Below are 144179 nucleotides of genomic sequence, written 5' to 3'. Positions count from 1 at the left end.
TTTATTTAGAGTTAGCATTATAATGATTGTTTGAACATTATTCCCTATCCATTTAGGCAAAATTGTGATTCGATTTCATTTTCTATGTGAAATAGGAAGACTGAGAAAAAGAAAAAAAAGAATACAGTAAACAGTTGACCATTCAAAGGCAGATTATTGCAGTTTATCTGCAAATATTTCTCAAGTTTTTGGTTGACGTGCTTATCACCGACTTTGCAAAATTAACTCCTTTGTTTACATTGTCTTGCCTTCTCTGCTCTCAGGAGATTATTTCAGGATGATTTCCTTGTGTGGATTTCAACCAGACTTCTGGAGTCCCAAATTACCCTTTTCTTCATTATAATTTCATGAGGAGAGTCTTAAAGATCATATCAGATCCCTTCTCATGTGTGAGTACTGCTTTGAGTCTGATTAAATAAATGAAAAAATCACTTAAAATTTAGCAGATGAGCTCATAGAGGGAAAGAGAGAACAAAAGCAAGTCTGTGGTCCAACAAAACCTCTTGTTTTTCTACAACATAAATAGCTCCCTAAAGTCATAGGCCCTTTTACAAAGCGTATTCATATATACCAGTTTGATCTTCACAAAGAGATTTTGCTAGAATGGGTATCATATATATTATTTTGATCAGGAAACAAATTCATAGATTTTCAGCAACTTTATCAAGTAAGTAGAAGAGTAAGAACCGGAACTACTGGTTTCTTCCTTCCAGCTCCAGGTTGTTTACACTTTCCTAGAAATGTTTTACTGAAAAACGGAATAAGCTAATCAATTAAGAACAGACGAGATTTTCACATATTGAGGTATGTAGGGTAACTATTCAGGTTCAAAACTGATTCGGCATGAACTCAAAAGCCTGACTTATGGCCTGTCAAACATACATTGTACATCTGCTTAACCATTAAAGAATGCCCTTTGTTAAGGTAAGAAAGCAGACTTCCCCTCCTACGCCCTGTTGGTAACACTCCATTAGTAAAGCTCAGATTAGTCCCTTTCTGGAAGTGGGCGTCATGTTAACCTACTAATTTGCAACTAAAGATCTCTTTGAAACTTTGATGAAAATCTATCCTAGGTGTTTATTGGATGTTCCTTGTTCTAAAAAGATATAAGACTGTACTGAAAACCATGCTTCTCTGGAACACTTTCTAAGGCCTTCCTGGGTTGTAATCCTCGCTCTGGCTCAGGCAAAACTCACCTTATTTCTCTTATCCATACAATGATTATTGGTTATTTTTCATCAACAGAACAAAGAATGATCTAAGCAAACAGATATCAATTTCTACAACATTTGACGTTGTAAACTTTCCCTACTTTTTGAAACCGTGTTCCCTTGGCTTCCCAGACCCTGGAATCCACTCATTCTTCTTCTAATCCTTCTTTTGAATTCCTTTTGCTGATTTATCCTTTCGTGCTCTGACACTCAGGGTTCCATAGGATTTATTCTTGCTTCTCTTTGCAGCCTGCTCACTCCTCCCTAAGGATCTCAAATTTCTATTTCCAGAATTCATCTGCCTTCCCAAGTTCCAGTCTATTCTGAGCAGATATATCATTGGTTGACGTAGGTGTGGTTTTGTAAGGATGGGAATTAGAGAAACCTGAAAATGTTTACAAAAACAATTTACTGGAATGCAAAAGAAGTCAGCTAAAAATAAGTAAAAGAAGCTTCAGCAGCATTGAGGAACAAACTTAATTTGTAATCTAAGGCTTTGTGGTGAAACCGATCGTTCCAAGAATTTTCAAAATTCAAGCATAAGAAGCTGAGAAAACTAACATGATTATCAAGGAGAAGGAGAAAGGATCTCAAGGATGGGGGTCCCTGTCACCTAAGTGGTCAGGACCAAAGAACATCATGATACAAGCCTGGGAGGAATGTAGAATTGTCTCTTTACTTCACTGCTGTGACTCTGGCACCTATAATCATGCTAGTATACAGTAGTTGTTTAATCAGCATTTATATGAATGAATAAATAAATAGAAGCTGGAAGGACTATCGCTGACAATGCATGTGATGGATATTCTAGAAGAGTTTTTCATTAAGTTCCATATTCTTTAAAACATAGGCAGTTTTAAAAATGATTAGTTTGAGAATGAACCTGTCCAGTGTGCTATTCTTCCTTCCTTTAACTGAACATAATCATCAAATTCTATGACAACGTCAAAAACCCTGTATTTGGCAAGGGTAAATTTGAAAAGAATGTTGAATGATAAATAATGTGTGCTTTTACTTCTTGACCAAATAAGATTGGTATTGATTGTTTTGTGTGTTTAAAGCAAAATGTTTTATTCCTCTTTCGATGTATTCTTTCCAGCTCGTTTATTGTTGATGGAGAACAGTAAGTACCAACTATAATTTTGTTAGAACATGGATCTCTTGTTATCAGTGACAATTCTGAGAGTATCAGAGTGAAAATGAAGTGTGTTGAGAGGACCAGGTAATCGTTATGCCTAAGGGATATTCCGGTGCAATTTTTAGACAGCTTGCTTTAACGACTAAATGGTTTTATTTTTTTGTGTCGTACTTATTACTAATTAAAATTTTGATATTGGTGTTTTTGAGACACAAAAATATATTTGCTTCAGTGCAGTGTTATGATTGGCCTGCCTTGATCACACGCCTCTTCTCTAGTTAGGAAAAGGTGGGGAGTCTAATAGGCTCACTTGATTTTATCCAAAGGGAAAAGAAAAGTTCCCCAGAGGATAGTGGGGACTGACAGAAAGAGAAAAACACTATTTTTTGGTCTGATTGTTTTATTAAATAACTGCCTTAATTCCATTTTTTACATGCGGCTAAAATTGCAGTTTCAGAGAACTAGGAAGTAAGAATTAAAGGAAGGGAATGGGGATCTTTAGCCAAAGACAAAAAGACTGAGAGGAGTTGGGGTTCATTCACTTTAGTGACATTGCTTAATGAAAATAAAACACAATATTTACACCGCAGGATCACAAATTTGTGTTTCTATAGTACTAACAAAATATAACTGGTATTTTGCAATATTAATTAGATAATAACTGAAACAAAAATTTGTCTACAATATTCAACAGTCTTCATTCAACATTGAAAACATGGTCACACATTTCACTTATCATTGGTTAAAGAAAATCCACACTCTCTCTTCTTTGTAAATTTAACTTTTCTGAAGACATACCCACAGATAATCAACTATGGCCTCCATATTACTAAAAACATTTACTTTCGTTTCAACCAAACACTTTTTTGGGGAAAAAAGATTTTAATTTCCTCTATTTTTGAAGTCTCGTAGGAGGAGGACTTCGAACTCAGTGGCAACCAGGGTGGAGGTTGAAAGGAAAAGTGGGCCAACATTCAGAAACAATTCTGTCCTATTCTATTTCCTTAGGCCAGTAGAACCATAGCAACAAATAATTTTTGAGTTATACAAATCCCTGAGCTAATCCTTTATTAATGTGCTTGTCTAATTAGCTCTATAAATAGTATATGAATGAATGAATGAAAATTAAATTAATAAGTGCATAAACTAAAACAAAATAATAGCCTTTATAGAATAAACAATTATTGCTTCACTGAGGGAAAACATTAATACATATGAATTGCTTTTAGAAAAACTTTTCACAACGCTTACTCTCTTTTGAAATTTACTTAAATGCTTTTTATTTATAACTATATATTTTGACCTATAGAAAGTAATATAACCAGCAATAGACTGCAAAATTGGTCCCAAACTCTTCCCTTCCCATCAAGAGGTAGATTTTCTGCCCTTGCTTCTGGCTGCTATGCAGCCTTCTTGGACCAATCAGACATTAGCAGGCGTGTCATAAGTAGAGGCTTGAAAAATGCTTATAAATTGGTGTTTACTCTTTTTGACTCTTGGAACTCTCCCTGCGTTCTGTAAAAAACCCTTAGATAGCCTGATAGGGAATGAGTGGTTCCACGCAGCAGAGAGACAAGCAGTCCCAGCTGAGTTCCCTGTCCATCTACCCACCAACCTGCCCTCAGCTGGCCTGGCAGCTAATTGCAGGTCCAAGTGTAATACCAGGTGAACCAGAAGAACTGCCCAGCTGAGGCAAATAGTCATTGTTTTAATCCATCAAGTTTGGAGTAGTTTGTTACACAGCACTAGATAACTCATACAGAAATTGGTATTTAGAAGCAGAGTGTTCCCATAACAGAAAATTTGTAGTATTGGAGGGCAAGTAGAAAATTATTAAAGATGCTGTTTGCAAAGGCTGGAAAAATGTTAAGTAAACTTTGTGGAGGCTGGAAAGATGGCAAGAAAATGGATATGGCATACTGGAAAAAAAAAGATCATTCATGTGTGTGGTGAGACAACTGGCTAAGCTGTCAACTGTAATAACTTGGAGATAGAAATGGACTAATGAGCTTGTGTCATTGGCAAGGTGATCTCCAAACAGAATGCTGAAGTGTCCATTGCTTTCTTTTAGCTGTCTCTGTTAAATAATTCCAGGAAGAAAGAGACAAATTAAAGAAAGAATGGTTCAGTTTACAAGAAGAATTCAGAGGGAATATAAATGGACCAGGATGTGAGGATCTGGAAAATGAAACTGTTTGTCTTTAGCCAAGGACAGAACTTAAAATAAATAAAAACCTGGAAGATGAAATCCAAAGCAGTGCCAATAAAACTTGGCATCACGGTCATAATGATTAAAGAGAGTCATGGCATCAGATCAAATCAAGGATATGGCCTTAAAACTGTTTGTTAAGACCTCTAAAGATTTAAGGAGACTGATGTATCCAAAATAGAGAAAAGCCTGTGTGGAAAACAAATGGGGATGTAATTTTTATCAAATGTAATGGCCTATTATCTGATACAAGGGAGTTGTATCAGTAAAAGGGTCCCAGCTTGAAATAAAGAGACTGAGAAAATTACATAAAATCCTCTGGGCCTTTCATTTTCTATGGACGGGAAACAGGCTAAGAAATCTACTTAGCTTTTCTTGTAGAAAAGGAAGAACTTCTCTGAGGGTGGAGCCAAGAGCCTAGAGTGTGGAGTTAAGAGCTACGAAGAACAAGAAAATGGATAAAGGAGTCATTCTCATGATGAGGTGGATGAGAAAATGTGCTGCTCAGATTTTGTGTACCGGGAAGCATAAATGAGTGATGCCCGCTACCTGGTCCCACCACCGTATTGAGCCACTTCCTATAGGCCGCTCTGAGGCAATGACTGACCATAATGAGAGTACGAATGCTGACCCATGCCTGCAGAATAAGAAATGCCTTTAATAACTTTGGCTCGAGAACTCTCCGTCTGCCTCATTGAAAATTTTTAAAAACTCTACTGCAGTCTGAGGCTCCAAGTCCTCAGCTTTCTTCCTTGGCCCTCTCTATCATAGGTGGTCTGAAATCTTGCTCTACCTTCTCTGGCTCTGCCCTTTAATCCTTCATCAATAAATCTCTTGCTCATCTAACACATCTTGGTGTCTGCTTTTGGAGAACCCAAACTGTCATAGGGACATTCTCTGGTCATTTTCTGTAGAACATGACCCCATCATTCTCCAGTTGCCTTAGCCCAGCTTCATTTTTCTCGTTAACCTATCATCTCATTCCTGTTTACTTTCTCTCTTCCCTCAATAGAATGTAAGATCCTTGAAGATGGAGAATTTATTTCTTTAGTTTCTATAATGCAGCCTCTGTACAAGTACCTTTCATATGGTTTCATATAAACATCTGTTGAATGAGTAAATGCATGAAGAAAGAGGTCCGAAGCAGCTGTGGAGGAGGCCGATATTGAAATTCAGGAATAAGGACATTAGGTTCCATGTTGCTAAACAGCCCTGTTGCTAAATGATGGAAAACATTTCAAGCATATCACAAGAATCTTTGGTTAACTGATAATGGTTGAAGTAATAATTTAAAAGTTTGAGCTGTTAAATTACTTTTTAAACTCTTCAGCACTTCTAGGAGCAGCCTGCACACAAAGAACTCTGGTATTTTTGATACCCATTGAACTGCTGTAAATAGTAATCAGTGAACCCCTGAACGCTTACTTTAATACACACCTTATTCCAGGTGACCACAGTGATAAGTCAATGTTTGTCACTATGTGCCGTGGAATTCCAACATCCCTCCTCGAATGCTAATCAATTCTTTACTGACTTCAAACTCATCAGATGAGACGACCAATTTCAAATTCCCATTTTTTTTGAGTGCTAGATGCCTCAAACTACCTCTGAAGTCAGTTGGTATAGTGGTTATTATCCTTACTCTAAGTCAATAGACTCCACTCTCACAGGTTAGGGGGAAAGTATTTATTAAGAAGCATTAATAAACTCCCAGTCGTTGCTCTCAGACTACACCACAGAACCAGAGGGTTAGCAACTAATGCTGCTGAACCCGCTGCCTCAGTCACAATTAGGAATGGGCCATCACAATTATTTATTTTATTCTTTTAGCTTTTAAATTGCTTTGTTACTCAAAAAACCTTCATTATTTTTTTTTATTTAGTTTTCTGACTTTGTGCTGTGCCTTCAACACTTTCACAATGATTTTCCCACTCCTCAGCAAGGCAAGTTCACTTGATCCTATCGCGGACATATTTAGCACACATGGAACCACCCTTAGCCCTGATAACATGGTTTTTCACTTTAGATAACCTCATAAGAACTTTAGGTCTTACAGCATGAGTCCCCTGAAGTCAGCCTGGGCACATGGCATATACAGATTTTGGTGTCTTCCTAAGCATCTTGGTACAAAGATAAACAGTTCTATTACCAGGGGCTCACGACAGCCTAGTTTTGTTAGTGGCTGTATTGTAGGGTAGCTTATGATGGTATGTGAAACCCTGGATGTTCAGAATGCCTCTAGACACATCCCTGGAAAAGCAAAGGGCTACCATTATTGCCAGCCCCATAAATTCACTGCCTCGCCCCTGTGCGCTCCAGCTATTTGGGTGCCCTAGTTCTGGCTGATTTTCTGACATGACTTACTTATGAATCAAAGTTTCATGCAGGCAGATTAAATTGGCAGAAGCTGAGTCACATATCTTCAAGCTAATGGGAAAAGTAATTGGGAATATAGGGTTTCATTTTGGGAAAGTGAGATTCACAATGCAGGGAGGTATTGAAATATACAAAGTGTGCTTGATAGCTTTTAGACAGCTGCTAGTGACAGATTTCCACTGAAATTAATATCTAATTTATAATGATGTAATAGCAATACCTATAAAGAGCTTACTTTGTACAAATTTGTTTTATGCATTCTACATATGTTAATTCATTTTATCATCACAGCACTCCTGGGTGATTTATACTGTTATTTACCCTATTGCATGGATCCAGAAACTGAAGCATTGAGATGTGAAATGACATGCCCAAGGTCACAGTGATTGCACAGGGCAGAGCTGAGATTCAGATACAGGTAGTGGTTCAGGAGTCCACATTCTCACTTTTTACCAGTGTACACATAGGCTTTCACATATGTGGATATAAAGTGCATCAGCAAATCAATGTGGAATAGGCAAAAAAGAAAAAGAAAGAAAAAGGGGTAGACCATATGAATAGTGTCGGGGAAGTGGGAGAATCCCCCCCCTTTCCTTAAGATTCTTATTGCTGGTCAAATAATTAAAAAGGCAGATTAGCAGGAAAAAATCAAACGAAGTTTAATAGCATGTATACATGTGAGAAACTCAAGAGAAACCGAGTAACTCAGCCATCTGGCCGAGGCCACCTGTTTAAATATCTTCAGCTATAGACAAGGAGGACATTGCAGGTAGTGATTTGGGGCTTAAGGGGGAGGAAGGCAACTCACGTGGAAGTGGAAAAGCAAATGTTTGGTAAACAGAACTTTGATAAGAGTGGGGTTAGCAAGGATCCTTCCAGTCTACCTGAACCCAAAATTACTTATGATGATGGGCTGTCCTAGGAACAGGCATTTATTTTAAATTTCTTTTAGGCAGTTAGGGGGAAAAGGTCGAACGTTCTTCCTGAGTCTTCTGAGCCTTTATTGTCTTCAGCTCGAAATAATCTGTATACCTGAGGAGCACATCTTGGGGCAGCCTGCCCCGAACCCCATCAATAGGAAAATCACAGGAAATGAGCAGTGATGGTTAATAAAATGGATATTAACTATACAATTATTTCATATTTCTTTGGGCCCAATACTCACACACATTACCTGGATAAATCATATTTATCTTAAAGAATTGCCTTAGACGTCAGGTTCTCAAAGTTCATTTACTGGTTCTTCAAATACATAGTTCAAATCCCCTTCAAGCTGCCCCATACTACTAACCGTCAGAACAGTTCCAGTCCTGAGTTGTAATTGTTTAGTTTCTGGGTGTCAGCATCATGAAGACACACGCATTGTCTGACACACCCTCAATGATATACTTAGCATTCGTCGCATAGTAGCCACTCAATGAAAATTGTTAAATGTAATCACACGTCTGCTATTAACTCTTCAAGGATTATTGAAAAATTCTAGGCACCTGTTCCTTTAGAAATTTCTAATATATATTAAAAAAAGTAAAATACCTTCTCCACACTAGAACATGCTCTAATCTTCTTACTTAGAGTTTTACTCCTGTAACATATATTAGCATATTTATTAAACCAACAGAGACTGAAGTCTTTTCAAAGGAGGTTAAGAAAATACTACAAATTGTAATGATTCCTGAACAAAGCAGAAGAAAACGAAATCTTACCAGATAGAAATCCATCCACCTAGTGGATTAAAATAACAAGATGAAAAGGAAGAAAATAAAAGAAAAAGAAAAAATATTCAAAGGGCTCTGACTTTCCTATATAAGAACAGCTATCCTTGGAAGATTAAATCTACCTTTGAAACAAGTGATTTAAAATCAGTCTCAATTAAGTGAAGTTTCACTTGCTGTGATTTCCTTTCTCTAAAATTTCTTATATTAACTTCTCTATTTGATTTGACTGTGTGCTTTGCATATGAATATATTCACGTGTTAAACTGTCTGAATTAATTTGTTTGATTTATTGTGCTTAACACTAATAGTCTGTTTTGACAATTGAAAAAAAAAGCGTCTTAAAAAATTGAAGACCAAAGGACATGAAAATTTTTACATCAGGAAGAAATATGTTTTATTGGCTATACGATAGCATTAAAATTGCACAGGTAAAACAATTCTTGCAGAATTTTTCATTGTAATTTATATGAGAAACAAGCAAGGGTGAGAATTTAGGACCAGAGAACAATCATAACAGTGTTGTAGATGATAATGAGGAATATGCTTTTGATTCTAGAACAATATCTGCCTGCTTTTGAGAAGAACTTGCATGTATTTGTGTTTTTGAGAAAGCACAGTTGAATTTTCCCCGAACCATTTAATAAACAAGACCAAGGGCCCCAGCAAATACCATTGGAAATGTTGCTATTGGGGGATATATGAGCATAACTGCAGGGCGTCTGTGTTCCTAAGCTGAAGCCCAGGATGAAGCTCATTATTTTCCAGCCATACAGCCGGTCGGGGCTCCCTCCAGAGTCCTTCTCCCAAGGAGTAGACAGGAATCTGGTGCTCTCTGGGCAGCTTCTCTTGAGAAAAGGAGGAGAGCAAAACGGAAGATTGACTTATCTCAGGAGTTCCCTTCCTCAACTTTCTGATTCTGTAATTCTCTCCTTCCACTTCCTGTCTAAGAGGAGGAGTATGTTAGGATACAACAAGCTCCAGAGCAGCACATTCTATCAGGAAGGTGAAAAAGAGTTACTCTCCAACAGCGCAGATCTACCCCGTAGTATTGCAGCACATTAGGGCCTGCAAGGTTAGCACAGAGCCCCATCTGAGAAATGCCATGTGTTAGTGAGAAAGATGTTTGGAATCCAAGGTGGAGCCTGAAACTATTGGACACAGAGTGCATTGGCGGGTTTGATACTGTGTATTTGCTTGATAAAAACAGAGTCTACTAAAGTCCCAAATTGGGGAGGAGAATAATATAGCAACACAGGAAAACTGGAAGAAGAATTGAAAGAAACTGTCATGCAAAAGGAGAGACTTAGGGCAATGGAAAGAAAAGAACATCGTGAGTGCTTCCTAATCCTGGGGCTTTTCATGTATTTAAGAGCTTGTGGTCTTGTTTTTTCCTTTTCTGTGATCTGCCCGTTTTCCTCTTGGTATTTTGGTATTTTTCTTCTTAATGTTAGGAGTCTTTATATACTAAAAAATTTAAGCCTTTGCTGTGATCTGTGTTGCAAGTAGATTTTTTCTCACATGATCATTTCTCTTTTGATTTTGTTAATAGTTATTTTAGGCACAGAGAATTGTTTTTTCTTTTAGAAACAGAAGACTATAGTACACCTATTTTGTGGTTAGCATGAAGTGTGAGTATGTGTTTGTGTGTTTGATTATTATTCTATTTCAGAAATATAAACTTCATTTGAGGACATTTCAATCATTGAACTTAGTTAATGTTTTTCTCAGTCATTAATATCAGGAGTTGACTTTGATTTAGATTTTTTTTTTTTTCCCCAAATGGTGAGTGTTATATGCTTTGAACTTTATATTGATCCCTATTTTGCCTCGTTTGTGTTGTATTGTTTGTAAGAGCTTCCGGGGTTGTGTATATTTTGGAGTTTAATTAGAGCTTTTAGGATTGGTATGTACAAAGGAAAGCTTAAACAATTGGTTCAACACACTTTTATGGATAATTTTTTCTGTGCAATACATTATACTTCGACAAAATAAACAATTTAGGACATGCAGCAATGATTAGATATATTATCCCTATCTGCCAATTTTTCCTTTCCTTATAGTTCATACCCACCATTTTAGTTTTCAGATAGATGATAATAGGATTCGGAGCTTGATCAAGTGCTATGGTGCTGTTTCCCCCTAATGAGGAAGGCGGTTAATGAGCTCTCCCTCTCCTTTCTAAGTGAGTTGCTCTCAGTGTGACTCAGGAACACTTTCTGCATAGGCATTGCTTACTTTCTTTTAAGCTCGAATGAGAGCTTTGTTACATATTACTTTTTAAAGTTCAAAGTAATAAATTTTCAAATGATCCTGTAAACCGAAAACCAGTTTAAATTCCTACAATCTGACAAGATATTTTAGAGGCTTGTAATTTTATTAACATGGTGAGCTCAAGCAAAAAACACAGCTGTTTAATTTATACTACTGGCCAACTTCTGTGCAATTAAATGTATCAGCAAACCATAAAACTGCAGAAATTACATTAAAATAATGCTGTAGTCTAGGATTGATGATAAATTTATGCAATTCAGCCTAATATAACTACAACTGAATTGACAACAACTTCAACCCCGTGTCTTTTCATCATTTACACCATAGTGGAAATACCACAGGGTGGAAGATGGATTTTAGCTTGGGTAATTGGCATCGGTGGGAAAGCGAAAATTGCTTCATATGGTCCAGGAACTGGTCACCTAGTGAAAGTTCTAATTAAAATGTAAGAAATATTCATTAAGCTACTATTGGTGAGTAACAAAGATGTAAAAACCTTAACCAGGTTTATTTTAATATTATTTTCAATCCTTATCTTCAGGATAAATTTGGCAAGAGATAGAGACCACGCTTTGTGGAATTGCTAATTCTTGTGTTTCACACAGAGGGGACAAACTACAACACATATAGCATTATTTTAGCTCCTGTTATTTAAATTATAAATAAATATTTTGTCTTAAAAATAAAAAGTGGCATATCCTGTACTTTTTCTAAGCTAATTCTCTCTTTTTGCATTTTCTCTCTTTGGAGGGAAAAAAATAAAAGAATATTTGCTGACTAAAGAAAATAAATAAAATATCATCCAATAGGAATATTGAGCCTTAAAGTCTTCTCGGGAGGATTATTTGATATCTGTGTACAAATCTAGATTTTGAGTCTTTTAAGAATAATTTTGAATCTGGAATGCCTGGTTCCAGGTCTTTATGGGAAAGGTTTTGATCCATTTCAGTGTAATAAATAAGGAGCCCTCGGCTAAAACAAAGAGGCTCCTTACATCCTCTTTAGAAACGAGATGACTGGAAGTGGTTCCTGACTAACTTTCCTGCTATGCTTGGCAAGCCCGGTCTCCTCCTATTCTCTACACAGCAGCCAGACTCATTCTTTTAAAATAAAAGTCTTGACAGTATCAGGTCTCTGTTTAAACATTCTGTACTCCATACCATGGTCTCCAACGCCCGCATCATCTGTCTACGGAATTCCTTTATCACATTCTGATTTTCCTCTTCTCACTGCAGGCGATCAGACTAGCCAACACATTCCTGCCTCCAATTTCTCAACTCTCACGCCTCACTTTGCCGTTATCTGCAGAGCTCACTTGCTCATTTGCTGCGGTTTCAGATGAGATGCCATATCTGAGAGGCTTTCTTTCATCACTCGGTACAGTTGATGCATGAGCCTTTTCCATATTCAAACTCCTTACCCTGGTTTATTCTTTTTACATTACTAGAATTAGCTTATACTTCTGTTTTTTATTATTTTTCTCTTCCTGCTGGAATGTAATTTGCATGTGTGAAGAAACTTTGCTCTTGTGTTCACACTTGTATTCGTTATACATGTTTGGCATGTGAGTGCTTACTAAACATTTCCTGAATGAAGAAAATAATAATTGGATGAAAAAATGAATAAAATGGTTAATGAATTAATTATCTGTAGTTTATGCGAGAGGTACTGGTCTTTAAAATTAACCGAAGGAAATTCTTATGACCATACTGATGAAATTAATCTTCGTGTGCCAAAGTTAAGTTTCATTCCATAAAGAATGAGAGCTGCTTCTTCCCCCTTTTTCTATTCTTTGCTTTGTGTGCGTGTGTGGAGGGGTGAGACGTGGGGCTTATCCTTTTGTTCTGAGTTGCTTATAATAACTCAGCAAGGTCTAGGAACTCTGTTTTCTCAAGTCCTCTTCCCTATTTGGTTCTGGGTTACAGTTGGCCAAAACAGAAACATACACAAGGTTTAGATGGTAGAAGTGAGGAGGAAGCCCTTACTCTTAGATGGTCGTGATGGACAGACAGAGTGACACACAAATGCAAATGCGCCTAGAGGGCTTGAGCTTTTAACTTGTCTTCCCAATGACTGGCCCAGCCATCCAATAGCAATAAAAGCTAATATTCGACTATAGTTTTCTCAGAGGTAGCAGCTTTCTCAGATCTCATTATAAAACCCTTCTTCATGGATGCCCTGGGCTACCAGAGATCCACAGCGTGTGAGATTTTCCTGTAAGCTCTTAAATGCCCACTCACACTATTGCTTCAGGCTATTGCGGTACGTGATTTTCTCTGATGCTCTGACTCCCTACTTTGAAACCTTTCTTCTCGTAACTTTGCCACATCTGTGTAAGCTCTCATTTCTATGGTAAACACCTTGTTCCCATAATACTATTAGTGGTTCTGTTTTGATGACTAAACTGGCTGACAGAACTTTTATGACCGAATATTGGCTATCTGTCATACTTCTCTATACTGTTTGATCTTGGCTGCTATATATAATTATAACCTCATGAAAAACAAGTTGTAATATATATGTATTTATATTTTTACATGTGTGTGCATAGATAGATAGCAGAACTTTTGAAAAATCTTTTAATTAAGCCTGAAAAAGGACATTTTTATAAGATCCCTTTTCCAATCTTCACAATGTTAGAAAAAACTTCAACAATATATTATAACCCTAAAATGGTTATAAATTCTATTTTTGTCTTTTAATAAGTGACGATGCATAACCAATGAATCTAGTCAAACTGTTGTCACGGCACACTGTTCAAATTTGCTGAATCTCCAAGGTAAATAAAAATGCCTTACTGAATTAGGAAACTAATCATGATCCATTTAAAATGCAGAACACATTTGATCTTAAAACAATCCTGTATACTTTTAAAATCTGTTCTACCAGATCATCAAAGTATTTTCCAGATTTACCTGGAAAAAACAGCAAATGAAAGATTTTTCTCTACCATAAAAAACAGGCTATTAATGTTCAGAGGAGCAGCTTGTGGATTTGGTCTTTTTCACTTTGCTTTCTACAGTCTACTGGAATATAATGTGTTTAAAAACACCAGTATTTTGTAGTCATATCATGTAACTTTATATCATTCCTTCATATTTTACTATTTTCCTTTTATTTTAGTTTTTGAGAGCAATTAATGTTCTACTTACAGTATTTTGTGATGAATCTCCCTAAGGTATAAAATTTATCTGTACCTCTATATGCACACACACACTCTCATTCGTGAACATATATCCTAGTACAAAGTTATGTCACCTTTTCATTTACTCATATATTCAAAAGTATTTACTGAATATTTCTCTGTGTCAAGTATTATAAAATATATGAGTAAATTAAACAGAGGTTCTCACTCCTTCCTTCAAAAGTTATAATCTGGTAGGAATTGCAAACAACTAAACATGATTGAAGTGAAGTGTGGTAAATGCCACAAAGAGAGAAATACAGAGAGTGTGCATAGTAAGCATATTGATATGCAAATACCTGAGGAATGTTCTTTCAGCTGGAATCTGCCTGAAGTTAGAAGATACCCAGATTAAGTGGAGTGGGAGTTGGGGGAATTTCCCAGTCATCAAGTCTGAGTGAAGATGCTGGGATATGAAAGCATCTTAATATACTGGAGCATGGATAAAGGCAGGGAATGGCAGGTAACAAGGGAGATCAGAGCTAAAGAGAATTAACAAGATTTGGATGGGATTTCAGACTTTATCATGAGCGCAAGGTGAGACATATAAGAAATGATGTAGAAACATTAAAATTTATTTTCAAGAAGGTCATCTGGCTGCTAAGCTGAGAATGCTTAGGGAGGAAGGGATCAACCTGGAGGCAGGGGAACCATTTACAGAATAAGAGATAACTCTTCTAAACTCTGCTAGTGAGGATGGATTTAATAGTTTGTATCTGAAAGGTATTTACGAAGGGTAACGTATGGGATTTGATAGCTGATTGCTCAGGGGAGGAGGTTGAAACAGAGGAGTGAACTTTATCTCCCAGATTTCTAGAGTGAGCAAGTGGTCAGAGAGAGACAGCATTCTACAGAATGTGGAATGCTGGAGGCAGAGCAGTTTTGCGGCTGTGGGGTGAGAAATAGTTCAATCTGTAACTAGTAAGTAAGATTTTATCCATCTGTGGTTACATAACTAGAAATGTCCTATAGGCAAGTGAGGAGATGGCAAGTGAGGAGTGATTTGGAAGGAAATATGAAATTTCTTAGGCCTAAAAAAATTTTAAGGTATAAAATGTGATCATTTAATATACGTGTACATCGTGAAATGATTACCACAATCAAGTTAATTAACATACCCATCTCCATACGTAGTTACATGTTCGTGTGCGTGGTAAAAACAAAAGATCTACTCTCTTAGCAGATTTCAAGTATACAATATAGTAGTATTAACTGCAGTCACCAAGTTTAAGGTGTACAGTGTGTTGATTTGATATATTTGTATGTTGCAGTAGGGTTACCACTGTAGCGTTAGCTACACATCATGTAATTATTTCATTTTGTGGTGAGAACATTTGAGACCTAGTCTCTTAGCAACTTTGAAGTATGTGCTATAGTATTCTTGACTCTAATGACCACGCTGTGCATTAGATGCCCGGAACTCATTCAACTTATAACTGAGAGTTTGTCCCCTTTGGCCAACATCTCCCATTTCCTCCACCCTTTCACCCCTGGCAACCATCATTCTACCCCCTGGTTCATGGTTCAGTGAATTCAACTCTTTTAGATTCTAAATATAAGTGAGATCACACAGAATTAGTCTTTCTGTGTCTGGCTTCTTTCACTTGGAATAATTTCCTCTAGGTTCATCTATGCTGCCACAAATGTCAGGATTTACTTCTTTTTTATGGCTGAATAATATTCTATTGTGTGCACGCAGGTATGCATGTATGTAGATGTGTGTGCATATATATATCTATCACATTTTCTTTACCCACTCATACATCAATGGACACAGTTTGTTTTCATGTCTTGGCTATTGTGAATAATAATGGAATGAACAGGAGAGTGCAGATATTTCTTTAAGATACCGATTTTATTTCCTTTGGGTACATATACAGAAGTAGGAATGCTGGATCATATTACAGTTCTATTTTTATGTTTTGAGGAAACTTCATAATGTTTTCCATGGTGGCTGTACCAATTTATATTCTCACCAAAAGTGTACGAGGGTTTCTTTTTCTCCACATCCTCCCCAGCACTTGTATTCCTTGTTTTTTTGATAATAGCCTTTCTAGCGGGTGTGGGGTGATATCTTATTGTGGTTTTGATCTGCATTTCTCTGATGATTAATGATGTTGAGCACTTTTTCATATACCTATTGGCTATTTGCACATCTTCTTTGGAAAAATGTCTTTTCAAGTCCTTTGTCCATTTTTAAAATCAGATTATTTTCTTTTATGCCATTGAGTTGTATGTGTCCCATATATATTTTGGATGTTAACCCCTGATCAGATATATGGCCTGAAAATATTTTTCCCATTTCACAGCTTGCCTATTCATTTTGTTGATCTTTTTCCTTTACTGTGAAGAAGTTTTTAAATTTTGTCTAGTCTCACATACTGATTTTTGCTTTGTTTCTTTGATCTCTTTTAGTCATCATCTGTGTAACTTTGCATTGGTGTCTGTCCATTTGAAGGAGCACACACATCTCTTCCAATCTTTACAGACTTAGTTTTGGCACCTAAACACCTTCTCCTGTCAGGTCTCCAGGCTGATGGTATTGCCTCTGGGATTTCAGTTGAGTGGAGTTGAAGCCAAGTCTCATGCCTGCCACTGGGTCCACAGTGGTGTCTGCAATTAGCAGGCCTGTTACCAGAAGCATGGGCAGGTGTGGGTCCTTTCTGGTGCCTAGGTAGATGGGATGGTCTAGGATTTTTGTCAGTAGGGCTGGTATTGGGACAAAGATCTACTTTAGGGTCCACAGACAGTGAGACCATTACCAGGCAGACAGGTGAATGTGGCTCCCACTGCATCCCTGTGCGGGTTCCTGTTAGGTCACTGCTTGGTAGCTGAGTGTTCAGGACTACCCTTGGACTACAGCTGGGTGGAGCTGAAGCCATGTCACAGGGCTCTTCAGGATCCAAAGTTAGATCAGTGTGCTTGCCTCTGGCGACAAGACAGGTGTGCTTTCCCGCGGGTCACTGAGTGGGCAGGACTACTCTCGGACTGCATCTAAGAGGGGCTGTGATAGTCACAGGGCTGTTTCAAGCTCTACAGTGGGACTGAGGTTGGAGAGTCAGGCTTAGGGGTACAGAGAGGTATGTCTCCTGCCCAGCCACTGGATGAAGAGGACTGGCAGCCAAGAGGGACTGGAACGAGATCATGGGCTGCTTCAGGGTCCAGAGCTAGGACTGAGGTTAGCAGGCCTATTACACAAGGCATGGGGGGATGTGACTCTTTTTAGGTCCCTTGGTGGATGATGCTGGTGGCAAGACCAAGGCCACATGGGGCTATAGCTGAGTCCACAAGGGAAAAGCTTATTTCTAGGTTTGTAGCTGGGACCACAATTTGTGAGCCTGCCATCTAGGCATGGACCTACCTTCTCAAAACAGCCGTCCTTGGTCTTGGGCTCTACTAGGGTTTCACAGCCTCCTACCTGGACCCTTAAGTTCCCCTAAAGGTACTTTTGTCTATAGATGGCTGCCAAATTATTGTTGCTGATGGGAGATTCAAGCAGGGGACCTCTTCTTCTGTCACCTTGCTGATGACACCCTCCAGGCTTTAAAGTTTTAATTTAATTCCATTTTTATGTGAAAGAGATTTGCTCATGATTAGATGTAGATTGGCAGAAATGAGTAAAGGAAAATAGAAACCTATTCAAAACTTGCCTTGGAGATTATTAAAGAGGTCTAAATACTTATATTTGTGTCCAAAATGCACAAGGTGAGTTAGAATCAGCTTGTATTAATTTGGTTTAGTCTTTTAAAATCTAAAATATTTGAAGATTTGAAGTAGTAAAAGCAAACTTCTAAATTATTATATAATGGCTAAATAAATTTAATTTCTTCTTTCCAATTTTTGTGAATATCACGTGTACATAAATATATGTACATGCTTACATACATACATGTATACGTATTTTTTTCTACACTAATTTCCTGTTCTGCATAAACAGTTCATTAAGGACCACAACGCTTCTGTGAAGGTAGAAATAGAATTCTGTGTTTTACTTGTTACCGTCAGATAATTTTTTTGACATTGGTTTTTAATGCCAGTGCCAAGAAATGTTTGTTATTGGATTATTTCCTAGACTCATCTAGTTTAATATGTACCTAACATCTTCCCGCTTCAGCATAAAAATAACTTCTAAATCTTACTGAGGCAGTCAATCAGCAGAACACAGGTATTTTTCACTGTTGCTAGTTACATAGCCATCAGTGGGAGCTGTGAAATAGACAAGGAATATTTGATGGTGAGAGTATCATAACTATGATCATGCAAATGATCTAAAGGGGCAAATGGAAAATCAAGTCAAATGCCAAAGTGATGTTTTCCTGGGATATTTTTACTGGTTTTTTTTATTTGCATATCGGAGAGGGACCAATTTGCCCTTTACTTATGTAGGAACAGAAGACGATCATTGCCTACTTCCTAAGAATCTTATCAAGATGCTGTAAACTATGAAAGAAACAAATGTTTATAAGATAGGAAAATAGGAAAAATAGAGAATAGAGTGCTTTCTATGCATCTGCTTATTTAGAGCACAATATCTTTATAAAATGTGTAGATGGCCCTTTTTGGATGTAACTATTAGCGCGCATCATGAAACTACATTTTTATGTGTTAATATACTATAAAGTGCTGTGCAATAATTATGACATTTTACTAAGCTTTACAGACTAAAAATAGAGAAAAATGGCAGGCAAAGCTTATTTTCCTATTTGAAATGAAAACTGCTTAATTTGTGAAGAGATCTTCTGTAGGAGAGAAGATGTACACTAACAGAATTTGGGGAAAATTGTCAAAAACAACTGATTTCCTTTTACATTTCACCATAAAAATATGTGGCTCTAGACATAAGATCAAAGCAAATGAGCTGAAGATTTGTCATGAAAGTTTTCTAAGGATGGATCACTTCATTTCTTTGGAAATATTACAGCAAGTTAGCAAAATGTTGATTTCATCAGTTTGCTTTTGAATAGTTCTCGAGGCACTATTAAAATGGTCATTGATCTTATACAGACCATTTTCTTACGCTTGACTTTCTTTAATCATGACACTGTTAATATGGTGCCAAAAGATACAGGAAAGTTCCAGGTTTCTGGTTACCTCAAGAACATAAGAAATCAGGTTTTATAGGTTGAATCTCAAAGTAACATTTGGGGGCTGGGTTACAGTGGGAGACTGTATGATGACGTGGTTCAATGTGTGGGTATTAATTTTTGTAAGTTCTTTTCTGAATTTTTCTCAACTGTAGGGCAATAAAATATAGCTGCCATAGGAGCTAAAGTGCAAAATACTGACAAGGGCAAAGAAGACCATGTACCATTTATTTCTCACAAGAAAAATGACATTAATGCCTGTCACCTACCTTTCTCACAAATTCCTTTCTACCAGATGCATCAATTCATAGATGTCACTTTGGTGGCAATCGTTCTTGGTATTTCCTTTGGCAACTCTCCTTCTCACAGGCCCAGATTATGTCCACTTATTTCTTTTCTTTTTTCTTTTTTTGAGGAAGATTAGCTCTGAGCTAACATCTGCTGCCAGTCCTCCTCTTTTTTGCTGAGGAAGACTGGGCCTGAGCTATCATCCATGCCCACCTTCCTCTACTTTATATGTGGGACGCCTGCCACAGCATGGCTTGACAAGCGATGCATAGATCTGCACCCAGGATCTGAACCAGCGAACCTCGGGCCGCTGAAGCGAAACGTGCAAACTTAACCACTGCACCACTGGCCTGGCCCCAGCCATCCCTATTTTTAACATAACTCACTAGAATCGTACATTTTTTTTAACCAAAGATCAACCTACATTGACATGTATTCATCCAAACTCCATAATTTACCTCAGAGTTTACTCTTGGTGTTGTACATTCCACAGGTTTGGACAAAAGTATACTGACAGATATCCATGATTATAATATTATAGAGAGTATTTTCATTGACCTAAAAATGTTCTGTGCCCTGGCTGTTCGTCTACCCTTCTCCTGACCCCTGGAAAACACTGATCTTTTTACTGTAACTAAAGCTTTGCCTTTTCCAAAATGTCATGTTGTTGGAAACATATCTTATGTAGTTTTCTTAGATTAGCTTCTTACACTTAGAAATATGTATTTAAGATTACTCTGTGTCTTGTCATGGCTTGACAGCTCTTTTTTCTAAGCACTGAATAATATCCCATTGTCACATGTACTGCAGTTTATTTATCCATTCACCTATGGAAGGACATCTTTGTTGCTTCCAAGTTTGGACAATTATGAAAAGCTGCTGTAAACATTCTTGTACATGTCTTAGTGTGGACATAACTTTTCAACTCCTTGGGATAAACACCAAGGAATGTGGTTGCTGGATTGTATGATAAGAATATGCTTAGTTTTGTAAGAAACTGCCAAACTCTCTTCCACAGTGGAGAGCCATTTTTCATTTTCACCAGCAATGTGTGAGAGTTCCTGTTGCTCCACATCTCGAGTTTGCTGTTGTCAGTGTTCTAGACTTTGGCTATTCTAATAGCTATGTATTAGTATCTCATTATTGTTTCAATTTGCATTTCCCTGATATCATGTGATGTGGAGCATCTCTGCATATGTTTGTTTGCCATCTGTGTATCTTCTTTGGTGAAGTGTGTGTTAAGGTCTTTGGCCCATTTTTTTTTTTTTTTTTTAAAGATTTTATTTTTTCCTTTTTCTCCCCAAAGCCCCCAGGTACATAGTTGTATATTCTTCGTTGTGGGTCCTTCTAGTTGTGGCATGTGGGATGCTGCCTCAGCGTGGTTTGATGAGCAGTGTCATGTCCGCGCCCAGGATTCGAACCAACGAAACACTGGGCCGCCTGCAGCGGAGCGCGCGAACTTAACCGCTCGGCCACGGGGCCAGCCCCTCTTTGGCCCATTTTTAACAGGATTGTTTATCTTCTTATTGTTGAGTTTTAAGTGTTCTTTGTATATATTTGGATAACAGTGCTTTACCAGCTGTGTCTTTTGCAAACATTTTCTTCCAGCCTTGTCTTCTCATTCTCTTGGACATGGATGTCCAGTCATTCCAGCACTCTTTGTTAAAGAGACTACCTTTGCGCCACTGCATAGCCTCTGCTCTTTGGTCAAAGATCAGTTGGCTACATTTATGTGGGTCTATTTCTAGGCTGCCTATTCTGTTCCATTGATCCATTTGCCTATTCTTTTGCTAATGCCACATTGTCTTGATTACTGTAGTTTTTGTAGGAAGTCTTAAGTCAAGCAGCGTCAGTCCTCCAACTTTGTTCTTCTCCTTCAATATTGTATTGTCTGTTCTGAGTCTTTTGACTCTCCAAATAAACATTAGAATCTGTTTGTCAAGAACCACAAAATAACCTGCTAGGATTTTGATTGAAATTACATTGAATCTGCAGATCAGTTTGGGAAGAACTAACATCTTGACAATGTTGTGCTGCTATCCATGAACACAGAATACTTTTCCATATATTTAGTACTTCTTGCTTTCATTCCTCAAAGGTTTTTAGTTTTCCTCATACAGATATTATACATTTTTTGTTAGATTTATACCTAAGTATTTCATTTGTGGGGAGTACTAGTGTAAATGGTAATGCAGGTTTTGTTTTGGTTTTGGGGGATTTTTTTGCCAAGGAAGACTTTCCCTGAGCTAACATCTGTGCCAGTCTTCCTCTGTTTTGTTTGTGGGTCACTGCCTCAGCATGGCCACCAATGAGTGATGTGGGTCTGCACTTGGGAACTGAACCCAGGCTGCCAAAGCAGACCAGACCAAACTTAACCACTAGGCATCGAGCTGGCCCTCAGTGGAAATGTGTTTTTAATTTCACATTCTACTTGCTCGTTGTTGGTATGTAGAAAAGTAATAGACTTCCATATGTTAACCTTGTATCTTGCAACTTTGCTGTAGCTGCTTATTACTTCTAAGAGTTTTTTTGTCAATTCTTTTGGATTTTCTCCATAGATGATCATGTCATCTGTGAACAAAGATAGTTTTATGTATTCCTACCCAATTTGTATACTTTTTTTTTTTTGCCTTATTGCAATAGCAAGGATTTCCAGTATGATGTTTAAAGGGAGTGGTGAGAGGGGACATCTTTGCCTTGTACCTGATCTTAGTGGGAAAGCTTTAAGTTTCTCATCATTAAGTATGATGTTAGTTGTAGGTGTTTTGAAGATAGCTTCTGGCATTTTGAAAAAGGTCTCCTCTATTCTTAGTTTACTGAGAGTTTTTATCACCAATGGCACTGGAATTTGTCACATGCTTTTTCTGTATCTATTGACATGATCTTATTTTTCTTTTTTTGTTTGTCCATGTGATGGATTACATTAATTTATTTTCAAATGTCAAATCAGCTTTCCTAATAAATCCCACTTCATTGTGATATATAATTCTTTTTATACTTTTTTGGAGTCAATTTGAAATTTTGTTTTTCTTTTTTTCTGCAGGGGAAGATTATCCCTAAGCTAACATCTGTTGCCAATCTTCCCCCTTTATTTTTCCTTCCTCCCCCCACCACACTCCAAAGCCCCAGTACATACTTGTGTACAGTTGTAAGGTCTTCCGGTTCTTCTATGTGAGGCACCACCACAGCATGACAACTGACACGTGAGTGGTATGGTTTGCACACAGGAACTGAATCCAGGCCACCAAACTGGAGTGTGCCTAAAGTTAACTGCTAGGGCGTCAGGACTGGCCCTCAATTTGAAAATTTTTGTTGAGGAGTTTTGCATTTCTCTTCATGAGAGATATTGGTCTGTAGTGTTCTTTTCTGTAAGGTCTTTGTCTGATTTTGGTGTTAAGATAATGCTGGTCTCGTAGAATGACTTAGGAAATGTTCCCTCTGCTTCTGTCTTCCGAAAGAGATGCAGAGAACTGGTATTTCTTCTTAAATGTTTGGTAGAATTCACCAGTAAACCAGTCTGGCTCTGGTGCTTTCTGTTTTGGAAGGTTATTAATTATTAACTAAATTTATTTAATAGCTATAGGCCTATTGTGATATTCTATTTCTTCCATGTAAGTTTTGGCACATTGTGTCTTCCAAGGAATTGGTGTATTCCTCTAGGCTATCAAATTTCTGAGTATAGTGTTGTTCATAGTATTGCTTTATTAACCTTTTAATGTCCATGGGGTCTGTAGCAGTGTCCCCTTTATTGTTTCTGATACTGGTAATTTGAGTCCTCTCTCTTTTTTTCTTGGTAAGCCTGGCTTAGAGGTTCATCAATTTTATTGATCTTTTTAAAGAACCAGGTCTTGGTTTTACTGATTTTTAGTTTCCAATTTCATCTCTAGTTCTAATTGATTCTTTTCTTCTGCTTACTTTGAATTTAATGTGCTCCTCTTTTTATAGTTTTCTATGGTGGAAACTTAGATTATTGATTTTACATCTTTCTTCTTTTCTAGTACACAGATTCAATGCTGTACATTTCCCTCAAATTGTAAGTTGTGTTTTCATTTTCATTTAGTTCAAAATATTTTAAAATTTCTCTTGAGATTTTTCTTTGACCTGTAAGTTATTTTCAAGTGTGTTATTTAATCTCCACATATTTGGGGATTTTTCAGTTACCTTTCTGTTATCGATTTCTAATTTAATTTCACTTTGGTCGAGAATGGACGTTTTATGATTTCTATTCTTTTAAACTTATTAAGGTGTGTTTTATGGCCTAGAATGTGATCTGTCTTTGTGAATGTTCCATGTGAGCTTGAGAAATATGTGTATGTTGTTGAATGAAGTAGTATCTACATGAAAGTTACATCCAACTGATTGATGGTATTGTTGAGATCAACTATGTCCTCACTAATTTTCTGCTTGCTGGATATGTCTGTTTCTGAGAGGGGCATGTTGAAGTCTCCAACTATGAGAGTCGATTACTCTATTTCTTCTTGCATTTCTATTGGTTTTTACCTCACATAGCATGATGCTCTGTCCTTAGGCATGGACATGTTAAGGATTGTTATATCTTCTTGGAGAATTGAATCCTTTATCATTATGTAATGCCCTTTTTATACCTGGTAACTTTTCTTACTTTGAAGGCTGATCTGTCTAAAATTAATATAGCTTCTCCTGCTTTATTTGACTAGTGTTAACATGGTATATTTTTCTTCTTTCATTTTCTTTTAACCTATATGTATCTTTATATTTAAAGCTGTTTCTTGTGAACAATATACAGTTGGGTCTCATTTTTTGATCCACTCTGATAATCTCTGTCCTTTAATTGGTTCATTTATACCTTTGAGATTCAAAGCAATTATTGATATAGTTGGATTAATATCTACCATAATCATTACTATTTTCTACATATTGCCCTTGTTCTTTGTGTCTATTTTCACTCTTTTACTGCCTTTTGTGGTTTTACTTGAGCATATTACGTGATTCCATTTTCTCTCCTTTCTTAGCATATTATTTATATTTCTATTTTTACTTTCTTTAGTGGTTGCCCTAGAGTTTCCAATATACATTTACAGTTAATCCAAGTCCTCTTTCAAATAACACTATACCACTTCATGGATAGTGTGAGTACCTTGTAATGATAAAATAATCCTAATTTCTCCTTCCTGTCCCTTGTGTCTTTGCTGTCATTTATTTCACTTATATATAAGCATATATATATCTGTGTATATATGCATATAAGATACGTACATAAGCATACATAGTTGAATACATTGTTGCTATTATTATTTTGAACAAACTGTTATCTCTGATATCAACTAAGATAAAAAAAATTTTTTATTTTACCTTGACTTATTCCTTCCTGGTTGTTCTTCCTTTCTTTCTGTAGATCTGAGTTTCTGACCTATACTATTTTTCTTCTCTTAAAAGAATTTATTGTAACATTTCTTAAAGATGGGTCTACTGATAACAAATTTCCTAAATTTTTATTTGACAGAGAAAGTTTTTATTTCTTCACTTTTGTAGAAAAATTTCACAGAGTACAGAATTCTAGGTTGTTGTTTTTTTCTCTTAATGCTTTTATTTTGCTCCATTCTCTTCTTGTTTGCCTGGTCTCTGAGGAGAGGCAGATGTGATTCTTATCTTTATTTCTCTGTAGGTGCGATGTTTTTTTCCTCTGACTTCTTTCAGGATTTTTTTCGTTATCTTTTATTTTCTGTAATTTGAAAATTATATGCCTAGGTCTAATTTTTTTTGGCCTTTATCTTTCTTGGTTTTCCATGAATTTCTTGGATCTGTGATTTGTTGCCTGACATTAATTTGGGGGAAATTCTCATTCATTATTGTTTCGAATATTTCTTCTATTCATTTCTCTCCTTCTTCTCTTTCTGTTATTCCCATTTCACATATGTTACCCCTTTTGTAATTGTCCTACAGTCCTTTGACATCCTATTCTATTCTTTTTCACTCTTTGTTCTCTTTGCTTTTTAATTTTCAAGAATTCTATTGATATATCCTCTAGCTCAGAGATTCTTTACTCAGCTGTGTCCAGTCTACTAATGAATGCATCAAAGACATTCTTCATTTCTGTTACGGTGTTTTTGATCTCTAACGTTTCTCTTTGGTTCTTTCTTAGAATTTGCCTCTCTCTGCTTCCATTGCCCTTCTGTTCTTGCATGCTGTCTACTTTGTCCATTAGATACCTTTGTGTATTACTCATAGTTATCTTAAGTTTTCAGTCTGATATTTCCAAAATCCCTGCCCTGTTTGGTTCTGATGCTTGCTCTGTCTCTTGAAATGTTGTCTTTTGCCTTTTGGTAGGCTTTGTAATTTTTTCTTGATAGCCAGCGTGATGTACCAGGTAAAAGGAACTGCAGTAAAAAGGAACTGCTTTGGTGATTTGGTGTGGAGGAATGAGGGGAGAGGAAGCATTCTATAGTCCTGTGATTGGGTCTCAGTCTTTTAGTGAGCCTATGCCTCTGGACTGTGAAATTCACAAGAGTTTCTCCTTTTTCCCCCCCTTAGGTGGGATGGGATGTGTATAGTGGACTAGAATTGAGTATTTCCTCCTGCATGTAAATTTCACACTACTGTGTCCTGCTGCATGACTGGGTCCCCTGGAGTTTTAATGTCTCAGAGTTGTCCCTTCTGAGTCTCCAGCAATTCATCAATTACAAGTTCGGTTTTCCTCTCCTGGGACTGGTTCCTGAGGCAGTTTCCTCTCAAACATCTCTGCTCCGAGGATAGGCTGTGACTCTGCAATCCACCAGTCTCCGTCTCCACTCTTAGAGGCAGTATTTTGCCCTGGGCCTCCCTCTCTCATGGATCCAAAAAGAGTGATTAGTTTTTCAGTCTATTCAGCTTTTTCCTCTTTCTTGGGATGGAGTGGTGACTTCCAAGCTGTTTACATGTGGAATTGGAAACTGGATAAGTATGTTTTCTTATAAGCACAAGTGCAGGAGAACACAATTCAGTATCCTGTACGTATTTTCAGTGGCTCTCAATTATGGTTGTTTGCTTTTACTGTCTTTCTCTTCATATGCTACCAAAATTAATCACAAATTTTCAAAATGGACAGAATTAAAATTGGACTCCTTTGCCAATATCTTGAATTTAAATAACAAAACAAAATAGCTCCAAAACTGTGAAAACAAAATAGAAACATCATCATATAGGTTCTAGGGAGAGGAGAAATCCTTAAGTAATTATCTTTTCTGTTAATAAACAAAATTAAAATGTTACAAATAATGAAAATAAATATTTTAAGGTTTTTATATATAAGCTTTTGTATCTCAACCTGAACTTTGTGGTTTTTAAAATAGTAAGTAACAGTGGAATTATTTCTGGCTGTGCACTGTCTCTTTTAGGCCAGTTTTCCACTTCCTCCCACTATGCTTCTTACTGGCTAGCTAACTTGACACAAAATTTATGGGAAAAAATGGACTCATTTGAATAATTTTTACCAGTCCAGATATATGCAAACATCATTTTCTGGTTCTTCATACTATTTCCACAGGACAGAGTGCTCTAGGGAATCAGAATTACCGCGCTGCCTATTGTTGGTCCACAGCCTCAGGAGCTCTCCCAGGGAAACTGACTCCTATACAGAGATCAGGGAGACACTGAAGAAAGAGGCAGACCACTCCAGATTGGCGGGTGACAGGTATCATAAGCAAGAGAATTTACATACAAGGCTTGTCTGGGGCAGGCGCACACAAGTAGATCTCTGCACCCACCCACCAGAATCTTAAAAGTTTCTATAGAGGTCTTAATGGAGTTCAGTCACATTTACAATCCAGATGGTCTTAATAACATTGTACTCTCTTAAGGCTGCATCCTTGAAGTGCATCCTACTATAGGAATGGTGGGAGGCATGTACATTCCAAGGATGAGGATGAGTTAAAGAGCCTCTCATTGCCTGGATCCAACTCACAGGTCAACTGGCAGACACATTTCTCCATGAGTTCTCCAAAACTCGTTGGGACAATATTTGAGTACAGAAATAAGATTCTTAGACAAATGCCATGATAAGTTTGTAACATAAGAAGGTAGGGGACCAGGGGTGGATATTATCATTAAAAGACTATAGATAGTAGTCTGTTAGTATACAGAAGACTTTAGGCATTTGTCTAAATGCCTAAAGATTTAATCTGTGCGAAGAAGAAAGGTCGGGTGAAACCTAACCCCTAATTGTAAAGGAGGTGAGTATGTCTAAAGTTACTAAAATATAGGTCACATACCCCAACAAAGAAACGGATCCAGTTTCTTGGTAAGACCCCAAATTTGAGAACTACCAACAGTAATAACGACGCTAACGCAGTAAGTCTAGAACTCTCCACCATGAAGTGACGATAGGCCCAAGAGGTAAATTAAAGCTGAATCTGCAGTGAGCGAATCAAACGGCCTTATCTGATGAGAGAGGTGGAATTAAAACCAGTGAAACTTCATCCCTAACAGGTGTTAAAAGAACACGTGGTGGCTTGCTTTGGGGCATTCTCACTGTTTCAAACCACACTTGCCTTTGGCAGTACACCTACAGGTTTTTAAACCCTGCTGTTTAGAAACTTTTCTCATTGAACTCTTTAATGTGAATTTACATTTTAATACAAAAGGTATTTTTCCTTCTAATAAAATAGAACAGATTTATGTAGATTAACTCGTTTGAACTCTGCTGGTATCTTCAATTGGACAGTAAGCTCTGTACCGCCTTTCATCCCACTAACTTTAAAGTCAATATTCCATGTTTGATCTTCATGTCGTTTAATTTCACAATATACAATATCTTTCCTGTTATTGTAAGTTTGTAGTAAGTACATCTATTTTATGTATACATATACACATATTTATGCATACATATGTGTATATATACAAATGTTATGTTTTACCTATTACATATCTAAGATTTTGTTATATTACAGACTTTTAATATGGGACTTTTATGAAAACACCTTCTTGCCTATGGTGAAAACAACTCTTCTGAGTTTGTCTTCATACTAGACCAAAATAATGTTAACACAAAATAAAACAGCAGTTCATGTACAGGTGCTTTTTAAAGATTTTTATGCATCTTGCCTTCATTAAACCTTACCATAACCTTATAAAATAGATGATTATTCATTCTATTTTCAGAGATGGGAACTGTGGCACATAGAGCTTAAATAACTTGACCAAGGTAGTTGTTTGGCAGTGACGAAGTGAGGATTTGAACCTACGAAGTCTGGCTTTTGAATCTGTCTGCTTCCCCATACACTACATTGTCTCCCCAGGTATGAATTAAATATGTTTCTACGAGGTAACTTCAGGAATAGATGAGAGAGTATAAAAGTTTTATTTTTAATTATCTTCCAATAAAGGAACATTAAAAAGTGGCATTTTTGCATTAGGGAAAAAGAGAGCATCCTGTATATGGTTGGCAGGAGCTGTAAGATAAGGAGTCTATAAAGTTGTATCTGCTTATTTTGGACTTGAGTGTAGTGATTTGGGGACAAATTATTTCCAAGCTCCATATATTTCCTTTCTGACTATACTGGAATTCATAAACCCCAAACTGATATTTAGAAACTGCCAACATTCAGCAGCCAAAACACATACATTCAGCAAACATGTTTTAGTAGACTGTTAAAAGACAGAACAAGGGAGATGTATAGCAGGGGCAGAAGAGTGCCTCTCTGGTGGTAACAGAGAAGAGTATATAAATCAATCACTAGATTGGGCAAAGAGATCCCAAACCCAGAAACAGCCTGCAGAAAGACCCTGACTCAGTCACCATGGCTGGGCTGCTGCTTATTTGCATGATTGCTCTCAAATCAATTTCTTGCCCTTCCTCTGCTCTGCTCTGAGTTGCTAGAGGCTAGTATCAGCAGTATATCCTAAGCTCCCGTGCTCACTGGCTCTGTCTAATGTCACAAGGAGAGATTGGAGGGTTGAGAGAAACAAGCCAGGGCATATTTTCCCCATTTTTTTCTGTTTCTGTCTGTGTCCCTGGCAAAGGCTCTATTTCCTCTGTGCTTCTAGTTCCTGGCAGCCCTTCTTATGTTGTGACAGTTCCCACCTAGGGCCTCAGATTCCTGAGCTCTGGTAAACAGGGGATGGTGATGGCTTCCTTTTCTTGCTAAACTCTGGATTGTCTCACCATGCCCCACCGTTTGCCCTTTCAGCTCATCTAATAACTTTGTAATGGTTCTCCATAATACATTACCTACATTGAAATTTCTGGTCTAAGCTTTATTTTCCTCACTGCACTCTACAGATACAATTTATTTTGGTAAATAAGCAGGATAGAACTTATAAGAAAATAGCCTGTTATTTTCAGGTGCTTACGGAAATTCCAGGTATAATTCATTAAATAGATATTTTGATTCATTAACTAGGCATGGAAATCAGAAGAGAGGCCAGCAGGGATGTTAAAAGAGGGAGAATTATCAGCATATTGTAAATGAAATCTCCTAGAGGCAGAGCATAGAGGAAAAAAATGGCTAAGGATAGATGTTCTACAGGAATCAAATCAAGAGGTGAGCAGATAAAGAGAATTGGTAAGGAAATGAGAGAAAGATGATAACAAAGAATATATATAGTATTCACCAAACATAAAGTATTCAGAGAACTCCAATGGAGATAGGGGCTGAAAATTTTCGACTGGATTTGACCTTTAGAAGGTAATTGGTCTGTTTGATAAAGACAGGGAAATTCGGGGGTGGAAATAGGATAACTATGGAGATCTATTGTTTGAGGAGAGGGAACTGCTAAAATAAATAATCAAATGAAAAGTATTAAGGACTGAAAAAACATGATATATTTTATTCCATTCAGAATTTCTCAATCTTTTGAGCAAAGCATTTGATAATGTCATTTGTAGCAACAATACAAGTTGGCTTGACCCTTAGAAGTACACAAAGGAGGGTTGTTGAAGGTTCTGGTGAGAGTAAATCAAAAGACCAGACATGGATCCAAGGGCAAGAAGAACGTGAGGCAAGGAAAGAATTAGAAGGATGGAATAAATTGTTGTTCCAATGGTCTGGGTATCATTAAGGTATAGAAGAGGAGGTGTTCTATCACCTGATGGAAGACGATAGCACGGCTCATGACTGACGTAGGCGTAGGACAAGGAACAGCCACCATTACAGATGGATAAAAGAAAAATAATATCTTTTAGGAACAAGAAGATGTATAGGACAAGGAGATAAATAAAATCATCTGTGTAGAGGTTGAGGATGAAGGAAAGTTTATTTATGATGGACTAGGGGAGCCTATGACCACGATGGTACGGGTTGTAAGAAATGTCAATAGTGGGATGGTGAATTCATGGGCAAAATGTGTGAGACAGTGTAGAAAGGATAGAGTGTGACTTAATTATAGTCATGATTTCATTTTGTCTATCTGGTAGTTCTGAACTGCTCCAAGTTGCTGAACATCCCAGGGCTCTCTTTCCTGCCTCAATTAATATGGAGGCTTGGAGCACTTTATACTCTTTTAAATTATCCATATTGATTTTTTAAATCGCATCGTTACCTGTTAAAGTTCTATACACTTGAGTACATGTATGTGTTTATGTGTGTATGTGTGCTTGCCAACCTGCCTCGGCCATTACAAAGGGCTTTAAGGAGAATATAGAATGCCTTTGTGAATTAGGTGCCCAGCAAAAGCACCTCAGAAATTTAGGGAGAAGGTAGTAGCAAGAAGTTTTCTCTATCAGCTTTGTTTTCTGTACGGTTTATAAAGGAATTTTTATCTTACGTACTTACAAATGTATATAAACAAACATACATGAAAGAAAGAGAAAATAGATTAATTATGAGCTTTAGAACTCCATTTAATCGTGTGACTAAGGAAAACAGTAAAAGCTAATTATAATTTAAGATTATCTACCAGACATTTTGATGGTTTCCGACTCATGATGCCAATTTGGTGATCTTCTTATACATCTTTGAACTATTCTTGTCTTGTTTTTGCCAGGTGTCTCTAGAGAAGGCCAACTCATCAAACCAAAGTGTGTTTAGCCAGGAAACACTGCAGATTAAAAACATCATTAACCTTTCCAAAAATAATTTGAAAAAGCTTTTGGATTATAGATTTAGATTATTTCACACTACATTTCCTTCCACTAACAAGTATAAATGTCATTTGGCAGAGTTTCAGAAAAACCATCAAAGCTTAAATCAAACATTTGCAGAATGTTGTCTCTATTCATGCAAGTGATTCCTGAACACTGTGCAATAATTTATTTGCATTGCTTCCAAGAAAACATTCCAAGCAATGTTTGAAAGAAAATAAAATCCTAATCTTTTACAGTTCCGCTGAAGTGAGTTCCAGGAAGGAAAATCAAGCATGAAGTTCAGTTGCTCTACACAAACCATTTACTCAAGTTTATCCTAGGTATGTAGTTAGCTACATAAGCCTGGGCACAAAGCCATAGGTATCTTCAGGTTGAAACAACTCTCTGTACACTCTTTCCAGAAATTCCCTGTTCTTTAGGCATAAGGGTCAATGAACTGAAAGATTAGGTCAGGTGCTCTAAACAACAACAAAAACTCTTGAAACTACGCACAAGTTTTTCTAATAAAAGGGAGACAAATAGTTCTGCCAAGTTCTTTTACATCTTGCGTTAGGAAAAGAAAACAACAAAGCTGAAAGTATAAAATAAGAAACATAGACCCTTGGAGAGATGTATTTTAGCAGTTCTTTTATGCTTTTCTAACTATACTATTTTTTCTATATTAGATAAATTTATTTGGGATTTATAGAGGGTGCATACGCTTGCTCACAATATGGAAAAACTGAAGCAGAAAATAAAGACAAGAAAGGGAAGATTACAGAAAGAAAGAAAATATGCTAGTACTTTGTGTACTAGGTAATGTGTTAGACGCTTTTGTAAATATTTTAGTCTACAATTTTCTAAAATTTTTACTAATTCTACTGTATTTCAATGGGGTACATGTTCTCAATGAATTTATTTTAAATGTCAATCATCTGAAACAGAGTAATGATTCAAAATTTTGCTTTTGAAGGCTATTAGGAAAAGCATCAATGCTTCTAGAAGGCTGGATAAATTTCTGAAAATGTTGAAAAAGGTGGAGGGAAGTTTGGGGAGGAGGAATATAAATATCACGCAGTATAATCTTCCTGTCAATGCTTGAATTCCTTTTATAGCCTTGATTAATATTTGTCGGCTGTATGTTTCCTATGGCTGCCATAACAAATCACCACGGACTTGGTGGCTTAAAATAACAAACTTTATTCTCTCAGAGTTTTGGTGGCCAGAAGTCCAAAATCCAGGTGTCAGCAAGAACACACTCCCTATAGAAGCTCTAGGAGTGAATTCTTTCCATGCGTCTAAATTCTGGTGGTTGCCCGCTTACTTGGCTTGTGGCCGCAGCACTCGAATTTCTGCTTCCGTCTTCACATCATCTTCTCTTCTGTGTGTCTCTTGTAGGGACCTTTGTTGAATTTAGGGTCCGCCTAGATAATCTGACCTGGATCTCCTCATCTTCTGACCCTTAACTTGATTACATCTGCAAAGATTCTTTTTCCAAATAAGGTAAGTTTCATAGGTTCTAGGGATTAGGATGTATATTTATCTCTTGGGGGGCTACCAATAAGCCCACTATGTCTACCATCTGTAATGCATCAGGTGAAAAGAACTTATTATCTTTCAAGATGACCTGCTAAGACTATGATGCTAAAATCTGCTTTCCCGTAGTTTCATCATAATGATTCCAGTTCTACCATTTGGAGTCCCAAAGAATGAATGTACTATCTTTTCTAGAACATAATCTTCCAAATATTTGAAAGTTGCTATAATTTCTCCTGAAAATGATTTTAGTTAAAATTTTGACATTCCTGAATTTCATTTCTTTATGACTTCATTTCGGGGATTTTCTTTTTTATCTTATTCCTAGTGAGTCACTCTGCCTCCTTCAAGACTCACCTCATAGGTACAACTGAATGTTTTGCTATCATATTAATCACAAAATGCCACAGTGTGTAATATAATAATATATTGCCTCTTTGCAGCACATTATTCTATTTCATTATTTATAGATACTTGAGGATAGATGTTTTCCCCAGACAGGTTGAATTTAAAGGATTTAAAAAAAATTTACTGCTATTTCTTCTATTTGTGCTAAATTTCTTTGGTAATTTATGGCAGGTGTCATTCCTATTCTCTCAAGAATTGGTGAAACCCAAACAGAACTATTAATTTTGTCCTCAAAAAGGCACATTGAGTGATCTTAGAGGCAGTATAGAGCTACAGATAAAGCATCATTACACATATTCTGTGGAGTGAGAAAACACTGCAGAAGGAAGGACACACACACACATACACAAGAGAGTTGATTTCTAATGGAGTGACAAATGAAGAAGTGTTTTGATATAAATTTAGTAGAAAATAATTTAGGAAGAATAGTAAAAATTATTTGTTGAAATATGCTGTTACTATTTAGGTAATTCCACTTGAAATTATTCCTTTTTGTCATTCTAATTCAATTCATGATAAATGTAAACCATAATTGAGGTTTTTAAAAATGTAAAATCTTCCAAACTATTGTCACCTTAAAATATATTAAAGGTAATCCCAGGCTTTTGGATTTTCTGAGAGCTGAATAATTAATATATTATCAGGAAAATAGTGTCACAAATATTCTCTTATTTCATATTGAAATATGGGCAAAATATTGCCTGAAATATGTTCAAATGGCCCTTCCCTTAGTTTCAACAGAAAGGATCATGAAGTACATAGTACAGTAGACATAGGCATATATGAAATATTGTCACTTTCATCTCCAATCTTCCACCAACATACATGGTATATTAACATCAAGGGCTTTGTCTCTTGGAGGTAATTAATGCATCGTAAAACGACATGAAAGAGTAGCCTTGGTATTGGTTACCAAGGAATTTGGTTTGACAGACTATACTAACTAACGGAAATACTATGTACTGAAATAAACACAGACAAGAGGATAATGAATAAAACAAAATATAATTGTGTTCTTCATGTAAACTCTAAAATAATGTTCCTGACCAGGAGGTAGCTTTCTGCCAAGTGGTGATCCAAAACTACAGATGATTATTTTCTCTCGCACTACACACTTTCCATTCCTGGTGTCCAAGTTCTCTCTTCTCTTCTGTATCAAACCAAGGAGAAAAGAGCATGAAGAATTGAGAGCACAGGTTTTTATGGGCTGGCCTGGAAGTGGGGCATGACGCTTTCACTCATGTTCCATTGATGAGAATTTAGTCACACAGTCACACACAGTGGCTGGGGAATCTGGGGAATGTGGTCTAGCGTTTTGCTCACAAAGAAGAGAAAGTGGGTTTAGAGAAGAGCTACCAAGCCTCTGCCATACCAGGCAAAATACTTCACTGAAAAATATCATTTAAACGAGTTTCTTGGTTTTAGGGAGTATCGTAATCCATATAATAAAAGTTTATTATTTAGGAATCAGGGAGAGCTATGTAATTACAGGGCTCAGTGCAAAATGAAAATGTGAGACTCCTTGTTCAAAAAGTAGAGAAATTGCCGTTAAATATACTAACATGTAAAGCTTTTTACTTTAAAAATCTTGTATTACCTATAAACATAGTAGGCAGTAATAGTGATACATACTTTTAATAGTGTGTACTAAATCTAAACTCTCCTGCTGGGAAAAAAAATATTGGGAAAATATATAAAACAACTCTTATAAGGTCTTAAGACAGTAACCCAAACAGGCAGGTCTTGAGTGACCATGATCCCTGAAAGAATGGAAGCCTATAAGATTAGCCCAAATTTGGATTTTTCCTGGAAGGCGTTATCAAAATTGTAATTGAGGGATATTGTACTCAATCTGGAAAGTGCAGTGTCGAAAAGGACACAACACAGAATGCTCAGGGCTGCCCAAGAAGCCAGGACATGATGAGCAAAAGTCCAGAAAGAAGGGATTGTTAAGGCAGGTACAGGGCATGTATTCCAAGAAACAAGACAGGAAACAGTCATTGAGAAGCTGAAGAGTTGAGAGAAGATTTCAGCAGCTGTATGATCCTGAAGAGAAAAAGGATTTCCCACCCCATCATGGTGGAAGCATTCAGAAAACACCTCAGACTTTCAGTTGAGACAATGGAAGGGCTCCAAATGATGGTCACTCCTCAAGAGCAGTGGTTGTGCTCTACCATGATATGTTACATAGCATGATATTTATACCATATGTGAGCTACCCTATAGAGAGGTTCATGTGGCAAGGCCTCCAGCCAACAGCCAGTGAGAAATTGAAGCACTCACACAAGTGCCCAGGAGGAAGTGAATTACGCCAAGAATCATGTGAGTAAGCATGGACATGGGTCCTTCACTGTTAAGCCCTAGGAGGACTGCTAGTCTGCTAGCTGGTTGCAGCTTGTGAGAGCCTTGGAGGCAGAAGGTCCAGCTAAGCCATTCCTGGATACCTGGACTATGAGAAGTACAAGATAATAAACGTTGTTTAAACCAGTAAGTTTTGGAGTAATAGCAATAGATACACAGTAATAGAAAACTAAATTGGCCATACTATAAATGTAAAACTGAAATAAACTAGCCTTAACCAAGACTCAGATCCAGCCTAGACGAATGAAAGCGAGCTGCTGGCATTCTGGCTACCAAAAATAACATCAACCAGAACCTCTGCAGTTTTAATGCATGCTATTTGGCATCTGTTCAAAATTTATGAGATATGATAAAAACAGGAACAAATGACTGACAAACCAGCGAAAAAATAGAGCAGATCATAAAAAGAGACCAAGAGTTGATTAAAAATTCAGAATAATCAAACAATGACTTTAAAATAATCAAGTAGGGGACATGTAAAGCATGAGTGTGTCTTTAAAACACGTAATGGAATTTTAAAGTGTAATTTCAAGCTCTAAATGCACATTTTGGAAAAGAAGAAAGGTTGTACATCGTTGATTTAAGCTTTCAGTTCAAGAAGCTTGTAGGGGAAAGAAAAATTAAGCCCAAAGAAATAGAATAAAAGAAATAGTAAAAGTAAGAGTAAAATGCAATGAGATAGACATAAAACATAAGATAGATCCAGAATTTGATCTTTAAAATTTTTAATTAAACTGATAACCCCTTCGCAAGTCTTATCAGGAAAACAAACAGATAACACAAGTTGTCAATATCAGAATAACAGAGCATCACTGGATCCTACAGATGAAAGGATATTATGACGAAAGTTTAGCAATAAAGTTAAAATTTTTCAAATAATAGACAAATTCTTAAAATACATAGCTCACAAAACTTGGCATTGGAATAAATAGATAATCTGAATGGTCCTATTTAAGCAAATTGGATCTGTAGTTAAAAACCTACACACACATGTGCACACACCTACCTTTAAGCTCTATTTGAATTTTGACTCATTTACTGGAAACTTAGGCTTGAGCTGCCCCAATTTAATTAGAATTACACAAAACAGAACAACTCAAAGTGTAGAAAGCATATTCCTTCTAAGAAGAAGTACTAGATTAAGTAGTTTCCTAATTAAGAAAAATTAGAGAGTAGGGACAAATTAAAGTTCTTGGACATTGGCATTTAGTCTGAGTTTCTGCACGCTCAAGGTGCATCTGAGTCACCTGGAAAGTTTTTCAAAGTGCATACTCTTGGGCCCTAAACAGAAAGTCCCTGATTCAATAGCCCTAGTACACGACTTGGGCATCTAGGTTTTAATAAACTCCAAGGATGCTCTAGTATACATCAAGATGGTCTACGATGGCGTGAAGTTTTGCATAAAAATTGTAGTACTAGGCAAGGAAGTATCTAATCTTTCTTTGGAATTTCCATGGGTCATATTTTACAAACCTAATAGGGGAGTCCATCAAGAAGGAATTGAAAATTGTATCTGCATACATTGACATGACTGGAAATGAGTATACATTTCTAAAATGTAATATGACTCTGTGTCAAAATTCATAACCTGTGACTCAAAAATGTATAAATTTGTGCTACTGAGCCATGGTTCATTGATTACTATATATAATAATAATAAAATGCATGTGGTCACGGAAGCTTCGCTAAGTCTGTAGTGCAGTCGCTGGTATATTTCAAGTGCTGAGTACATGTCAGCTATTATTACATGTGCTTTTTTGAGGCAAAATATGTGTTGACAGAAACAGTGGGAGGGACGGTCAGACTATTAACAGATTTACCAAAATGTTACCAGTGCATGCTTGAGCAATATGATTCCCCAATTTAAACTTTATGTGTCTCCATGTTTATTTTCTCTCACTTTTTCAATTTTCTAAAAAAATGATAACATTACTTTTATAATCAGGAGAAACTTTCAAAAGAAAATTAGAAAATTGTAAGTTTCACTGAAATCTTGTGTGATAAAAATATTAAGATAGAATATACATGATGAGAATAATCACTGTATAAATTGTTCACTTAGGTGGAAAAATGAGAAAAAACAACTCCATGAATTCTTCAGCTTCCATTTTTCAGGAACACTGGACTTTGAGAGCAAAGGAAACTTTTGACTGGTGCATTTGTAGCATGATGGTCACAGTTATTTAACCTCATATTTTCTAAGTCATTCTTGTAGATTACCTCAAATTTATTGTGGTAGACTGAAGGATGACCCCAAAGAAGTCTGTTTTCGAATTCTCAGAACCTGTGAATCTTACCTTACAAGGCGAAAGGGACTTTGCAAATGCTGTTGAGGTGTGGAGATATCCTGTATGACATCATGGGCCCCATGTGATCACTGACCCTCCTAAGAGAAAGGTCAGAGGATCAGAGTCAGAGAAGACAATGTGACAAAGGAAGCAGAGTCAATGAAAGAAAAGTGACGACACTACACTACGCTTCTGTCTTTGAAGATCGAGGAGGGTGCCATAGCCAAGAGATACAGGTGGCTTCCAGAAGCTGGCAAAGGCAAGAAAATTATTCTCCTCTAGAACCTCCAGGTAGGGCTGTTGCCAGCTCTTAGTTAATATCAGCTCTGATATTGATTCCCCTACAGTGAACCCAGCATATATGGGTTAAAACTAAAAGCACACATTCCCAGTTGTCTGGTTCTTTCGTTACACTCATGTGTAAATGCTTCTTTCTTTAACCTCTGACTCCCTGAGCTTTACAACCAAATAGGAGTTACAAACTGTTAAAGTCCAGTCGGCTTCACTCTGGGCTGCCAATAAAGTTGTGGCTAATCACCTTGAAGTTCTTTTACAGAGAAACTAATGTCCAGAGAATATCAAGAAACCGAAGCTTCCCAGGCCCAACTCCTCGGCTTCCTGATGTCAGAGTCTACCTTCCACCATGGAGATAAAGAGCCAAGGGCGTTCATCTGAGAAATCCTTTGTCTCCCCTGCTGGAAGCAGCCCCAGACCAGGCCAACGGGAAAATGCTGACCAAGAAGGCCATGGCCCTCCTCCCCTAATTAAAACCCCAAATAAAAACCCCCACCCATTTCTTAACAAGGAGCTGGCAATCTTTGAGGCACTAGCCCTTGCTTTGCTCCCTCTGCCTGACAAAGTAAAGCTTTCCTTTTTCACTCAAGACTCCATTCTCTTTATTTGGATTGGCACTGGGATCAGAGATCCCAGATCAGATCACTTTTGGTAACAGAACCAGCCCCGCTGACATCTAAACTTTAGTCTAATGAGATTCAGTTGGGGTTTCTCACCTCCAAAAGTATAAGATAATAAGTTTGTATGTTAAGCCATAATTTTGTGGAAATTTGGAAAAACAGCAATGGGAAACAAATACAGTTATTCCATCTCTTCTTATTCTCATAAATTTAAAAATATATTAGAGGGGCCAGCTCGGTGGTCCAGCAGTTAAGTTTGTGTGCTCCACTTCAGCGAACTGGGGTTCACCATTGTGTGTCTCAGGTGTGGACCTGGGCACCACTTATCAAGCCATGCTGTGGCAGGCATCCCACATATAAAGTAGAGGAAGATGGGCATAGATGTTAGCTCAGGGCTAATCTTCCTCAGCAAAAAGAGGAGGATTGGCAGCAGATGTTAGCTCAGGGCTAATCTTCCTTAAAAAAAAATTAAAATAAATAATTTATTTATGGATGAGCTAACATCCACGACAATCTTCCTCCACTTCGTATGTGAGTTGCTGCTACAGCATGGCTAATGAGTGCTGTAGGTCTGCGTCTGGGATCCAAACCTGTGAACCTGGGCCACGGAAGCAGAGTGTGCCAAACTCAACCAGTACACCACGGGACTGGCCCCCATAACTTATTGTACTTTTTGGTAGAGGCATATTGAAGTATAAAGGACTTCAGAAGTGTATGTGCTGCCTCCAGGAAGTATTTCTGAAAACTTTTAGAACCACCTGAGTTTTACATAAGTCAACATGTACAAAACACTCCTGTGGGCAGTTCACCTAACTTGGTATGACTTTACGAGACCTTTCCAAGATCCGTAACATAGTTGATGATTAGTCTTTTCCATCATTAGAAAATTCTGCATGTAGACAACTGGAAATTTTTTTTAGATGTGTAATATTACAACAATATAAAAATGAATATTCAGTATCTTGGCTGGGAACTTTGGATCTTACTTAATATTCTTGCCTTGGATGGAAATTACAGTCTATACTCCTCTGAGTTGTTAGCAGCAATGATTTTAGAAGTGAGGACACTAACCTTCCCCAGAGAGCTGTCTTTTGCCTCTAGGAGATGATCTGGGCCCTGCATGTAGACGTGTTTCACAGTATTAAGTGAGAAACTACAAATGTATCTCCTTGGTGTAGGACAATGACTTGAAGTTACATTATTCCGGTTATATTAAAGTTCCTTTCCTTTAATTGTATAATTAAAACCTGAAAACAATTTCCTGGACAGCTGAAGCAATAAATCGCAGAGGTCAATTCTAATGTGTTGGAGGGAAAGAACGAGGTTCCTAGTTGGAAACCTATGGAAGAATGAATAATATCACTAGGAAAAAAAAGCCATATTGTGGAGCATCACGGCCTGCTCACGTAGTAGACGAAACAATAGAGTCAGCCTCCCATGAATTACAGAGGGTGTGTTCTGTGGAAGGCAATTTTTATTTAGGAACTTGTGAATTCAAAAGTCTAAATATAAACACATCTCATGATTAAAAAGATGTAGCTTATAATACATGTCTCATTGCTAATATTTGAATTTCTTATTTCATGGGGTCATTGTCCTTAAAAAAGTAATTTTTTTAGTCAAAATATGTTTACTTCTTCATGTCATGGGCTTTACCTTTATCTCCTCCCTTTGAAAAATCATATCTATGTATGAATGTGTATATATGTATCTCATATATATCATATGCATGGCATATAATATAAAACACGTATACATATATCATTTAAAATCATATATATATGCAACCAAATAATTCTGAATACAGCCTTAGTTTCATCCTTTTATTGTACTATAATTAAACATGAGATTATCACAAAGGATAAGTTTGCATTGAGAAAAAATGTCCACTAAGTTGGTATTTTCTTCCTGGTAGGCTGTCCCTGTTGCATTTCTGATAAACTGTGGTTATCTTGTGTTTAATGAATTTTCTTCTAGCAAGTTAGCATATATTTGTTTAAAACTATTCACTGCTTTTATTTGGGACTGGCTATTGATCATAGCTTTGGTACAGCAAAAACGATTGTGTCTTATTCCTATATCCCTTACTGCTATTTTGAAATGGACTATTAGGTTTGTCACTTAGACAATTAGATAAATAATGGCTGTTGGGTCTATTGTTTTTGAAGGTCATTTTTTGCAATACCTTAGCAATGTCTATTAAATAGCTGATCAATGTCTGTTGGATAGAAAACATAAATGCTTTACAGGAAAATAATTGAACCCTGAGACAGAAGAACACAAGTATAAAATACATTTGCCTTTAATTCCTTTTCCCATTTCCAAAGTTCACAATCTGCTGGGAGATATTTGTTAGAATGATGTATGTGTTTAATTTCATCCAAATAAGGAATACGAGAAGTTTGAGATCTTAAGCATACATCATGCATTACAACTCTGCAAATTAGTTGTGATCTACAGTTTCACTCTGTTTTAGAGAAACAAAAGTTTGTCTTTTTTATTCTTTGATTTACATGATTGATGTGGGACCGTGTTAATTCTCACGTAAGTACATATATCTCCATTATATTATAGGAAGCGCCGAGCACCTTGTTTCTCCATTGCTTTGGCAGTTTCATCAAGCTTTTGCAATGTGTACTGCCAGTCACGCAGCAGCTGGAGATCAATGTGGAGAATAACAAGGCCCTCTCAGGACTGTAAAACCTCTTCTCCTGAGTACCATTGCTACATTTGTTCCATGACAAGGAATTTATGAATGGCACTGTTGCATTTTTATGACTCCATAAGCTAGTTTTAAAGCTTGGACTAAATAATTTACACCTCTTCTGTTTTGCTAAATCCCTGGCCATGCCACAATTTTTGTTTCTTTGCTTATAACTTGTTGCTAACTAAACAAGTACACACCAGTTATAGGCATTTGCTTACAGAGTTACAAAACTCTCATATGAAGTTTTCCAGAACACTGACATTCTATGTGTACTGTGACAGGGACAGCTACCGATGCAAAAACAAATCGTAATCCCTTTCCACACTGTAGAGTTATGGCTCAAAACTGGCAGACCAAGCCATCTTAACATTTCCTAGCAACAAAAGATGAACATAAGAAATGCCTGTATTCCCAGTCAAGGCATTAAGATGTAAAAATGACTTTTCCACCTTCTCTCTTCTTGATTCTGTTGCCTGGATGCCGATGGACAACCTTGAAAGCCACCCGTTGCAGAAGTCAGACTCTGTCAGGCTCTGTCCCTGAATGCTTGTCTCCAGCCAAGTCCACTGCCCTTTCCCCTTCCCGTCACAGGTCAGGAGCAACAACTTTTGAATTTGTGTGATTGAGCAGCAAATTTCTGTCGTGTTAAGTCACAGGTATTTCTAATGTTTACCTTGTCTAATACACTACTGGATACACTATTATCATCAATATTACTTTGTATTACAAAGCCAGATCATTTAGGTTATTTAGACACTAATCTCCAAACTATATGTGGTAAGAAAACTATGGAAATTCTCATTAATTTGCGTTCTAATAATTCTGAATTATGATCATTCAGTATTGTTTTGATTGAAATTTACCTTTGAAACTTCAATGAATGAAAGAATAAATAAAATAATTAGCTACATGAATACTACTTAAAAAAACTACAGGTATACATTTAACATAGCCAAAAATATAGAACATTTGGAGAAACTTAGCTATATATAAAACAGATTAATAAACCCAACATCAAAGACAGAGAGGTCTGGGTTTAATCTCAAGGTCTGCCATCTTAACTGGAGGATTTCATACAGGTCATTTAATTTCTCTACTTTATTACTTGAAAAATGAATATATCAATTATACCTACCTTAACATGTTACAAGCATTGACAGAGATCACTGCTACAACTGAAGGGCTTCAGAAAGTTCTGAGCTTAGTTATACCAACAAAATTTTGGGTGATGTCAGAGAGACATTCAGTAGGGAAGGGTGATACAGAATAACTCACTCATAAAGTGGAAGTGGGGTAATCAACAGCATGCTAAGGGGAGAGAGGGAGTTCAGGGCAAGTTTACCACATATATGGGCAGATTGCTTCACTCTCCACGGAGTCCGTGAAGAAGCCCTCTGAGTGCCTCCTCACTCCTGCTGCTGTGCGGGCCAAGCCTGTGACTCTCTGCTGTCAGAGACAACACAGGCTGCTTGGTTTACTTATGAGAGCTTATAGATTGAAGGCCATTTCACCAGGAAAATCAGCATCAATATGCCCTGCAGATGATAAAACCTTGATGGAAAAAGGTAAGGGCCAGCCTGAACAATGAGAGAAGTTGAACTGTTTTTCAGTGGAAGAACAGTTAAGTTCTCACTGTCGGCAGAGTGTATGGATGATCAAACACTCTTGGGTTTTAGCCAATCGTTGTGCTTAATGGTTAGGCAAACAGACCCTAGATAAATGCACAGTAAGACTCTCCTATGTGGGACAATTATGGAAATCTCTGTGAGGATTTTGAAGAATTAGAATGAGTTATGTGAAGCCCTATTAAAAAACTTAGTTGTCAGCTCAAAAGCAGTTAGAATGCCAAGGCAAATGCTTGATCAGACCCTAATGCTCGCTATCTGGCTTCACGAAATGAGTAGGCATGTTGCTGCTAAGGCCGAGCGTGGCTGGGACAAAACAGTCTCCTTGTACCCAATGAAAGAGCTAATATGATTAAAAAACAAAATACGAAAAACAAAAAACAAAACAGAACTATACCTAATATCACCTGGAAGGGAATTCATTGCAAATGCCCTTGAGTTAAATTCCCCAAGGTCAAGGGCAGTATAGAGCAGGTGACTGGATTACTTTGGACCTTTATTGCAACCTCCAAAACTACAACTGGATGCTAACAGGGGTTATTCCATCCTCTTCTAGGCATTGTTTGTTCTATAATATATACAACTTCAGATAACACAACTGAAGCTATGAAACATAAAATTCTCAGTATTCACTATCCAGCCACCTGGATATATCTCTTCTGATCGTGGTCCACACTTAGCTGTACAGAAATGGTCAAGCAAACTAATATCACATGGACGTAGCATAGTTATTATCACCCTCAGAGCATTGGTCTTTTTCAGCTTTACAGTTGGTAATTGAAACACTTGATGCTTAAATCAGTTAATGGAAAAGGTTTTAATGGGTGGCTTAGCAGATTAAATAAATTTGTAAAGAAATTGAATACAAAAGTAAATAGGTACAGATTCCACTGGAAAAGTTTCTAGACTTTTTATACCCCTGACAGCTGATTAGAGAGTTTCTCTCTGAAAAAACTGAATAGACCACTAGACAGAGACATATCGTCCTGCTTATATCCTTGGGCAAAAGGGAGGCCACAGACAAATCACCACAGATTGATGTCTTCCAGTAGACAAGTCCAAACATCTTCCCCTCCTCCTGTAAATGCTTTATTATTGAATTCGAGTGAGCATCTAAGGGTCGTTAGATAAAGATCAACTAAAAATCTTCACATGGTGAAAATGACGGGGGCAGAAAAGGGAGGGATAATTTTGAACATAAACGTTTTAGTAACATTTGATTTTAAGACTACATGAATTTATTTAATTTAAAGACTAAATGAAAATTAACATATGGGCAGGAGGGGGAGAGCAGGGAGAAAATATCAAAAATATTGCAACTTAATTATTTGAGATGTTTCTTAAAATAAAAAAAAAAAGCTAATGAATGCCCATGCATGACTATTCGTGGTTGATATGACTTTCCACATTTTAATATTAGTTATATACGTAAACCTGTATGTGAACAAATGTTTTTAAAAATGAAATCTCAATCCTTTTGTAGCTTAGTGGATTTTTCTTTTGCTGTTTTTCACTCAAATACATAGATTGTGCTCATTAACTAATGCATTTGCTTTAATGGTAGTTGAATTTATAGGATGTTAAATGGCATTATTTTTAGGTAACATTTTATTCCTATTCACAATCAATCCATAATATTTAATGGGAATACAAAATATGGCTTATGTGGCAGGGACTCAGTAAGTTTAACTGAGATTATTTGTTTTAGGCTAATTATATCTTGGTATTTTCTGTTCATTTTTCACTAAGAGAGAACAAGCGAGGACGAAAAACTGAGGTAGATATGTGGTAGGGATCCCAGATCTCCTTTTCCTGCTTTTCTGTAGAGATAAAACCAAAACACCCCTCATTTACCCTGTGTCAAGGATTCTCAAGACGACCCTCAGGTTCAAAGATTCCCTGGAAGGACTCACAGAAGACTCAGAAAAGCTGTTACACTCGTGGTTACAATTTATTACAGTGAAAGGATGCAGATCAAAATCAGTGAGGGGAAAAGGCACAAGGGACAGAGTTCTGAGAGACAAGGCAAAGGCTTCCAGTTGTCATCTCCCAGTGGAGTTGTACAAATAGCACTTTATTTTCCAAACAATGATGTGTTCACATCACATATGGAATATTGCCAATTAGGGAAGCTCACCTAAGCCTTGAGTCCAGGGTTTTTATGGGGGTGTCCATCACACAAGCGTAGTGCACAAATATAGTTGGACTTTGTTAGTTTCAAGTTGCTCCTGAGATCAAGCAGATACAATGTGGCCCAAGGCCTCACCATGAATCACATTGTTAGCATAACTGATCTGACATGGTCCAAGGCCCCAGGTATCAAAGATACTCTTTTTAGGCAGGAATACTCCAAGAGCTTAAAGGTAATCTTCCAGGAGCCTACCAAGGTCAGTTTGTTTGTTTCTTTGTTTCTTTGTTTCTTTCTGTCTTTAATGTACAGGGTTTAACCACCCCAGACCTGCTGAGTTAACCCTTTACTGTGCACCTATGTAAGACTTGTCCTGGTATGTGCTGTCAATGAGACTGAGTTCAATTCTATATATGCCTAATGCCAATCTATACTGAGGCTGAATGACTTTCTGGACCTCATTTGTCCCATCACTGCCAACACTGTGATTTCTTTGAAAATTAAGAAATAAGCGTGTTACTTCCTGGCTTAACATGCTTCTACACTGACCACTATCTTATAACAATTTAATATCCCTCCCTTAAAACTGTTCCAATTTCATATTTCATAAAGTCAAAATTTATCCTTTTCTTTTTTTACTCATTTTACTATATTCCAATGCCTATAAAGTTTCCAAAATGCTCTTGCTGGGTCTTTTTCCTTTCTGTCTGAGAACAATTTTCCCCACTTCTATGGTTCCTCAATGCCTAAGCATATGTAAGGCTCAGCTGAAGCATCACCTATAATTTTAATCATTTCTATCAGCCTCATACTTGTTTAGATGCCTTTTCTCTGTCTTCTCATAATATTCTTTGTTTACATCTATCGTAGTACATTTAATGAAGTTTTTTAATCTAAAAAAAATCTCTCTATGGACCTTCAACTTTTTAAGCAAAATGGTAATGGTTTTAAATTTCCTCATCTACTGTACCAATAAACTACCTGGCATTTGGTATATGCTTGATAACACAGAATTAAATGAAATATTCAATTATTTTCTATCACATCAAGAATTGCATCTGTTCATTGTATCAAAAATTGCATAGTGTTTATATATCTCTGAAACTCCAGGCAAGAGTATGGATATGTAGTGTTTGACCAGGATTAAATATAAAATAAAAGAACCCACATGACACAATATAAAGCAAATTTATTTTATGTTGGTTTTGTGATACATCAACTCTTCTAGGCTGACATATTCTCCACAGTCCTTTTTCTAGTGTGCTTCCAGATACAGTGGGCTACAAGAGACCTTCTCTCCCACAAGTTAGAGGGTGGAAAGGAAGCAGCTGCCATTTTGTAGCCTATACATACTTTGTTCCAGTTAACCAGTCACACATTAGTGTAGGTGCTGCTGTGAAGGGATTGTACAGATGTAATTAAAGTTCCAAATAGGTTCATTCTGAGTTAATCAAAATAAAGGTTATCCCAAGTGGGGCTGACTTTATCAGGCAGATGTCCTTTAAAGAGGGCGTAGGCCTTTCCTTGACTTCAGAGACTTGAAAGAGCAGCTGGGCCTGCAATCACTCTCCTTTCCCCGTGGATCTTCCCTTCTTGACAACCCTGTGGAGTTTGGGTGGCTTAGCCAGGTCCCACAATCGTGTAAGCAAATTTCTTGTAGTAAATCATGGGTGTGTGTAGGTATGTGTGTGTATTTATGTAATCTACTGGTTCTGCTCCTTGGCTCCACCCTGACTGATACAAATTTTAACTGTCACTATATAATATATTCGTAATATTTGGTACTTTACCTATTTGGCATTTGGGTAGATGTACTAAAGTACATGTTTTATAGAAGAAAAACATTCCCTGTTGCTGAGATCTCAGCCACAGATGCCCTCCGAGGCCAGATACAATGGAGGAGATGTGGCCTGGGCCAACTGTGGCAATGCATGGCCATTCAAACAACAGTTAATAGAGAAACCATGGACGTTCAAAAAGAGTTAAACAATGTGTTAGTCAAACAAAATATACTGCCCAGTATTCCACCTGCAGGCCACACTCGAGCTTCTAACTACTAACTGCAGACATCCTCCGTTCTCTCTCTCTCTGACTTCACACCTGCTGCCCTACTCTCATCCAAAGTTGCCTGAACTGGCTCTCTGACCTTTAGCTGTAACGAACAAACAACTCTCCACACTTAGGAAGAGCAAGAGGAAGAGGACATGAAGAATTTCAGAAAGGACCCTGCGAATTCTCTGAGAATTTTGTCATGATGCTTCTATTAAGACACCAGGTCCAGTATTTGGTTGGATGCATGGCAGAGGCTTCCTGATTTCCCACACACATCCACCTGTCACTGGACATATAACTATGCATTGTTATAAAGTCAAGAATAACAAAAGAGAATATATTAGATATTGTAACACTGTATGTTTTCATTTCATTTACATTTTGTGTTGTCACAACCAACAAATATATTGGTTATGCGTAAAGATATTCCATTTCATAAAATGTTTTTAAAGGTTCAATATTTATGAAACTATCATACAAGGGGAGAAATTTTAATAATTACTTTTATTTCAAATCTGTGTAGTTCCTCTGGGCAAAGACTTATCACACTGTCAACTGTCCCTTAGCTGTCATATATCTGCCTTCAAATCTTCCTCAGACTTTAACAGAGCACAAGTACTTTATTTTTCTACTCTTGCTTGTTTATGTGGAAGATATTTGGGATTTGAGCTAGATACAAATTAATTATGCTTTAGCAAATGAAAATTCAGTGTTTCCTCCCCATAGTTCATATTCAATCTCTATTGAAAAAATGAATGAATGAATAAAATAAAGTCCTTGGTGCCTTTGACTATATCAAGAATGACTCCAATGTGTGTGTGAGTCCATCTTATCAGACAATACAGAAATGAAAATTAATGAAGATTTTTTATTAATTATTGAACAAAGCCCTAGTGGCCTTTAATTGTATCCAGAAACAAAGGAAATGTGTGCTAAATGACCTGGAGTATTGTTCTCTCCGATTTGTGCCAAAGTTTAACCACTCTCTCATCTCTTCCACAGAAAAGAAATATAAATAATCAAGGGTGTATTGGTTTGCTAGGGCCGACTTAACACAGTACCGCAGGCTAGGTCGCTTCAACAGCAGACATTGATTTATTTTCTGGAGGTCAGAAGGTTACGATCAAGGTGTTGGCAGGGTCGGTTTCTTCTGAGGCCTCTCTCCTTGGCTCGTAGATGGCCGTGTCTTCACATGGTCTTCTCTTTATGTGTGTTTGTGTCCTAATCTCCTGTTCTTAGAAGGAATCCAGTCACATCGTATCGGGGCCCACACTATTGACTTCATTTTAGCTTAATTACCTCTTTAATGACCCTATCTCCAAACACAGTCACTTCAACATGTGAATTTTTTTGTGTGTATGTGGGCACAATTCAGCCCATAACAAAGGGCAATTGCTGATGAATTTTTACAGTTTATTTGGATAAAGTTACCCAGACATGAGCTCTTGAATCAATGATATTTTTTAATTAAGATTTTTTTTTCAAGAGTAGTTTAAGGTTCACATCAAAATTAAAGGGAAGGTACAGAGATTTCCCACATACCTCTTGCCTCCACATACGCATAGCCTCTGCCATTATCAACATACCCTATCAGAATAGCACATTTGTTGCAATTAATGAACCTGCACTGACATCGTAATCACACAAGTCTGTAGTTTACATTATGATATTATGGTTCACTCTTGGTGTTATACATTCCATAGGGTTTGGACAAAAGTATAATGATATGTATCTACCATTATGCATTATGATATCCTGAGAGTATTTTTACTGCCCTAAAAATCCTCTGTGCTCTATTTATCCCCCCACCACTGCCAACCACTAGCAACCACTGACCTTTTTACTGTGTCTATAGTTTTGCCTTTCCAGAATGTTATATAGTTCAAATCATACAGCTTGTAGCCTTTTCAAATTGGCTTCTTTTAATAAATAATATGCATTTAAGCTTCCTCCATGTCTTTTTATGGCTTGGTAGCTCATTTCTTTTTAGTATGAATAATGTTCCATTGTCTAGTTGTACATAGTTTATCCTTTAATCTACTGGAGAACATCTTGGTTGCTTACAAGTTTTAGCAATTATGAATAAAGCTGCTATAAACATCCATGCGCAGGTTTTTGTGTGAACATAGGTTTTCAAGTCCTTTCAGTAAATATGAAGGAGTGCAATTGCTGGATCATATGATAACAGTATGTTTAGTTTTGTAAGAAAGCACCAAACTGTCTTGCAGAGTGGCTGGACCATTTTGCAACCCACCAGCAGAGAATGAGAGTTCCTGTTGATCCTCATCCACCCCAGGATTTGATGTTGTCAGTGTTCTGGGTTTTGGCCATTCTAATAGGTGCGTAATGGTATCTTTGCTGTTGTGTTAATTTGCATTTCTCTGATGACATGCGATGTGGAGCATCATTTCATATGATTACTTTTCATCTCCATATCTTCTTTAGTGAAGTGTTTCTTAAGGTCTTTGGCTCATTTTTTAATTGGGCTGTTTGTTTTCTTATTGTTGAGCTTTAAGAGTTCTTTGTATATTTTGGACTACAGTTTTTTTAATCATATGTGACTTTTGAAAATATTTTCTCCCAGTCTGTGGCTTATCTTCTCATTCTCTGGACAATTTTTTTTTTTTTTTTTTTTTTGCAGAGGGAAGTTTTTAATTTGTTGTATTTATTTATTTATTTATTTTGAGGAAGGTTAGCCCTGAGCTAACATCTGTCACCAATCCTCCTCTTTTTTGCTGAGGAAGACTGGCCCTGAGCTAACATCCATGCCCATCTTCCTCTACTTTCTATGTGGGATGCCTGCCACAGCATGGCTTGACATGCAGTGTGTAGGTCCACACCCAGGATCTGAACTGGTGAACCCCAGGCCACCAAAGGAGAACCTGGGAACTTAACTGCTGTGCCACTGGGCCGGCCCTGACAAGATTTTAATTTTAATGAAGTTCAGCTTATAAATAATTTTTTTCATGGTTCTTTTTCTCATTTTCTTGCCTGAATTCAAAGTCATGTGCTTTTAAAAATAGAAACTCATGCTTATTTTCTGTCATTATCCACCTCCCCCATATTCACTTAAGAACCCGTGGAAGAAGAGGAGATTAAGAATATTCAGTAGCCTGAGCATGTGTTGCCGTGAAATCGTCTTCAGTCATAGGCTGAGCACTTTGGTCTCCAGTAGGGAAGAGCTAAATAGGCCAAGGGGAATCCTTCAAGACTACAGGCCAGTTTGCAACCTCAAGTGGAGTAGAAGTAAATTTGACAGTTAAAGAAGTCCATCTATTCTGATGCTTACCCTAGGCTACAACCTTTACAACCTACTTTTTCTTAAATCTCTTTAGTGTATCTATAGAAGTAGAGGGCAGGCATGATTTCCCATGGGTTTTCAAGAGGAATGCTGCCACACAGAGCAGGACTTCCTGGGCCAGCATCCATCACGTCAGACCCAGTTAGTACATCCCCTTACTGGGCGGCAGAGTTCACATAATGCAAAAGAGAAGCCGTGTTAAACAGAACCATGGTGATCAGCCTAACCTCACATACCTCAATGAGGGTTCAACCTTGGAATTAGTACCCAACAAAAAAATGGGGCTCCTAGAAAGCTGTCTGGATCGGCTTAGTAACGACTCTAGGAATGAAGCATGCAACAACAGGTGGGATTCGAGAAGCAGCTATCAACTTTAGTACAGCATGCTGGCTGGTGCTCCTAGACAATATGACTCTGACATCAACTAGATTTTCAGCGAACACATGCATGAGCCTCCAGCAACAGCATCTCTGGTCTACTGTATATTTATGATGCAGATACCATGACTTTTCTTTCTGAAGATACATTATTGCCTCTCAAATTCAGTTTTGGTGACACCCATATGTGTTCCTTAAGCAACGAATTTGTGGATGTCCTCCTCCTTCTTCTGTAGGATATCAAGGGCTCTAGACATTGTAAAAATTTTCCCAGAATTCATGACAGGAATGAGTAACAATGCTGTATGGACAGCTTTCTAAAACATGGAAAAACGATTAAGGGAATTTTTATTTTTTCCCAATCTAATAAGTAGAAGGTAGAATCTTACTATTATTTTAATGTGTGATTCAGGTTACTTTCTATGTGAGCATCTATTCATTTTCTTCTTTGACATCCTGTTTTCTCATTTTGGAAATTGTCTATTCATTTAATTGCCGGTTTTATAATTGGATTTCCTGATTTTTCTAGGCTTTCCAGTTCTTTTCATATTCAAAACACTAAAATGTGTTAGTTATAGATATTGCAAATACTTTCTTGTAGTGTTCCAACTTTCCTTTAATTATGTGATTTGAGTCTTTTACTAAACAGAAATTCTTAATTTTAATGTGGTCAAAAACTATCATTTGGTTTCCCTTTTATTCTGGGTCTTGCATAATTGATCCTCCCCATATCAAAGTCCAGGAATACAGGAGTGATGAGGGGATGGAGAGACATCCCAGAGAGAGCAAGCCTGGAAGCTGCTGCCACCACTAGGCTAAAGGGACAAAGGGGGGAGGTGTTGCTACCCAAAATCACACAGAAATAGCAGGTGTCCAGGTGGGATCCTGGGCTATTTAATCTGGGCTAGATTAAATACAGGACACCTAGTTACGTTTAAATTTCAGGTCACAACTCTTCCTCCCAAGATACTCTAATTCTCAGAAATACACTGGCTTCTGCCTTTCTCCCATCCTCCAGTCTCCTGAGAGTGACTTTTATTGGCTGAACTAACCAGAAGGCGGAAGACAAAGGATCTTGGAAAATATAGCTGATTCAGTGAAAGAATAGATCTGAGAGCAAATAGGCTGGAAAACTGATAAGGAATCATTTCTACTTGAATTTTTAATCAGTGAAGTCAACTGTGGCTATCCTACAGATTGGCCCTGTCAATAGCGATGGTTTCTGCCAGTCGTCTTAGTCACTAAGGGAAAGAGCTAAGACCAAAGTATCACACTGAAAGAGTCTGTGGTAGGCTGCATAAGAGCCATAAAGAGCTGTGAATTTGCCTCCGAATTACCTATACGTGGCAATGGGAGTGACTTGTGTTTTTGATTCTATATCCTGAAGGTGCTGTTAATTTCACTTAATCACAACCTCTCACAAACAAGAAAAGAGGCATTTTAACTGAAGGCAAAATGCTATGAGTTACTGGCCACTTAAATGCTTTCCAGGTAATTCATCACCCACCAAATGGGTCCTGTTTAGGATTAAAGCCTATGGCACGGTGTGAAAGCCCCTTCACACGGGAACAAAATTGAAAGTAAACACCAAGTTATCGTCCATGTGGACTCTAAAGCCTTTGGTTCTTAATTTCCGATATTCAGTTATTTGCTCAACAAATTGGGTTTTCTGCTCTTTGCTGGATAACACTTTGAGGGTTGGGGATAAATGAAAAATATATAATTCCTGACTTCAGGGTGTGTGTGCATGTGAGTGATACATAAATAACCTACAACGAAAGGTCGCTGATTCAATTTTTAAAATATTTGCATCAAATATTCTCTATTTTGTCTCTGAGACTCAATTAGAATATCTGATATATTTGGTTGTGAAACTAGACAAACACATTTTTAAGTGATAAACCAGGGCAAATGATCATTTCTTCTAGATTGCTGGATTCCATTATGCGTGCTCCCATTGCTTCCTCTGGCAGGGTCTTCCTCAGACACAGTCCTCCTCACTTCTATGGAGCTTGGGGCACCATTTTCATATCAATCAAATATATTTGAATTCATACACACACACACTCTCTCCAAAACAACCTGCAAAGAAAAATGTATTATTTAATTCATTTTAGAAGTCATGAATATGGAGGATTTAGCTAGCATAAAAGCTAGCATTATTTAATTTCATCTGATAGATCTTTTTCCAAACTCTCTTGAGTACTGAGTAGGGAGTTTGTAGAACAAACTTGCATTATATAATATAGTTAGAAAGTACTGAACCTTGGAACAAAAAGTCACAGTTGTATTTTATTAAGTAATCTGGCTTTTACAGTACCTGAAAATTCCACTTCGGAAAAAATAGCTAAAATGAAATAATTTAATGTGCAAAATTGTTGATATCATTCGGCAAAATTACTGTATCTAATGCAATTTCATATATTGCTGATAAAATATAACTCTAATTATATTACAATAAAACATAAATTTTCTTTGACATGACAAAAACATATCCAATAATTAAGGATTTAAAAAATAAGCCTGATGTTTTATTCCTATATGTGTAAAAGATTCTCAAATGAGAATATTATGCCTCTTTCTTTTTGTTTCTTTTAGTTGTCTTTTGAATTCTCTTTATAATATCTTTAAAGCATACTCATCTCAGATCAGGACATTCATTCATATATGTGTATATATATGTATATACATATGTATATTATATGTGTATTTATGTATATACACATATATGTATATAGCTTTGTTTTGATTAAAGATTAGCAAATTCTAGTACCTATATCATCTCATACAATTTCAACTTGAACTACTGATGCTGAAAATAAGCATTTTTTAGGGAATCAATATTCTTTCTATACTCATTTCCCTATTATATGATAAGGAGTAATAGATACTTACCAAAATATAAATGCAAACTTGATCTACTCAGAATTAAATAATAAATGTAGATGGTGTTTCAATTAACAAATTTTGTTCTTTCGAAATGGGATCAATAGAGTGATTTTATTTTTTTAATGTGACAGATAGTGTCCATTTTGAAATTCCACGGTAAAAACAACATTACTACAATCATGTTAATATAACAATCAAAGGAAATGTGTTATCCCTGAAATGTCAAGAAAAAAAACATATGGAACAGGTTTTTTGTCTTTCTACTTGAGTCTGTATTTCTTCTAATTTTTTTTCTCTAAATGAATGAGAAAAAGCTTCTTTCCATTCCCTATGGTTGACACTGTCTAGCACAGTTAATATACTACAGTTTGTGTCCTCAAACTCTTACAAGCTGTTACAGATTGGAAGAATATTTTGGTCTCTGAGCAGCATTTCAAGTCAAACATTAGTCTTGTGGTTCATTCCTGTGCTTAATTTCAAACAAGAGAATTGACGTTACAGCTATCTTTCAGAGAGCGAAGTGCAACTAAACAGAAAAGGAGATTCAGTATTGTAACAATGAGCCTACCGGGTTACTCCAAAAAGCTTGGTCACAGAAAGGAATCCAGTATTTATTTTCTCAGTAAATTTCTACGTTAATTTGTATTTCTTTTATATACAAGGATTTCTCAAACCTAATTGATAAGATTAGTAAAATATACAAAGGTGGTTAAAGAAACCCATGCAATAGAAATGTTAAGATGGAGAAGGAAAAAGATATTCAAAAAAATATCAGACTTAGGTCCAAGATACACAAAAGTAGTCAAACAAAGAGAGGTGGGAAAGTTCAAACTCATGAAGAAATCAAAGAGGATTAAAAAATAAGAATGATTCTAAATACTTCCTATTTTATCAGCAAATCCACAAAATGAGAAATGTGTTAAATTTGTTCCTGTTTAGGATTTAAAATGTAATACAGAAATAAAAGCATTTTTAAATGAATACAAATAAATAGTAGTTAAGGATTTAGGTAGATAGTGTTTTTGATAGGTTATGGTAAGATACAGATAAGAAACAAAGTCAGTGAACAGAAAAAAGCAATAAAAAGAAATCAAAGAAACGAGAATGGTCAGGTATTAAACGGATTTTATGGTAATATTCAAATGATATTGAATGTTTAATTCATAAGGGAATGAAGCACATCTAACTTGAAGTATAAAACAGAAAGGCAAAGCCCGATGATACTATTTTTCTTTAAAGAATTAAAGATAATACTGTTATATACACAGATAATTTTAAAATGTGTTTGTAAAGTTCTATTATTCATGTCCTTTGACATCTATCTAAAGACACAAATAAAAAACAAAGAAGTATATATATATATATTTTATTTTGGAGGAAGATTAGCCCTGAGCTAACATCTGCCACCAATCGTCTTCTTTTTGCTGAGGAAGACTGGCCCTGAGCTAATACCCTGCACCTGTTCCTGTCTTTTATACGTGGGACACCTGCCACAGTATGGTTTGATAAATGGTGTGTATGTCCACGCCTGGGATCCGAACTGGTGAACCCCAGGCTGCTGAAGAGGATCACGCAAACTTAACCACTATGCCACTGGGCTGGCACCAAGGAAGCACTTTTGTTTTTTTAAAGGAAGTACGTAAGAAAATGAAAGACTCTGAGCAATCATGTTATTTCTACTTAGGGATGTAAATAGATTAAATCTTTCCCGTTAAAAAATATCATCTCTAAGAGGTTATCAGTGATTTCAGCCATCCAAGCTTTCTTTTTAAAAGATTTACTAGAAACAAAATTATTCACAAGAATTGATAGTAAATTCATTTTTAAAAATATATGTGGGAGCCGGCCGGTGGTGCAGCAGGTAAGTTCACACGTTCCTCTTCGGTGGCCCAGGGTTCGCTGGTTTGGATCCCTGGTGCCTACATGGCACCGCTTGGGAAAAGCCATGCTGTGGTAAGCGTCCCACATATAAAGTAGAGGAAGATGGGCACGGATGTTAGGTCAGGGCCAGTCTTCCTCAGCAAAAAGAGGAGGATTGGCAGCAGTTAGCTTAAGGCTAATCTTCCTCCAAATAAATAAATAAACAAATAAATAAATAAAAATATATGTGGCACATTTTATTAGTTGCTTTCACATATTTTGGTTCCTTTTCTTGTATTGCCCTCCCTGTGGACGGTTACCCATCCTTGCCCTGTGGAACTCAGGCATACTTACACGTCCTACTTGGGTTGATGAAATGCCACACCAGATGAAATGATGCTTGTCATTTCCGAGTATGTATTTAAACCTGAAACTTTCTGTCGTGACAGCGGCTGATGCTCCAGACAGAGGCTGTTCCGGCATTCTGGGGCAGGGAATGGAGGAGAACTGAGGCGGAGCCACAGCAGAACCTGAGAGGCAGGTGACGGGAGGAAGGAATGAACTTTTGTTGTTGTAAGCCACTGAGATCCAGGAAGTCATTTTTTATACATCTTAACCATTTTTTATACATCTTATCTGGCTTAGTATATCCAACAAATGTAAGCAAGCAAGAAATTAGAGGCCGGGTTACATACGTTAGAGAAACACGTTAAGGTTAAAAGTCTGGAACTGAACAAAGAACCTGGAGATAAAATTATCAACAACCTCTATGCTCCAAACCATGTTATAGTGGAAGCTATAAGGAAAATGCTCTGAAAATACCAGGAGAAATGGAATGGAACACAAGCAATGTCATATGTGAGTACACTGTTTTCAATATTTAATTGATTATGTTATCAAAAATGTCTTAATTCAGGCTGCTAGACAGAAGTACCATAGAGTGATTGGCTCATAAACAACAGAAATTCCTCTCCCATAGTTCTGGAGGTTGGAAAACTAAGAGCAGGCTGCCAGCATGGTCCAGTTCTGCTGACAACTCTTCTGGGTTGCAGACTGAGAATTTTGTTGTATCCTGACTTGGTGGAGAGCAGAGAGAGGAAGCAGGCTCTCTCAGGGACACTAATCCCATTCATGGGGTTCCACCCTCACGACCTCATATCATTCTAGTTGCTTCCCAAAGGCTGCACCTCCTAAGACCATCACGGAGGCGGGTAGGCTTTCAACTTATGATTTTAGGTGGGGCACAAATATTTAGTCCATAACAAAAAATAAATACCAGGATATAAAATTGAAAATGAAATTAGAAAGGTAACACAACAGATTTATATCACACTGACCTAAATAGACAATAAATCTAGAAATGAATGGGAAAACATTCACAAAATATTTAGTCATTTGAAAAATTACTGAATATTAAGTAAAATGGAGCAAAAATGAAATTTAAAATGTTACTATTTTAGAAATTTTTTTTAAATTGAGAGTAGTATTTAAAATATATGGATGTGGCCTATTGTATTCATGAAAATCTTAGAGCTTTTTAATTGACTCAAGAAATAAGTGTGAAAGAATAAAAAAATAAAAAAGGAATACATAAAGGTATAAAAGTGAGAAAAATGAAATTGTTATAAATAGCAGAGAAAGAGTAATATTTTTTTTTTAACTAAAGGAGACAATAAAGAAACACGGAAGGAAATAAAAACTCTTTCAAAAAGCACCATGTCTAGAACAATGTATTAATTACTTTTTAAAAATCTTTAATTGTCAGATAATACCTTATACTTTTCAGACTTTGATTTATGCAAAAAGAAACTGTTCAAAACGTATCCACTCTTGACTAAAAACAAGCAACGTTAAAACTTTTCTCAAACCTACTAGGTGACATGATCTTAATCAATGAAAATATAAATTTTATATATTAAATCTGGAAGAGAATTTAAAAAAATTAAAAATGCAAAGCAAAAATAATTACCAACAACTTGGTATATATTTAAAAAAACCTGTAAAACCAAGTAGTATGTGGAGACAGCTGGTGAACAGCCCTTCGGCGTTGCCTGTAGGTATGTAAATTGTTACAACTTTTGTGAACATTAATTTGATAATGCACGACAAAGAACTCGAAAATGGGATTGCCTCTAGACTCTGAGATGCAACTTCTGAAAATTGAGTCTCAGGAAAATATTTACGCACATTAGTACACCAGCATTTTACATTTTTTTAATTAAGTTTGGGGATTGTTAATGTTTGAGAAGACTCATCAGTGTTATCCTCAGGTGCTAAAACCCTTCCTTCGAAGGGTTGTGTTTGTGTTCCGTCTTGAATTTCTCTTCTCTCATTCTTACTTGAACGCATCATGTCATTTAATTGCTCTTATCAAGGTTACCAACAGTCAGTGCACAACATTTATTGCTCGGGACCTGTCTGCCTCCTTTCATCCAGGTGATCAAGCTCTTGCCCTTAAAATATTTACTTCAGTTGGCTTACATAGCACATCCATGCTGATTTTCGCCTTTCTCTCAGCCTCTCCTCAGTCAGCCTTGATTTCTTCTCTTCTCCTTGGCCTCTAAACATTGACATATCCCGGGGCTCTGTCCTTGAATTTCTCTCTCTACAATTACTTTTTTAGTGATCTCAACCCTAGGATATCCCTCCATTTATTTAGGTTACCTTTAAATTTTCTCAATAATCTTAATTTTCCGTGTGGAGGTCCTACATAACCATGGTTAGATTTGTTTCTTGGCATTTTAAGTTTTTGACCCTAGAATAGATGTTCTGTCTTATTATTTTCATTTTCTAAGTGTTTCTTCCTAGCATATAAAATACAATCAATTTTGAATGTTAACTTTTTATTCAGGAACTTGGCTAAATTTGTTTATTCATTATAACAGTTCTTCGTAGTTTCTTTCTGGTTTTCTGTGTACACAATCATCTCTTCTATCTATAACAACCATTGGAAAAAATCTTTCCTTTTGCTTTGCTGCACTTGCCCTGAGTTCAGCTACACTGGTAACCGGAAATGGTGATAATGCTTATGTTTGTCTCAATCCTGACCTCAAATGATCTACTTCAACATTAATTAATGCAGTATTTTTGGTTTGCTTTTTTCTACTTCCAATTACAAGCTCCATTCCATTCCCAGTTTAATACGACATTTTATTTTGCATGGATTTTAAATATTATGAAACTACTTTTCTGAGTTGATTGAGGTAATATTTATTCTGATATTCCCTTTTATTCTTTCATGATGTTGACTTACATTGATTGATTTTAAAATTTTGAACCAAACTTGCATTGCTGGAGAAAGTCTAGACTGGTCTTGAAATATTATCTTTTTATTATTTTATTGCATTCAAGGTGTTATCATTTTGTTTAGGATTCCTGTATCCATACCCATGACTGAAATTAGGCTTCAGCTTTCTGTAATCTTAATATCCTTGTCAGGACTTTTTATCAAGATTATGCTCACCACATATAATGAGTAGCTAATATTTCATCTTTTTATTATTTTAAAACTTCATTTTAGATTCTTATTTCTTCTTCATTCAGTGCTTAATAGAATTCATTGGTGAAGCTATCTGGTCTTGGGGCTATTTTTCTGGGAATTTTATAATTTTTATTCACAGGGCAATTGAAGTTTTCGTTTTTTACTTTCCAAAACTTATTCTAAGTTTTTTAATTTATTGGGAGAATATTGATCATAACATTCTTTTTGCATGATGCTTTTTATGTCTTGTATTATATGTTGTGGTGCCGCCTCTTTTATTTGTCGTGTTGATTATATGAGCTCTCTCTTCTCCTAGATTGGTATTTATCAAATGCATTAGCCTTTTCTGAGAACCAGCTTGTTACTTTGTTGACCCCCTCTATTGTTTTATTTTCCCCTATAGCCTTACCTTTTTACTCTTATCTTGCTATAGTTTTCTCTAATTCTCCAGGTTTAATTTACTCCTATGTGTCTGTTTTGTTGAGAGAGGAGCCTAATTCACTGTTCTTCAGCTTTTCGTCATTGCATATTTGCCTAAATCTCCCTCTAAACACAGTTGACTTTCATCTCACAAGTTTTAAAGTCACATTTGTATTACCGTGAAATTTAAAATATTTTTTAATTCCCAAATTTAGTTTTTGTGACCCAAGGTTAATCAGAAATATGCAGCTTAAGTTCTAAACATTTAGAGATTTTCTAGTTATCTCAGTGATTTCTAATGTTATTCCCCAATGGTTCAAAAACAAGCTTTATATGATATTAAATCTCTGAAATTTATTAAGATTACTTAATGGTCAAGACTTTGGTAAACTTTTAAAAATATTTCAAGTGTATTTATAAATAATATTTATGGCACAGTATTCTGTGGATGTTGAGTCAAGTTTTTGAATTAATTTAATATTCAATGTCCTTAATTGTTTTTATTGTTCTTCATTTACTGAGAAAGATGTCTTGAAAATTTCTTAGTAAGATATTGAGCCTGCTAATATTTTTTTACTTCTGTCTGTTTATACTTGCATAATATGTTGATTCTATAGTATTAAATGTATACATATTTAGAATGATGATGTCTTTCCAATGAATGGAAGCTTTACCATTAGCAATATTGTTTTTCACTTCTAGTTATTATTATTTTTCTTAAAATTTGTTATTGTCTACCTTTGCTATTGCTTTAGGTTAAGGCTTACATGGTATATATTTTTCTGAAATGACAATTTTAGTCTTTCTGTAACCCTATATCTAGAAGAACCAAATGACATTTATTTTTTCTTTCTGAAATGAAATATATATTTTATCCCAGTTGTAAAATCTTTATGACTTAAAATATTTAATTTATTTAAATATAAGGTAACATTTGGTTTTAAATTTACCAACTTTCCATTTCATTTTTATTTGTCCCACTTGGTCTGTGTCCCCTCTCCTCTATTTTCTTGCTTTATCATGAACTATTTCTTCTTCATTGCCTTATTGATTATACAAATTCTTACTGTTCTTTTTTTTTATTACCATAGAGATTCAAGCATTCATTCTTTTTTTTTTTTTTATGTACATTGAAGCTTTATTAAATCAAGGATAGGAACGGAAGCTCTACATGTTATTTTCCAACATTTAAAAGTATATGTTTACTAACAGGACAGCAAGGCTTTTACTGACATATTTTTGAAGTTGTATGAGTCTTCATTCCTAACCCCAAGCCTGCATTCTGGACCTGGCCAAGTGGGCACCAGGCATGGGAGGTCCAGGTGGACGGGGCCCATGACACAGGGGTCTCCATCTACTCCAACTGGGTCAGGACTGCTATTCACATTCAAAGGACATTGGGCCATTAAGTTCAACTCAGAAAACATTTCATTAGGGGAAGCGGCAACAGCTAGAGTAATACAAACAAAAGAGTAAGTCTCTGACTCACATTTTTGGCTGCTTCTCCTGGAAACTATACCATCTACCTAAAAAGCATGGTTTCAAAAACTCCATAGAAGCCCATAATGAAATTCTGCACCTCTTGAGGACCAAACATATCAACGCCGATTAAACCCACCCCAAGGGATAGTCTGTTACACTGCGGATTTTGCAGAATGTCTTCTAGAAAGAGCCCCTCGGTTACTTTTTCCCCTAGTTCTTTTTACATCAATTGTACACACAGACAGTTCATTTTATTCTGAGTCTAACGCATTAACAATGGTATTTTAAAAGAAATTAACTATACACGTTTCAGAGTCTTAGAGCTGTGAGAGGCATCTGAAATCTTCCAATCAAACCTCTTCTTTTCATTCTTAAAATCCGGTAAACAATATAAAAAAGATATAGACGACATGAAAACAGGCACTAAGCAATATGAAAAATGGAAGTCAGTGTGAAGATGTTAAACACACACACACATTTATCTAGGCATTTGGGAGGAATAAGCTACTTCATATCCACAAAAGTGGTGCTTTTCAGAAGCATCAGAAGACACCCAACCATTTTCATGTGCCAACCCATTACTCCCGTGGGCAACAGAGGCTCCTGGTGGGGGACTGGGTTTCTGCTGTTTCACAGACTACAGCGTGGGGGAGGTAGAGGTCCTTTGCAAAGGCCCCAGAGTGATGGTGTAAGGAGGCCAGGAGGATCAATCATGAGCACATGGCTGCTGGTGGAGTCACGGCAGGTTCCCTTCATGTGCCCGTCTTGTCATTTGCCAAACACAATCAATAAACTGAAGAAATATTGGGGATCAGTCAGCATCCGCGTGGTTGTCATTGCCATGGCCCACACACACAGTGCAAACTTATGTCCAAAGCTGATCCACTCCTTTTCTATGAGAGCCTCGAACCCTTTAATGGTACGATAATAACTGTCCAACATCAGCATGGCCAGAGACATCAGCTGGGCTGTTCGGTCCCAACCATCGCTGCAATGCACCACCACCGAAGTTTTCCCAGATTCTATTTTATCGGCAATTCTTACTGCCCCAGCAAGAAGCATCCTTATATACTCTAGCCAATGCGTCCCATCCACGTTGGACAGCCACTGTGCCTCATCGATGGAAGGGTGCACAATCTCTTTCAATTTACGTAGTGACTCTCTCATCACGTGAATGTTGTGGATCTCCAAGAACACGAGTTCTGCGTTGGGGTAAGCACTTTCACTTTCATATCCTCCACCCTTTGCCGTGTTAGTATCAGCAACACTGTTTTGTCCGGCATCAAAGATGATAAGTTTGTGAGACTGTGCATTAGCATCCATTATTGTTTGCAAGTATTTTTCATCTTCTTTGCAGCGTTTATCATTGGGACCCACAAGTAGCTGGCTGCAACGGGTAATCGTTGCCTCACTTTCTGGATGAATCCATGACAACACAGGGACTCTGCCTTTTGCCCGAAAGGCTGCCACTTTTGAAAGGTCATCATCTTTCACACTAGTTGGCAACACAATGATGGCAGGGTAGGTGTCACAGGGCTCATAATTACTGTTTACTTTGGATATTTTCCAACTGTCATTTGGCAAGCCCTGTCTCTTATATTCAGATACTGGATCATAAACTTTCCATCCATTAATTGGAAATTTCTCTTTATGGTTGAATGCAAAGAGTGCCTGTCCGTTGGAAAGAGGAAATGCATGTTTGGTGAGGTTTTCAAATATCCCCAGTTTACTCTGTTCTTCCTGTTTATAAGCAAGTCGTAAGTTCCTCATATCCTTGCACACGATCTCTATACCACAAGAATTGTCCTCGTGGCTCTGCGCGCCAATCTTCTCAACTCTGCTGATCACACCCGGGGGAACATCAAGGACGAAATGTGGGTCCCTCTACATTTCTGAAGTACATCTTGAAGTCAGTCACTGTCAGGGTTCCACTCACTGCTCCCATAAATGGGCGGATATACATGACGTCTTTCACAACGGCCTTGATCGACTCTCTTGGAAAAAGTGGTGCTTCTTCCATCTGTGCCAGCTTATTTCCATCTCTTAGAGCCTTGTAATCTCTGGATACATTTTCTGATGTCACTGGACCTGAAATCTGACTAGAAATTGTAGCAGCTATAAGCTGTTTACACCATTCAACATGGGATCCTGTAGGACTGTCCAGGGTCTCCACGCTGGGCTGCTGGGCTGCCGGGCGCCGGCGGTGGGGCTCCCCGCCCCCCGAGGGGCCTCCTGCCGCCCGCCGGCCCCGGGCCCGGGCCCCCGCCTCCCTCTCTGCCCGCTGCCGCTGCCGGCCTGTCCGTGACTGACGCGCCGAGCCCGCCCCCGCTGGGAGCCGAGTGGGGCCTCCTGCCACCGCGCGCTGCACTCGCTGGCTCAGGCGGCCGCCGCCGTTAGCTGTCCAAGCATCCATTCTTGATTTACTCAAGGGCAATATGAGCACTTTCCAAAGTCTTTAGCTCCGTTTCCCATTGTATGACTTATATGTGATTATTGTTATGTATTTTAAATACATATATCCCACAATACACAGTAAATATTCTTTTACATAATTATTGTTTACTTCAGTTACACACGTATTTAGGCTTTTCATTGCTGTGTATTTCTTTATCTATAATGAACTTCCATCTCAGATTATTTTCCTTCTCCTGATCAACAATTGTGCAATTCTACTGGTACGAAATCTTCTCTTTTTTTCGTTCTTGAAGGATATTATCAAAGAATATAAAATTCTAGGTGAGGTAATATTGTTCCTCGGCTCTTTGAAGATATCGATTCAATGTCTTCTGGCTTCCTTTTTGTTTTTCTGTTGAGAAATTAGCTGTCCCTCTATTTTTTTCCCCCTCTTAAAGTCAATCTATCATTATCTCTCAAGGCCTGGAAGATGTTTTGTTTGCTCTGGATTTATAACAATTTCATGCAATGTATTTCAACATGATTTTATTTGACTCATCCTGCTTGAGTTTCATAGGGTTTCTTTAATTTTGACTTATCATTCATTAGTTTTGGAAATTCTTAGGCATTATCTCCTCAAATATTGCTGTACTCCATTCTGTCTTCCCTTCTTCTGAGATTTCAATACAATATGCTAAATTTTATCGCTTTTATTCCTTATGTCTCTTTTACATTTTCAGTCATATTGTCTTCATATGCTAGATTTTGTGTACATTTTCCGACATGTTTCTGTTTTTAAATTAACACACTGTTGTAAATCTGTATTGATTGTATAATTTTGGTTTTGAGTTTTTAACTTGCGAAATTTCCATTTGATTCTTTATCATAATTCCCATTAGATTGCTTCCTATGTCTTTAAACATATGAATTACAGTTATTTTAATGTGTGTGCGTCTAATATTTCATTTACCTACGTCCATGTGGGTTATATCAGGATTTTTCTTTTCCATGGTTTATATCACATTTTTATTTCTATTCATGCACCAGATTTAATTTTATTTAATACTAGACATTGTCTTTGAAAAAAAAGGTTCAGAGATAATCTTAGTCCTAAGGCTGTGTAAACTTTCTTGAATAGAGACTTACTTTCGTTTTGAAAGGGCACTAGTGGGAAACTGCAAACTTCAGTTCTGATCAGGTCTTATCTATTTCCTGTTTGCTTTCACTGCTAGAGCACACCCTTTTGGTTCTAAACACAAAGAGTAGAGATTTTACTAGTGCCTATCTCCTCAGAAGGCTCTAGAATCTTTTATCACCATAGTTCCCAAGACTGTCAAAAACTTGCTTAGCTCCTTAGATCTGGCCGTGTTTTCCTGAATATACAGATGCCTATAGAGGAAGAGTAACCCCATAGGCCAAGCTTTTTCTTATTCTCTTGTATTTTGGCACTATGATTCCTCAAAACTATTATTTATACCTTTTTGATGCATTTAAGCAGATGTTTAAAAAACATATATTTTGTCTAGCTTTTCTAGCTCTCCTTGAAAGAAAAGATGATTTAAAATATCTAATTCACTATTATCAGAGAAAATTTAAAATAATCCAATATTGTTTTTAATGGTTTCCTAAAGTTTCTTTGAACATATATTAACAATGTTATTTTTAGTATTGAGTATTTTCCAATGTTTTTCTATCGTCACCTTTCAGATGACCAGCCTGTTATCTTAATTTTTAATTATATCAATGTGTATAGGCATGATAAGGTAGAAGAGCAGTTAAAACCCCATGTTTATGAACCACACTGAGGAAATAGATCATCGTGACGGGGGAGCCAATAAAGGGACATGTGTAGGAATTTTCAACACAAGAGGTAATTTGACAATTAGGAAAGACTTTGGAATTAATGTTTAGAAGTAAAAGAGAAAATAAGAAATGAAATCTGAATCAATTAATCAAATATTATACACACGATGCTGAATAAAAGTTCTACCAAAGTATTATTACAAATTTTAAAAAAAATCTCAAGGAAAACAGCGTTGTTTTTTCTAAGTGTTAAGTTGGAGTAACTCAACTCTTTTTACTATAGTCATATAGCCATATTTATTTCTTTTCTAAATGCATCACTCCCTCTAATCTGCAAATCATAACATTTCTCATATTTGACATTTCTGTTTAGCAATTGTAACAAGACATAAAATTCAATATTTTAAAAGGTGAAGATAATCTGTCACTTATTTCTTCTCTATTAATTAGCTTTCTATTTGTTTTTCCTCTTTCACAAAATCCAAGAAACATATCATTTCAGTTATTTATTAACATCTTTCCCGCATATATCTCTTTCTTTCCATTGCCACTTCTGAAATCACTGTCAGTTTGTTGATTCAACTTTTTCTTGTCTATAACTTCTCTCTTTATCTAACAATCTGACATTTATTAACCTCTGAAAATACCGGTTTCATGTTTTTCCCTGTGATAGATGTTATAGTTTCTTACTTGATATCCATTAAAAAACCTTATAAATATACCTAATTAAATATACTTAGCGTCCCATCCTTTCTTGCACATAGACAGCATGTGGCCCTATTCTGACCAATACGAGGTAAATAGAAATATACCAGAGTGGGAGAACGCTTTGGAAAAAGTATGTTTTTTTAATATTAAAAGAGAGTAGACCCATTTGACACATGACTTCTACTAACAGCACACCATCTAATATTCCAGTAAAATTACACATAAATTGATTGACTTTGAATCCATAATATATGAGCAATGGCTGAACTGTATGGGTTGGCATTCTGCATGCAAAATGCACACTTATACTATTCCCTATAATGTGAAGTATAATTTTGGAATATTTACAGATTATTTTCCTTTTATGATATATGTTTTAGTGATGCTTAACTTAAGTAGTTTGCTGTTTTGATTAATTATTTTAGGAATGTTATTACCTTCTCATCGTTATTGCAAGCTTAAATAATTGTTAATTTTTAAACAAGAATGTTTAAAATATTCACACTTCAGTGTGAACAAAATATATCATGTGAGGTAGTGATATCACCAGGAAAAGCTGGTGATTTACTTTGATAGATTTAATTAGATCCAAGGATAGGTCCTCAACTTTGTACAATCAGGGAATATACCAGACTTTAAAAATTAAGACATATATACAAATGTAATTTTTATTTACAATAAAAAATATCAGCATCTTGACCAGCACTTACTCTCCCTGTAGGTAAAACACCAAAGCAGTTAAATTAAAGTCAGAAAGGAGCTGGAAGGCATGGAGTGCCAGTGTGGGGAAGTAGATACCAAATAAATATCTGTTCAATGAATGAGTCTACAGGCAAATGTATGAACATGAGAGATAAAAAGACTTATGATGATGTCTATTTTATGAAGGCCTAGTGAGAAAATTTTTATTTTTATAAAAAACCAACCCCTATAGAATTCACCCAAGATTTACAAAACCAAGTGGAAAAACAGCAAACAAGTGAAAAATGGCTGAGTCTAAGTCCGAGATAATAGCTAAATTTAATGAGTTATATTCAATCCGCTTCTTCGATGTACCAGGGAATATGCTGTTATTTTATGTGGATTTATTTTAATTCTCACAAAATTATTTGAGATAATTTTATTAGTTCTATTTTGTTAATGAGGAAACTGAGGCTTAGAAATATTAACATACCATAGGTGACATAGCTATTAAGAGGATACTTGATGCCATCTGTCTATGGAGACAATAATCCATTCTTCCCCATGCATTTAGATTAGATTTTCTGAATCATTATAATAGTAAATTCCAATTTCAGGTCAACTGATTATGAATGATATATCTAACATGATGAACATATGAGTCACTAGGCTTGAAGTTTGACTTGTAAATGGTGCTAATTACTATCTGTGTGGAATAAACCTGAAGTACATTCTGGTTGTACCAAATGGGTTTTTTGTTAGAACAAAGTAAAATAGGAACAATGTAACAGTTCAGGCAAACTCCTTAAGCTAGGCATTATTGACACCTATCATAAGAGGAAAATAATTATAAATATTCCCAAGTTATTCCCCATGCTGCAGGGACTAGGATAACTATGCATTTTGCATGCAGAATACAAACTCATACAATTCATCCATTATTCACACATTCTGGTTGAAAGTCAATTTATGCTCAACTTTGTTGGAACAATGGGACAGTTGCCTGGCCGTATAATCAAACAGGTGGAGAAGAGCTTCACTCAGAGCCACATTGCATAGCACAGTTCAGCGAACTTGGGCAGTGCAAAATAATGCACACATTTTAGATCAGGTCTGGGTAAACCTTCCATCTTTGTTGCTGTCAATCTGTTGACAAGAGAGGCTTGTCATTTTTGTTTAAAAAAGTAAAAATGTTTTCAAATGAATGCTTCTGTGACAAAGTGGACTGTTAAATTGTCTTCTGAATCTTGCAGTTTAACCATTAATCATATAAATATGGAACAATAACGTTGAAGATACAGGTTTCTAGCAGTAAAAAAAGCTAGTTTGTCACCAATGTCAGTTATATATTCAGCAAAAAATATGAAAGTAATGGCATTATTTTGGCTCTAGGGAGAGATTTATACTGTTCACTAGAAAATGCACTTTGGGGTCATTTCTGTTGAGAGACTGACAGCTTACTCTTCACTTGCAGTGTCCCACCCTCACTACCATGTGTCTGTGGGACAGCCTGCAGATATTGGCCAAAGGTCTTCTAGCAAGATGTGTCTCACCTGTCTGTCATCCTTCCCAAGCATTCACTTTTTGTACCTGCTATTACAAAAATATTCTTAATTAAGACAAAGTAAACAAGGAATACTCAAATATATTCATAAATGTATACATAAGTTTTAGAAGACTTCAAAGTACTGAATCAGAAAAAATAGACATACGACCATATGCTAACTCAGATTTTTTAAAAATTATTTTATTGAGGTCATATTGACTTATAACTTTGTGTAAATTTCAGGTGTACATTATTTTGTATCAGTTCCTGTATGGACTGCATTGTGTTCACCACCCATAGTCTAATTTTCATCTGTCACCATACATATGTGCCCATTTACCTCTTTGCCCTTCCCCAACCCTTTCCTTCTGGTAACCACTAAAGTGTTCTCTGTGCCCATGTTTATCGTCCACATCTGAGTGAAATCAGACAGTGTTTGTCTTTCTCTGTCTGACTTATTTCTCTTAGCACAATATGCTCAAAGTCCATCCACGTTGTTGCAAATGGCACAATTTGGTCTTTTTTATGGCTGAGCAGTATTCCATTGGATATATATACCACGTCTTCTTTATCTATTCATCTGTTGATGGGCACCTCAGTTGCTTCCACATCTTAGTTATTGTGAAGAATACTGCAATGAATATAGGGGTGCATAAATCTCTTTGAATTGTTGATTTTGTATTCTTTTGGATAAATATCCAGTAGTGGGATAACTGGAAGATACAGTATTTCTATTTTTAATTTTTTGAGAAGTCTTCGTACTGTTTTCCATAGTGGCTGCACCAGTTTGCATTCCCACCAGCAGTGTAACAAGGTTCCCTTTTCTCCACACCCTCTCCAACATTTGTTATTTTTTGTCTTGTTAATTACAGCCATTCTGAGAGGTATAAGGTGATATCTCTTTGTAGTTTTGATTTGCATTTCCATAATAATTGGTGATGTTGAATATCTTTTCATGCGCCTGTGGGCCATTTGTGTATCTTTGGAAAAATGTCTGTTCATATCTTCTGCCCATTTTTTGATTGGGTTCTTTCTTTTTTTGTTGTGGAGTTGTATGAGTTCTTTATATGTTTTAGAAATTAACTCCTTGTGGATATATTATTTGCACCTATTTTCTCCTAGTTGGTGGGTTGTCTTTTTGTTTTGTTCATGGTTTCCTTTGCCTTGCAGAAGTTTTTGGCCTGATGTAGTCCCATTTATTTATTTTTTTGTTTGTTTCCCTTTCTTGAGTAGACTTGGTGTTCAAAAAGATACTGCTAAGACTGATGTTGAAGAGTGTACTGCCTATATCTTCTTCTATCAGTGTTATGGTTTCTGGTCTTACATTCAAGTCTTTAACCCATTTTGAATTATTTTTTATGTATGAGGTAAGAAAATGATCTACTTTAATTCTTTTCCATGTGGCTGTCCAGTTTTCCCAGCACTATTTATTGAAGAGACTTTCCTTTCTCCATTGTATGTTCTTGACTCTTTGTTGAAGATTAGCTGTCCATAGATGTGTGGTTTTATTTCTTGGTTTTCAATTCTGTTTCATTGATCTTTGTGTCTCTTTTTGTGCCAGTACCATGCTGTTTTGATTACTATAGCCTTGTAGTAGATTTTGAAGTCAGGGATTGTGATACCTCCAGGTTTGTTCTTTTTCCTCAGGATTGCTTTGGCTATGCAGGCTCTTCTGTTATTCTGTATTCATAAAGTTGTCATTAATTTTCTGATTGGGGTTGCATTGAATCTGTAGATTGCTTTAGGTGATATGGACATTTTAACTAGGCTTATGAGCATGGACTATTTTCCATTTCTTTATGTCTTCTTTGATTTCTCTCAATAATATTTTATGGTTACCTGGAGACAAATGAAAATAAAACACAACATACCAACTCTTACGGGATGCAGCAAAAGCAGTACTAAGAGGGAAACTTATAGCAATACAGGCCCACCTCAACAAACAAGAAAAATCTCAAATAAGTAATCTGAAACTGCACCTGAAAGGGCTAGCAAAAGAAGAAACAAAGCCCAAAGTCTGTAGAAGGAGGGAAATAATAAGAACCAGAGTAGAAATAAATGAAATAGAGATTTAAAAATCAGTAGAAAGGATCGATGAAACTAAGAGCTTGTTCTTTGGGAAGATAAACAAAATTGACAAACTCTTAGCCAGACTTAGCAAGAAAAAAATAGAGAAGTCTCAAACAAATAAAATTGTAAATGAAAAGAGAAATTACATCAGATACCAGAGAAAAACAAGGATTATAAAAGAATGCTATCAGAAGCCAGGTGCCAACAAATTGATAATCTAGAAGAAAGGGATAAATTCTTAGAATCATACAACTTCCAAAACTGAATCGAGAAGAATAGAGAATCTGAATAGAGCAATCACAAGTAAAGAGATTGAACAGTAATCAAAAAACAAAAGTCCAGGACCAGATGGCTTCTGTGGAGAATTCTACCAAACATTCGAAGAAGATTTAATACCATCTTTCTCAAACTATTCGGAAATATTGAAGAAGGAGGGGTACTTTCTAACTCATTCTACAGGGCCAATGTTACCGTGATACCAAGACCAGACAAGGAAAACATGAAAAAGGAAAATTACAGACCAATATCACTCATGAAAATAGATGCAAAAATCACCCCCAAAATACTAGCAAATCGGATACAACAATACATTAAAAGGATTATACACCATGATCAAGTGGGATTTGATGCAAGGATGGTTCAACATCTGCAAATCAATGTGATGCACCACATTAACAAAATGAGGAATAAAAATCACATGATCATCTCAATAGACGCAGAGAAAGGATTTGACAAGATCCAACATTGATTTATGATAAAAACTCTCAATAAAATGGGTATAGAAGGAAAGTATGTCAACATAATGAATGCCATATATGGCAAATCCACAGGCAACATCATAGTTAATGGTGAAAAACTGAAAGCCAGTCCTCTGAGAACAGGAACAAGACAAAGGTGCCCATTCTCCCCACTCTTACTCAACATAGTGCTGGAATTTTTACCCAGACCAATTAGACAAGAAAAAGAAATAAAAGGGATCCAAATTAGAAAGGAAGAAGTAAAGCTGTCACTTTTTGAGGATGACATGATTCTATATGTAGAGAAACCTAAAGAATTCACCAGAAAACTATTAGAAATAATCAACATCTTCAGCAAATTTGCAGGGTACAAAATCAACATACAAAAATCAGTGGCATTTCTATACACTAACAACAAACTAGCAAAAAGAGAAGTCAAGAATACAATCCCATTTACAATAGCAACAAAAAGAATAAAATATCTAGGAACAAGTTCAACCAAGAAAGTGAAAGACCTATGCACTGAAAACTATCAGATTTTTTTTTTAACATAAGGGTTAACTAATCCTGATGCCAAACCTTGAAATCTATTAAAGATAGAGTTCCAGAAAGATTTGGATTTTCTTGTCCTGTTTTTCAGATTGCTACAACATTTGTTTAGTCAGACAATTTAACTATTTTACTCAAGGCAACTAGTCTACTTACATTTATATTGAAAAACTCAAAAGCTTTGCTAATAGTTTACTAATCTAACCAGTTTTACCGTATTTCCTTTGCTCCATTAGATCCTGATCTATGAATTAGTTTGCCAGTAGGGACTTTGAGCAATTATCCAGTAAGGGCAGTGCCCTCAGTACCTTCCTGTCCTCCTGATTTGCATTTCCTTCTTTTAGGCATTTTAAATAGAAATTTTCTGGGGCTTGACTGAATTATTCATCAACCAATGTACTCTATGCACATATTATCTGAAAACAATATCTAAAGTAACCCTCACCCAGGCCTCTTTTCCATATTTCTTAACTTTATTGTTTACATAAATAAAATGATATAAATATAATTTCATAGTAGCTTTAGTTACTACCTAGATATATGTGCTCTCTAACAGAATGCCCTAAAGTTTTAACATGGATAATAGACAATTATAATTTTTCTTATATTAATGTCAGCTGTAAAAATATTGATGCTATATATGAGAAAAAGCATACCACTCTTGAGACACTTTTCTTTATTGGTCCTGACTCTTATTTTTATATTCTTTATCCTGGTCCCCTCAGGGAAAATGACTAAATCAAAACTCTTGACTCTTTCTCCCTTGATTTTCATTTATTTTTTCAAGAATAATATAATATCTACATTACCATTGTATACTTTCCTTCAAAGTAAGAACCTTTGTCATGAGAACAGCAAAGGGAAAAGCTAGAAATGTATGCTACGAAATAATAGTGGGGTATGTACAGTCAGATGTATTCAAACACCTCTTGTAGCATTGAGAAGTCCTGTGTATCTTCAAAAACAGTAGAGTCAAATGCACTTTGCACTCCCTCCTATCTAGATCTCTTTATAAGGAAATAGATTGTCAAAGTAGTGGATGTGATTATTTTAAAAATCTTTGAAAGTTCTAAAACAGTTCCTCCGAAATCTCTTTATTCAAGTTAATTGGATGTCAAAACACAAATTTTGACGATCATTATTTTCCAAAGCAATTAAAGATATTATATCACTTTTACTCAGGGTATTTAATAATTACATATTTCTTTAGCATATATTTCTTTTTAATTATATCCAAAGAAATATAAGATGAATAAGCATGATAATACAGTTGACCTAAATTCACTTAGCATTGCTTTTTAATGTGTCTTTTTACTTTTTCAAGCTGGAAAATAATACTACATTGCTCTCTCTTTTCATCTAACTGTCAGGATCATGTATATTCTCTTACTCTTTCAGAAGAAAAGAAAAAAATTCCTTTTAATTTACTTAAACTATTTGCACCAGAAATTAAAAAATGAAATTAAGGATAATTTTATTTAGATGAAAAATGGTTTCTCCACTGAGCTGGAATGGAATGAAACAGTTAAATACGGTCATGTAAATACTACCAGTTGTTTTCCAAAACAAAGTCTTTGGATATTTCAGCAAGATGTTCAAATTTGGGAGGTTACGCATCACATACCTTCCAACTATTTAATGATGTTAAAGAATAAGGATAGTATACATGGACCCATATAGAATGTTCTTTGTGTTTGTTTCTTTTTTACCTGAGTAGGAGGAAAAATAATTTGGATATACAAATAAATCCAAGTTTTAAATTTTATCTCTATTCTCTAATCTATAAACTCAATCCAGGGCATGTGCACAAAGTATGGGAGTCTTGGTGTCCTTCTTAAAATTCTGCCTCTCACATTATTGTCAGTCAGTTTTTCATTTTATTTATTTCTGTACTTATCTTTAATGATTTCCTTCCTTTTTTCTCCTTTGCTTAGATTTTCTCTTCATTTTCAAGTTTATTAAGGTGGAATCTTTGATTACTGATGACAAACTTTGCTAACATAATGGTCACATTATAGTACTGCTTTAGCTGTAAACCACAAATACTGTTTTGTTGAATTCACAGTATCATCTCATTCAAAAATTGCTAATTATGTTTTTTTGTTGTAATCATCCATTTACACACTGTATTTTAAAATTTCTAAATGTTTAAGAAATTTATGTATGTTTTTGTTATAATTTCCAATTAAATTCTAATCTTGCCTAGGAATATATTTATATGTTTCTGTTCTTTTAAATTCATTGAGGCTTGTTTTATGACCAGCAAAGTGGTTTATCGTGGAGAATGTTCCACATGCACTTGAAACCAATGTACATTCTGCAGCCATTTGTTGGCGTGTTCTATAAGCGTAATATAGTTCAAATTGATTGAAAGTGTGGTTCATGTTTTACCTATCATGTCTCGAGTCAGGAGTGTTGAAATCACAAACGTAATTGTACATCTTATATAATATTGAATAGAAAAGGTTAGTTTATTTCCTCTGATTTTTCCTGATGTTAGACTAAATAATTCAATAATTTACCACTTAATATTAGGTCAGTTGTAGATTTTTAGTTGATATCCTATTTTAGGCTGAGCAAGAAAAAAGTTTCCTTCTATTTCTAAATTGCCAAGTGGTTTTCCTTTTTTTCTTCTATTTCAATTGAGAACTTTTGTTTGAAATATTGTCAAATCCCTTTTCTATATATAGTGGAATGATCATATGATTTTCCTCCTTTACTTTGATATTGTGGTGAATTACAATGAATAATATTTCAAATGCTTAAATAACCATGAAAATTTGGGGATAAACCAAAATTAGTATTAATGTATTATTTTATACATTGGTGGATTCAATTTGTTACTACTTCCTTAGGAATTTTTCTATATTCTTGAGTAGTAGTAGACTATAATTTTATTTTTAATGTCTTCATCAAGTTTTGGAATTATGGTAATGCAGCCCTTATATTCAGAAGTGTTCCTACTTCTATTGTCTAATAAAACTTGTGTAAGTTGTGTAGTTATTTTTATTTGTTTTATAGAATTCCACAATGAAGCAATCTGAGTTAGAATTTTCTTTGTAGGAAAGTTGATCATGAATTAATTGATTTAACAGCTGTGGGTAGAAGTATTCAGTTTATCTGTTTCATACAATGTCTATTTTGGTAAGTTATTTTTTCAAAAAACTTGTCCATATCATTTAAGTTGCTAAAATTTTTCTTCCTATTATTCTCTTACTATCCTTTGAATATTGGTAAGATCTGTGGTGATACCCTCTCTCACCTTGCATTCCTGATATTGTCCGTTTGTGTTCTCTCTTTTTTTTCCTGATCTGACTAGTTAGAGGTTTATTAATTATGTCTATCTTTTCAAAGAACCAAATATTAGCTTTGTTAATTTCTTCTATAAAGTTGTATAAATTATATGTTTCCATAAATAAAAGGAGCAATATCTAATTTGATATTGTGACTGAGTTACTATCAATCCATATTAAATGCTGATAAATTAAATAGAAGTTATCAAGTTTTAAAATGATCAAATATTAATTTATAAAATCAAACCATAAATAAGTAAAAAAATACTTTAAAATTGAAATTATAAATGGGCATGGATAAGTCATTCTTTTTCAGGGATACTTGACCTTGAATCTCAATTCTTACTCTTATTGTCAGTTAAGTTCCTATTTTGTGTAAACATTTTGTTAGAAGCATTAAATAATGATTTTAGAGTGTGAGAAAACTGTTTGACACATAAAAGCTTGTAATAGATCCCAGTTTCATCCTACCTTTCTCCTTTATCTTCTTTTTCCTCTTTTGGTTCTTCAATATTTACAGACAAGTAAGCTTAGGTTTCAATAAATATTTATTAATTGATAACGGTTCTCTTCAATATGTTACTTCCGCAGCTTTTCCAAGTCATAATTGACATGTAATATCTGCATATATTTAAAGTGTGCAGTTTGATACATTTTGGCATGTGGATATACCCATGAAACCATCACCACAATCAAGATAGTGAACACACCTCGCACCCAACCATGTCCTCATGCCCCTTTGAATCCTTCTCTCTCTTTCCAGAACCCTCCTTCCTTCCTGGGCAACCACTGATGTCTTTTCTATCACCAGAGATTAGTTTGCATTTTCTAGAGTTTTATATAAATGAATTCATGCAGTGTGTACTATCATCTGGCTTCTTTCACTTAGTCTAATTATTTTGAATATTCATCCCAGTTGTGGTATAAAACAATAGTTTATTCCTTTTTATTGCTGAGTAGTATTTTTTAAATTAGTTTTTGTTTTTGTTTTCCTTTCTGAAGCAATCTTATAAAGTTCCTCAGATCATATCTATAACACCTTAGATAATCTTCTAAGAAAATATGTTCTCTCCAATGTGATATATTTTGTTAAAAAAATTCCTACAATTTAGCCCAATTAACACACTCTTTGAAGTAAGATAATTTTTGAATTAATTTGATAGCGTAATTGGAACATTTGCTTTTTGCTCATGTATGGCAAATACTGTGTATTTAAATGCACAATAAAGTTTGAGAATATAGTTCTACTGAGATACCAAACAATAATGAATTATAAAAACGATCTATTATAAATGAACTAAAATAATAAATGACCAAAGTAAAATAAGAAAGGCAATTTTATTTGTTGAGAAACATATCTAGGAATCTCTAGTTTTCAGCCAATATGATTAAGATATCTATTTTCCATTTATTCATTATCAATATGTTTAATAAGATTCACTTGCAAAAAAGATCAATGGTATGCCAAATTTTTCAAACAGAATTTCAGAGAACAATATACTTGTCACATGTAAAGTAAGGAAAGAAAGTAAATAAGATTATTTGAATTGGTAATTATTGAGGGGAATTAAAATCATTTTTAACACGTTTCCACTAGGAAATGATTTTGTGCCTACTAGGCATGTAAATTGTGCTGCCATCTGGCTTTTAATGGTATTATGCTTCTCCAATGGCTCCATGAATAAACCACACTTCAAATCATTCAAATAGATTATAAAACCCAAATAGTCATGACAAAGCTTCTGCTCTTCCATATGAGTGGCACATCCCAGAACCACTTAAAATATGGCTGTGCCAATTTAAAGTTACGTAATAGTGAATGTAGATGATTTAAACAGGAAAAGAAGGGGAGGTCATTAGATAAGAGCAGCTTGGCAAATGGAGTATTCAGATTTTGAGAATTTCATGTATTTATCAAAAGCCAAATTAAGCAGTAATATATGAGATAAACATAGTGATACAGTTGTGCATATCTGCCACACATGCTTATTATTCTTTGAAATAAGACAAGTATCACAACAGGTGTATGATGAAGAAATCACTTGGTAGGGCGTGAGGTTTGTATTTTACTGGTTTGCCCACTAGTATTCATTCATTTCACTCAAAAATGTATTAAATTCCCATTTTGAATAAATGCCAAGTTAGCTGTTGATTTTACATTTGTAAACAAAACATATAATCTCTATCTTCATGGAACTTACAATCTAGTGGTGATTCAGGAAATAAACATTTACCTTTATAAAAGGTATGTAATTATAAAAAGTGACAATGTGATAACCTAAGACCACAACAGTGTAGATTGCTCTCTCCTGGGCTGTCGAGAGCCTGCCTGGGGGGTTTAATTTTAGCTGAGCTTTGAAAGATAAGAGCGAAGGATGAGAAAAAGGCAGAGAGTGAGAGGAAGAGGTTTCCAGGAGAGAGAAGAGTTTACATGAATGAAACACCAGTATAAAAACAAAATAAAGTATAGGGGGAGCTGCTCTTTTACAGACAATATTTTCAAAGACTGTTTTGTTTAGTTCTCACAATGTTCTTTCAATACTACGTTACATCTGAATAAATTTACTAAATATGTAATCATAGGTACTTCATTAAAATCAAAGTTAACAGAACAGTTAAACATGCAATTAAATTGGTTCATTTTAAAGTTTGAAGTATCAAACATCACATTTTATCCTGAGTCAAGTTAATTGACAAAAAGGAAGTTAGAGACTAGAAAGATTCAATCCTTAAAATAAAGGTGAGTAAATAAAATTCTAGAAAGAAGCTGCTGTAGTTTTCACTCCTATGTATCTGAATACCACCTGACATTTCCAGAAAAGGTCTGCGTGATATCCAGGGTGGGCAACATGTCCTAGGGTCAAATTCATGTCTCACTACTTCAAACACAACATAATCAGAATTAAATCCAACAGCCACTACCAAAATGTATTTTCCCTTTTCTTCTAGCTAGTTCTCTTAAAAACGACACCTCATATACAGTTTCAAAACATCAAAGTCTGCAATAGCTTCTCCTCTTTCATTAATTATTTACAAATTTAGAAGTTCAGGTTATTTAATTTCTATATGACTGCAACTTGTCAGTTAGTTTTCATTAGCGAGGCCATTAACAAAGTTACAACCTTCCCTCTCTCTTGCCTCATTGCCTCTAGCAAGCAATGCTTGCTTCCTCTTCTCCCACAGCTGACTTCAGCCCCATCAGGTATACGGCTCACACTAGCCCAAAGGGAGGTTGCTAAATCAGTCACTCTCAGGTTATAAAACCAGGTTGGTTCCATCCCATTCCCTGAAAACACCGTGTCCTTTTCTGTTGTCTTGTCCAATATTTGTTTTCTTCACTCATCTATCAGGAGCCAACATTACATGTGCTTAATTCTTCCTCATCTTAAAGCCTTTATTATTCTTTTAATAGAATAAGTCTTTTAATTTTTTTAAATACCAAAGGTTTTTATACTTCTCTTATAGAATTTGTGGCATGTCACTTAAATTATATTTAGTAGCATGCATACTATTTTCTCCTAATATGTTGCACGTTGTTTGAGAAAGTGAGCTGGAATATTATCTTAAGTGAATTATAAATCAGTGATTTCTTCGTGGAGTCGAATTTCAAGAATTCAGTAAATGTCCAAAGAGTTTTATTTAATATAAATCAGTTACTATAATATCAGCTTGAAGTAGCATATGTTTTGGTGAATAGAGATTTGCTTAAATAACTTTTAAACAAGAATGGGCTTGTCAATTGATTCTTCCTTAATTTATTCCACATTTTTTTTTAGATCTCCTTCTATGTGTACAGCAATGTTCTAGATACAGGCCATCCTGCTTCCTGCAATGAGTGGGAAAACAAAGCTCCCACACTAAAGGAACTTATCAAATTGCAGTGGAATAGCTTTCACACAGTAAGTTTTGCAGAGTCTCTTCCAGTGTCCTCCCCATCAGTTCAAATGAGGTATCTGTCAAGGACTTCATTTATGATTTATTGTAATTATCCAAATATGGACATTTTTTAAATGTTGACTCAAAGTTTTAATAGAATTTAAGAAACATAGGTCACTCATGCTCTACATTTTATTACTTTCAGTCTTATTACTTTCAGAATCTATAAATTTGTGTACTTATGTACAGTGTATTTATTCAGTAAAGATGAGATATTCTGTAACAATTTATTAATATATTTTTATTTCTGCTCTAATAACTATCACATATGCTCATTAATATGTTCTTTACCAGTATTTTATAATATTCACAAGTGACAAATTAGTATTAGATTGCTAAGACAGTTGCAATAAAATCATTCATTTTATAATTCATTTCAAATCTTCTAGTAAAACTTCATTATTAACACAAATCTTAGATGGGATCCTGATGTTCATTATTTTAGTTAGTAATATGTGCACTATTAAAGAAATTTAAAAATTTAATAATATTATCCTACAATTACTCTTTGATCTCATTAAGAACAGTCCCACAATACAAGACACACTGAAAGATTTTTATTATTTTAGTTAAATGATAATTTGAATATGGGATTCTATTTAAAATAACCAAATCAGAAAAAATAAATAATAACATGCTCACAAGGGAAGGTTATGACTTCCAACTGTAAAGGACAGCACAAAAACAAAAAACATCTGGATTTCTTTTGAATGCTATAGCTTGTAATCATTTGTATTTGGAATCCTTGGGTGTCAACAGATCACTGTAAATGTAGTTTAAAACTCAAATTTTTGTTTTCTATTTTATTCTTCACAAACAATTAAACACTAGGACAATCCAGCAACAGATGTGTTGTTTTTCAGTTACACAATTTCAATTTCAGCTATATAATATTTATTAATTTTATAACACACATTGAGGGAGCTATTCAATAAATCTGTGCTGGCCTGCATTAGCGTTACACATAGCAGAAACCTTGGAGGCACAGCTCATTTAGTTACGCACATTGCAAAGCAGGAGTAATGCTATTGCTAAAATGAGAGACCTAAGCCTGAAAACAGGCTTTCTAGGGAGAAAACAAGGACTGCTGAAATAATTGTTCATAATTTTTTCCTTTTCAGATAGGTATTTTTCTTCAAAACCAAATAAATGATGACATCTTTTCTCTAGCATCCCAGAGAGTCCTTGATTTTGTTGTCATCTCTACATTTTGGACAGACACTTCATCAAAGACTGTATACAAATGGCCACTTATCACATAAAAACATCCCCAGGTTTATTAGTGATCAAGGAAATGTAAATTAGCACCATATTGAATACCATTTCAAGTCTACTAAAATCTCTAGAATAACTAAATTCTGGGAACCCCAAAGATTGGCAATGATGGAAAACAAGTGGAACGCCATAATATTTCTGATAGAAGTGTGAAAGTTACTACCACTTAGGAAAACTCATTTGGAATTTCATATATACCCAGGATACATAAAGACTTAGCCACAAAAAGCAATTTCATGCATAATAGCCAAAAAGTAGAAACCACTCAAATGTTCGTGAACTGGTGAATGACTGAACGACTTGTTTTATGTCCAAAAAATGGAATACTACTTAGCAAGAAAATTACTGATACATGCAGCATGGATAAATCTCAAAAGTATTAAGGAAAATAAGCAAGGCAACCAATTTCTGCCATAATTACATGGATTACTACATTCAGTGACACATCACTTAGATTACAGTGACCCACTGTAATTAATATGTACACGTGTTTTCTTTTAGTAAATATAAAGAGGAATTTGTTCAAACACATTTATGTGTTCATTCAAAAATATTTATTATTTCCTACTGTATTCAAAGCACTATATTAGATTCTGGGTTTAAAGGTTAATAGACAAACAAGTTCCCAGCTGTCATATAGTTACATTCTAATAAAAGAAGTATTAAAATAACTAGACAATGTATACATAATTTTAAATAAGTTCTATGAAGAAAATTGAGCAGCTAACATTTGATACTCACTTTGTGTTTTTAAATGTTTATACATATAATCTTATTAAATCTAACAAAAACAAATGTGGAAAGTACCATAATCTGTATTATGGTAAAGTATTATAATCTGTAATTTTACAAATTATGAAACTGTGGTATATAGTCTTAGCGATGACTCACTTAGCAAAGCGACACACTAAATATAGGAGCTGACATGCAGACTCTGGCGATCCTGTTTCGGGTAATGGAGACTTCATCTCCACCCTACAGCGCATCCTCAAATGTTAAGCTGAGAAATGTGAAAAATAGTGTTGTGGGGACGTGGTCAATAGGTACGGCATTCTGTGGATAATAAGAAATAGTGACATTTGAGCTGACACAAAATGACAAAAATGAAAAGCCTAGAGAGCATGGAGGTAAGAGATTCCTGGCCGTAACAGAGAAGTTAGTTTCAGACTTCTCCTCTTGTAATAAAGAAATAGAGAAAATGTGGTGAAATGTATTAAGCAACTATTTACTGGCATCCTGCACCAGACAGCATGTGTATTTCATCTTTGAGAAAAAGGAACACATTAGATAAAGCCTACTTCTCCCTTCCTGGGGCAATTTTCCAATGGTGGTACAGGAACAGAAGCCCAGGCAGTGTGATTTGAGAAGGAAGAAATAGGCATTTGGAATTGCTGGGATGGCTAGAATTTATGATGCAAGTTAGAAAGAGAAGGTAGGTCAATAGAAGAGCTCATCAGATATCTGCAGACATAAGTTTCAACTCCTTTATGTAAATACCAAAGGGTGGGAACTCTTGATCACATCGTAAGAATATGTTCAGTTTTGTAAGAAAGCTCCAAATTATCTTGCAAAGGGGTTGTATCATTTTGTACTTCCACCAGCAATAAATGAGAGTTTCTATTGCTCCACATCCTTGTCAGCATTTGCTGTTGTCAATGTTCCAGATTTTGACCATTCTCATAGGTGTGTAGTGGTCTCTCTTGTTGTTGTGATTTACATTCTCTGATCACATATTATGTAGAACATCTTTTCATGTGCTTATTTGTCATATGTAGATCTTTTTGGATGAGGAATCTGTCAAGGTCTTTGGCCCATCTTTTAATTGGGTTGTTTGTTTTTTTATTGTTGAGTTTCAAGAAATCTCTGTATATTTTGGATAACAGTTCTTTATAAAATGCGTCTTTTTGCAAATATTTTCTTCCATTCTGTGGCTTGTCGTCTCATTCTCTTGACATTTTCTTTGACAGAGCAGTTTTTAATTTTAATGAAGTTCAGCTTGTCAATTCTTTCTTCCATAGTTGTACCTTTAGTGTTGTACCTAAAATGTCATTGCCATCCCAAGGTCATCTAGATTTTCTCCCCTGTTATCTTCTAGAAGTTTTATAGTTTTGTGTTTTACATTTAGGTCTGTGAAACATTTTGAGTTAATTTTTGTGAAGGGTATAAGGTCAGTGTCTAGATTAATGTTTTTGCCTGTGTATGTCCAGCTCCAGTACCATTTGTTGAAGAAATTATCTTTGCTCCATAGTATCACCTTTGTTCCTTTGTCAAAGCTCAGTTGACTATATTTACATGGGTGTATATCTGGGTTCTCTATTCTGTTCAATTTATGAATTTGTCTATTGTTTCAACAATACCACACTGTCTTGATTACGGTAGGTTTCCAGTAAGTCTTCAGGTCAGAGAGAGTCAGTCCTCCAATTTTATTCTTCTCTTTCAATATTGTGTTGGCTATTCTGGGTCTTTTGCCTTTCCAAATGGCCTTTAGAATCAGTTTCTTGATATCCACAAAATAACTTGCTGCGATTTTGATAGGAATTCCATTGAAGCTATGGATCTGGTTAAGAACTGACATCTTGACAATATCTAGTATTCCTAACCCTAAACATGGAATCTCTCTCAATTAATTTAGTTATCCTTTGATTTCATTCATCAGAATTTTGTTGTTTTCCTCGTATAGCTCTTATACATATTTTGTTCGATTTAAACCTAAGTATTTCATTTTGGGTAATGTTAATATAAAAGGTAAAGTGTTTTTAATTTAAAATTCCACTTGCTCATTGTTGGTATATAGGAGAGCAACTGACTTTTGTATGTTAACCTTGTGTCTTTCAACATTGCTATAGTCACTTATTAACTCCAGGAGTCTTTTATGGACTCTTTCAGATTTTCTATGTGGATGATCGTGCCATCTGTGAAAAAAGACAATTTTATTTATTTCTCAAGCTGTATACCTTCTATTTCTTCTCTGATAACTAGAATTTCCAGCACAATGTTGACAAGCAGTAGTGAGAGGGGACATCCTCGCCTTGTACCTGATCTTAATGAGAAAGCTTTGAGCTTGTTGCCATTAAGTATGATGTTAGCTGTAGGTTTACTGTAGATATTCTTGATCAAGTTGTGGAAATTCCCCTCAATTCCTGGTTTACTGAACATTCTTATCATGAATGGGTCTTGAATTTTGTCAAATGGTTCTTCTGCATTACTGATATGATCATGTGATTTTTTTTCTTCTTTGTCCTGTTGATGTGATGGATTAAATTGATTTTCAAATATCGTTCCAGACTTGGATATCTGGGATAAATTCCATCTGGTCATGGTATATAATTCTTTTTATACATTGTTAGATTCAATTTGCTAATATTTTGTTGAGAATTTTTGCATCTATGGTTTTGAGAGATACTGCTCTGTGGTTTTCTTTTCTTGTAATGTCTTTGTCTCATTTGGTATTAGGGTAATGCTGGCCTTACAGAATGAATTAGGAAGTATTACCTCTGCTTCTATCTTTTGGAAGAGTTTTGTAGAAACCTGGTATAATTTACTCCTTAAATGTTTGATAGGATTCACCAATGAACTCATCTGGGCCCAGGACTTTGTTTGGAAGGTTATTAATTAATGATTCATTTTCTTTGATATAGGCCTATTCAGATTACCCATCTCTTCTTGTGTGAGTTTTTGAAGATTGTGTCTTCCAAAGAATTGGTCCATTTCATCTAGGTTATTAAATTTGTAGCCACAGAATTATGCATAATATTCTTTATTATCATTCTAATGCCCTTGGGAACCATAGTGATATCCCTTATTTCATTTATGATATTGGTACTTTATGTTCTCTCTCTTTTTCCATTAGTTAGCCTGGCTAGAGTCCTATCAGTTTTCTGAGTCTTTTCAAAGAACCAACTTTTGGTTTTGTTGATTTTCTCTGTTGGTTTCCTTTTCTCAATTTCATTGATTTCTTCTCTAGCATTTATTATTTATTTTCTTCTTCTTCCTTTGGATTTCATTGGCTCTTCTTTTTCTAGTTCCTGAAGGTTTGAGCTTAGATTAATGATTTTAGATCTTTCAGATTATTGATTTTAGATCTTTCTTCTTTCTAATATTTGCATTCAAGGCTATAAATTCATCTCTAAGCACTCCTTTCACTGCATCCCACAAATTTTGATGTTTTGTTTTCATTTTCATTTACTTCAAAACATTGTTCAGTTTCTCATAAGATTTCTTCTTTGATTTATGTGTTATTTAGAAACGTTTTGTATAATCTCCAAGCAGTCTGAGATATTCCAGCTATCTTTTTGTTATTGATTTCTAGTTTAATTCCATTGTGATCTGAGAGCAAACATTGTATTTCTATTCTTTTAAATTTGTTAAGGTGTGTTTTATGGCTCAGAATGTGCTTTATTTTGTGAATGTCCTATGTGAGCTTGAGAAGAATGTGTATGCTGCTAATATTGGGTGAAGCAGTCTACAGATGCCCATTATATTTACTCAGTTGATGATGCTGTTAGGACCAACTATATCCTTACTGATCTTCTGCCTGCTGGCACTGTTGCTGGTACTCCATTTCCGATGGAACAGTGTTGAAGTCTTCAGCTGTAATTGTGGATTCATCTTTTTCTCCTGTAGATTTTTAGTGTTTGCCTCACATATTTTGACAGTCTGTTGTCACGTATAGGCACGTATATTTTAAGGGTTGTTACATCTTCTTTGAGAATTGACTCCTTTATAATTATGTAAGCCCCTCTTTATCCCTAACAACATTCCTTACTCTGAATTATTCTGTCTGAAATTTATATAGCTACTCCTGCTTTCTTTTGATTAGTGTTTGCATGGTCTATCTTTCTCTATCCATTTATTTTTAATTTATATGTGTGTTCATATTTACAGCAGGTTTCTTGTAGATAACATAGTTGCATCATGTTGTTTGACCCACTTTGACAATCTTTATCTTTTAATTGGTTCATTGAGATCATTTCCATATCAAATTGATCATTGATATATTTTTATTAATATTATATTTGTTACGGACTTTTATTTTGTGTCCTTTGTTTTTATTTTTCTCTTCTTTTTTTGCCTTTTGTGCTTTTAATTGAACATTTTATATGATTCCATTTTCTCACTTAGCGTATCAATTAACTTCTTGTTCTACATTTTTTAGTGGTTGCCCTAGAGTTTGCATTATACATTTAAAATGAATTCAAGTTCACTTTTGAATACCACCATACCACTTCACAGGTAGTATGAATGGCTTATAATAAGAAAAATAATCCTAATTCCTTCCTCCCATCCCTTTTATTATTGCTGTCATTCATTTTCCTTATATATAAGCATATATGTATATACAGTCATATACACATAAGCAAAATAGTTGAATACAGTGTCGCTGTATCATTTTAAACTGTTATTTGTTATATCAATTAAGAATAAGAAAAATAGAAGTTTCTGTTTTGCCTTCAATGAATCCTTCTCCAATGCTCTTCCTTTCTTTATGTAGATCTGAGTTTCTGATCTATACCATTTTTCTTCTTTCTAAAGAACTTCTTTTAAAATTTGTTACAAGGTAAGTCTACTGGCAATAAATTCCTTCAGTTTTTGTCTTTTGGTGAGCCTGTGCTTCCGGACTGTGCCCTTCACACATGCATCTCAGTCCCCCATGCCCCGCCCTTAGGTGGGACAGGATGGGTAGAGTAGGCTGGAGTTAGGTACTTCCCTTCCTCCTCTTAGAAGGCTAGAGCCAGTTGGAATTGGGTATTTCCCTTCCCTCAAGTCAGTTGGGCTCTGATAAAACCCCAGCAGGTCATGCAGTGCTTAAAGAATTTCTCTTCAGGGCAGACTTTGTTAAGAAGAACAGAATGCTCTAGTGTATTTTCAAAATGGTTCCTCTGCCCCACCCCGTGCCAGAGGCATAGGGGATTTTCCTCTGAGATTCAATGTGAGAACCTTGTAGACATCCACCTTGCTAGAGCTCCTGATAAGTGGCTTCCTCCAGAGTTTTTAACTCTTAGTTGCCCACACTGAGCCTCTAGGAATTCATGGGCTTACCTTAGGTTTTCCTACCCGGACAGTGCTTCCTACAGAGATTGCTGCTCTGGTTAGTTGTGATTCTCTGTACCTGCTGGCCTCTCCAATTTTGGGGGCAGCAGTCTGCCCTGTGACCTCAACTTGTCTAACAGACCTAAGAAGAATTGTTGATTTTTCAGTTTGTTTAGCTTTTCACTTGTCGTTAGGATGGAGTGGCAACTTCCAAACTTCTTTCATGCTGGACTAGAAACAGGAAACTATATTTCTTTTTCTTTCTGGACTTTACACTTACCTACCTCTATAGAGTGGCTCTATCAGCTTTGTTTGCATATGGCCACCCCCAAGTTGGACCTTTTCCCACTGTTCAAATTGGGGGAATAGAATTTAGTCCTAATTCGAAATTATTGGAAGAGAGATACTGTGACTAGACTAACCTGGATGTAAGTAATTGAAGTCAAATGGGAAAGTCATAGTACAAATATAGCCACTGTGATCACCCTAAAAGTGTCTAACTCAACTTGTGAAAATAGCTTTCCTATTTAGAAGTTACAGCTAAAATGTGAAACAAAACAATGAGAAGTAAAAAATTAGTAATTATAAAAACACACCATTCAAGAATAGAAAAAACCTTTTTCACAATGAAGGATGGATTTTAAGAGCGGAAACTGGATTTGGAACTTACAAGGGGCAGACTACAAAGCTAATAGTGCCAAATTATCGTTCTTAGTGAACATACTATAAATAAACCTTTATCTATTGACCAATGTATAATCTTGACACAGGCTGGACATGATAAATGCTTTGTAACTCTTGAGTCCCATGCAGGTGTGCGTTATAGATTTCATATACTATCCAAGATTCAAGAAACTAGTATAAAGAAATCAAAATATAAGCAAACATATAAATATACTCATACATACATTAATAAGTAACTTTCACTTTAAATCTAGTTTAATTTGGCTACTGAAGGCCAAATGCCTTTTCACCTAAGCAAATATAGTGTCCGAGACCAGTGATGAACAGCAAGTGAGCAATTAGTAGGACAATTATGACAAACTTGTCAAACTAACAACTGGGATGAAATGTTATAAACTCTTAAATTTATCCTAGTTAGATATGCATATTAAGACATGTTGTTCATATGATACCAACAGCTGATAGTTATTTTTTAACATGTTCACAAATGTCTCTTCAATGTTAATGAGAGAATTTTCATGAACTAAACTTTGTTCTTCAAACTAGACAAGCTTATAATGTCAAGTCACAAGAAGTTTTGAAATGTTATTCTGATAGTCAAAAATATCAATGAATTCTTCATGGTGTCTATATTCATAAGTAGAGATAGATTTCATGGGCAGGACAATGCATTAAAGATAACTATATATTTTATTTGACTAAGATAACTTTATCCTAAAGTAGATCTTTTTTAAAATGACTAGAATAATTTGGATATTTTTCAATAAATTAATATTTAAATTAATTAAGGCATTTTAGCAACATTGTACTTTAACAATTTTGAATAAATAAAACATAATTATAATGTGATTAAGGAGCTTCCATTCAGAGTATATAACATGTAACTTGAGGTTTATAAGAACATTGTCTTTGGAGTAATTTTCTCTAGCCGACCCCAGGGAGTCCCAGTTTGACAGATGGAAATAATGAGTAAAAGCAGCAAAGAGAAAGGGTTGTTTTCTGTAGTGTAATGTATTAATAAATACCCAGCATGTGACAGGAGAATAGATGTATTTCCATAAACTCTGGCCCTCTTCCTGAATATTTCTCTGGGTGTCACAAAATCATCTGTAGTTAGCCAGACAGTCTAGGAAAATGTGAATACAGATAATGATTCCTACCCTAGAGAAATTATAATTTTCTCTTTCATTCTTAAGCTCCTCTGTTTCTTTTATTTTGCTAAGGGTGTGTGTGTGTGTGTGTGTGTGTGTGTGAAATGTTCTCTATAATGTATCTGTGGAAGCATGTTATCTGAAGTCTCACCCTATAGCTTTGCCCTTGTGTTTGAAGACATCATGGCTAGCAGCCCTCCTATGTATTTTCAACAGCTCTGGCTTGTTCATCTAAGAACACTAACATATTGGATATATTCATCTCATAAATAAACTTTCTTAATGAATATGACATGAAGCCCTTTGTCAAGCAGACATGAGCTTGATCTGAGAACAATACAAATTCGATGGAAAAGGGTAAAGTTTCAAAGACCAATATCCTTTCCAGGGAAACCGTATTTTGGTGAAGGATTGTCATATTGTCACAAGCAAATCACTTAAAGATCCTTGAAAGTCCACAAATACTGGTAGTGAAAATGGTGAGGCTGGTCACAGGGCATCCGGCAGGAAAGTTTGTGCCTGTGCTTATGCCCCCAGCCCAGAAAAAGGATTTTGACCCAGAGGACATATGGAGACACGACAGCGATTAATGTCAATCTAGTAGGAAAAAAATTATGTTTAAAAAAGACTTAACTTATGCATATTTTGTCTGTTTGTTGTATTGTAAAAACTAGTAGATTTTACAGCTTAATATATAAGAAAACGTGTAGGTAGACAGATGCATGCTTCATAACTACCATACTTATAATCATTTAATGCCTAAATATTTTTCAAAAGTATGTGAAAAATGGCATTTTTCTACCTTTGTTTCTTGGTTTTAGTGAATCCAGTTAAAGCTAGCTGGAATTACCTTTCAACGTGGTGTGAAATTCTTTTTTCTTTCTTTTCTTAGGGAATGGAAACCCTGGAGGTCACAGTAGAGGTCATTGTAGACGAAGAGCAGTTTCTGGGCATCATGTTTGGTTTCACTAATTCCTTCTTCCTCTTCCTTCTTTGGTTTCCACTCTTGGAGTCCGTCTTTTATTCAGCACAGACAGTCTAATATTTCTGTTCTTAATACCTCTTGGAAAATTTTCACTCAGCTGTAAGCTACTTATAAAAGTCCTTAAACCTGTGTGTTTTCTAGCTTGCTTTGTATTTTCTTTAGCATGGTTGACAGGTTTGTAAGTTTCAGTAAAAAAACTCTCCAAAATCCCTACTCAATAGATTCTAACATCAGAATCATTTCTAAGGCAGGAAAAAAGCATGCCAATTATGAAGCAGTACTATTGTCATGGTTATATGGAGACTCAGCTTGCAATCATAACTGCTGCTCGTTTCCTTCAGGTATTAAAGGCAGCCATGCACGATGAGAGTAGGAATCCAGTGAAGCAAGATGTGATGCTCCCATCCATAACTGTGCAGATCACCATTTCCCATAGATTGTAAGACAATACAGAAAAAAGACAGGCAGGAGAATGAAACAAAAGTAAAGTGCAAATAAAACAAACAGTCATTTCCATGTAGCTTCTTATTAATTTTAATAGGACAAAATCTGGAATTTTTTTAATGAAGTACTTTTGGATATAAAATAACTAGTGATATACAAGAACAGTGTTACCGAGAGTTTTTGAGTCATGTAAAATATTTATGCTTTTGTTAAACAGGGAAACACTCACTAGGTGCTGTAATAAACAGCTCAACTATCTTAGCTGCTTAATACAATAAAATGTTTATCTCACATCCATTTTCAGTGCAGATCATGTGACTCTCCTGGATCCCCTGCAGATGATAACTCTGGGATCTGGCTTCCTTCCGTGATGTGGCTTCTTTATACCAGGGTCCTTTACTTTCAGCCACACTGGTAGGAAAGAAAGAGTGAGCTAGATTTCAAAGGAAAAGTTCAATAAATATTCATCCATTGACCAAATCTATTCAGAAATCCCAAATCTACTTTAAGCAATACTGTGTAACATATTTTTCCTTTTGTCCAGGGGGAGATACAGGATTTGAAAGTATTGCTGTAGCCAATGTTTTATTTTGCTATTTTAAAAACAGTACACTTTAGGGGCCAGCCTGGGGATGTAGTGTTTAAGTTCACATGCTCTGCTTTGGAGGCCCAGGGTTCACAGGTTCGGATCCCAGGCATAGACCTACTCAGACCTACTCACCGCTCATCAAGTCATGCTGTAGTGACAGCCCACATACAAAACAGAGGAAGATTGGTACAGATGTTAGCTTAGGGACAATCCTCCTCACAAAACAAAAGTACATTTTATTTTTAACACTATTTCATAAAGAGGGTTTGACACCAAAGAAATAGGAATCACCTAATCCTTTTCACTGAATGTATTAAGATCTGCAATAAAATAATGTCTTAAGTACTAATCTATATCAACAGGGATCAAAATGAAAGCTCTGAAGAGATCATAGTAAGACCCCTACCAGAGGCTCTCTTGCCCTTATCTTCAGGAGTCAAGACATTCACAGAAGTGTCCTGGTGTGAGGTGTCCACATGCCAAGGAGGACCTGAACACGACCCTCCTTACCATCCAACGTTTGTTCACAGCCTCATCACTGCTGTCTGCCTTGAATTGGCCAGGACTGCATTCATGGTACATTTCTTGGTCATCTACTGCTGTAAAATCAACTGTTACAAGACTTAACGGCTGAAAATGAAATGATTTATTTACCTCACAATTATAGGGGGCCCCACTTCAGTCTGTACTAGGCTGGGTGATCCGTTGTCTTAGTGGGACTCCCTCACATGTCTGTTGTCATCTGAAAAACTCAGCAGAAGGTTGGCTTTGCTGATCTTCTCTGGGCTCTCTCATTTGTCTGGGGCCTCACCTGGGACATCTGGGCTGATTTGGTTCTGTCTACAGGGTTGCATCCCATTAGGTCACATGCAGAAGAAGCAGAAGGATGCAAAGTCTCTTGAGACTTAGGCTTAACAATGTATACTGCATACGACCTCAACGATGTAATACGTATTCAACAACGTGTACTGCACACTTGCTGATGATTGCTAGCAAATATCACCACTAAAAATTAAATGCTTATTAAAGTTTATCATTTTAGAAACACAGAAATTACTATCACTGAAATCAATAAAAATGTTTTTATTTATTAATTATATGAGACAATACACATATAATGTAATCTATTTCCAAAACAGTTCTGCAAGATAATTGTTATTACGTCTACTTTATGGAATGGGAAACATTTGCTCAAAGTGGCTGTATGACTCTTTGAAGGCTCAAAAGCCAGTAATAAATGAAGCACGAGTTTTAATAATTTACTTTAGCATTCTAAAATCGAAGTTCCTTTAAAAAATAGAATGCTGCCTCTGATTGGTTAGCACATAATTGCGAATTTTCTAATTTTTCCAAAAATATACTTTGACATAGGAATATTTAATTGATAATTGTAAAAATTTCCCCTGAAACCATGCACACAGTTTTTAAATTGAAAGCTTAAGAGAACTGTAATTGAAATCGATGTAGTCATTATAGTCTTTCTACCCAATATCATCAATGTACATCATAGTACATACAACTTCATATAGATTATATTTTGTTGGAGATATTTGCTAGTTATGTAGTGTGGAAAAAAATTAGAGCTGGAATTGCTTTAGAATTCATCTACCTTGCAATGATGAGTAGTTGATATAAATATATATTAAATTTCTGCTTCTTATGTGAATGTACCACTTAAATCCTCAAAATCCTCAATCAGCCACTAGATTTCCCCAAGTGAAAAGAAAAACTGAGTAAAGATTTTTGCATGGATAGCATTTTGTCAATCTGACATATTAGTCATAAAAGTGTAATGAGAGTAAAATTTAATGAAGTCTTAATTGAACCATGAGAGTCTATCATATTAAAGAGATAGGGAGTTTGGGCATGACATGAGCAAGGTGGCAGAATAGGAGGTCCCTTGCTCATACCCTCCTATGGCAACAATAATTTGGCAGTCATTCACAGACCAAAGTGCCTCTGGGGGAGCTTTAGGATCCAGGTAGGAGGTTGAGAAAACCAGTGGAGCTCAGGGGGGCTATTTGGAGAAGGCAGGCCCACATCTAGTTGGCACTTTCAATGACGACGGTCCTGGCTACAGATCCATAAATAGTTCCATCCCCTGTGGACTCAGTAACAGCTCTGTCTTGCCTTGGTCCTGTCACCAGCACCTCGCCAAGGGACCTGAGAGGAGTAACGCCTGCTCTTGTCTTGGGTAGCAAGCATGCTGATTTTGGTCCTAGCTGTGAACTCTGGAGCAGCCTGTGACCCAGCTCCAGCCCCTCTCAGTTGTGGTCCAGGAGCAGTTCTACTCATCTAAGGACCCACTGGGAAACATGGCTGTCCATACCCCCAGAGGCAGACCTTCTGACCTCAGTCTGACTACACATTTTGAAGTGGCCCTGTGGCCTGGCTCCAGCCCTCCCTGTACAGTCTGGGAGTAGTCCTTCCCAGCCAGACCAGTGACCCAGTGGGAGCCCGTCCAGGAACCCAGCAGCAGCCACACCATCCACAGACCTAGTAAAAGTCCCACTGTCTGCAGACCCAACTGCCAACCCTAAGCAGACCCTTGTCCCAGCATCAGCCCTAACGACAAGGTCCTGGAGGCAGCCCTGTCTGTCCAGAAACCATACGTGATCCACACCTGCCCAAGCCCCTGGTAACAGGCCAGTCAACCACAGACCCAGCAGCAGCCAAGTGATCAGCTCCAATCCCACTCAACTGTGATCTTAGAGACAATCCCTTCAGCCCAGGAAACTGACAGGAAAAGGTCTCTACCTGCAAAATCAGTCTGTCAAGATTGGACGAGCTGTTTGCCTCTTCAAATGCACAGACACCAATGCAAGGCTAGATGGATCATGAAAAAATAAGGCAAACATGACACCACCAAAGGAAACTAAAAAAGCTCTGGTAACTGACCCCCCAAAAATGGAGGACTATGACTTACCTGACAAGAATTCAAAATAATCTTAATGAAGCTCAGTGAGATGCAAGACAACAGAGATAAACAACTAAACAAAATCACAAAAATAATGCATGAACAAAATGAGAAGTGTAATAATGAAACATAAACCATAAAAAATGAAATAGAAATAATGGAGCTGAAGACTACAATGACAGAATTGAAGAATAGAGATCTTCAACTCAACCACAGAGAAAAAGAATCAGCAAACTAGAGTACAGGTGATTTGAAATTAGCCAGTTAAAGAAACAAAAAGGAAAATGAAAAAGAGTGAAGAAAGCATCTGGAAGCTATTGGATAATGTCGGTCGAATGAACATACACATTACGGGAGTCCCAGATGGAGAAAAGAGAAAGGAGCAGAAAGCTTATTTAAAGAAATAATGACTGAAAACTTCCCAAATCTTGGGAGAGATATGGATATCTAGATTCATGAAGCGTCAAAAGACTCAAGCAAGATCAACCCAAAGAAGCTTACTCCAAACACATTAGCATCAAATTATCAAAAGTCAAATTAACAAGGGACTCTCCATAAGGCTGCAAGTGGATTTATCAATAGAAGCATTGTAGGCCAGGAAGGAGTGGGATGGTATATTCACAATGCTGAAAGAAAAATACTGCCAAATAAGAATACTATATGTGACAAAGCTGTCCTTCATGACAGCAAAGCACAGACAACAAAAACAAAGATAGACAAGTGATAACGGCATCAAATTAAAAAGCTTCTGCACAACAAAAGAAACAATTAGCAAAATGAAAAGGCAACCTAGAGAATGGGAGATAATATTTGCAAGCCATACATCTGATGACGGGAAAAAATACTAAATAGATAGAGAGCTCATATAGCTCAATAGCAAAAAAACGAAATAGCTTGGTTAAAAATGGGCAAATGACCCTGCTGTGGTCTGAATGTTTGTGTCCCCCCCAAATTCACATGTTAAAATCCTAATCCCCAAACATGATGGCATTAGGAGGTGGGGCCTTTGGGAGGTGCTTTAACTATTCAGACTCTTTTGTTACCCCATATGACTCTCAGATTCTTTGTTCTATTTCTGTGAAGAATGTCATTGGGATTCTGATGGGGACTGCATTGAATCTGTAGATTGGTTTAGGTAGTATGGATGTTTTAACTATGTTTATTCTTCCAATCCATGTGTATGGAATATCTTTCCATTTCCTTTTTCTTTCTTTCTTTTTTTTTTTTGTGAGGAAGATTGACCTGAGCTAAAATCTGTTTCCAACCTTCCTCTTTTTGCTTGAAGAAGATTGTCACTGAGCTAACACCTGTGCCAATCTTCCTCTATTTTACGTGAGATGTTGACACAGCGTAGCTTGATGAGCAGTGCTAGGTCTGCGCCCTGGATCTGAGCCTGTGAACCCCAACCTGCCAAAGAGGAGCACATGAACTTAACCACTATGCCACCAGGCCAGCCCCATCTCTCCATTTCTTTATGTCATCATTGGTTTCTTTCAATAATGTCTTATAGTTTTCACTGTATAGGTATTTCACCTCCTTGGTTAAATTTATTCCTAGATGTTTTATTCTTGTTGTTGCAATTGTACATGGGGTTTTATTCTTGACTTCTCTTTCTGATAGTTCATTATTAGAGTATAGAAATGCAGCTTATTTTTGTAAGTTGATTTTGTACCCTGAAACTTTGCTGTAGTTGTTGATTATTTCTAATAGTTTTCCAATGGATTCTTTAGGGTTTTCTATACATAAAATCATGTTGTTTGCAAACAGTGAGAGTTTCACTTCTTCCTTTTCATTTTGGCTTTGTTTTATTTCTTTTCTTACCCATTTGCTCTGGCCTAAACCTCCAGCACTACATTGAATAAGAGTGGTGAGAGTGGGGGTCCTTGTCTTGTTCCTGTTCTCAAAGAGGGATGGTTTTCAGTTTTCTGACACTGAGTATGATGTTGGCTGTGGGTTTGTCATATGTATCCTTTATTTTGTTGAGGCACTTTTGTTCTATACCCACTTTATTGAGAGTTTTTATCATAAATGGATGTTGGATCTTCTCAAATGCTTTCTCTGCATCTATAAAGATGATCATGTGGTTTTTATTCTTCATTTTGTTAGTATCATGTATCACATTGATTGATTTGCAGATGTTGAACCATCCCTGAATCCCTGGTATAAATCTCACTTGATCATGGTGTATGATCCTTTTAATGTATTGCTGTATTCAGTTTGTCAATATTTTGTTGAGGATTTTTGCATCTATGTTTATAAGTGATATTGGCCTGTAATTTTCCTTCTTTATAAAGTTAAAAGTTGTCTTTGTCTCGCTTTTGGATCAGGGTGATGCTGGTCTTGTAGAATGTGGTAGGAAGTGTTATGTCTTCCTCAATCTTTTGGAATAGTTTGAGAAGGATGGGTATTAAATCTTTGAATGTTTGGTAGAATTCTCCAGAGAAGCCATCTGGTCCTGGACTTTTATTTTTTTGGAGGTTTTTGATTACTGTTTCATTCTCTTTACTTGTGATTGTCTATTCAGAATCTCTGTTTCTTCTTGTTTCAGTTTTGGGAGGTTGTATGAGTCTAAGAATTTATTTATTTCTTCTAGATTGTTGGCATTGTTTTCCAATTTGTGGGCATAGTTTTCCATAGTATTCTCTTATAATCCTTTATATTTCTGTGGTGTCTGTTATAATTTCTCCTCTTTTATTTCTGATTTTATTTATCTGAGCCTTTTCTATTTTTTTTTTTTTCTTAGTGAGTCCAGCTAAGGGTTTGTCAATTTTGTTTATCTTCTCAAAGAACCAGCTCTTAGTTCATTGATCCTCTCTACTGTTTTTTGGGTTTTCACTTTCATTTATTTCTTCTCTAATTTTTATTATTTCCCTCCTTCTGCTGATTTTGGACTTTGTTTGTTCTTCTTTTCCTAGTTCTGTTAGGTGTAGTTTAAGATTGCTTATTTGAGATATTTCTCTTCTTTGTTGTGGTGGGTCTGTACTACTATGAATTTCCCTCTTAGGACCACTTTTGCTGCATCCCATATGAGCTGGTATGGTGTATTTTCATTTTCATTTGTCCCCTGATAATTTTTGATTTCTCCTTTAATTTCTTCAATGATCCATTGGTTTTTCAGTAGCATGTTGTTTAGTCTCCACATATTTGTCACTTTCTCAGCTTTTTTCTTGTAGTTGATTTCTAGTTTCATTGCATTATGGTCAGAAAACATGGTTGATGTGATTTCAATCTTCTTAAATTTCTTGAGGCTTGCCTTGTTCCCAACATATGGTCTGTCTTTGAGAATGTTTCATGTGCACTTGAGAAAAATGTGTAATCTGCTGTTTTTGGATGGAGTGTTCTGTATATACTATTAAGTGCATCTGGTCTAGCTTTTCATTCAGTTCCGCTGTTTCCTTGTTGACTTTCCATCTGCACGATCTATCCAGTGATGTAAGTGGAGTGTTGAAGTTCCTTACTATTATTGTGTTATTGTTAATATCTCCTTTTAGGTTTGTTAATAGTTGCTTTATGTACTTTTGTGCTTCTGTGTTGGGTGCATTTATAAGTGTTATTTCTTCTTGGTGCACTGCCCCATTGATCATTATATACTGCCCCTCTTTGTCTCTCATTGCCTTTTTTATCTTGAAGTCTACTTTGGTATAAGTATGGCAACAACTGCTTTCTTTTGTTTGCCATTAGCTTGGGTTATTGTCTTCGCTTCACTTTGAGCCTGGGTTTTTCTTTAGAGCTAAGATGTGTTTTCTGGAGGTAGCATATTGTTGGGTTTTGTTTTTTCGTCCATCCAGCCACTCAGTGTCTTTTGCTTGGAGAATTCAATCCACTTACATTTAGAGTGATTATTGATATATGAAGGCTTAATATTGCCATTTTATCACTTGTTTTCAGTTCTGTATTTCTCTTGCTTCTCATTCTGTGTATTTCAAATTGCCAATTCAGTTTGGTGGTTCTCTATGATGGTTTTCTCAGTTTTCTCTTTATTTGCCATTTGCATCTTTGTTCTGACTTTTTGTTTAGTGGTTACTGAGAGGTTTGTAGAAAAGATCTTGTAGATGAGATAGTCCATTTTCTGGTAGCCTCTTATTTCCTTAGTCTAAGCAGGTTTCATCCCTTTCCCCTTCCCTGTCTAAGCTGTTGTTGTCACAACTTATTTCATTTTGTGTTCTGAATTTGTGATTAAAATGAAGTGATTATGGGGCTGGCCCCGTGGCCGAGTGGTTAAGTTCGCGCGCTCCGCAGCAGGCGGCCCAGTGTTTCGTTGGTTCGAATCCTGGGCGCGGACATGGCACTGCTCATCGGACCACGCTGAGGCAGCGTCCCACATGCCACAACTAGAAGAACCCACAACGAAGAATATACAACTATGTACTGGGGGGCTTTGGGGAGAAAAATGAAATAATAAAATCTTTAAAAAAAAATGAAGTGATTATAATTACTTTTGATGTTTTCATTTCTTTTATCTTTAATTTTATAATTAAGTGTTTGCTAACCTGTTCTGATAGAGAGCTGCAATTTTCTGATTTTGTCTGCCTACTTACCTCCTTGCTCAAGGTTTTGTAAACCCTTTCTTTTTTTTTCAGGTATGAGGGCCTTCTTGATCATTTCTTGTGGCAGGAGGTCTTATGGTGATGAACTCCTTTGGATTTTATCTGGGAAAGTTTTATTTCTCCATCATATATGAAGGATGTTTTCACTGGATAATGTATTCTTGGCTGAAGGTTTTGTCTTTAACAATATTTTAGCAACACTTTTTGTCTTTCAGGATTTTGAATATACCATTCCACTCTCCACTAGCCTGAAAAATTTCTTCTGAGAAATGGCCTGAAAGCCTGATAGAGGTTCCTTTGTAGGTTATTTTTGTCTGCCTTGCTGCCCTTGATATTTTTTCTGTCATTGACTTTTGCCAGCTTTACTATTATATGCCTTGGAGAATGTCTTTTTACATTGATATAGTTTGGAGATCTGTTGTATTTCCAGCTCCTTTCCCAGGTTTGGGAAGTTCTCAGCTATTACTTCTTTAAACAAGCTCTCTGCTCCTTTCTCCCTCCCTTCTCCCTCTGGATGTATGATTTGCAAATATCTTCCCCCATTCATTAGGTTGCCTTTTCACTTCAGTGATGGTTTCCTTCACTGTGCAAAAGATTTATAGTTTGATATAATCTCATTTGTTTATTTTTGCTTTTATTGCCCTTGTCTGAGAAGACTAGTCCAAAAAATCCATTTTGAGTTTATTTTTGTATATGGTTTAAGATAGTGATCCAGAATCATTCATTTGCATGTGGCTGTCCAGTTTTCCCAATAGCATTTATTGAAGAAACTGTGTTTTCCCCATTTTATATTCTTGCCTCCTTTGTCATAGATTAATTAACCATTTATGCTTGGGTTTATTCCTGGTTTCCACACTATTCCATTGATCTATGTGTCTAGTTTTGTGCTAGTGCTATATGAATTTGATGACTATAGATTTGCAGTATAGTTTGAAACCAGGGAGCATGATACCTTCATCTTTGTTCTTTCTCAAGATTGCTTTGGCTATTTGGGATCTTTCTTGGGTCCAAGCAAATTTTAGGGTTCTTTGTTCTAGTTCAATGAAAAAAACCATTGGTATTTTATAAGGATTTCAGTGAATCTGTAAATTGCTTTGGGTAGTTTGGACATTTTAACAATATTAATTCATCCAATCCATGAATATGGTATATATTTCTGTTTATTTGTTATCCTTCATTTCTTTCATCACTGTCTTACAATTTTCAGAGTACAGGTATTTTGCCTCTTTGGTTAAATTTATTCCTATATATTTTATCCCTTTGATGCAATTGTAAATGAGATTCTTTTCTTAATTTCTCTTTCTGATAGCTCTTCATAACTGTATAGAAACAACTGATTTTTGTATATTAATTTTGTGTCCTGCAAGTTTACTAAATTTGTTTATTAGTTCTAAAAGTTTTTTGGTGGAGTCTTAAGGTTTTCTATATATGATATCATGTCACCTATAAATAGTGACAGTTTTATTTCTCCCTTTAAAATTTGGGATGCCTTTTATTTCTTTTTTGTGCCTACTTGCTGTGGCCAGGACTTCTAATACTATGTTGAATAAAAGTGGTAGGAGTGGGCCTTCCTGTCTTCTTCCTGATCTTAGAGGAAATCTTTCGGCTTTTCACCACTGAGTATACTGTTAGCTGTGGGTTTGTCATATATAGCCTTTATTATATTGAGGTATGTTCCTTCTATACCCACTTTGTTGACAGTTTTATCATAAATGGATGTTGAATCTGTCAAAAGCTTTTTCTATATCTATCAAGATAATCTTTCATTTGTTAATGTGGTTTATCATGTTGATTGATTTGCAGTGTTGAACCATTCTTGCATCCCTGGAATAAATCTCACTTGATTGTAGTGTATGATCCTTTGAATGTATTGTTAAGTTTGGTTTGCTAATATTTTGTCAAGAACTTTTGCATCTATATTTATCAGAGATGTTATCCTGCAATTTTATTTTTGTGTTGTCTTTGTCTGGTTTTGGTATTGAGGTAATGCTGACCTCAAAAAATGAGTTTGGAAGCATTCCTCCCTCCTCAATTTTTTGTAACAAGTTGAGAAGGATAGGTATTAACTCTTCTTTAAATGTTTGCTAGAAATCACTTGTGGGCTGTCTGGTCCTGGACTTTTGATTTTTTTGGAGTTTAATTACTGATTCAATTTAATTACTTGTAATTGATTTATTCAGATTTTCTATTTTTTATGGTTCAGTCTTGGAAAGGTATGTGTTTCTAGGAATTTATCTATTTCTTCCAGGTTTTTACAATGTGTTGGTGCATAATGGTTTGTAGTAGTCTCTTGTGATCTTTTGTATTTCTGTGGTGTCAGTTGTAACTTTCTTTCATGTCTGATTTTATCTATTTGGGCCTTCTCTCTTTTTTTCTTGATGAATCTGGCTAAATGTTTATTGATTTTGTTTCCTTTAAAAGAAAGAACTCAGTTTCATTGATCTTTTCTATTGTATTTTTGGGTCTATTTCATTTATTTCTGCTCTGATCTTGATTTCCCTCCTTCTGCTAACTTTGGGCTTTGTTCTTCTTTTTCTAATTCCTGTAGGTGTCAAGTTAGATTGTTTAAGATGTATCTTGTTTGTTGAGGTTGGCTTGTATTGCTGTGAACTTCCCTCTTAGATATGATTTTGCCACATCCCATAGATTTTGGAAAACTGTGTTTCCCTTTTCATTTCTCTCAAAGTGTTCTTTGTTTTCCTCTTTGATTTCTTCATTGATCCATGAGCACCCACAAGTTTGTGGTTTTGCTAGTTTTCTTCTTGTAATTTATTTCTAGTTTCATACTGTTGTGGTTGGAAAAGATGTTTGATATAATTTCAATCTTCTTAAGTTTATTGAGAACTGTTTTGTGGCCTAACGTGATCTATCCTGGAAAATGTTCAATGTGTACTTGAAAAGAAAGTGTATTCTGTAGGTTTTAAGGATTTTTTTTTTCCGTTTTCTCTCAAATCCCCCCGGTACATAGTTGTACATTTTAGTTGTGGGTCCTTATAGTTGTGGCATGGGGGATGCCACCTCAGCATGGCTTGATGAGTGGTGTCGTGTCCTCACTCAGGATTCAAACTGGCGAAACCCTGGGCTGCCGAAGCAGAGCCTGAAAACTTAACCTCTCGGCCACAGGGCCGTCCCCTCTATTGGTTTTAAATGTAACTTTTTGTATATATTTATTAAGTCCATCTGGTCTAATGTGTTAGTTAAGGCCCATGCTTTCCTATTGATTTTCTGCAAGGATGATCTATCAACTGATGTGAGTGGGGCATTAAAATCCCCTACTACTGTTGTATTGCTACTCTTTATGTCTGATAATATTTGCTTTGTATATTGAGGTGTTCCTATGTTGGGTGCATAAATACTTACAAATGTTATATCCTATTCTTGGACTGACTTCTTTATCATTATGTAATGCCTTTCTTTGTCTTTTGTTAGTCTTTCTTTTAAAGTCTATTTTTTCTGGTGTGAGTATTGCTGCTGCAGCTTTCTTTCATTTCCATTTGCATGGAATATCTTTTTTCATCCCTTCACTTTCAGTCTGTGTGTGTCTTTAGATCTGAAATGAGTCTCTTGTAGGCAGTATATAGATAGGTCTTATTTTTTTTTTATTTATCAACTCAGCCACCTTGTGTCTTGATTGGAGCATTTAGTCCATTTACATTTAAAGTAACTATTGATAGGTGTATACTTATTACCATTTTGGTAGTTGTTTTGTAGTTCTTCTCTGTTCCTTTCTTCTTCTCTTGGTCTCTTTCCTTGTGGTTTGATGCTTTTCCTTATTATTATATTTCAGTTCCTTGCTCTTTGTTATTTTGTGTATCTATTGTAGGTTTTTGGTTGTGGTTACCATAAAGTTTATATGTATCAACCTGTACATATAGCAGTCTGTGTTAAGGTTATACTCACTTAAGGTCGAACACATTCTAAAAGCACTACATTTTTAGTGCCTGCTACCTTGAATTTTATGTTTCTGAAGTAATACTTTACATCTTTTTATTTTGTGTAACCCTTACCTACTTATTGTAGTTATATTTGATTTTACTACTTTTGTCTTTTAATCTTCATACTAGCATGTTAAGTGGCTAAATATTTCCTTCACTAAATATTTGCCTTTACCAATGTGATTTTTTTCATTCAGATTTTTCTTATTTCTAGTTATGGCTTTTTCTTTTATGCTTAAAGAAGACCCATTAACATTTTTTGTAAGGCTGGTTTAGTGGTGATGAACTCTTTTAGTTTTTCCTCATCTGGGAAACTCTTTCTCTCTCCTTCAATTCTAAATAATGACCTTGCCAGGTAAAGTATTCTTTAAATACTTTTAAAGTATTTTGAAATAAAGTGAAAGATCACTTGATAGTCTTAAAGTGTTCCCTTGTGTATAACTTGTTTTTCTCTTGCTGCCTTTAAGATTCTTTAACTTTCGTCATTTTAATATCTTGGTGTTAGTATCTTTGGGTTCATCTTGTTTATAACTCTCTGTGCTTCCTGGACCTGGATGTCTCTTTCTTTCCCCAGGTCAAGGAAGTTTTTAGCCATTATTTCTTCAAATAAGCTTTCTGTCCCTTTCACTCTCTCTTCTGTTTCTGGGACATGTGAATGTTGGTATGCTTGATGTTGTCACAGAAGTCCCTTAAACTATCCTCATTTTTAAATTTTTTTTTCTTTTTTCTGTCTGATTAGGTGATTTCCACTATTTTCTCTTCCAGATTATTGATCCATTCTTCTGTATCATCTAATCTGTTGTTGATTCCCTCTAGTGTATTTTTTATTTATTATTGTATTCTTCAGCTCTGATTGATTCATTCTTATATTTTATAACTCTTTCTTGAAGTTCTTACTGTGTTCCTCCATTCTTCTCCCAAGTTCCATAAGCATCTTTCTGACTGTTACTTTGAACTCTTTATAAGGTAAATTACTTATTTCCTTTTCTTAGGATTATTTTTCTGTGATTTAACTTGTTCTTTCATTTGGAACACAATTTCTCTGTCTCTATTTTGTTTGGCTTTCTGTGTTGGTTTCTATGAACTATGTGAAACAGCTACCTCCCTCAGTCTTGAAGGAGCGGTCTTGTGTAGGACTGTCCTCTATGTAGACCGTGCGTGCTGGGCAACTTTGGCAGGCCAGCTGGAGTGGGTGAAGCCTGGGGTCTTAGGGCATGTTATATTGCAGGAGTCTTGGTGGGCCAGCTGGAGCAGACATGGGCTGGGGGAGTCTCTCAGGGTATGCTGCATCCAGGGCACCTTGTTGGCCCAGTTGGAGGTATGGTATGCTAGGGGCCTGGGATGCATGGGGGTGGCTTTAGTAGGCCAGCTAGAGGGTCTGGGTCATGCTTCCACCTGTGTCATCAAGGAGGAGGGTGAACACAAAAAATGGGGCTCACAGGCACCTCCCACCCTGGGAGAGTTCCAGCAGTTCCCTGCCCATTTGGCAGATGCTCTAGGGTTAGTAAATGCATTTCCTTCCCATATAGTCTAGGTACCCTTTGAATGGGTCTTTTTGCTGTGCCTGAAAGTAGGCAAACCTGTATGTGTGGGTCCTTCAGTGAAATCCCTCCCTGCTTCAGGTCATTGTGTTGCGGGTGGGGTTTACATTAATAGCTTGTCTCTATCTCTCCCACCCATCTCTATGTGATCCCTCTAATGGCTTGTTGTACAGAAGCTCTTCAATCAGCCCTGAGTTTTTCAGGAGGAATTGTTCCAAATTTAGCTATAGATTCTGTGTGTCCACGGGAGGAGATGAGTTCAAGATCTTATGCTGCCATCTTGGATCTCTTTCCCAAATATATACAACAATTGTATGTCAATTATACCTTAATAAAGCTGAAAATAATAAAAATACAAATGAAAAAATAATATTCAAACAGTGTCAATTATATTGTCCACAAGCGGAATCACTTAGATTGTATTACTTGAAACAAACTTGACTTTATCACAGAGAATAATTCTGAGTGGTAATGCAATGGGTATATTTTACTTGGTCTTTTTTATTTGTCATGATTTATTTTCACAAAATACTAAATAGTAGTTGATATTACTCCTCTTAATTTTATTTTAGGAAAAGTTGTGAAACAAAATAGAGAGTATATATATATATATATATATATATATATATATATATATACCATAAAGTATGATCATACATACTGGATTGTCTGCAACTGTCTCAGCTGTGACTTTTGTCCTACTGTAATCATTAGCTGTGCCCCCTTTGACACTCAGGAATATCATGTTTGGAAAATAAAACATTTTCACAGCAACAAAAAGTAGGACTCATTGTGCAAAAACTTTCATGATTTTGTTTCTATTTCAAAAATATGTGAGATAAACAGTATTGGAATATAAAGTTAAATGCTATTTATTTTGCTTAAGTGAATATCAAAATAGAACTTATATTGCAGATGTAGCTTATTTGGTTTTATAATTTCCAGGTGTTAAATTTATTTTCATTGATTTATATGATTTTATAGTGGAATATAAATCAGAACTATATCCACTGGCTTCCATATCCCTTTATGTCATAAATCTTGGTGTGGTTATCCCTTAGACCCCAATGTACTTGTTATGTCAAAGGAGCAAAGTCTGCTGCTTTCAGAATTCCACACAGTTGCCAGTTGCAGAATTCTATGCAGTAGTCAGTGTACATTCCTGTGTATTGCGCTGTAAACTGAAACAAGATATAGAGTTCTTCTGCAAACTTCTAGGGTATAGGGAAAAGAAGCCCTAAAATGAGTAATAACAGCTGGTGAGAACAGCATTTGAATCACCTAAGAGTCCTGGGTAGCTTCTCAATGGCATCAGCTTTGCTGGCAGTACAAATAGGAAGGGCTAGTTTTCCTTGCATTGAGGTAAGAAAAGTGTAAATTTTATGGTACTTTGGTTTCTCTTCCCATGTTAACGTTCATCAGTTTAACACTTTGTTTGCCTTTTCCCAAGTGGCTGGTGCAGCTACCCTTCATCCTCTTGCTTTCATATAGGCACACGATCTTCTATCCAAGTTCTTCATTATTCCCTAATGTGGTTTCTTTATCATGTGTGGTTTCCTAGCTACATGGTGTGTGGATGAAAAGGAACTCTTGGAGGTGGAATCTGGACCAAGATATAATCTGGACCAAGGTATGAAGTAGATTCAAGACTAGGCCATAAGGTGCATAAATCTATGTCCACAAACAGGGCAAGTCGTTTATTACCAGCTAAAGAAGTTGTGTCCTCATCCCTCTTTATAGGGAAACCCACTAATGCATGCAAACACCTTTGTAAAAGGTCACCACCCATGTCTCCCCCTGCCCTAGGGTCAGTTTGAGGCAGGGAGGCACAAAAAGATGCAGGGGAAGCAGTGGGAGTTGGCACTGCAGAGAAAAGAGCAAAGTTCCATAAAGGGAAAATGCCTTTAATTCTTGCATTTCCTCACTTTTCTTCTGTTTATCCAAATAATTTTTTAAAAAATTTTCTTAGAATGATTTCAACCCATACAGCCAGTAATTCATGTGTTTGGGTTGTTGGACATTTGGATGATTCCTGTCTAAGAACCCCAAGAAATACGTTAATTTATCCACATCAAAAGAAGCATCCTCAGGTGACTGGATTCTCATTTATCTATTCCAAACAGGACATAGAGATATTATATTAGCGCTTTAAGAGAAAAACCTGCAGGCAACATTCTTGGCTTCCTGTGTATTCTAACCATATGGTGATCTTGATGGAATTTTAGAGCCCATATTACCTAAGATTGTTCAATAGTAGCATCTTGAATTTAGGGAGGAAAGTCCATCCAGCTAGCATTCTGAAAGAATGGAGAGCTAGAGAGACACTTTTTAAATTCAGGGTCTCTTATCTGATGTTGTGTGGTCACAGGCCGTCAGCTGATCTACTCAGTTCAGGAGCTTCCAGATATCCAGTCCCTGTCACCAGAAATATAACTAAAAACAAAATCTCCTCCTAATCCAGAAAAACTATTCACAAAGATAGAAAAGAAAGAAAATTTGTTTTTATCAAAAGACATTAAACCAGAATGTAATGTATATCACAATCCATTAAGAAAGTGCAAAGACAGAAAGAAATCTCACCCTTTTATTTAGCCAAGTAGACACAGCCCATTCCATCTATATTTTCAAGAACAATAACAACTAGCCCTCAAGTAAGAGGACTTGACAGAACCATTAATCACACATAGTTCATCCTAAATTCAGTTGGTAATTGGGGGAACCATCTGTACTAGCTAACTGGCATTATTCATAGAAAAAATAAACTTCTCATGTCTTTATGACAAAAGGTAGTTTTGGAAGTTGGATTGAGATGTCTACCAAAGTGAGGCTCCTATCCTCTGACAGAAACAAGGATATAAGGACATTATTTTCCTTGATAATTACATTTCAAAGAGATGACCCTCACGTCCTAGAGAAAGATATTCCTGGGTTGTAAACTGGCAAGAGGCTTGTGAAAATATTTACATATCAAAGAGGCAGAGAAAGAATTTACAACTAAAGCTTTTTATTTTATTTTATTTTATTGAAGTCATATTGGTCTACAACATTGTGTAATTTCAGGTGTACACCATTATGCATCAGTTTCTACATAAACTGCACCATGCCCACCAGCAACAGTCAGGCTCCCATCCATCACCATACAAGTGCGCCCCTCCACTCCCTTCACCCAACCTGCCCATCCCCTTCCCCTCTGGTAAGCTTCAATCTATTCTCTTTATCCAGGTGTTTATCTTCCATGTATGAGTGAAATCATACAGTGTTTGTCTTTCTCTGTCAGCCTTATTTCACTTAACATAGGTCCATCCATTTTGTCGCAAATGGGACAATTTTGTCTTTTTATCTCTGAGTAGTATTTCATTGCATATATATACACCACATCTTCTCTATCCCTTCATCAATTGATGGGCACTTGGATTGCTTCCATGTCTTGGCTATTGTGAATAATTCTGCAATGAAAATAGGGATGCATAAATCTTTTTGAATTGTTGATTTCATATTCTTTGGATAAATACCCAGTAGTGGAATAGCTGGGTCATATGATATTTCTAATTTTAGTTTTTTGAGAACTCTCCATACTGTTTTCCATAGTGGCTGCACCAGTTTGCATTCCCACCAGCAGTGTATGAGGGTTTCCATTTCTCCACATCCTCTCCAACACTTGTTATTTCTTGTCTTGTTAACTATAGCTATTCTGACAGGTGTGAGGTGATATATCATTGTAGTATCATTGTAGTCCTTTTGGGGTTTTTTTGAGGAAGATTAGCCCTAAGCTAACATCCACCATCACTCCTCCTCTATTTGCTGAGTAAGACTGGCCTTGAGCTAATATCCTTGCCCATCTTCCTCTATTTTATATATGGGATACCTGCTACAACCTGGCTTGATAAGCAGCACATAGGTCCGTACCTGGGATCCAAACTGGTGAATTCTGGGACACAGAAGCAGAACGTGTGAAATTAACCACTGTGCCTCCAGGCTGACCCCTATCTCATTGTAGTTTTGATTTGCAGTTCCCTAATAATTAGTGACATTGAACATCTTTTCATGTGCCTGTTGGCCATGTTTATATCTTCTTTGGAAAAATGTCTGTTCACAACCTCTACCCATTTTTTGACCGGGTTGTTTGTTTTTGAATTGCATGGGTTCTTTATATATTTTGGAAATTAACCCTTTGTCAGATATATGATTTGCAAATATTTTCTCCAAGTTGGTGGGTTGTCTTTTTGTTTTGTTCATGGTTCCCTTTGCCTTGCAGAGGCTCTTTAGTCAGATGAAGTCCGATTTGTTTATTTTTTCTTTTGTTTCCCATGCCTGAGTAGACATGGCATTCGAAAACATCCTTCTGAGACCAATGTCAAAGAGTGTACTGCCTATATTTTCTTCTAGGAGTTTTATGGTTTCTGGTCTTACATTCAAGTCTTTAATCCACTTTGAGTTAACTTTTGTGTGTGGTGTAAGATAACGGTCTGCTTTCATTCTTTTGCATGTGGCTGTCCAGTTTTCCCAACACTACTTATTGAAGAGATGTTCCTTTCTCCATTATATGTTCTTGGCTCCTTATCAAAGATGAACTCTCCATAGATCTGTGGTTTTATCTCTTGGCTTTCAATTCTGTTACTGATCTGTGTGTCTGTTTTTGTGCCAGTACCATGGTGCTTTGATTACTATACCTTTGTAGTATATTTTGAAGTCAGGGATTGTGATGCCTCCAGCTTTGTTCTTTTTTCTCAGTATTGCTTTGGCTATTTGGGGTCTTTTGTTGTTCCATATAAATTTTACGATTCTTTGATTTATTTCCACGAAGAATGTCATTGGGATTCTGATTGGGATTGCATTGAATCTGTAGATTAATTTGGGTAATATGGACATTTTAGCTATGTTTACTCTTCCAATCCATGAGCATGGAATATCTTTGCATTTCTTTATGTCTTCTTCGATTTCTTTCAATAGTCTTATAGTTTTCAGTGTATAAGTCTTTCACCTTCTTGGTTAAACATACAACCTCCCAAAACTGAATCAAGAAGAAATAGACAATATGAATAGACCAATCACAAGTAAAGAGATTGAAACACTAATCAAAAACCTCCCAAAATACAAAAGTCCAGGACCAGATGGCTTCTCTGGAGAATTCTACCAAACATTCAGAGATTTAATACCAGTGCTTCTCAAACTTTTCTGAAATATTAAAGAAAGAGGGACAGTTCCTAACTTATTCTACAAGGCCAACTTTACCATGATACCAAAACCAGACAAGGACAACAAAAAAAGGAAAATTACAGACCAATATCACTGATGAACATAGATGCAAAAATCCCCAACAAAATATTAGCAAATTGAATACAACAATACATTAAAAGGATTATACACCATGATCAAGTGGGATTTATTCCAGTGATGCAGGGATGTTCAACATCTGCAAGTCAATGTGATACACCACATTAACACAATGGGGAATAAAAATCATGTAATCATCTCAATAAATGCATAGAAAGCATTTGACAAGATCCAACGTCAATTTATGACAAAACCTCTCAATAAAATGGGTATAGAAGGAAAGTACCTCAACATAATAAAGGCCATATATGACAAACACATAGCCAACATCATACTTAACAGTGAAAAATGGAAAACCTTCCCTCCGAGAAAAGGAACAAGACAAGGGTGCCCACTCTCACCACTCCTATTCAGCATAGTACTGGAGGTTTTGGCTTGAGAAACTAGGCAAGAAAAAGAAACAAAAGTGATGCAAATTGGAAAGAAGTAAAACTCTCTCTGTTGTGGACGACATGATTCTGTATATAGAAAACCCTAAAGAATCCAGCAGAAAGCTATTAGAAATAATCAACAGCTACAGTAAAGTTGCCAGGTACAAAATCAACTTACAAAAATCAGATGTATTTCTATATATTAATAACAAACTAGAAGAAAGAGAAGTCAAGAATACAATCCCATTTACAATTGCAACAAAAAGAATAAAATAGCTCAAAATAATTTTAAAAGCTTTTAAAAATGATCTATAAAAAGAGAAGAGTGAGATCTCTGAGGTTAGGTCATCTGGATTCTCTACGGGTCTGGGTGAGAGGCAGATCAGGGACTTAGAGGGAGGAAGAAGCCTGTGTAAGGTTTAGTCAAGCTGAGAGGAACATTAAAGCCCTCTTGAACATAGGCACATTTGTGCTTTAGCATCCTTTGCATGCAACCTATAGTTATTTTTCAGATATTTTATGTCTTAGTCAGTTTTCATAGAAGTAAATCATTTTTATCCTGATTTTCAAAGTTCTCTCAAAGCTATTATAATGTTGCTGTAAATCTAATCCTAATAACATAATATCTTTACTTACTTTTTATTTTCCATGGCACCCATTTCCTGGCCAGCACTTGCTCTTAAGCAAAAGACAAAGACCAAAATCACAGTCAGATTGACCATGTTATCTATATACTAAAGATTTATACCCAAAGGCAGTGTCATAATTTCAAAGCAGAAATTAACAAGTAAAAGTTGGAAATCACAAAAATGTATCTAGGGATGTTTCATGGACTAATTAAAACTATCACTGAGATCTCTCTTTCTTCTTCTGTTTTTTTTTTACAAAACCCCAAAATGCCTTGCTCTTTTTCACTACATACCATCAAAATGTGTTTTGTTCTGATTCAAATTCAATTCGGGTATGAATCACTCTAAGATTACTTGGGTAAGAAAGAGATCCAAAGCCTAAATGAGATTTTTATTTCTCAAATCTGAAAAAAATGTTTTTAAAGAAAGGTGGTTGTTATTTCATTGACATAGTCTTTTTTTTTTTTTCCTGGAACAACTTCTAAGTCTTCTATTTTTAATTTAGTTTCTTTTAAAATTCCTGAAATTTGGAGTGATGTCACCAAGACAGTGACGTAGGTTGATCCTGACATTGCTCCCCCTCACAGGAAAAGCAACTGACAACGACTCATGGACAAGACACTCTTGAGAGAATCCTAGAACACAGGGGTGAGGCTGAAGCAACGCCTGCACCACAGAGACCAAAACAGATCAGATTAGAAGGGGAAGAGGAGAGGCGACTTGACGACCAAATTGCCCTCCCCCAGGCCAGCACAGAACCATGTTGAGAGGTCTCCCCTGAGCTTCCAATAAGTCCAGAGGGAAAGCAGAGTCCAGCGTGGACATCCAGCAGCCCAGGGGCGTGGTCACTTCCTGGGAGCTCTCACTGCAGTCTCATCCCACAGATATTGCATAGGGATCTGCAAGGCTTGACCACGGGGAATCTGATTATAATGGAGAAGTGGGGAGAGGCTTGCAACAACCAGCACTTGGATTATGGCAGACTGAATTCCTGCCTGCACTCAGGAATAAATTTAACTAACAAGGTATGTACTAACATGCTTACTAGCATAACTAACATTATGATATTAGCATAAAGACAGACACATAGACCAATGGAACAGAATCAAGAACCCTGAAATAAACCCTTGTATACATGGTCAACTAATATTTGACAAGATAGCCAAGAATAATTAATGGAGAAAAGACAGTCTCTTGAATAAATGGCTGTGGGAAAATTGCATATTCACATGTGAAAGAATGAAACTAGACCCCTAATTTACATCATTGACAAAAATTGGCTTGAAATGAATTAAAGACTTAAAGGTAAGACCTGAAACCATAAAACTCCTAGAAAATAATATAAAGAAAAAGCTCTTTCATATGGGTCTTGGCAATGATTTTGGATATGAACCTTAAAGCACAAGTAAAACAATAAAAAATAAACAAATGAGATTACACATCATACATAAAAATGTTCTGCACAACCAAAGAAATGACCAACAAAATGAAAAGATAACCAACAGAATGAAATATTTGCAAACCATATATTTGAAAAGGGGTTAATATCCAATGTATATAAAAACTCATACAACTCAATAGAAAAAAAAAATCCAATTAAAAAATGGCCAAGGGGGGCTGGCCCCGTGGCCGAGTGGTTAAGTTCGCGCGCTCCGCTGCAGGCGGCCCAGTGTTTCGTTAGTTCGAATCCTGGGCGCGGACATGGCACTGCTCATCAGACCACGCTGAGGCAGCGTCCCACATGCCACAACTAGAAGAACCCACAACAAAGAATACACAACTATGTACCAGGGGGCTTTGGGGAGAAAAAGGAAAATAAAATCTTTAAAAAAAAAAAAAATGGCCAAGGACTTGACTAGCCATTTTTCCATAACTGATATATACAAATGGCCAACAGGTATATGAAAAGGTGCTCAACATCACTAATTGTTAGGGAAATGCAAGTCAAAATCACAATGAGCTATCACGTCATGCTTGTTGGAATGGCTATTATCAAAAAAACAAGAGATAAATACTGGTGAGGATGTGGAGAAAAAGGAACACTTGTGAACTATTGATGGCATTATAAATTGGTACAGCCACAATGGAAAACAGTAAGGAGGTTCCTCAAAAAATTAAAAATTGATCTGCCATATATCCAGCAATTCTACTTCTGGGGATATATCTGAAGGAAATGATAACAATGTGTTGAAGAGACATACGCAGTCGCATGATCATAGCAGCATTATTTACAACAGCTAAGGCTTGGAAACAACCTAAGTGTCCATCAATGGACAAATGTGTAAAGAAGTATGGGGCTATATATACAATGGAATATTATTCAGCCATAAAAAAGAAGAAAATCCAGCCATTTGCAACAACATGGATGGTCCTGGAGGGCAGTATGCTCAGTGAAATAAGTCAGACAGACAAAGGCAAATTCTGTATGATCTCCCTTATTATGTGAAATCTAAAAAAAGAGAAAGAGAAAACACAAACTTATAGAAAAACAGATCAGATTTGTGGTTACCAGAGGTGGGAGGAAGGAGAGGTGGGGGGGAGTTGGATGAAGGTCAAAAGGTACAAAACTTCCAGCTATAAGGTAAATAAGTACTAGGGATGTAATGTACAACATGATGCCTATAGTTAACACTGCTATATGGTATGTATGAAAGTTGTTATGAGAGTAAATCCTAAAAAGTTTTCATCACAAGGAAAAATAGTCATTCGTCTTTTTTTTTCTGTAGCTATATGAGATAATGGATGTTAACTAATCTTATTGTGGTATTTCACAACATGCATAAGTCAATTCATTATGCTATACACCTTAAACTTATACAATGTTGTGTGCCAATTGCATATCAATAGAACAGGAAAAATAAATTCCTGACATTTGCCCAGACACATAATACCCCTTGACATTTTTGTCTATGGATAGTTTTGAAAATTATTTTGTTTTGTTATTTATTCTGCTAGTTTGGGTATGTCACTTAATGTCACAGAGATTTAGCTCTTCATTTTAAAACGTGAGATTATAATGCTTGCCTTAGTTAACTCATTCATGAGTTGTAAAAATAAGTAATACGATGAATGTGTGGGAGATTTGAAAGTTAGAATTCTTAATTCCTTAAGGAATGTATGTTTCTCCAGGTTTATTTCTCTTACCTAGAATCACTATCAGGAAACTACAAAGTTTTTTTAACCAAAATCTTCCTTTAGTTAATTGTTTTGCAAAATATGATGACCATTAAATTGATGGTTTGATTAAAGAGTTGAAAATCAACACTTGGCAAAGCTATACAGTTCAGAAAATAATATTAGTAATGGAGAAGGTTCCTGAGGGAGATCATGTGCTCTGGACTTGCAAGGAAGATAAATCACAGTCTCACATAACGTTATTGAATAGAGGAGTTAACACTTAACTAACAGATAATTTCAATCAACTACAATTCACCATGATCACATACCTAGATTAAATGAGTTTTTTCAATTAACTATAAATATTTCAAACTCAACTATATAGGATATAAATTTAAAATACCAATCATGCTCACCTTGTGTCAAGTCTTTAAGATTTATGAAATGTTAGAAGATTCCTAATATTGAAATTGTAATCTAAATTTGTAGACTGCAGAGGCCAAGAACTGTACATCATCATTCAGATGTTTGGCACTATAGATGGAACTTCACAAGTTTCATTTTTTTATAACAATTTTGAAAAGTTACTTTCAAAAATTTCTATAGTTCAACAAAATTGAAACTATTACAGGAGATGATCCGCATTGTACGTCATCAGGGAAATGCAAATGAAAACAACAACAAAATACCACTATACACCTATGAGAATGGCCAAAATGCAGAACACTGACACCAACAAATGCTGGGGAGAGTGTAGAGCAACAGGAGCTCTCATTCGTTGCTGGTATGAATCCAAAATGGTGCAGCCACTCTGGAAGATAGTTTGGTAGTGTCTTCCAAACCTAAACATTCCCACTGTATGGTCCAGCAGTTGTATTCCTTGGTGTTTACCCGAAGGAGTTGAAAAACTTAAGTCCACACAAAAATCTGCACAAGGATGTTTATAGCAGCTTTGTCCATAATTGCTAAACCTTGGAAGCAACCAAGATGTCCTTCAGTAGGTGAATAAAGTATGGTACATCTACATAATGGAATATTATCCAACATTAAAAAGAAATGATCTATCAAGCTATGAAAAGACATGGAGGAATCAAATGCATATTACTAAGTGAAAGAAACCGATCTGAAAAGGCTACGTGTTGAAGATTCCAACTATATCACGTTCTGGAAAAGGCAAAACTATGGAGACAAGAAGATCAGTGGTTGCTGGGGTGGGGGGCAGCTGAATAGTTGGAGCACAGAGGATTTTAAGGGCAGTGAAAATACTCTGTATGATATTATAATGATGGATATGTGTCACTATACATTTTTCCAAACTCACAGAATGTCTAACACCAAGAGTGAACCCTAAAGTAAACTGTGCACTTTGCGTAATTATGCTGTGTCAATGTAGGTTCATTGTTAGTAAAAAAAGAGTACCATTCTGGTGATGGATATTGATAATTGGAGAGGCTATGCACGCATGGGGCAGGGGGCAAATGGGAAATCTTTGCACCTTCCTCTTAATTTTGTGGTAAACCTCAAACTGCTGTAAAAATAATAAAATCTTTAAAAAATGCACAAAACCTGTATGTTACCCAATGTCCTCATTTATCCATTTGATCATATTTATTTTATCCTACATGTTGTCTCTGGCTATACGTCATTTTGCATAAAATAATCACAATATAATCAATAAAAATAAAATACATATGTGTAAATTAACTAATAAATGTAAGGATTTATTAAATTACATTTATATAGTAGATTAATTACACATAATGTACTATCTGCATGTACTAGGTAATTTAATGTATCTATATAAAATACAGTTTTAAAATTTTATCATTTGATATGTATTTTTGGAAGTATATTTTTATAACTATGAAAGACTGAAATTACTTAAAATAGAAATCACAATAACATATGCCATTTCTTCCATTCTTGTACTGTATATCTGAGATTGGAGGTAAAAAACCTAATATTTTTTCTTTGAATATTTGTCAAATAAGAGAAACTCAAATAGTTTAAAATTTTTTCAATACTACGTTATTGTAGTTTATAGATTTAGTAATATCTTAAAATTGATGTATTTTATATTTTTTTCTAATAACGTCTAAAGCTGGCTACAGATTGCAGGGGAAAATACTGCACTCGGTTTTAGCTGTGTTTCAACTACAATACGTGAACGCATATGCTTCCTCAAGCATAGCACTGAGGCAATTGCTCTGTGAGACTCAGAAATCAACAGCATTGTCACAAATGTTCTAAGTGCAATATTATGAAAAATATCATATTTTGCCGGATGGAACTATAAGAATTACTGTAATTTTTAACCTCTGTCAACAGAATTATTTTTATATCAAAAGCATTTCAAGACATGTTTTGAGCTTTTCTGTAAACAATTGTAGATATGCAAATAAATAAATTCAAACATTACAACTAGTTTGAATCACTATTCAACAGAGCTTTCATTATCCATGCAGGAATCCTTTATTATTTTCATGTATTTCATTTCTAGTTATAGTTAAAAAAAAAAACCCACACTGCAGAAATCTCTCTCACATTTTGTGATAATGATGTGTTACTTTGTTTTCTTAAAGCATTTACATTTTGAGCAACATTCTTTATGGCTTTCTATAAGGTAGCAATAATGTCACCTTTTGGGTACCCTGCTGATTTCATTCAGCACCCTACTCCCACTCAAAATTGCTTTGTCTCACAAGTTCTGGCATTAAAAATTTGCTAGTGAACTTTCGGTTAGCTGCTAGCATATCACAAGGAAGGTTTTCCTTCCCATCTTTGTCATTTTTTGATCTCTGGCAGCAACAACTACAAAGGATTATTTTTAGCCTTTTGTTTTCCTTACTTTTTTTCCTCTTTTTTCCATCTTTCTCTTTCTTTTTTTGGCTGTTTCTCTTGTCAAAATGCCTCAAAAATACAGCTCTAGGTATACAACTTGTACAATCATCTTCAAACTTTAACCAATCCAGGTTAAGAAAAAAATAACAGATAATAGTAGCAAGTATTACTTAGGCTGTTACTTAGGTAGCTGTCAATGAGCTTCTCAGCATTCATGCCTTTGTGTGGTCCCCTACCACATTGATTCTAGTCAATTCTAGTCTGTTTCAACAATAGAACACATAAGTTATACTGGGCCAGTTTCGTGTCCAGTCCTTAATTGTCTTGGAAACTTCTTTTTTTTTCCCCCAGCAGCACTCTAAGTAGGAATGTGCTATGTTGCAGTCCTGAGCCACCTTGTATGAAGTCCAGGCTTCTTTCTGGAAAGAAAAAAGCCATGTGGAGAGGCCCTGGAGAATGAAACACTATAGAGAGAGTGCAGAAAAAGAAGCACTAAGGTGCCAGACATTCAGCACCAGCTCCTGTCCCCGTCACCATGTTACCCTGTGTGAGAGTCTCCAAGAGCACCCAGCACAGGGACTGCTCTGCTGAGACCCAGCCGGCCCACAGAATCAGGAACTGCAATAGCAACAGAGCCCTGGAACTGTGTCTGGTACCTAGAAGCAGACTGCTGACACAGCGAACATCTTAAATTTGCAGCTTCGACTTTGGGAACGGGTGGTGGGCAGAACTGAAGAGCTGCAAAGAGATGGTGAAGGTTTGAAAAACATAAGCTAATAGTTACTGGAGTCTGGAAGAAAGAGGACTAAAGATGTGTACTGGAAGAATAATTAGCAAAACTGTAAGCTGCAGTAACAGGAAATGTGGAAAGGGAACCTGGTGGATTTGTGGATTGGTGTAAGGAGATTCCTGGCAGGAGATTGAAAGCATCAACCAGCTTCTTTAGGCTGCCTATTATAGAGAAGCGAGATAAATCTTAAAAAAGAAAGAAAGAAAGAAAGAGAGATGCTCAGGTTTCAGACAGAATTTATAGAAAATATTAAAAATCCAGGACTTCCTTGGGACTAAAATAAAAGTTTTTCGTACAGAGCCTGCCTCTTCAGAAAACAAGAACCTCCAGGAAGGAAATGGCTTCTGGGAAAAGATCAGATACAGGGCTCTGACAGTAAGCATAGCTTCAGGGTAAATTTCAGGTAAAGAGTGTGGCTGTAAGACCCTTTATTGAGACCTCGGGAAGATTTAAGAGGGTACTTTATCGATTCTTTCAGCTAGACACAAAGCCCTCAAAGAATATTAAGAGTGTGCCTTGTATACCCTCCAACTAAACAACTGGGATTCTAAAATTCTTCGGGGCACTATCCCACAGCACCTTGACTCCTAGCCCAGGTATACCATTGGTATAGTAACAAGCAATTCCATAATCTCTGTTTATATGTTACTTTGGGAATAAGTAAAGGAAAGATTCTTTCAAGCCATTAGGAAATATAGTGATATAAATAACTGAAGAAATATCAATTATTAATTGAGAATGTTTTTACTATTAAAAGGAAATCTAGGTTCTGATAAAAGACAGCAATGTAGGAGGATCCTGAACTCACCTCCTCCTATGAACACCCCAAATCTACAGCTACATATGGAACAATTTTCCCCGGAAAAACCCCCCAAACTAGCTGAGTGACTCTTGCACATTGGGCAACCAACATAAACCCACATGGAAGCAGGTAGGGGAGCCTGAGACACTATCTTGCTACAAACCTCACCCCTGATGAGGCAACATATAGTCAGGAGACAACTCCCCACTTCGAGTTTCTCACTGAGGAGTGAAGGCTTTGAACCCCACATCTGGCACTCCAACTTTTAATACCCACTCCCGAGAAATGAGCCCCCAAAACATCTAGCTTTGAAAGCCAACGAAGCTTGCATCCACAAGACCCACAGGCCATAGAGAGCTGAGAAACAGTTTTTAAAAGGCTTGCATGCATGAACTCACCCACCCCTGAGCCCAGTGCAGAGGCAGCCAACTGAAATGTGCCCAGACTTTCTGTGAAAGAGGTTTACTTTCTTATCTGAAAGCATCAGCCTAGGGGCAGGCATCAAATTTCACACACATCTAGGGGCCTCCTGACATAACCTCCTTAGAGGCTGATGGATGCCCTCTTTGCACTCTCCCCCCTGGGCTGCGGAGCCAGGCCACTGAAGATCCATCCAGCCCCTGGCCACTCCCACAGGATCTCTGGCTGTCCCTTCCCCCTCTGGGACACAGCCAGAGTCCATGAGTCAGACGCAGTTGGCAGGCTTCTGCCCTGCCTGGGATCCTCCTCTCCCGGAGCTTCCCAGTGTTCTGAATTCTGGGAGGGGCCTCTCCACTAATGCCGAGTAGAGGCTTTCCCTGTGGCTGGTGTGGGACCCTGGAGTTTACCCCTGGGCCACGGAGCCGGGCCGCTGGAGCTCCACCCAGCCTCCGACCACTCCCACGGGATCTCTGGGTGCCCCTTGCCACCTCTGGGACACAGCCGGAGTCCGTGAGTCCAGCGGCAGCTGGCGGGCTGCTGCCCTGACCAGGATCCTCCTCTTTGGGAGCCTCCCAGAGTTTCAAATGCTGGGGGCCTCTCCACTAATGGCAAGTAGAGGCTTTCCCTGCTGCTGGTGCAGGACCCTGGAGTTTCCCCCTGGGCTTAGGTGTAATTGCGGGGAGCTTAGGTAGGGCTGTAGTCATCTGTTTCCACTGTCGCTCCACCAGTTTGCACACACTCCCGCCCTTGGTGCGTGGCAATGCTATGGGGGAGTCCGCTGGATGAAAGCCGCTTGCAGGTACTAGGCTGTCCAGGGGTTGGGGGTCAGAGAGTTGTCACCTATCTCCACCTCCTCCCGGGGGGAAGTCTGTCCACCTTCCAATGTATAGTAGCACGGGTCTCTCAGGCGTCCTGAGATGCTGTATGGATATCCTTTGTTAACCGATGAATGTCCAGTTAGTTGTAGATTCGAAGAGGAAGAGACAAAGAAGACTACTCACTCTGCCATCTTGGTGATGTCATCCCAAAAACATTTCCAAGGAGGAAGCTCACAGTGAGGAATGTCTACATCAAGAAACAAGAAAGAGCTTTGATAGCAAAGTACCAGAAAGGGAAATTAAAAAACCAATGCATTCACCGTTGTATCAAAAAGAATAGAATACCTAGGAATAAAGATGAAAGACCTATACACAGAAAACTATAAGACATTTGCTGAAAGAAATTAAAGTCACAAATAAACAGAAAGATACTCTGTGCTCATGGATTGCAAGATTTAATAGTGTTAAAATGTCCATACTACCCAAAGCAATACATAGATTCAAAGCAATTTCTATCAAAATTGCAATGGCATTTTTCATGAAACTAGAATAAACAATCCTAAAATTTGTATGGAATCACAAAAGACCCTAAATAGCCAAAGCAGTCTTGAGAAAAAAGAACAAAGCTGGAGGCATCATGCTCCTTGATTTCAAACGATATTACAAAGCTACAGTAACTAAAACAGTATGTATGGCATAAAGAGAGACATGTAGATCAATGGAACGGAATAGAGAGCCGAGAAATAAACCCACGCATATATGGTCAATTAGTTTACAACAAAGGATCCAAGAGCATACAATGAAGAAATGACAGTCTCTCAATAAATGGCATTGTGAAAACTGGACAACACATGTGAAAGAATGAAACTGAATCACTCCTCTTACACCATACATAAGAATTAACTCAAAACGGATTAGACTTTAATGTAAGACCTGAAACCATAAAACTAGAAGAGAACATAGGCAGTAAGCTCTTTGACGTTGGTCTTGGTGATGATTTTTTTGGATTTGACACTAAAAGCACAGGCAACAAAAGCAAAAATAAAATACAAGTGGGACTACATCAAAGTAAAACGCTTCTGCACAGCAAAGGAAACTATTAACAAAATGAAAAGGCAACCTACTAAATGGGAAAAAATATTTGCAACTCATATCTGATAAGGAGTTAATATCCAAGATATATAAAGAACTCACGTAACTCAATAGTAAAAAAGCAATCTGATTAAAACGGAGGCAGAGGATCTCAATAGATGGTTTTCCAAAAAAGATGTACAGATAGTCAATAGGTACGTGAAAAGATGCTCTACATCATTAATCATCAAGAAAATGCCAGTCAAAAACACAATGAGATATCTCCTCTCACCTGTTAGAAGGACTATTACCAAAAAGACTAGAAATAACAAGTGTTGGCAAAGATATGGAGAAACAGGAAGCCTTGTGCACTGTTGGTGGGGATGTAACTTGCTGCAGCCAAAATGGAAAACAGTATGGAGCTTCCTCAAAAATTTGAAAATAGGAGCCAGCCTGGTGGCACAGTGGTTCAGTTCGCATGCTCTGTGTCAGCCGTCCGGTGTTCACTGGTTCGGATCCCTGGTCTGGACCTACTCACTGCTTGTCAAGCCAAACTGTGTCAGGAGTCCCACATGTAAAATAGAGCAAGATGGGCACAGATGTTAGCTCAGAGCCAGTCTTCCTCAGCAAAAAGAGAGGATTAGTGGCAGATGTTAGCTCAGGGCTAATCTTCCTCAAAAAAAAAAAAAAAATTGAAAATATAACTACATGTGATCCAGCAATTCCACTTCTGGGTTTTTACGCAAAGAAAACAAAAACACTAACTTGAAAAGATATATGCACCCTTGTGTTTATTGTAGCATTTTTTTTTTTACAATAACCAAGACATGGGAACAACCTAAGTGTCCTTGATGGATGAATGGAAAAACAAGATGTGGTGTACACACACACACACACTGGAATATCATTCAGCCGTAAAAAAGAATAAAATCTTGCCATACGCAGCAACATGGATTGACTTTGATGGCATCAAGCCAAGTGAAATAAGTCAGACAGAGAAAGACAAGTACTGTATGATGTCACTTAGATGTGTAATCTAAAACAAACAAAAACATTCAAGCTCATAGATACAGAGAAGAGATTGGTGTTTGCCAGAGGTGAGGGGGTAGTCGTGGGCAAAAAGGATGAAGGTGGGCAGAAGGTACAAGCTTATAGTTACAAAATAAGTCCTGGGGATGTAATGTACAGCATGGTGACTACAGTTCATAATATTGTATTGCATGTTTGACAGTTGCTAAGAGTAGATCTTAAAAGTTCTCATAACAAGTTAAAAAAAATTGTAATCATGTGTGGTGACAGATGTTAAATAGACTTATTGTGGTGATCATTTTGCAATATATACAATTATCAAATCATTATGTCATACACCTGTAACTAACATAATGCTATATGTCAGTTATACCTCAAAAAAATTAAGACTAAATTAATAAGTACAACTGAATGATACATAATATATTGTATAATTATTTTTAAAAAGTATTTAAAAAGTAGGAGAGAAAAATAAAATTTTAAAATAACAAGCTTAGAAACAACAAAGTGTTAAAGTCACTTAAGGATCTTGGAAATTACCTAAGCAGAAACACTATAGTATATAATTCCTGCTAATATAGAAAATTTCCAGAATAATTTAAATAAATACAATTATATATCATTCTTAACGTTAAGTAACATAATACTTATATTGGCTCATCTAACCTATAAACAAGTACAAGAAGTTCAGGGATTAACTAGCCTCTTCATGAAAACAAACACAAATCTTATTTATAAAAAATTAAAATATACACTCTGATAAAAAAATAAGGGAAAAGGTATAACAATCTTTTTGTATGAATCTTTCCTTTAACATATATTAATTCAACCAATATTTTTTAATATCTCATATGTACCCATCAAAAATCATGGATTTTGGGAAAACTCACAAACTTTAATAGGCGTGATTCCAAAGAAGTTGGAAGCAAATTTTTCTTTTTGGTTTTTAAACAAAAATTTATTTCTCACCATTCTGGAGGCTGAGAAGTCCAAGATGAAGGCAATGGCAGATTCTGTGTCTGGTGAGAGCCCACTTCCTGGTTCACAGATGACCATGTTCTCACTGGTCCTCACGTGGTGGAAGGAGACACTTTTTTTTCCCAATTATTTTATTGAGATCATAATCATGTATAACATTGTATAATTACGGGTGTACAAGACATACCTATTTTTTAAACCCTAATTATCCAATTAGTTTGATATGTCTAAGGATTCAGATGGATTGTGTGAACTTGGATTCTAATAGAAAAATGATTCTGAGTTAGTAGTTTCTGGAGAAGTTTTTCTTTCTGTTTTACTCCCAGGCTCACTTAAAGCATTAATAGTTTTTCAATTTTGGTGTTTTGGTGGAGACCACGGTGGCATTCATCTGTTCTTTTATGTTAAATTTAGGTTAGTCTTGCTGAACTGATAAAATAGAGATCATTTAAAATTATTTTTTCCAACTCTAGATTATTAAGTTTTTTCTTTTATTTAGTGAGCAATAAGGCCTTTGTCAATGGTAAACTCATAGACTAGTTGTGTTTGGCCAAAATTTAGTGCTTTAAAACAAACATTTTATTATGCACACCAATTCTGTTTCAGAGCTTTGGAGAGAGAATGAATGAAGTCTGGAGCCTCAGAAAGGAAGAATTCAAAGCTAAAGTTGACTTGAAAGCTGAGGGCTGGAATCATCTGGAGGATTTCTCACCTCATCTCAGGCACCAAGGTTAGCATGACTTGTGGACTCAATCTGCTGACGTGAGCACGCGCCCTTCTCTTGTAGTTTGGCTGGTGTTTTGCTTTCAAAACTGGGAAAGATAATTACAAAAAAAGAAAGGTAAAAACTTTGTTATCATACAAATGTAGAGTGAATTTGCTTAAAAATTAATTTAACTATTAATGAGGGTATCAGCAAATTGATAAACCTGTTAAACCTATTTTCCCAGAATGAGTCATTTTCTGAAGTCTCCCGAGCTGGAGAAATTTATAGGGTCTAAAGTTGAGATTCCTTGTTTTGATGAAGCTGAACTATAAACACTACATAACAAATGAGGGTTCTAAAGGATACTTGTTCATTAGTAATATTCTAAAACTTCATTTTCAGCTACATTGTATGTTATGTGGGTTTTGCAGATAATAGCCTAAGGTTTGTGTGCAAAATTGTAGGTAGTGATGCAAACAATTATAAATAGAAATTTGGAATGCAATCATTTTCCCTACAGCTGCTTTGTCTCCAGAGCTAAAGGCTGTGAATCAAGAAGGGCGTCATACAGCCACAAGGAGTTATGCATACATAGTGATTGCTGAGGCTTGAAAGCTTATTTTTCTTTTCACATAACCAACACCAGATTTCAGTTTTTACATTCATAATCAAAATAGGTAGAGATTCTTTTGTATTTCATTGACTTTTTCATATCAAAATTTTTCTGCGGCATTATTTTTATGTTATGCTAAAGCTCTAATGTCTGTATCAGTTCTTTAAACTTTCTAATTTAAGCATTTATTATTTCTGTTTCAGTTGTGTGATTGTACAATATAAATTCATGATTTTTTTGGATTCAGTTGGAACGAATACGGTCCACAGTAGATTTCTATCTGTAGAATTTAACACTCATGGTAGTACGTATTCTGTAAAATTAGCTTTCCAAGAATTGCATAGTTTTAATTAAATGTTCTCTTTGCTCTCCAAAAAATCAATGCGTTAGTTTTGCTTCTTTTCCAGTTTTGAATATTAGCAAAGGCGAAAGGGATAAACTAATTTAAAACACCAAGTTACAGTGCAAAAAGGTGGAAGAGGAAAACCCTTCAGTGTTAGCGTGTAATCCAGTAAGAGGAACCCTGCCTTTCAAGGAGCAGCTGGACCTGCATTGCAATTTCTCCATCGGAACGATTCAGTTGTTCTTCCAACCAGAATGTCGTGGGACTCCTCACCGCAAAAAAAATAGGAGAAAATCTACTTAGTGACAGGATAAGAACAGATTTCCAGTATCACATACATTTTGATCAGAATTCTATTTTGGTATACATACAGCGCATTTTATGAGCTTCTTTACAATGATTTATCAGGAAACAGACCGTATTGAACACATCCTCCCTTTTAAAACTGTTAGGCTGACAATTTACATTTTAACAATCTATTTTCTGTTACAGTGGATTTTGACCCAGAAATCTGAATTCCTTAAACAAATAGAAATATCAAGTGGACTTGAAAATGACTATATATGTACATAAAATGCCATATTTCTCACCCTAATGTATGTTTCAATCAGAAAATAAATTTCATTATTAAGAACCTTAAATATAATTATCTATGGCTTTGGTTTTACAGCACAGAATATATCCATTAACGGATAAAAACTTCAGTGTATACAACTGTGAATCAACTATAACATGTATATTTCTTCGTATTTTTGGTAACCAAAATGAGATGAATTAATTTGGGGGTCAGAGAGTCTCTATTCTCTTTTGCTTAATTAATTAAGAGTCAGTTTACTCATTATTTCTCTTCTAAAATAACAGCAACATAAAAAGAATTCACAGAATATTTTTGTATTTCATTGATATTTAGATATACAGATAGAATTGCTTTGAGGAAGGAAATAGCAACTTGAGAATTATATGATGCGAAATATATGAAGCTTATTTTAGGGTTAATTGTTATCTCAATTTTACAAAGATGAAAGATTCTAATTTATCAGAGTATATTTTAGATAGTATATGAAAATCATTGTAAAAGATAAACATTGTTAAAAGATTTATCTGCAATTTTGAAACCTCATTAGTAGTTTTGGTCATCATCATCATGGTGTCCGTTATGCTGAAAACTTTCTATTCTACATCTTTATTATTATAAAGTGTTTCATACTCTCAAATCTGCTCTCAAATGTTCTCTAGGAGATAATTCATTGTGTGCCTTGGCCTCCAAGACTGCAGTCTTTTGAATGAGTTACAAAAATAAAAGACAGAAAATTAGAATGTCTTAAAACCTAATTCCAGAACACAAAGGCAGAAAATAAAAGATATCCACAATTCCTCTGATTTCTTGTACATCTATGAGGATTTCCAGAACATTAGATTCATACACACAATGGATGATAAAGGCCATCCATCCCACATTCTACAGACGTGGAGAACATAGCCTAGGGAAATTTGGTTTCCTTCCAGCATTATGCAGTTAAAGGGATTCCTGTTACTCCCAGGGGAATGCCCTTTCCACTTTATTATGTTGCTCTCTCTCCCACCCTCGAGTTAAAACAGCAGCAACTACAATCGCCCAAACAAGTACTTTACATGTAAATTCCATCTACACTTTCATTATTTGATAATAATCATGATAATAATCATTTAATATATATTATGGATGGTTATTTATAGTTATATACATAAATTATATGCACAACCAGATGTTTAATAAGAAGATGACAATTAGGGGCTGGCCCTGGGCCAAGTGGTTAAGTTCGTGTGCTCCACTTGGGTGGCCCAGGGTTTTGCCGGTGCGGACCTAGCACTACTCATCAGGCCATGCTGATGAGTAGAGCCAGAAGGACCTACAACTAGAATATACAACTATATACTAGGGGGCTTTGGGGAGAAGAACTAAAAAAACGGAAGAAGATTGGCAAAAGATGTTAGCTCAGGTGCCAAGTTTAAAAAAAAAAAAAAAAGAGGTGACAATAATACCTTACAATCTAATGATTCAAAGAATGGTTACATACTGTAATGTTTCAGTGTATTGAAACCCATCCCTGTATTAGCTCCTAACGTTATTAAAAAATGTACTAGTCCAGAGATTTAAAGAGAGTAAATTGCATATACAGAGAAAGAAAATGAATATTTGAAAAATTTCCTAAAGTGTATAGTTAACAATTCTTATCTTAGTTCATCCACTCAAAATGATATCCATTTATTCTTTAAATAGAAAATATGTAATATACATTTTAAACTGAAAGAACACATTAGTGTACAAGGTAATGAACTTCTTTCAATTACATTTTATGATTATAACCTTTATTCCAGCAATAATTTAACATTTTAATTAAATCTGTAGCTCTTCTCATTTCTGAAAGATATCCCTCATTATTTAGGACTACAATTTAATGAAGTGGTTTTCCATTGCAATTTATAATAGCTGATTATAAATATTAATATAATTTCTCAATGACTTAAATCTGTATTATTCACCTTAAAACAAACTTGGAGAATATAAAAATTATGAAATAGTTAATCAGTTGACACATCATTGACTATATTTTAGGTGCCATATATGTTAGTACTCAAATGTAAATGTCTTTTTTTTAATGTTCTTTTGGTGAGGAAGATTGGCCCTAAGCTAACATCTGTTCCAAATCTTCCTCTTTTTCTTTTTTCTTCTTTTTCTCCCCAAAGCCCCAGTACATAGTTGTATATCCTAGTTGTAAGTCATTCTAGTTCTTCTATGTGGGCTGCCACCACAGCATGGCTTGATGAACGGTGTGTTGGTCTGTGCCCAGGATCTGAACCAGCGAACCCCAGGCTGCTGAAGTGGAGCGTGTGAACTTAACCACTCGGCCATGGGGCAGGCCCAATAAATGTCTTTTAGACACTCATGACATAAGAGATATATAAGACAAAATCTGTATGACTTTGGTAGTTTAAGTATTTCAAAGACATGGCAAGTCTCAGGAAACCAACAAAATCCGATAATGTAGGTGGTGAGGTAGACAATGCTTCATTTTCATTGAGTATACTCAGTAATCTCTTTGGTCCATTTTGAAGACTGTCACAATTTTCCCTCCATTGTATATTACTTATTACTTCCTGTATCATTTTAACACAGCTTAGGTCAACAATGAGTCAGAATTCTGCCTGGTGTTATAGTTTAGATATTTGTTTCATTACGTGCTATGCCCATTGGCAGTATGGAGATCTAGCTTTTCAAAAGGCGTATGCATGATCTCACTTATTATTTCTTCAACTGCATTTTCAAAATGCATCCCTATTCATATTATTTATATCCATAGAATGCATAATTTATATTTATATAATGTAGCACCACACAATCTATGAAGCTTAGACTTTGGGTAACCAAATTTTAGAAAACCATAAACTATTTAAAGAAAAAAATTATTTTGCAACATCTTTTCTTTATTGCTTCCAAACACTAAAACAAATAAAAATGGAACACTATCATTTAGCCATATGCACACATGTGCATGCACACACACACCCTCTGTTGAAAATAACGTCACCTTTTTATTTTTAACTGCAAGAAGATTCTTTTGCAATTACTATTCTGTCCTGAGCAGACTCTGAGATAGCCTCTGATGATCTCTACCTCCTGCTGTTCAAGTCCTTACATAATCGCTTCTCCTGAATGTGGGCTGGCCTAGTGACTTGCTTCTAAATGACAGAATATGGCAAAGGTGCCACTTCAGTGATTAGGTAAAAAGAGGTTTATAACTTCCATCTAGCAGATTCTCTGCAATTACGCTTTCCCTTGTTGGCTTTGATGAAGCAAGTTGCCATGTCAGTGAAGTCTGTGTGGCCAGGAGTGGAGCATGACCATCAGCCAACAGCCAGCAAGAACATGAGACCCTCAGTCCAACCGCCTCAAAGCAAGTGAACCCTGGCAACTACCATATAAGAAAGCTTAGATTTGAATCCTTCCCCAATCAGGCCTTCAAATGAGACCCAAGGCCTAGTTGCCACCCTGATTGTAGCCTCATGAGAGACTCTGCTGCCAAAGACTAAAGTAAGCTGTGTCTATGTTCCTGACTCATGGGAACTGTGAGATAATAAGTATGTGTCATGTTAAGCCCTTAAATTTATCATGATTTGTCACAGAGCATAAATATATACTGCTATGTATATATTTTTAATTTTAGAAAGAAATATATCAGTTTTATTCACTGTTTTCCATGTCCATGCCAAATTTTTGACATTCTTTTTTTTTTTTTGTGAGGAAGATTCGTCCTGAGCTAACATCTATTGCCCATCTTCCTCTTTTTGCTTGAGGAAGATTGTTGTTGAGCTAACATCTGTGCCCAGTCTTCCTCTATTTTATGTGGGACGATCACCACAGCATGGCTTGATGAGCAGGGCTAGGTTTGCACCCAGGATCCAAACCTGTGAACCCTGGGCCACTGAAGCAGAGAGCATGAACTTAACCGCTATGCCACCAGGCCGGCCCCTATCATTTAAAAATGGTTCATCTCTGTTTTCAACTTGTAAAACAGGGAAATAGTCACTACCACTATATTGAAGAAATCATATATATAGTTTATTGTTTATTAATGTAGTTGAGTCCTTATTAAACTAAGAAATGTGAACAGGTTTTAATCTGATATTGTAAAACTGTTATAAATCTGATTACCAAGAGAATGTAATTTATAGGTATTAACAGAAAAGAAAAGATGCTATTTTATCTGTATCTGAACAGACCAGACTTGAATATTTATGTTTAATGGATAAGGAAAAATAAAGTAATATCTTGAATCCTTAGGGTTATCACGACACTTTACACAGGTGATGTATACCTTTAAGATATTGAATCTTGCTAGGAGTGCCCATCAGCATTTGTTTGATGGCTTGTGGAGAGCCTTATTCCCTCAGTAATAGCAGGAAACATGGCTGCTCTTATCAAAGTCCGGCAGTTTTACAGAAATTGAATACACTATTAATTGAAAATGCTGAATCACTGATTTCTCTTACAGTTTTATAATCTATTATATTCAACCTTGATTCTCCTATCTTAATTTAGTCTGCCTGATACATTTAATGCTCCATTTGAAAGTATATGAAATTTTAATAGTATTTCACAATTGGTTGATTCATTAAGTAGTGTAAAAATACATGTACATAAGAACACTAATACCAATGTGTAAAAATTACTCAACTTTAGCACCAAGAAAATTTTACTTTTCAGATTTGAAAATCTGGCTCAGGAAAATAATTTTTTTTATAGAAAGTGCTGACATTATATAAAAAAAGCTATCTTCAAGAAGGAGAAAAAAAATCTCAAAGGTAAAAAGGTAGCTATCAGTTATACAGTATCTCAATGGAAATGGGCAGGTGGAATTGTGGCAGTCATCTGAATGACTTTTAATCGTATCCAGTCAAACTAAATATGAGTGAAGTCAATAGATTTCCATGTGTTTAATGTGAATGGATTTGCCTGTGTATTTAATGTCAAATAGGGAACTATTTAGTCACCTTATCTGGTAGTTGTTCATTCAGTGTCTATTCACAGGGTACTTACACCACCCCCACTTGTCATATGTCCTGCCTCAGATTCTGCTCTCAAGCATGTCTCAGTCTGAAGGGAGAAATGGTAAATATTTGCACAAGTTACTAAGACTGTTTAGTTTATGAGCACATAATTTATAGTGGGGATTCCCCAGTGTTTCTTGTAAAGTAGCTGCTGAAGTAGATAAGTAAAGATTTAGTATGAGTTTTGGCTCAAGATGGCAATGTAGGAGGATCTTGAGCTTACCACCCACAGACACACCAAATCTACAGCTACACATGGAAAATTTTCTCTGAAAAAAACCCCAAAACTAGCTGAATGACTCTTACACATTGAGCAAACAGGAAAAAAATCCACAATGAAGTGGTTAGGAGAGGCTGAGACACAGTCTCACCATAAAACTCCCCCACTGGCACAGTGACCCACAATCTGCAAGGAACTCACAACCATGAGCTTCTCTCTGATGAGCAAAGAATTTGAACCTCACATTAGGCATTCTAACTTTTAAACCCTACACCTGAGAGACAAGCCCCCCAAACATCTAGCTTTGAAAGTCAATGGGGCTTGCGTCCCCAAGACTCACAAGGCAGTAGGGTAACTGAAAACTAGTTTTTAAAGGGCTAATGTGAACACAGACTCACCCACCCCAGGGCCCAGAACAGAGGCAAGCGACTGAAAAATGCCCAGACTTTCTGTGAAAGAGGCCTATTTGCTTATCTTAAGGCATAGGTCTGGAGGGGCAGATTTAATTAACACATATCCTGCTGTCCACTGAAATAAGAAAGGGCATGAAATCGTAACAGAAAAGTATAAATCTCACTGGTAAAATTCAGAATAATCTAATGTGTAAAGGTGGTGGCTTAATCACTTATAAAGCTAGTATGAAGGTTAAAAGACAAAGTAGTAAAAATAACTATAACTACAATAATTTAAGGAATATACACAAGATAAAAAGGTATAAATTGGGACATCAAAAAAAAAAAAAACCTGGGGGAAGTAAAAATATAGAGCTTTAGAATATGTTTAAGTTGTTGCCAACATAAAAATAGACTGTTATAAATATAAGTGATTTTGTGTAAGCCTCATGGTAACCACACAGAAAAAAACCTACAGTAGATACATAAAAGATAAAGAGAAAGGGGGGCCTGCCTGGTGGTACAGTGGTTAAGTTCACATGTCCCGCTCTGGCGGCCTGGGGTTCACTGGTTCGAATCCCGGGTGCAGACCTATGCACTGCTTATCAAGCTGTGCTGTGGCAGGCATCCCACATATAAAATGGAGGACTATGGGCCTGGATGTAAGCTCAGGGTCAATCTTCCTCAGCAAAAAGAGGAGGATTAGCAGCAGATGTTAGCTCAGGGCTAATCTTCCTTGAAAAAAAAAGAGAGAAAGAGAAAGGAATCAACCATACCACCAAAGGAAGTCATCAAATTACAAAAGGAAGAGAACAAAAGAATAAAAAGACAGGAATTACAAAACAATCAGAAAACAATTAACAATGTGTCAATGAGTACATATCTATCAATAATTACTTTAAATGTAAATGTACTAAATTCTCCATTCAAAAGACATAGAGTGGCGGAATGGATTAAAAGACAGCACCCATCTATATGCTGCCTACGAGAGACTCATTCAGATGTAAGGACACACATAGACTGAAAGTGAAGGAATGAAAAAAGATATTCCCTGCTAATGGAAACCAAAAAAGCTAGGGTAGCTATACTTGTATCAGACAAAACAGACGTTAAGACAAAGACTGTAATAAGAGATAAGAAAGGTCATTATTTAATGATAAAGGAGTGAATCCAACAAGATGCTATAACATGTATAATTATGCACCCAACACAAGAGCATCTAAATATATAAAGCAAATACTAACAGACTTAATGGAAGAAATAGACAACAGTCCAATAATAGGAGGAGACTCTAATAACCCACTTTTATCAATTGCTAGATAATCCAGACAGAAAATCACTAAGGAAACATTGACCTTAAATGACCAGATGGACCTAACTGCATACACACAATATTCCATCCAAAAGCAACAGAATATACATTCTTCTCAAGGGCACACGGAACATTCTCTAGAATAGGTTACATGTTAGGCCACAAAACAAGCCTCAAAAAATTTAGGAAGATTGAAATCACGTCAAACATCTTTTCTGACCACAATGGTATGAAACTAGAAATCAATTACAAGAAGAAAACCGGAAAATTCACAAATATTTGGAGATTAAACAACGTGCTACTGAACAAATAATGGGTCAAAAAAATCAATAGAGAAGTAAAAAACTTGAGACAAATGAAAATGAGATACAACATACTAAAAGATATGGATTGTGAAAGAAATTCTAATAGGAAAGCTTATAGCAATAAATGCCTACATCAAGAAACAAGAATAATCTCAAACAACCTAACTTTACACCTCAAGGAATTAGAAAATGAGGAACAAACAAAACCCAAAGTTAGTAAAAGGAAGGGAAAAAAAGATCAGAGCAGAAATGAATGACATAGACACTAAAAAGGCAATAGAGAAAGATCATTGAAAAGATAAAATTGACAAACCATTAGCTAGACTAAGAAAAAAAGAAAGAAGACTCAAAATTGGAAATGAAAAGATGTTACAACTGATACCACAGAAATATGAGGGATCATGAAAGACTATGAATAATTGTTCACCAACAAATTGAGCAACCTAGAAGAAATGGATATCCTAGAAATGGATAAATTTCTAGAAACATACAACCTACTGAGAGTGAATTATAAAGAAACAGAAAATCTGAATAGACTGATTAACAATTCAATCTACTTACAAGTAATCAAAAACTACGCAAGAAAGCCCAGGACCAGAGGACTTCACTGGTGAATTCTACCAAAAATTTAGAGAAGAATTAATAGCAATCCTTCTCAAACTCTTCCAAAAAATAGAAGAGGAAGGAACACTTCCAAATTCATTTTATGAGTTGAGCATTACACTGATACCAAAGTCTGAAAAGGATACCATAAGAAGAGAAAGTTACAGGCCAATATCCTTGATAAACACAGATGTAAAAATCCTCAACAAAATATTAGCAAACCAAATTCAACAATACATTAAGGATCATACACCATGATCGAGTGTGATTTATTTCCAGGGACGAAAGAATAGTTCAACATCTACAAGTCAATGTGATATACCACATTCACAAAATAAAGGATAAAATCATGATCACTTAGACGCAGAAAGAGTATTTAAGAAAATTAAACATCCATTGATGATAAAAAAAACTCTTAACAAAATGGGTATAGAAGGAATGCACCTCAACATAATCAATGCCATGCATGAAAAGCCCACAGCTAACATCATATTCAATGGTGGAAAGCTGAAAGCTTTTCCTCTAAGATCAGGAACAAGACAAAGATGCCCACTCTTGCCAGTTTTATTCAATGGTATTGGAAATCCTAGCCAGAGCAATTAGGCAAGAAAAGATATAAAAGGAAAAGAAGAAGTAAAACTGTCACTTTTTGCAGATGACATGATACCATATATAGAAAATCCTAAAGATTCCACTAAAAAAACTGTTAGAATCAATCAATGAATTCAGTAAATTTGCAGGAAACAAAATCAATATATAAAAATATGTTGTGATTCTGTACACTAATAATGAAGCACCATAAAGAGGAATTAAGCAAACAATCCATTTATGATTGCATCTAGGGAATAAATTACCTAGTAATAAATTTAACCAAGGAGGTGAAAGACCTATACGTTGAAAACTATAAGATAGTGATGAATGAAATTGAAGAAGAAACAAATAAATGAAAAGATATTCTTTGTTCACAGATTGCAAGAATTAGTATTGATAAAATGTCCATAGTACCCAAAGCAATATACAGATTCAATGCAGTCTCCATCAAAATTTCAATGGCATTTTTCACAGAAATAGAACAAAAATCCTAAAATTTGTATGGAACCACAAAAGATCCTGAATAGCCAAAGCAATCTTGAGAAAGAACAAAGTTGGAGGTATCATGTTCCTTGTATTCAAACTATATTACAAAGCTATAATAATCAAAAGAGTGTGATATTTGGAATAAAAAAAACACACAGATCAATGGAACAGAATAGAAATAACAGAAGTAATCCCATGCGTATATGGTCAATTAATTTGTGACAAATGGGATCCAAGAATATACAACAGGGAAGGACAGTTTCTTCAGTAAGTGGTTTTGGGAATACGGGAGAGTCATATGCAAAAGAATGAAACTGAGTTACTCTCTTACACAATTCACAAAAATTAACTCAAAATGAATTAAAGACTTGAAACCATAAAACCCTTAGAAAAAAACATACGTGATGAGCTTCTTGACATTGGTCTTGGCCATAATCTTTTGGATTTGATACTAAAAGCAAAGGTAACAAAAGCAAAAGTAAGCAAGTGGGAGGGACTGGCCTGGCGGTGCAGGGGTTAAGTTTGTATGCTCCACATTGGCGGACCTGGATTCACTTGTTCAGATCTGGGTCGTGGACCTACCCTGCGGCAGGTGTTCCACATATAAAAAATAGAGGAAGATGGGCACAGATGTTAGCTCAGGGCCAATCTTCCTCAGCAAAAAGAGGAGGATTGGTGGCAGTTGTTAGCTCAGGGCTAATCTTCTTCAAAAAAGTTAAAAAAATAAGCAAGTGGGATGACATCAAACTAAAAAGCTTCTACAGAGCAAGGAAAACCATCAAGAAAATGAATAGGCAACCTATGGTATGGGTGAAATATTTGGAAATCATATATCTGATAAGGGGTTAAATCCAAAATATTTAAAGAACTCACACAACTCAACAGGAAAAAACCAAACAGCCCAATTAAAAAGGAACAGAGGATCTGAATAGATATTTTTCCAAAGAAGACATACAGATGGCCAACAGGCACATGAAAAGATGTTCAACATCACTAATTATCAGGGAAATGCAAATCAAAACCACAACAAGATATCACCTCACACCATGTTATTATAGCCTCTCATCAAAATGACAAGAAATAAGTATTGACTAGGATGTTGTGAAAAAGGAACACTTGTGCACTGTTGGTGGGAATGTAACTTGGTGCAGCCACTACAGAAAACACTCTGGAGGTTCCTCAAAAGATTAAAAATAGAACTCCCATATGATCCAGCAATTCCACTTGTGGGTATTTATCCAAAGAAAACAAAAAACACTGACTTGAAAAATATCTGCACCCCCATGTTCACAGCAGTATTATGCACAATAGCCAAGACATGGAAGCAACCTAAGTGTCCATTGATGGATGAATGGATAAAGAAATTGAGGAATATACACACAATAGAATATTATTCAGCCATAAAACAAAGGAAATCCTGCCATTCATGACAACACGGATGGGCTTTGAGTGCATCATGCTGAATGAAATGAGCCAGACAGAGAAAAACAAATACCATATGATCTCATCTATATGTGGAATCTTAAACAAAAACAAAGTCATAGATACAGAGAACAGACTGGTGGTTGCCAGAGGCAGGGGAGGGGGGTGTGCACAAAGAGCCAAGAGGGTCAAAAAGGTAGAAACTTCCAGTTATAAAATAAATGTCATTAGGATGTAATATACAGCATTGTGGCTTTAGTTAATAATACTGTATTGCATATTTGAAAGTTTCTTAGATAGTATATCTTAAAACTTCTCATTACAAGAAAAAAAATTGCAACTATGCATGGTGATGAATGTTAACTGGGCTTCTTGTGGTGATCATTTTGCAACACATACAAATCTCAAATCATTATGTTGTACACCGGAAACTAATATATGTCAATTTTATCTCAATAAAAAAAGATTGAGTGTGTGTGTGTGTACGTTGGGGGATTACGGTGTGAAAAAAATAAGTACTTTTTTAAAACATTCAATTTACTTAAACTAAAAAACCACAAAACCCCCAAACAGTTTACCCTTTTCTCCTACCCCCCCCCCCCCACCAATCTCTGGGGGTGTTCTGGGTATTTATGGGCTGTTTTTCTTTCTTTAATTATTTTTTAGATTGCATATAGAAGAGAGATCATATGTATTTGTCTTTCCCTGACTCATTTCAGTTAGCATAATGCCCTTGAGCTCTATCCCTGTTGTCACAAATGGCAAGATTTCCTTCTTTTTGTGGCTGAATAATATTCCATTGTGTATACATATCACAATTTCTTTATCCACTCATCCACTGATGGACACTTAAGTTACTTCCATATCTTGGCTATTGCAAATAATGCTGCAATGAACATGGGGTTGCAGATATCTTTTTGAATTAGTGATTTCATTTTCCTTGGATAAATATCCAGAAGTAGAATTGCTGGATCCTAATGTGTTTCTATTGTTAAATTTTTGTGGAAGCTTCATACTGTGTTCCATAGTGGCTGCATCAATTTACATTCACACCAACAGTGCACGGGTTTTGCTTTTCTCCACATCTTTGCCAACATTTGTTATCACTTGTCTTTTTGACAGTAGCCATTCTGACAAGTGTGAGGTGAGATCTCATTGTGGTTTTGATTTGCATTGCCCCGATGATCTGTGCTGTAGAACGTCTTTTCATGTACCTGTTGGTCATCTGTATGTCTCCTTTGGAAAACTGTCTATTCAGATCTTCTGCTCATTTTTTAATCAGATTTTTTTTTTTTTTTTTTTTTTTTTTGCTCTTGAGGTGTTTGATTTCTTTCTTTATTTTGGATATTAGCCCCTTCTCAGATATATGATTCGCAAATGTTTTCTCCTATTTTGTAGGCTGCCTTTTCATTTTGTGGATGGTTTCCTTTGCTATGCAGTAGTGTCTAGTTTGATGTGGCCCCACTTGTTTACTTTTTGCTTTTGTTGTCTGTGCTTTTGGTGTCAAATGCAGAAAATCATCAAGACTGAAGTCAAGGAGCTTATGGCCTACAGTTTCTTCTAGGAGTTTTATGATTTCAGATCTTACATTCAAGGCCCTAATCCATTTTAAGCTAATTTTTCTGTATAGTGTAAGACAGTGGTCCAGTTTCATTCTTTTGCATGTGGCTGTCCAATTTTCCCAACACCATTTATTGAAGGTACTCCTTTCCCCATTGTATGTTCTTGGCTCCTTTGTTGTAAATTAATTGACCATATAAGCATGGATTTTATTTCTGGGTTCTCTATTCTGTTCCATTGATCTATGTGTGTGCTTTTATGCCAATACCATTAATTACTATAGCTTTGTAATACAGTTTGAATTCAGGGAGCATTATGCTCCAGCTTAGTTCTTCTTTCTCAAAGTTGCTTTGGCTCTTTGGGGTCTTTTATGGTTCCATAAAAAAATGTTAGGATTGTTTGTTCTATTTCTGAGAAAAATGCCTTTCGAATTTTGATAGAGATGTACTGAATCTGAATATTTATTTGGGTAGTATGGACATTTTAATGGTACTAATTCTCCTAATGCATGAGCATGGAATATCTTTCCACTTATTTGTGTCTTCTTCAATTTCTTTCATCAATCTCTTATAGTTTCCAATATAGTTTTTCAGTAGTCTTTCACATCCTTGGTTAAATTTATTCCTAGGTATTTTATTCATTCTCTTTTTAAAGAGTTAAATAGAATTCTAAGTTTAATTTATTTTTTTCCAAAGATTGACACCTGAGCTAACATCTGTTGCCAATCTTACTTTTTTTCTTCTTCTCTCCAAAGGCCCCAGGTACGTATTTGTATATTCTAGTTGTAGGTCCTTCTGATTGTGCTATGTGGGACGCCACCTCAGCACGGCTTGATGAAGGGTGCTAGGTCCACACCCAGGATCCAAACTGGCAAAACCCTGGGCCACTGAAGCAGAGACCACAAACTTAACCACTCAGCCATGGGGCTGGCCCCCTATTTTATTCATTTTGATGCCATTATAAATGGAATCATTTTCTTAATTTCTCTTTATGTTTTTTGGGTTTTTTTTTAGTTTGAATAAATTGAATAAAAATAAAATAAATTACTTTTGATGTTTAACATAAAAGAGCAAAATGAAGAAAAATCATAAACTCCACATAGAGACAAATAAGAAATTCAAATAAGGTATAAGGAATTTAAATATTATAACAAAAACAAATTCAGAAAAGTTGGCCATAATTTTCGTAAGAAGAATAAACTTTCAAATGGGACAGAAATATCAGTAACTTTTTTTCCTTAAACTTATTAGGTGTGAAGACATTTTGCTCTCACTGTCCTCATTAATGAGGCCTCTAAATTTCCGATAGCTTGAGACAAAAGAAAGTTCCTATCTTGACTTTTGCAGAGGAAATGAACCAGAAGATGAAGGTACAAAGCTGACGTCTCTCTTGAGAACCTTATTCACTTTCACTGCATTCCTCATCATTTCCTTTGCATTCTCATTCTAGTATCTTCTCTGTTGTCTCCTGAAGTCTCAATCTGGCTGGAACAAGACACCACAGAGAGTTCTCCTTCATTCCCTCTAGCTTACCAAGGCCTATTTATTCCTGCAATATCTTTTCTTTTTCTCCTAAAAGTTGTTCCACTCATTGCTTCAAGCTCAGGTTTGCTGTTTCTTTCAAATGGCATTTCTTCAACTGAGAAATGAAATCCACATTACCTCCTGAATTTAGAAGCACTTCTATGAATAATGCCTCATTCCTGGCTTTCTAAGTTTTAACAATCGCCTTTTAACAAAATTGTGAACCACATTGTAGTCTAGTATTAAGAAAGGACCACAGGTAAGAGTTATAGACCATGTAGGAGGAGAAAAATGCATAATAGTCGATCAATGGAGGACAATACATCAGTACAGGAAAAATAGCATGACATCTCTCAAATCACCATTCACTTATTTGACCACACCTGGATCTGGCTCTGTGATTAAAACAAAACAAACAATACACTGAGCTGTATATAAGCTTGAGAAGTTTCTCTCTCATCTCTGTGTCAATTACATTCATTCTAGAAGAAAATAATTACAAGGCACAAAGTAATTTGGTCACAGAGTACTGACTCTTCACAATATTATCTACGAAAAAGATAATTATTTTTAAATGATCAATTCAGATTATTTATATGCTGAAAATTTTTTTTAGCTTATAAGGTTTATTTCAAATATCCTAAGAGTAAGGTAAGGCCAATATTTGTTTAATATATATTTTCAGAGAAGTTGTGGCACAATTAGATAGAAACCTGGAAAGCAGGAGAAAATAGGGATTAAAAGTTGACATAAGACGACTTTGAAGGTTTTTTATAATCTTTAATGTGTAGTATTTCAAAGTCCCTTTCAATGTACAGTCCACACAGAAGTAGGTGTTTTTGTCCTCCTAAGTACACACACCCAATATCAGTGAAAATTTGTTTTGGATGCTTAATGTCAACTAACTAGTTTAACATAACTTTCTACTTAATTCACCTGTTTGGACATTCTAGTACGAATTTGCTTTTAATTCTATTACTGTGAAGAGAAAGGTGGGGAATGAAGAGAATTCGAAGAAGTGATGCATACCCATTGTACTTTCAAAATACCTTTAAAAATAGAAAGATTTTTTATATCCTCAGAAGCTCTTCTTGACTTTTAATAACATGTCTTTTCTTGCTCATTTTTGATATTTTCATGCATTTTTTTTCTAGTCTCTTTTGTCTTCCTGAATCCCAGCTGAGAAGTAAAAATGTCTGTTGACTAAAAGAGGCTCTCCAGAACAGGGTGATATGAAGGTTTTAAAAAAGGCTTCCTCAAGTGTGCTGGGTAAATTAATGAAAATCAATATTCTTTCATAAAAGACCAAAAGCTTTTTAGGTCCTTAGGAATACTTCAGTTTCTAAAAACAAAAATAAAATGGATTTTTCTTTCAGGTTCGCATAATTACTTTTACAGTGGCATTTTTTCATTCCTGTTACTCATTTACTGCCTGTAGACACAGCTCAGAGTGTTGCTCCTGGGGGCAACAGCCTGTTTCCTCCACAGAAATCATACCCATCAACTGAGTCACCGTCTAGAGTTTTTGTAGAATTTAAGTAATTTCTTTTTCTGCACTGGCTGGCGAGACTAGATGTGAGGAAGAGCAGTTAGAAGTGTTTCGGGAAAGCCAGCTCCATTTTGTTTCTGAGAGATGGGAAACTGCTTTCTACAAGGAGTCAAGAACACTAAAGCAGAGCCGCTTGAGAACTTCTGTCATCAAAATCACATTTTTCTGTTGACTTTTTACTTTGTTCATCTCCCCCAAATTCATATAGAAGAATGAGATTGGTTTGTCCGTGATTACTTAGTTTACAACAGTGATGGTCATATGATCCTAAACATAAGGGATGCTGCTTGCATTTTAGTTAATTCATCCAATACAAAGATGAAGAAACTAGTCTGTGGTGACAGCACTATAAAATATATGCACACACACCCCTCACGGATGGAGAAATCAGTGAGGAAACTAGCCATGTCTTATTTTTCAATTTTTGTAGTACATTCAATAGTGACATATTTTATTCTCAATAAATACTTATTAAGTACGTGTTAAATATTAAAGCATATCATAACTGACTCCAATATAAATTTTATTTTAGATATCATACCTGAGGCCTACCCATTCTTAGAACAAATTGAATGAGGCTCTTATTCTTGAAATTGCTGCTGAATATGCAACACAATTTTGTCTCTGTCCTGAGACTGTTAGAGACCTTGCAGATACAGATGGAGAGGCCAGAAAAAGGAAAAGAATAGAGTGGGGAACATTTCTCTCCAATTTTTCTTGTGGCTATTTGTAAATTTTAGTCCAAACTAGATGCCATAGTAGGTACCTGGCCTTAATTGGTGTCCAATTATTTTTTGATAAATTAGTTGATTATTTACAATGGGAGGCAAAAATGCATTTTCTCCATGATAGGGTGCTCATAATTTTGTTAGCTACCTAAACTTTGGTTAACAATGATATTTTCAGAAACACATAAGTTTGGCCGGGAAAACTAAAATTGAATAATTATTTTATGCTACATAAATTTATTAAGCACCACCTAATTGCCAGGGTAGTTGTTAAAAAAAAATTAAAGTTACCCTATGAGAGACAAAAGGTAAATATTTTTTAAAATCTCAAACGTTTATTATTTAGTACTTATCCTTATAAAATGTTTATTTCACTTGTAGTTGCAAGATCAAGATTCAAAGAGAGTAGATTCATGAGACTAAACAATGTGGGCAATTACACGACATGCCATATCTTTGGCATTACTTTTATTTCTGATATTTTTCAACTTCAATCTTGACCTCTCAAGCAGATAAGCTTTTTTTTTAATATTTCAGTGTTTATTACTAAAGTGATGTTTGATAATTTGAATTTATTCTTAGAGATGCGTTTCTTTCTTTTAATTCACTTAATACAACATTTAGAACATTCTATGAAAAAGGCAATATGATAGACACTAAATTACCTTCCCACTAATGCTAATTTTAGTACTATTTTCTATACCAGCAGTCAACAAACTACAGCCCAGCTGACTCCAGTTTTGGCACTAAAGTTTTATTGGAACACAGCCATGCCCACTTATTTAAATATTGTCTCTGACTCATTTCGTGCTAAAACACAGCAGCCTTGAGTAGTTGCTACAGAGACCATACAGCCTGTAAACTGAAAATATTTATTACTTGGCCCTTTACATAAAATATTTATCTGCCCTTGTTTTATACTATCAATTTGAAAAGTGCTAAAATCAAATTAAAATTCAGTGTTTGATTAAGATTAATAATTACATTCTTAATAGGGGGGTACATCGTAATACAATTGTTTATATTTGAAGATCCGATAAAGTCAATGCCTAAATAAAATGAATTCCAAACCACACTTTAGCACCAGAGAACTACAGAGAAAATATCAATACATTCTCTTAAAGCAACAAATGATTTTCAGATAACAACTGTGTACATACATATTAAATACTTATTTAAGTAATCTAATTAGAAGTGTTACCTATGACTCTTTATTGATTAGACTAACAACTTTAATTGAATGCTTCATCAGTTTTTGCTGTCTAAAGCAATTCCAACAATCTTTAAAAGAACCTTAGCACCTCATAAATGCCTAGAAGAGCATTTCCTAAATAGATAGCAACTGGTCTTCTGCAAACACACGAATCATTCCAAGTATACACTTCATCTCACTCAAAGAATATTTAAATTAATAATAGTCAACTTTCTCCTCCCAACAACTCAGTTAGACATTAGACTGAGAAGAGAGGTCATTAGAGTAATTTTATACCCTAGTTATATTAAAAAGTCAATGTTTTCTGCTCATTTGAGCTTTTTAAAAATAATAATCACAACCCTGAAAGAAAGACCAAAATAGAGCAGTGCTATTTTAGCACATAGATAGCTACTAACACAAAGTTTTTTAGCACTTGTCTTTAAATATTATTTCATATAGAACAAAGTCTAGGCTACTTAATGTCATTCATAGAGATCTGGACAATGCCACGAATAAATTAAGTGCTATGGCAACAAAAAGATGGTGGTGAGAAATATACAAATAAGTGATTTGATGATTACACCTGAAATTAAAACAATTAGTTCTGTAAAATGAATATTAGAACATACGTTGATTTCTCATAGACTTCTGAAGTGCTTTATCTATTTTCCCAAAACTTATTTTGAAAATGTTTATGTGATGTAAATGTTTCCCCATTATAATTATTGCTATGTTAGAAGATGATCTAAACAGAATTTAAATTGTTCAATTTCTTCTAACTCAGTTCATTACATTTATATCAAGAGACTGTCACTCTCCCTGTTGCATACAGTTGCTTATCAATCTGAAAAGTCATTTAAACAACCTATTTACTGACTTGATTCATCAGTACTTTGAATAACATTATTTTGGATGTATTATTATTTCATATTATTTCAGACAGTCAAAGTTTCAGTAAAGGAAGAAGCATACAAATCAGGAAAAACAAAATTTAATTTAAAAAGGAGTGCTAAGTAGATTGGCAAAGAAAGAAAAAAACCCAATCTATTTTAAAATACCTTTTTCAAGATATATTTTCCAAGGACTAGTATTAATATAAAATAGTAAAATCACTATTCTTTTGCTACCCAACATGCCTGTTGTCTGGATAAAATTGAGATGTGTCCATCAACAAGTAGCTCAATGCTAGTCACAGTGACAGCTAATTCCCCTGGGTTGCTGGAGGTGGAAATGAGATTGCCATGAATTGAGAGGCAAAAAAGTGGTAAAGAAACAAAAGTAGATAAATCTATGAATAAGTTTGGCTGCAATAGAAAAATGAGAGCTGTGATTGTAGGGACCAACACAGGAAAGAGTATATCATGAGAGCATGCACTGCTTATAAGGAAGAAGATGGTAAGAGGTGGTAATTTAACACATACGATACAATGAGGTATTAAACATTTAACTTCATTAAAGGTTTCGAAGGATGGTGTTATAAGGGAAGATGACCTCTAGACACAGGTAAGCAGCAACTGAAAAGAATCAGGATGAAACAGAAAAGAGCGAATGGCAATACAAATATAGGTGTAGGTTTAATAGCAGGAAGTTGGGTACTATTTTCTCTGTGAAGGGATGTTGAGTTTTTCTGCTGCCAGATGAGAATTTGTAGGGTTCGATGCTTAGAGAAATTGAAAAGCTAAATAGCTATTGTGAAGAATATGAGTGAAATAGATGATTGTTCTACAAATTGAGGGCATAGCTGAAGTTGAATCCTCTGAATTTGAACTGGCAATATTCTTTAAAGTTTTATGACTCACTCCAGAAGTATTCAGCAACCTCAGAGTAGGAGGAGAGAATGCAGAACAACGTCCATCTGGAGTTTCCCAGGACAGGAGTTTTGCCAAGTGACTTGAAAGGAAGGACGACAGGGGGCGACACATTCTTTAACACAACTTGTTACGTGTGTGAAGTGATGTGCCTTTGCACCTAAGCTGGAAAGCTAAGAGATCATGTAACACAGGGAGTCCATTGGACAACAGCAACAAAAGAAAAACAAAAAGCGACAGAAAACTTAGAGGTCACAAGATTGGAGTTCTCAAAGTTAAGGAAGAGATCTTTAGGGGTAACTGAACGAGAAAAAAAATGCAACTAAAATATAAAACGTTTGAACCGAACATTTCAAAAGCCTGCGACCCGGATATTACTAAAAAGAACTGAACATGTCACTGAGAATGGACATTCCAGTAGACTCAGTGGCTATCACTGTCAAGTAACTAAGAGGCTGGGTGATCTTTGATAATCCAGACAGATTCGAAACCAGCAAGCTAACGGCAAGTCTGCAAAAAGAGAGGAAGACATAAGCTAAGTTCCAAAATCAACAAAAACGAAGGTAAGTTTACCTGAAAACAATGAGGAGAAAAGATTACTGTAGCTGAGAAGCCTTACTACCCTCAGTGGGGCCAGGCTATTTTATAAGAGAGTGGGGAAGGAGGGGTCTAGAAGCCACTAGCAGGAAGCAGGACTCTGTCCCCACCTTCCTGAGAAGGCAGCAGTGGAAGCAGCATAACTAGTCTCCATTATAGGAGGGAGACGAAAGAAGTTAGCCATGAGAGTTTATTTTTTAAGGACCAGAGGTTCCAGAGTGTGCAGTGAGATTATTTGGTTGTATAGAGGGGGTTGAGGTGACACAAAAGGAATCAAGGGTCCGTATGGGATGAAAGTGTGGGAGGGGATATACAACCAGAGAAGACCCCATCACAGATGATCAACAGATACTAGGAATATATAAAGTCTGGTAGTTTAATTGAAAGCATTTCCTAGAGCCTTAGTCAAGACAGTACCCAGCTGGGTTAGAGCACAAGAGGACGTTTAGAAGACTCTCTGGCAATGACCTAGATGGGCTGCTCCCCTGGTAGTTATGGAGATTCCAGGCCATTCCAGTCACAGAGGACAGGACAGCGGTTCGGATCCATGGCCTGTTCTAGGTCACAAGCTTTTACTGCTGCTTATATTCAGGCTTGTAGGGTTAGGAGCCTTGTTCTTTCATATGACATTTCTGCTTTTATCTGCGCATTTGTTTCATTCTTCCCGTGCTATAAATTAATTATCGTGTCCAAAGTTTCTGTTCAGCCATAATGTTCATTTGTATGTGGTTAGTACAGCTTTTTTAGCCTGTTTCCCTAGAACATCATCTATACACTTCAATTCTCACTGCTAATTGGCACACTCTTCCCCTATTTCTTTCTTTGGATGCCTAAGACCGATAGGCCTAGCTCTTGTTTGCCCCCTACCTAAACCCCAAATGTCACTGGCAGTCCATGGTAATCCTCAGGTCAAATCTATTCAGGTAAATTGTATACAAAGCATTGCTTTATATCACAGCAAAGCCTGAAACCAGGGCACATTTCATGATAGACATATTCAGATCGAAAATAAAAAGATTCATACCTTAAAATATATTGATCTTGTACCATACAAATTGAGAATTTATCTTTTCTTTTTTCATTGGACAAGGGCAAATAGTTCTAAGCTGAAGAATGTGCCAAGGCTTGTAAAAGCTTTAATTATACAGCCCTTTTTATGAGAGCAACGCAGTAAATTGAGAAATTAATAATACATATTTTCTGGGGCCCTGTAGAGGTGGGCAAGACAATTTTTTCAGGAAGTTATTTGTCCACCTGACCATTCTGATGAAGCATTAACCCTAACCCAATGTTTACTAAAA

General features: G+C 36.0%; 1 protein-coding gene across 1 annotated transcript; it reads right to left on the bottom strand.

Moving 5' to 3' along the window:
* Nucleotides 1-61120: 61120 nt before the first annotated feature.
* LOC106842525 (phosphatidylinositol-3-phosphate phosphatase MTMR1-like) lies at nt 61121-121414 on the bottom strand. The gene is given in 7 exon segments (XM_070506458.1): nt 61121-63206; nt 63208-63509; nt 63512-63549; nt 63552-63649; nt 115971-116166; nt 118442-118505; nt 121328-121414. Coding segments are annotated over 7 exon segments (1902 nt in total). The 3' UTR covers nt 61121-62089.
* Nucleotides 121415-144179: the final 22765 nt, after the last annotated feature.

Source organism: Equus asinus, chromosome 3, assembly GCF_041296235.1.
Source record: "Equus asinus isolate D_3611 breed Donkey chromosome 3, EquAss-T2T_v2, whole genome shotgun sequence".
NCBI classification, from domain to species: Eukaryota; Metazoa; Chordata; class Mammalia; order Perissodactyla; family Equidae; genus Equus; species Equus asinus.
Note: the sequence above shows the minus strand (reverse complement) of the source record. Positions and strands in the feature narration are given on the sequence as shown.